This window comes from Dermacentor andersoni, chromosome 8 (assembly GCF_023375885.2).
Source record: "Dermacentor andersoni chromosome 8, qqDerAnde1_hic_scaffold, whole genome shotgun sequence".
NCBI classification, from domain to species: domain Eukaryota; kingdom Metazoa; phylum Arthropoda; class Arachnida; order Ixodida; family Ixodidae; genus Dermacentor; species Dermacentor andersoni.
Window position 1 is genome coordinate 92169763 of NC_092821.1, and position 130160 is coordinate 92299922.

A 130160-nucleotide genomic window follows, 5' to 3' on the forward strand; every position below is an offset into this window, starting at 1 on the left:
ATAAGTTGACAAAATTCGTCAGCAACCGATGTTTCCGGAGTGCTTCGAGCTACGGCAAGGGCTCGAAAGGGATGGCTCTGGGTAACTGGACCACTAAAAGATCGGACAACGGACCATATTCTGGGAACTGGAGTAAACGGAGACAACGACGCGCAGTATTCTCGCCATTTTCTTGTACCTAATTTTTGTAAGCGTCTGCGCGAAGTTGACTGAACTTTCTGTGCCATTTTGTAGTCGTCCAACTTTCCACTGCGGCGGTAAGCCCGTTCTGCGCGCCTTCTAATTGCTCTTAGGCATTCATATTCGCCGTCGACTGCAGCGTATTCATTTGGAACAATGACTTGCTTTGTGCAGTTCTTGTAGGACTCACACAATGTATTTGCAAAACTTTGAAAGTTCGGATTTTCACCCAACGAATTACTTAAATGGTGCCGAAAACTTTGCCAATTAGTATACTTTGAGTAGCGGCGGGTCCCTTCACTCCGTATGAGGCGATGTTTGACCAGGATCGGAAAATGATCACTACCGTGCGTTTCTATGTCCGTTGACCATTCAACACCATCAAGAAGGTCTTGGGAGCAGAGCGTAACATCTATACAGCTTGAGTAACGAAACCCCCGCAAGAACGTTGGAGAGCTGTCATTTAACACAATCAGATTACTTTTTTCTGCGGCAGACTCTATAATGCTTCCACGGGAATCATTATATTCACTGCCCCAGATGACGTTATGTGCGTTGAAGTCCCCACAAACCAGCACATGTGAGTTTGCGATACCAAACACATTCACCAAGCTGTCTACTGATATTTTGCTAGAACATTGTAGATAAATACTGATCACTGTGACGCTTGTATTTCTAAAAGATATCTTGCATGCTACGAACTCCGGTATGTTTGAATCGCTCGACTGTATTAAATAGGACGGCAGGTCTTTTCTCACGCATAACATCGCTCTACTACTACCAGCAATGCGCGATGATTTATATATAACATAGTTCGAAAGACGAAAGTCATCTCGTACGCCTGCTTCCTGTATGCATAAAACAGGAAAGTTATGTTGAGCTAGTAGTTTGCGAAAATCAGCTGACTTATTTCGAAGGCTATTAGCATTCCACTGAAATATGAAAACATTGTTATAACGATTATTCATTGTAAGCCTGCAGTGGAGCTGTTGGTGATTGTGGAAGCACCAACGATTCCATAGAAAGCAGTGCTTTTACCTCTGGAAGGTTGTTTGCGTGTGGAATGGCACTGAGAATTGCACGCAGAGCTGTGAATAGCACGGGCAGGATCATCTGTGCCACGGGTAAAGACGCGTAATCAGCAAACGACGCTGAAGCTCCATGTGTGCTCGAAGCAGGTCGCTGAAGAGCTGACTGAGATGGTCGCTGGGATGACAGATGTGGTTGAGGCGAATGTTGAGGTAGTCGCTCAGATGTTAGGTGAGGCTGCTGTGTCAATGGCACAGGGCGTTGTTTAGAAGGTCGGCTAAGTTCACTCGAAGCCTGGGCAAGATGAGTAGTGTTCTCTGGAGGTGGATCGTGTCGCTCGCTGTCAGAATGTTGTCGACCTGAGTGCTTTAGAGCTGCAGAATAGTTCATATTGACCACTTGCTCTTTCTCTTTGTTGGCAGTTGTAGGCGCGCATCTTACAGCATCAAGGTTGGGTGGGGGCGCATTTCGAGGAGGCAGCCTTCCGTATTTCAACTCATGTCTGCGCAACCTTGAGGCAGCTCTGCTCTGAGGGCACCCGGAGAAGGAAGCTGTATGGTTTCCGCCACAGTTGGCACACTTTGGCTGACACACAGACTTGCACTCTGAATGGTCGTGGTCTTCTGAGCATATCTTGCAGCGACGTGGACTGCGGCAGTTCTTCGATAGATGTCCAAATCTCTGGCAGTTGTAGCATCTCAGAGCAGGGCCGTGATATTCTTCTACGGGATGACTCGTGAAACCTAGACGCACTCGTTGCGGCATTGGTTTATCTTCTCTGAAATGGAGAATGACAGATCTCAGAGGGCGTGATTCTACCGCTCCATCTTCTTGGCGATTGTAGCGTGCCTGACGACGGGCAGATGTCACGCCAAAGTCCTTCAGGAAGTCAACCAGTTGTTCTTCTGTATACTCAACTGGCACATGGCGTATCTTGCCGACATTCTTGGTATAAGATGCCGGAATGAATGGCTTGACTCCCAAACCAGCCACTTCGCTCATCGACAGAAGATGTCTTGCAGATGAGACTGAAGTAACGTTGACAGCAAAACTTCCATCTCTGTTCACGCGGAATGACTGTACTTTTTCCTTTGCCGCGGAGACAATTTCCGACGCAGCGCGGTTCGGATTCACTTGCCAGAAGTTGCGCCCTTCCTGTGAGGGTCGAAAAACAACTGGAATTCCCTCAGGCTGCTTCTTTTTATACGATACCAAGGAGAACGGCGTGTCATCGCAGTCTATGTCTTCATCTTCACTTAGCTCATAGGTAGATGTCTTGTCGTCGTCAACCCGTGGTTTCTTGGCTTCACTTTCGCTTGTCTCAGCCATATTCACTGAAGGTGTGCTGGAAGGTAGGGCAGCGTTGAAAACTAGCGTCGCCGGCTTGATGACATTAGGCGCGTGGTGTGGCACTTCCGAGTGCGGCGCCGATTCTGCGGCACTCATGCGCCTAGGAATGCGCTGTCGGACATATGGCTCGTGCCGGTGTTCTTTGCCGCCCACCGCCGTGGCAGGCGTAGATGGGCTGCGGAGCGCAGCAAAACCACGCGATACTGTGCGCGATCTCCAGCACACAGGTATCCCACGGGATGTTCGTTCTCTCTGGACAACAGCGAAGTCTCAACACAGCACTAATTCTTGAAGAAAACAGAAAACAATATCTCACCGAAGAAGCAGCGGCCGCTCGGAGTTGACATGTTTGGCAGATGTTGCTGTCATCTTTGCAACTAGTCCCTCGCCCAATGAGCAAAAGGGCTACTTTTCAACTCAGCTTTAAGGTGCTGACGGCTCTATGAATGTTAAACAGTCCTGACTAGACAATGTGACGAAACATTTTTAAAGAGCTTTGAAATGGCTGGTATAGGTCACCTTGGCGTCCTAAAGAATCTGTCACTCAACAAAATGTAGAGCTACGTTACGTAATTACTGAATGATATGTGTCATAACTTGGTCTTCGGGAACCTGTTTAAACCGTTAAAGTGCATTTTTAAGACCGCTGCCGACCGTCTCACAAACTTTTTAGCCGTACTTAAGACGGCTACAAGGTGCCTTGCAAAAAGTTTTATATTCCTAATTTGGCGATGCATTAGCCAGCTTTCACGACGGCTTTGAGGCGTTTTAAGACATCTAACAAGGTCACGTTAAGACGGCTACAAGACGTCCTAAAAATATTGTGACAACATCTAGAAGACGTCTTGGAGACATTATAAGGTGATTGCCAAGACGTCTTGCTAATCTTGTCAAGATGTTTTGTAGACGGCTAAACGACTAATGGGTTGGGTGGGCTAGGCATCTTTCATCCTAATATTTTAAATAAAGATGGGTAAATTCCCGATTGGAACACCGATTACAAAAAGCAGTTTTTAATAAAAAATGAGTCAAATGCTGGAGATGTTTAAATAAAAGTGAGCCAGAACCACTTAACCAACGGGTCTGCTCAGCGAACACTTCGTGCGAGGCCTTCAACAGAGCGAAAGACCCAAAACATTCTGCCGATTGTTCAGAAGAGTGGGTCTGCCAGGAAGAAACACCCGTTCTATACATATATAGTCAGCGTCATCGCTACGTACACTGGAGACTCTTCTTATGCAACAGGGGATGGTTCCGAGGAAACAAGATTTACTGTGTTAAGTCCATCGCACAGCATTGCGAAAGCGTTCGGCGCTGCTATTTAGACTTTTTTTGTGTGGCCAAGGTGGGTCAAAATATTTTTTAATGGACCCCTTACCAGGCGCCACAGGAAGTTTTGGTTATACGCTAGAAGTTATTACGTGTCCCCTAGGAGCATTCTGCCGCAAAAATTTTTCACATCGGCTGATTAATAGTTGAGATAGAAATATTTCAGTGCTGCGAACCCATGATTTCAACAGGCGGGCTCCACTGCCAAGCAATACGCTCTCTCCACTCGCCCCGTCTAGCCTGCACAAGCGAAATTCCTTCCCGCGTTCTCCCATACCGGACCTCGAGGATTGCGTGACGCATACGTCACAGGCCGCGCCTTCGTTTTTTTTCTCCTCACTTTTGTTTTTTCTTTTCGACACTGCGCACTTCGGTGAAGGCGTAGCGTAGCGCGCGAGCTGTTGTCCCGTTCGCGCAGCGTACAAATTTTGGGCGCTGTGCACAAGGACACATGACTAGCGGTATAATTCAGTGCTACACGAGTACCGAGGCAGAACCAGCGGGTCGGTGAGCATCGATCATCACGTGTTGGAACACGGTAGAAAATGACATAAATTCAGTGCCTGTGCAAATTACCGCACGACCGTGGGAACAAGCAGACGAGGCGGAAGTACATCTCTCTTGCTTCGATGCGAAGTAAAACAAAAACACGCAGACATTCGGTTGGTGTGTTTTATTATTTGTGTAAACTTCAATTCGTCAATTGAAGCAACACATCGCACAGATCACAGATGTTGTCTTGAATAATTCTCGAAGTCTCGTGTCACCACGAGTGACGTCACACTGCGGACACCAGGGGGGTATTCTGTAAGAGTCCACATAGTGGACTGTCCATTTCGGCCGCTGCTCATTGGCAAGGGCCTCTCGTCTCCTCCTCTCTCGTACAACTGCATCCAATCAACAGCGGCCGAAATGGACAGTCCACTATAGGTGGACTCTTACAGTATAACCCCCCAAGTACGTAGGCGCAGGCACACGAGTACGTCATCATTCGGCTTGGAGCGCGGCGGCCGCGTGGAGAAGGAAAAAGGGTGTTCTTTTTGAAATTTTAGACGTTTCCGCGGCACGTAGCGATGTCATACTTTGCAGACACGATCGTTATCGCGCAATGTATGCTCTGCTCTTGTCAGCTCAAAATGGCCAGAACTGGTGAGGGGCCCTTTAAATGAAAATGTGCCATTAAATGCATGACATACCTATAAGTGGAAATCAAAATTGTACTTTTGAATACCGGCTATAATAGGTTATCCCTATTAAACTGTAATGCAGCGTTGAGGTATTTTGATGACATGAGCAAACTGATGAATAATTGTGCTGAAGCAGGGTGGACCATATTATCTGTAGCAAATAACTGCGCTTTTTCCGTTCTGCTTTAAGTGGATTTGGGCGCTTATAGAGAAGTTACACAAACACAAACACACACACACACACACACGCACACACACGCACACACACGCACACGCACGCGCACGCGCACACGCACACGCACGCACACACGCACACACGCACGCACACACGCACACACGCACGCACACACGCACGCACGCACGCACACACACACACACGCACGCACACACGCACGCACGCACACGCCTATATATATATATATATATATATATATATATATATATATATATATATATATATCGCGAATGTCACCACGGTGGCCTGCTTCGTACCACCGCCAGTTGCACTCCTCTCCTCGTAGAGCCAGGACGTGTGTCGAGTTAGTTCCTGTGCTTGACTTTACAATGTCGTGGCATCCCCTTGAAACAAGGTGGCAACATATAGTAGCCTAGCCTGCGCTTGAGCTAATCGTGCTTTAATACATCTAGTGTAGTCTAGCATTCTGGCTATATCTACTTTATATGTATCGTCGATTAAAGTGCTGTAATTAGATTGTACAGTTAGGTACTTCTTTAATGACCCCGGCTCTATCTCTTCAATGGTGATATTTCCCCAATAAATAATATAATGTTAAATATAAGTTATAATATAAATATTATAGTAATAATAATAAACCCTGACCAGTTAACACTTCCACCACCGACGAACGCCAGTGCTTCCTTACAAAGCAAAAGATTAAAAAAATCGCTGACTGTTACGATACTCCCTAATACGAATGTGGGCGCAACCGTTTTGGTGTCTTGAATTCTCGATTTTTTTATATTTTTTTTTTGCAATGAGCTCGATTCTGAACGACAGGATCCTCTCGGCGGCGGCGCTTAGACTCTGCTCGGGCAACTTGTTTAGCAGCAGCGGCGGATGAAGCATTTCCGCTGGTTACATCGCTACTCGTTCAGAAAGGAATGGTGAAAACGGGAACGCGGGGTTCACGCTGGACGCATTCTCTAGTGTCGGCGACGCAGGCGAAGTATCGTATGCGCTGTGGGTTTCCATGTATAGTATCGGTGGACGCGCTCGTCGCATGCCTGGCCACGTCTCGTCCGGCACTCTGCTTTCTTCGTCACCCTTTCACCACGCTTTCCGCCTGCGATTTTTTTCTTATGCTACCGCTGCGCCCTCCTCGTCCTCCTCCTCGCGTTTTCTCCTCGCGCTTTCTGCGCTATCCGTCTTTCATCCGCAGCTGCGCTCCGCGTTCACTCTTTCATCCTTCGCTGTGCTCGTTCGCTCGGTTACACCGATGACGACAACACTCAACGAAGGAACGGGCGCCTAAACACTGCGTTCTAAAAATCTTCAGTCCGTGGTGTCACAACTTGGTTGCTTAATTTTACTTGTCACTTTATCTTAGTGGTCAGTACAAGTGCTCTGGCTTGAAGATTTTGTGGGCTTACATGCGATGAACACTTGTCGAGCCCCTGAAGGCTCTCCTGGACAGCATGGCTGCACGCTCGGTTGTTTTCTATGCTGGCAACGCCGCGCAGGTAATCCGTGGGCGACACTGCTTGGGACACCCACTCGTTCTGTATTAATGAAAAGTTACGGTCACTGAGCAAGTGAAAAATAAAAAGTTCGACGTTTCAGCGGGTTGCTTGTTCTCAATCCATCAGGCGTAGGTTCCGAAACGTCAAACTTTTCATTGTTGACTTTGTCAGGGACCGTAATTTTTCATTAAACTAACACGCTACCTGAGCAGACGAGCTTCCATCGAACTCATGACTATCCATTCATCCTATAGGCATCCTCGCTGTTTGAGTTAAGCAGGTCTGGCAGCCCTTGCGATTCCGCCCTCACTGACAACGTCCATTGAAATGAAGGGCTTGCTTTCGCAGTTGTGGCGACATCCGAAACGAGTCCATGGGTTGTCGGAGACGTTGGCGGGTCGCATCCTGCTTCGAAATTCGTTCTCCTTGAGAACACTTGCCAAGAGGTCCGGTCTATTTGTGATTATACCGTCCACGTTTCTCCTGCGGCATACACGAAGGAAAGAAAAAAAAAATTATGCAGATCCAACGCGCTGCGGTAATCGATGCAAGCAAAGCTTTCTTTGCGGTTTGCTTTAATTGGCGGTTGCAGTTATGACGTAGTTTGAAGTTATTAAGCGCTTGCTGAAGTACAAGAGAAGCGACGTAATGGTAAACGTTACCTTCTGCGCACCATCATTGTTTTTCCATGCCATACACCGAGCAAGCAGCGAGACGTGTTTGCTAGAACCTTCATTCTGCGCCATTGTTCATTGTCTGAGAGAAGGTTAGCACTGTCTATGGCTCGTCGTCGCCCGTCATGCGCCTCTTCCTTCCCTCTTGCCTACACTCTTCTCCTTCCCCTCGTGCAAAAAAAAATTACTGGGATTTACGTGCCGAAACCACTTTCTGATTATGAGGCACGCCGTAGTAGAGGACTCCGGAAATTTCGACCACCTGGCGTACTTTAACGTGCACCTAAATCTAAGTACACGGGTGTTTTCGCCCCCATCGAAATGCGGCCGCCGTGGCCTGGATTCAATCCCGCGACCTCGTGCCCAACAGCCGAACACCATAGCCACTGAGCAGCCACGGCAGGTCCCCTAGCGCAGAGTAGCTGGCTAGAGAAATGTATCTTAGGCCGACCTCTCTGCATTTAGTATCTTTAAACCTTCATTCTCTCTCTCTCTCGCACCGTGTATCGCATCGAAGCAGCAATATTAAACAGTGATTGAATTAGTGGGCTCTACGAGCCAAGAACGCAATGTGACTATGAGCCGTGCCGTATTGAGGGACTCGAATTTTGACCACTTGTGGTTTTTAGCGTGCACCTAAATGAAATTACAGGAGTCTTCTAAATTTGCATTTAGCCTTCATCGAAATGCGGCCACCGCGGTCGGGATCGACCTCGAGCAACGCCGAAGCCACAGAGCTATTGCGAAGTTTACAGAAGCGTTGATTTTGCTGACTGTCGTCCTGACGCTGAGGAGCTTTATTCTCGGTTTGAGACTCCGTGCCGTGTATCAATTGTACGCTGGATTAAACTGCACAATGTTTTATTTTCTTTTATTCTCCCAGAAAGAGCAGAAACTTACTGTGAGGTACCCTGAATTTAAATTTATCCAGTTTTTCCACAACAGTTCTCTTCAATAACCACAAAGGAGGCATGGTCTCTCACATTGTGTTCCCGCTTTCCAGTGCTACCCGTGCCATGTACACGATCTGCCACTAGCGTAATGTAGCTGTTCACTAGCTTCGTGACTGTGGTGGCGAATGAATGTGTAAGGGTGCCGGTTCCACCAACATTCTCAGACTCTCCTCGCTACCTCCTCTCTGAACTTGCGCATTAGTTCGCCGAAGAAGCAGGACGTGTGTCGAGTGAGCTCCTGAACGGCACTTAGCAATGAGGTGAAGGCGGTTTGCATCATGGATCCCGCACCTCAAAGAGGTTCGACGTTAAGCTAACGCACTTCAACAGTTGAAGCAAATCCAGGAGCTCTACACCCGCGAGGTGGACAGAACAGAACAGGCACCGGAGGTGGACAAGCGGCTGCTGGGGCTATGGGAAGCACGCCGCGGCCTCACCAAGCGCTGGAAGAAGCAGAGAATGAACAAGAAGCTAAAGAAGAAGATTGCGGAGATCACCAAGAAGGCCGAGGAGTACGCGATGCAACTGGCCAGACAGGGGTGGCAGCAATTCACCGACTCGCTAAACGGCACCCTCAGCACGGCCAGGACGTGGCAGATACTCCGAGGCCTACTGGACCCCAGCAAGAGCAAGCGAGAGAGCAGCAACTCGATCCAGAGGCTGATCCACCTATTCCGAGGCACCGACGAGCAGCTGCTCGAGGAGGTCCGCAAGAAATGCTACGGAACGGGAGAGCCGGAGGGATACCGCGGTGAGTACCGAGGCGAAGACAACCCGGACATGGACCGACCCATCTCGAGGGAGGAGGTCGTCGAGGTCATCAGATCGGCCACCAAGAACACGGCGGCGGGAGCGGACAGAGTCCGGAACTCCCTCATACGCAACCTGAGCGACGGAGCGATAGACCAGCTCGTCAAGTACCTAAACACGCTGTGGCAAGAAGGGAAAGTTCCGGCTTAGTGGAAGCACGCCATCGTCGTAATGATCCCCAAGCCCGGAAAGAAAATCCAGATTGAGAACCTGAGGCCCATCTCGCTGACGTCGTGCCTAGGAAAACACTTACGAGAAAATCGTCACCAAGCGCATCCAGCGGCACCTAGAAAACGGAAGATACTATCCAAACTCGATGTTTGGGTTCAGGGCCAACCTGTCGACGCAAGACGTTCTGCTGCAGCTCGAGAAGGAAGTCCTGACTACAATGCCGAGAAAGGGCGAAAACGTCGTCATGGCCCTCGACGTCAAAGGGGCCTTTGACAACGTCAGCCACGACGCCATCATGGAGGGCCTCAACAATACAAACTGCGGCAGGAAGACCCACGACTACGTCAGGGACTTCCTCTCGGGCAGAACGGCGACGGTCGGCCTGGGCGAGCTGAGGAGCGGTATCTTTGCAACGCCTAGCAGAGGTACGCCCCAAGGCTCGGTAATCTCGCCCGTACTGTTTAAAGTGGCGATGCTGGGCCTAGCGCAGAGACTCGAAAAGATCCAGGGAATCCGGCACGCGATGTATGCGGACGACATCACGGTCTGGACCACCTGCGGAACCTTGGAAGAAAAGCGAGCGGCGCTGCAAGATGCGGCCAAGTGCGTCGGAGACTACGTGAAGGAGAGGGGCCTCAGGTGCTCCACCGAAAAGTCCGAACTGCTAAGAGTCGGCAGACATCCCACCAAGGCGAAATTGGAGGTCAGCCTCGAAGGACAACTCATCCCCGAACGCAACATGATACGCGTCCTCGGCATGTGGCTGCAAGGCAGCAGAAAGTGCAACCACACCATCAGCCTCCTCAAGAAGTCGACCGAGAACGTGAGCAGAATGATAAGCAGGGTCTCCCAGAAGAGGCACGGCATGAGAGAAGAAGACACTCTCAAGCTCGTCAACAGCCTGATCGTCAGCAGAGTCATGTACTCGCTACCCTACCAAGTGAGGACTAAAACGACCAACGAAGAGATTGAAGTCGTCCTGAGGAAAGCCTACAAGACGGCGCTGCACTTGCCGAGAAACAGTGCCTCCAACGAAAAGCTGATGCAACTAGGGGTGAGCAACACCTTCGTCGAAATGGCGGAAGCACAGCGGAAAGCGCAAATGAAAAGACTAACGGGGACCTACACGGGACGAAACCTGATCGGTAGGCTGGGCTTCGAAATAGGAGACGTCGACCGGTACGACCGGCGGGAATTAGGAAAACCTTTAATGTAAAGCCTATACCGAAGAACATGGATCCCAGGCTCCACGAAGGCAGAAGGAAAGCTAGGGCCGAATACATAGAAAAGCATAAGTTTAATAGCATAAAAGCATAAGTTTAATAGGAAGCGAGGCAAAGGCCATCGCGGTAGTAATGAACAAGGAGGAAAAGCTTGTCTCGTGCGTCTCCGCCGAGATACGGAGCGTAGCTGAAGCCGAGGAAATCGCCGTGGCGCTGGCGGCGATGCAAGGATATAGGGAGAATAAATCGCTAAATATTCTCACAGACTCGAAAGAGACTTGTCGCAACTACATGAGGGGCAGAATATGCAAAACTGCCCTTAGGATCCTCAGAGGGGGTAACCCCTCGGAGGAGGCGAAAATCAAACACAACCTGATCTGGATACCTGGACACGAGGGCATAAGGGGTAACGAGGCGGCGGACGGTCTAGCTCGAGCTAATAGATTCCGGGCTGGGCAGCAGCAGGAGTACCGCGCTAGTTACGCCGGGATCTTCAGTGACAGTTATTCGGAATTACTGCAACACTACAGGGGGACTAGATTCAAGTACCCACCGCCCCATAAAGCGCTGACGAAGAAGGAAGCAACGGGCTGGCGTAGGCTCCAGACAAACACCTTCCCCAACCTTTTCATATTCAACAAGATGTTCCCAACGCAGTATAGGCACACCTGCCCCTGGTGCGGGGCTACACCCATACTCTATCACATAACTTGGGAGTGCGAACGAAACGACGCATTCCGCTATCATAAACCCCCGAGTGCGGAGCATTGGGAGAGCCGGCTCGTCAGCTGCAAACTCGCCGTCCAAAGAAGGATGGTGGAGCACGCTAGGGACGCGGCCAAACTCAGTGGAGCCCTGGACTGAGGGACCACCCGTGCTGAAGAGGCTTCCCTTCGACGGGAAGACAGCGTGAAGAAGAGAAGGCCTCGATCCGCGAGAATTCCATTTTATAATTCAATAAGTGTTTTTCTCTCTCTCTCTCTTTCGCATTTAGCGCTAAATCGCCGCAGAACTTTTCGATGCGAAAGCGTCGAATGCTATTGAGCGAAAAAGCCGCCGAACGTAGTCTGTAGCGGCGAAACGGCCCCTAGAGTCCCATTGGCTGCGATGCCGCGTGTCACGAGCGCGCCTCGACCGAGCAGAGCGGACGAAAGGGAATACCTCCTGCCCCGATAGCACGCCAGGTGTTGCGTGAGGGGAGAGGGCATCGCCATGACGCCACGCCACCCCGTTCGATCTCGGAAACCGGCGCGCGGTGCCCGAGACAGCCCCGCGGGCTGTGCTGCTTGCTGGCTCGGGCAACACGTACCGCTGCGGTACATTACTCGCAGCGCAAAGCGTGACGTACCGCTTAGCCGTGTTCGATGGGATATTAATGCTTTCGCATTCAAAACTCATAAGAAGTGCTCAGGTGTCCTCGGATTTTCGCTCAGTGTTGCCTCTCTCTTCTCTATCACACACCAGCACGGAGGAGTAGCCGGTAAATCTCGCAGGTGCTGCATCTCCTTAAATTCATTTAATTAAAAAACTGCAAGCCGGTTGTCTTCTGTAAAAATCTAAAGGTATGGCGAGGCAACGTACTAGTTTTCGCTTTACGCTAACAATTTCAGTTCTCGCTACTTCTCAAGAGTTTGCGGCGCAGGCAGGACTCGCGCATCGACGCACGACGACGACGACGACGACGACGACAATGAGTTTAGAAGAACACCTGAACTGCTTTAGCAACACACAAATAATCATTCGCACCTGAGCGACAGTCGGAGCTGCTGCGGAATATCGATGGTCCACTGGTAAGCTTTCTCGACGAAGCTCGATTCTCCCGCGTCGCGGTTTGTGACGATGCTGTTCATCCTGTGGGCAGGTCGAAAGAAAGAGACGCAGTTGCTGACACCGTCTCCTTGCCACCGGTGACCTCGTATGCCGAGCTGCCGATACATCTTCTCAATAGTGTTCAGGTCCTCGTTGTTGGTGATGTCGAATCCTGCGCGGTTGTGGGCAACAACATGGTTCTGTCATTTTGAACAAAAGTTTCGCACGCGCTTTGCACGAGTCGTGCTGGTGGAGAAAATCGAAACCCAACACTAAGATTCCTGCTCACCGGATGTATTTTTCGAAAGAGGCGGGTCTTTGCTGCTTAGTGCAGTGACGTCATAATTTGAAGCCAAATGCTGGCCAACGATAAAGTGAGAGAACAATGGAAGGGCAGTATATTAGCCAGAGAAGAGTACTGGTTCGGGCTAGTTGGCTAAAATTCATGATCATGTTACATGATCTTTAAGTTACGCACGTCATATTTTATATGTGTATAAACAGCTTGACTTCCAATCATTAAAACCAGTTGAAAGCTTTCACTTGTGTCTGCCGTCCCCCAGTCTACGTTCCAAGCGGTGCGCAAATAACATTGAGCTAGAGAAAATAAGGTTGAGTAGGGTAGTCATACTTAGCCCAAATAAAAAATTAGCAGCTCCGCCCGATACGCGAAACACCGATCACGATAGCAGATTAGTAGATAGCTGTACGAAGTAAGTACAGTAGCTTTATCGGCCGTATAAACTTGTAAAAATTTGCTTACTAACAAAAGAATTATAGAATGTGTAAGCGTGACTCAACGAAGACGTAGAAAGAAACAGACACAGAGTCAGTGCTGTCTTTGTGTGCCTGCTTCTTTCTACATTCCCGTTGAGTCGCGCTTACACATTCTATCATGGATTAAAACCAACTAGCTCGTCAACGTGTTTTAACTAAATTAACGAGCATGGTGTCCTGTGCACAGGTAAACATGAACACATCTTGCTCTATGAGCGCGGAAACCCGCTGTGAAAACTCTGGAGTTAGGAATCGCGACAGGAGCCGTGAGCCAATTCGCCTCCGTGCATCTGTCGCTTCAACGCGAACGAAATGCCAAAAGCACAGCGCATATGAAACTATATACCGGAACTACGCGCACTCTGTAAACATCGCAGTACGCTTTGAAGATGAGGCACGCACGTGTGCTCACTTTGGCCCCGTCGCAGATCGCTTTCAAGACACACGAGTGCCGGCAACGCGTCCCTACATCGTCCGTTAAAGGCGTCCACTACAGCGTCCGCGAGTCGCGTGGCCAACGCCGTAGTAGACGCCGCGGTTGCCTCCACCCTGTACGTAGCAGCGTACAGGACATCGAGGCACCCTAGCTGCCGCTGGAAAAGAACGCCCCTCCTCCCTCGCCTGACCTCCCTACCTCGCGCGCCTCAGAAGAGGGCACGCATCCGGGCCGACGCTTCGCCGTGCTCCCTCACGGGTTGCAGAGTCAAGCGTCCTTCCTTTCCTTAGATCACTATCTCTCTCAATCGTTCATGCACGCAAGATTGAACCGGGTTCGCCGGCTCACGGTCACACACTTTCACTCATATGGAACCTCACGGCGACGGCATAAAGGCGCCTGGAGTGTCCATATAATTGCTATCGCAATAAAAAGATTAGCGGGCTAAAGAAATTAAAGATGCGGGCAGAGGAAAAAAAAATCCGCCTCCCTTCCACCATGTGAAAGTGGATGTACATACAGCGAAGCTATTGCCGACAAGCATGGCCAAAGTTAGACAACATTTAGACAAGCACCACCACCACCAGAAGCGACGCACGTCACGCGAGCACGCACCTGTGCGGAAGCTCGTTCCTCTAGAGAGACCTTCCGCCAAGCGCAAGTTCCTCATGGAAATAATTCGATTTTTCAAAGTATAAATGGCAACAGCAACAATTTCACGGTAGTGTCAATCAACCACAGGGGTTCGACCGTTAACGCCGCTCCGGTACGAAGCATGTCGTCGCGCGCGGCCCAGCAAGTGGCCATTGTCTTGGCCCTCCTAGACGACAAAGATGCCCATATCTTCAGCGACTCCAGGGCAGCCATCCGCGCCTTCAGCGTTGGCGCTGTGTGTAAGGAAGCCTGTCGCATCCTCGACGGCAAAAGCATTGCCACCCACACCCTCACGTGGTTCCCCGCTCACACGGGATCCATCATGGGAGGCCCCACAAACCTCAACGAGCTGGCCCACTCCAAGGCGCGAGGTCTCGCTTTCCGCGACCATGGAGGACTCCAACGCCGGCCCGCAGTGATGGAAAACAGAGATCAACCGACCACATACAATGAAATTGCGCAGCACTTTTATCTCGGCAGGAGAGACTTTCCCCTTCCACACAAGAAGTTAAATATAGCGCAGGCATTGACCCTCAGATTATTGCAAACAGGCTCGTATCCCAGCCCAGCTTTATTCCACAAACTTTATCCCGACACCTATGCCACTGGTTCTTGCAGGCACAGCAATGACATCGCTAGCTCAGAACATATGCTCTGGCGTTGCCCCTCGTTACGAGGCACAGAACAAATCAATGAGGACAAGTCATCATCATCATCATCATCAGCCTGGTTATGCCCACTGCAGGGCAAAGACCTCTCCCATACTTCTCCAACTACCCCGGTCATGTACTAATTGTGGCCATGTTGTCCCTGCAAACTTCTTAATCTCATCCACCCACCTAACTTTCTGCCGCCCTCTGCTACGCTTTCCTTCCCTTGGAATCCATTCCGTAACTCTTAATGACCATCGGTTATCTTCCCTCCTCATTACGTGTCCTGCCCATGCCCATTTCTTTTTCTTGATTTCATCTAAGATATCATTAACTCGCGTTTGTTCCCTCACCCAATCTGCTCTTTTCTTATCCCTTAACGTTACACCTATCATTCTTCTTTCCATAGCTCGTTGCGTCGTCCTCAATTTATGTAGAACCCTTTTCGTAAGCCTCCAGGTTTCTGCCCCGTACGTGAGTACTGGTAAGACACAGCTGTTATAACCTTTTCTCTTGAGGGATAATGGCAACCTGCTGTTCATGATCTGAGAATGCCTGCCAAACGCACCCCAGCCCATTCTTATTCTTCTGATTATTTCAGTCTCATGATCCGGATCCGCAGTCACTACCTGTCCTAAGTAGATGTTTTCCCTTACCACTTCCAGTGCCTCACTACCTATTGTAAGCTGCTGTTCCCTTCCGAGACTGTTAAACATTACTTTAGTTTTCTGCAGATTATCTGCAGATTAATCTGCAGGACAAGTGGCTCTCTGCTATCAAGAGCCCCGATGCCGGGGCGCAACTATGGGCTGTCCAGAGGGCCCACGATGCGGCGGTCGGGCATCCCAATGTGGGAGCGGCCCGCAGCGCGCTGAGTCGCGTACCTCAGGACCTTCATTAGAGTTTTGCATCCATCCATCCATCCAAAGTATATTGCGTCAGAGAATTCGTAAAGTACGACTTACACACAAGCTGCAGACATGATAGCTTGAGATTGTAATTCGAATATATGGGAAAACATACTAGCGTGATAGCGTTAAGGGCGCCGTGTCGCAGAAAATCGTGCGTGGGCGTCCCGCGTCCAGCGTCGACCGTCGTTTCGGCAAGAATCATTTCGAACCACGCATACCCAACCACGGAGGTCCTCCTGTAGCGCAAGGAAGTTACTGAACTAATTGAATTTATCAAGGTAATATACGTCGGAAAAATTGTATAATACGAAATTTCAGTCCGACGCTATCATGTCTGTAGGTTGTGTAAAATTGGTTGCGCCTTCGTGTTTCTTAATTCGTTAATTCATTAACGGTGACCACGAAAGCGGGAGCAGTGGGAAGAAAGCACAACCTACAGACATGATAGCGTCGGACTGTAATTTCGATATACGAGAAGGCATAATTCTGTTACGCGGAAACGTAAAGCATAAACCAATTTTCCAGCCTTTCTACCATTCCTAAAGCGGCAATGGCTTCCGAGATTGGCGCGCGCCGGCGCGCGCCACCCTCAAAAGCCAGGAAGCGGCGCGCCCGGTTCCTTGCAACGCCTCCAGGAGCCGCTCGCCACCGTCGCATCACTGCCCACGCAGGAGGCCGCAATTCTGCCAGTAATCTCGCCTTCGTGCATAGTGTTCGCCACCAGCGTTTCCTTGCAAACAATAGTGTTTGCATAAGCTGCAGTTGCCGGGGAGAATGAGCAGTAGTCAGGGATCTTTATTATCGCGTTCCACTCTTAAAGGCGAAGCTTAAGCGTCCTCCAACTTTTTTCCGTTACGCAAAAAAAGGCCCTTACCAGCTTCCGTTCGAGGTCTGTTCGTGTGGCCGCTGCCGTTAGTTAGGGGGAGGTACGGTTTTCGGACAGTTTTTGCCATTGTGTCGATTGCGGTCGCAGCACACGCTGTGCGACAGATGCAACGGGCAGAGCGCCCACGCATCAACGAAAGATGCATTGCGTGCACACGTTCGTCACGCGCGCACGCACGTCTGCTGAAGTGCAGCATACAGCCTCATTCTTCTAGGCCCTTCGCCAAGCGCAAGTGCGTTATACATAGTATGCATGTGATGTCACATCCGCTGCTGTCGTCTGCTTCCGCTACTTTCCGCCATCTTGGGGAACCTTACCAACAGGGACGCGCATAGGCCTATAGGTTCCCCAACATAGTGCCGCCGTAAACCGGAAGTCGCAGAGTATCCTTGAATGACGTACGTGCATACTATGTATTGGATTTACAAACAGAAATAATTGAATTTCTCTAAGTACATCGTGTTAGAATATTCGTGAAGTACGACTTACAAGCCGCTGATATGGTAGCTTCGGAATTTAATTCGAATGTGCGAGAATAATGGTATCGTCATGTGACGGTAACGCCTGATGTAGTAATCCAATGACTTCACGTCAAACTTGACGTCTCGCGATGGCTTCTTCGTCAGGAGATCATGTCAACAGATGACGTCATGTCATGCTTCTCGGAGGAGCAGCAGGCTATGCTCTGCCCGCTTTTTTCACGGTCTCCGGGATCTGCCCACACTTTTGTGTTTGCGAGAACCGCGCACAGGGACACGAAAAATACTGACAAACTAGAGGCTAACAGCTTCACTGTAAAAAATCCGAGGGCATCTAAGCATTTCTTATGAGTTGTGAATGAGAAAGCATGAAATCCTTGCATGCAAGCGGGCGTGTTGATACACTTCGCGCGTTCTGATTTGACCTTACCGTGACGCATTTATACTGCATTTCACAAGCTGGTTACAGTACTGTGGAAGCTAAAGAATTCTTAGTCAATAGGAAGGCCGAATGTCCCTCGAGATGTGCTCCTCTGCGCCGTGTCGTCTGCTCAGCGTCTGTTTGCCATCCTGATACATGCTCCGAAATTGGTGGAATGACGCCAAAAATATTCTGACGCCGTAACCATAAGCTGCGTTTATATACATGCGACAGCAGGGCTTCGCTTTACCTGTGCGCTTTCCCTGCAGTTACCTTGCAGCCTCTTTAGCAAGTAGTATGGGCGAATGCCCTTACAAATATTCCCTTGTGCCACAGCATCTGCTCGGCGTTTGCTATCTACCGTCATCACGCACCGTAATTTACTATGTCGCTAAAACGACATAGTCAATTAATGATACAGTGAACAATTGTGCTTTTATAACGTTTGCATCGTCAGGAGAGAGAGAGAGAGAGAGAGAGGTAAAGGAAAGACAGGGAGGTTAAGCAGAGATTATCTCCGGTTGGCTACCCTGTACTGGGGGAGGGGCAAGGGGATGCGATAGGTGAGAGAGAGAGAAGGATAAAAAAATAAATAATACAGGAAAATCAAACTACACACACATGCACGTACACACAAACTGTTTCTGTGGGTACTGTCACGCAGCCCGCAAAAGCGTTCCTAGTGTTATGCAGTGTCACCGCACAATCCTGCGTCACACAGTGAAGTCATAATCTGTCAGAAAGTCCAGTGTCTTTTAAATACCGCAGCAGCGCCTTCATAGCCTATTGCGCTGATGTTCGCGTAGGCCAGCTTCCAAGGATCTTGTTTTCTGTCATTGGGCGCTTGTCCAGTTTGTCAAGGGTGGCTGAGAGGACTGCTCTTTGCGGGTTGAAACGAGAGCACTGACAAAGAAGGTGTGCGATTGTTTCCTTGCACCCGCAGAAGTCACAAAGTGGGCTGTTGGACATTCCGATAAGAAAAGAGTACGCATTTTAAAATGCTACTCCAAGCCATAGACGAACTAGAAGGGTGCAGTCGCGTCGTGGAAGCTCGGGCGGAATACGGAGTTGTAAATTATGGTCCACGGTATGAAGGCGGAAGGCGTGCACTTGTGAAATCGGATGAATTCCACTGAGCTAACGTCAGGTCATGTGCAAGTACGGCAAGTTTTTTCGGTGCGTCGGCTCTCAATAGAGGAATGGCAACGCAGTTGACGCCATCATGGGCAGATCGGGCAGCTGCATCTGCTCGATCATTGACATGTATGCCACAGTGACTAGGTAACCACTGATACAGGATATCGTGTCCTTCGCCAACTATGCGATGGTGTACTTCTCTGATCTCTGCGACGAGCTGTTCATGTGATCCATGGCGCAGTGCTGAGAGTACACTCTGTAGGCCTGTCTTGGAATTACACAAGACTGACCATGCATGGGGTGGTTCCTCCTGAATGAAATGAAGAGCCGCACGCAAGGCTACCAGCTCAACAGCTGTCGTTGATGATACATGTGACGTTTTTAGCTGTATTTTGACGGATCTTGTTGGTATCACCACAGCAGCAGCTGAACTTGCCGATGTGACTGAGCCGTCGATGTAAACGTGTACGCGGCCACTGTGCACCTCATGTAAAAGTTTTAATGCGGCCTGCTTCAGGGCAAACGACGGCATGTTAGCCTTATTCACTATTCCTGTAATGGTGAGGCGTATTTCAAGTCTATGCAGACACCATAAAGGTAAGGATGGTCTTGCTGATGGCATGTAGTTCGATGGCAATGAGGTACAATTGGCAACAATTGTACGACTGATAGTTGCGTGTTGCCTTTCTGCGGTAGAGCTGAAAGATGGTGAGAATGCAGTCGGGCAACGTGTCGAATATGCGCCATGACAGCATCGGTTACCAAGTACGTTGATATTGCGTGATCTCGAGCTATGATAATCGTTGCCGCCGTAAACGCACACCTCGGAAGACCAAGACACGTCCTTAGCGCTTGAGCTTGTAGTCCCTGGAGTACACGCAGGTTTGTTTTGCAGGTGTTACCAAGCACAGGGAGGCTGCATCTTGCGAAACCGAGGAACAAGGCGTTATAAAGCTGCAGCATTTACCGCACCGATGTGCCCCATGAGTTTCCGCCGAGAAATTTGAGGAGATGTGTTATTGTCATCAACCTCCTCTTTAGGTGTGAAACGTGCGGGCTCCATGATAGGTCGCGGTCCATAATTACACCAAAAAGCGTTGTTTCCGTGCATTTGCAACTGCTTGTCCGTTGAAACTTACAGAGTAACGCTTCATTGCCTTTCGAGTGAAAGTAACAAGGAAGTATTTCTCTGAAGACAGCTCTAAGTTCTGTTTTCGCAAGGACAGTGATGTTAAGGTAGCTGCCTTTTGTAGCAATGCTCGTACCTGCAGTCGTGTTACAGCAGACGCCCAAATGCAGATGTCGTCGGCATAGATTGAAACTTGAACTGTGTTGGGCAAGCATCTGACTAAGCCAATGAGCACTAGGTTGATTAGCGTCGGGCTCAACACTCCACGTTACTGTACTCCAAGGAACGTTTGGTGTTGACTTGTGGCGCCATCCTCGGTCATCACGAAGAAATGCCTGTCGGTCAAATAACCGCACAGCCACCAATTCCGGCTTCAATTAGAGCCTCTAAAATGGCATAATGTGCTATATTGTCATAGGCGCCTTCTATGTCAAGGAATAATGCTGCAGTGAGTCGTTTCAGACGCTTTTGATGTTGAACAAACGTGACCAAATCGATGACATTACCTATAGATGAGCGCCCACGCCGGAAGCCAGCCATAGCATGTGGGTACACGGTGCAATTTTGCAGGTACCATTCCATCGTCAACATCGTCAACGTATCACCAATGCTAATGATGTGGCGCCACCTGCCAACTAGAAATCAAACCAGTTTTACGGCTTGGTGCCGTGTCTGTAGTTCTAGTGGCGTGAAAACAAAACAGCCGATCTCAATAATTACGACAAATAATACATAATGCTTTGTCCTCAACTTGAGAGTAGATTTAGCGATGATGGATTTTGCTACTTGTTTCTTGCTGACAGGGCAGAGAGCCAGTTACAAGCGCGAATTCGGATAGAAGCCAGTGGTAGGCGCCGTATGAGCGCTGCTCTGTCGCTTTATTTGGTCACGGGTAGTATGGCTATTACGGTTACCGCCAGTAACTGCTACAGTAATTCTTGGTATACTACGTGCATGCGCGAACGTCCTAACATGTCACGTGCTGCTGTACCGTATCATGTAGCGAGCAAAAGAGCTCAGTGCCCTTCCACACTGTGAAGAAGGATGACTAGCGAAGCTGTGTGTGTGGGCCCTTTAATGGCGAACTGCACCTCCGCCGCGGGTTGGCCCGGCATTGCACTATCTTCGGGATCGGCCCACGTATGGGGACATGCACCGATCAACTGCGAATGAACAACGGGAACTCCATACCGGAGCCGACGTTTCTACTAGGGAACTTCCCTTCGTCAGACAGAGGACGTGCTTTTGTCCAAACTGAGAAAGACAAGTTTTCTTGAAAAAGACAAAGTGTGATTAAACCAAGCGCAGCCCGTAGCTACACAGGAAACCCGCACCAGTTGTCATAGCTTTTCTTTTTTTTGTAGCATCGCACTACCCAGATGGATGACAATTTTACAATTCATAAAAATTTCTCCACATTGTGGATTTTTGCAGAACTGATTTGTATGTTCAGTTCTTTCTGCGCTTAAAATTTTCGGCTAATTCAGCCTCACCCTGTGACCTGCTGCTAACCTCCCTGATAGTTAGGATGGTAGAAGGAACGCCCCAAGAAGTCGTTCTTGCCGTGTTCCATTCCCGGACCAGGACAAATTTTTCTTCGGCTGCGAAGCTTTCCCTCTCAGAAAACACGTCTTTCCTTTGTAGCTTCGTGCTACTATCACGGGAATGGCGACTTTTGCACTTTGTGAAACTTCCTGCACCTGGCGGATTTCCGAGGAACTGATCTCCCATATTAAGGCCAGTTCCAGCATCTTCAGCTACAATAAAACATCTCTTGAGGACCTGCCCTAGCCGAAACCAGATCCGACAACACCACCTGCAAGATGTGGCCCTTCATCCCATGAGACCACCGGGCTATGATTCCCGGCTCCGTGAGCCCAACCAGCGAGCCTTAATAATGTTTATCCGCGAAACATAATCGTTTATGCCGTTGGGCAAACTTGTGCGAAAAAAAAATAACAAAGACCAGTCTTGCCGAAACGTTGGCTCATGTCTGAAGTTTCCCTTGTTTAACATTGTGACACGAAATGACACAGGCTTACTTTAACAGGGGATGCTGTTTTACGGGATGGTTACCTATCTTGTCGATCATTTCGGGCCTTTGGCGATGGATGGTAAGTACCGCTCCCCGGAACACTTCTGCATCGTCGACGCTGGGTACTGCCAGCAGGACGTTCAACGCCTTCGTGACAGGGACTGCAGCAAAAGTATGACAACATGATCGGCCAGGACATCGCGTAAGCTATGTACCACATACCGAGCTAGCAGCACACCTCTTCTATACAAAGTGACACGAACAAGTAAATTTGAAACTCCGTCGGAGTTTCACTTCTCACCTGTGCGTATACACAGGTGACAAGTGAAGTTGTCATCCAGTTGTCACCTTGCAATAACTGGAAAGGCATGCAACGAGTACAGCCTCTCGTCCTAAGAGATACATTGTCCTCCGCCAAATCCCAAGCCTTAACGCTCGTGGTCGCTACCTTTTCAACACTAATCTGGCGTCGCCCGACTTCAAACCGAAAGCTCCATATATATGTGAGTGCTCGGGTCGTCAATTTGGGGCTGAGGGCATTACGTTGTACAGAAATATGATCCATAAGTTCCTGGGTTTACACGCAATGGAGAAAATATCAAGGGTGCTTTAAATGTCTTTTTTATCGCTAACATAATTAAAAAGAAGACTGGCGGTATATACAGCAGAATTCTACTTCTTGAGCTAGAATACTCTCAGAGGAGGACATTACTTGCACGAGAAATCAAAATGATTATTTGACTACTTACCAATGTATCACTAACATTTAAACTAATTACTTTACGATAATGTGATTTACGAAGTGCAACTGGCGACTTCGAAAGTCACTTGGAAGATATTGTGAGGACAACACCGGTCGCGAGATATGCGTTCCACAGATTTACGACGAAATTCATTGGTGTTCCAACACTTTTTCATGATCAATGTATAAAAGACGTTTTGGTAAAAAAAGGACGCAAGTGGAACAACAGTGCATGTTTACCGCAAGTTTGACAGGGATAACCTTAAAACTGGTGCCAGTTTCGTAATTCGATCGGAATGGCTCTGCCTTGTGAAACCGCTGCTTCAACTCGTGTATTGCCATGTGTGCGATAAAGTAAGCAGTGCAATATTGTAAATTTATCAAATATGCGTTTTGATTTACAGCGCAAGTAATGTCCGCCTGTTCGAGAAACGCAGTTCAATGAGAAGATTTCTGCTGTGTCATCGGGGTTTTTTAAAAACTATGTTAGCCTTAAAGTAAAACACCCGAGTGGGAAACTTTCGGCTAGCATCCCGTCCTCGATGCAGCGCCTGTGCCTCTGCGAGTTTCTTTAGCGGTGCTTCAACCTCAGAGTTTCAGGCTCTAAACAAGCCTTGCGCGAACAATCGCGCGCGTCGCCTGGTGGTTAAGATCAGGGCAGAATTTTCTGAATTACAGTGACTTGCATAGACTTCGTCTTTTTGGCTTCGAAACAACTTGTGGTTTCCTAAATTAGCTATACTAGCTAATCAAAGGAGCTTGGTGGCAGCAGCCACTATATCGTTTCAAATGGGTTGCTATACGCATATCCATCGATCCGTGATGTCGACCTATTAACGGGACCACTACAGAGAAACCCTAAATCAGTTTATACCGCTAGAATACCCTTTGCAAACTCCCTTTCAGTTAATGCGTGATAGGAGGTTGATTACTGTAACACAATATGGAGGCCATGCTTTCGCGTCAGGTGGGCGGCTTGGGAGTAGCCCCAGTGGCGTGAAGTTACAAAGTTTCGAAGCTCTCTCCGTGAGCTCTGCTCCTGTCCTCACTCGATAACGGTAGTTACCGGTCATTAGCAGCGCTCTTTTCGAATACTGCTTCCCTACCTCCAAGCCACAGATGATGCAGGAGCTTTTTCGCAATGTCGACGCCTGCCACGTACTTCTTGTCCGGATAAAGACTGCCAGTCTTGAGGTCCAAAACTAGCAGGGCGAGGCGTTTTTCATATATGCCCCCGTCTGGAAGGAAAGATTGCTACGTTATTAAAATGACTCAAAATGAAAATGCCAACTGCGCGTGGGCTCGTAAGATGCACCTCCTTGCCTTCCTGTTGCATCATCCAGTCCTTCAGATCAAGCTATTCAAAACGCCGTCTCTGAACTCAATGAATCATTGAGCATCGCACGGGTAATGCGGAACCTCTGGGTTCGGCTCCCACCAGCTCAACATTTATGCGTGCACTTTCGTTTGCCTTTCCCTCATTATTTGTATACTGCAGTTAAAAAAAAGTAAACAATAAGTTTCTGCTTTCTCTAGTTTTTCTAGCGATATTTCTGTTCGTCGAGCGTGAAGCAGTATGGGAAAACTAGAGCGCAAAGTGGGTGGCGACAGCAATCGATATTGACTAGGGCGTCGCAAAAGCTACCGCCAACGAAGCAATACTTTGGATGGTCAGGCAACCATGCAGGGCCTGTTTCTCAAGATTCAAAGTCCATGTGGGCCTCGAGGCACAGTGTACTACACTCGAAGGAAAGGACGGGTCGCGTCACCAGAGGTCGGCGGAGCTGCCTAAAGCCCTGCTCCCTTCTAGTATTTTTTGTTCCTGCATATACCTTACTCTCATGGAGAGGCAAGATCGCCAGAGCTGAAAAAAAAAACAAAAAACATTCGAGTGGACTAGATCATGTATAATGTTCACAGCGGACTCCTGAAAAAGCTCTTGAAACATATTTTTGTCTCGTTTGATGAACTTCTTTCACCAACTTGCTTGACAATGTTGCAACACGGAACCAGCAAACTTATCTCTTTTTTGTATGGATACTTATACGGACAATATAGATGAAGATTGAGGCGCTGGTGAAATGTTTCACAAGTTATGCCCAAAAACCAAACACAGACACACGTTTCAATAATGTGCACGTATCACAGTCCGCTAGTGAGATTATACATGTTCTTGACAGCTCACGTACACTGTATGTCCATTAGTATATGCCAAATGCTTTGGAAAGTTTTCTGACTGTACTTTTAACTAAAGCTGCAACAACTCTTCTCAAAACGACTAATAAGTTGCTCAAAAATTGTTGTCTTTCTAGCATAGTCACCACATAAAACACAAAATTAGAGGTGAGTTGTCGATATGAATAAGAAGTCGTAGTCATCACCAGCCTAATCCATCTTCACTGAAGGACGAAGACCTGTCCAATCTAACTTCAGTTACACTTGTATTGACTCCGCCGACTCCATTCTGTGCTTTCAAATTTCCTAATTTCATCGCAATATCTAGTTCTCTGCTTCTTCGATTGTGGTTCCCCTACCTTGGCAGTCATTTCTATTGCCCTTTTAGACTACCGGAAGTATATCTGTTCTACGAATTACGTGAACCTGCTCGACTACACGGCTTCCTCTGAATGTCAGCTACAATTTCGGCTACACTAATTTGTTGGATACTGCATTCCTGTGTCTTAACAATACGCCTGCGATTTGTAGTTCCATTGCTTGTAGCGCTTAAACGTATTGCCCTTTGCGGAATACTGGTTTAATGAAGACGCCAACCCGAGGGGGCCGGGTTTGTAGCGCGATCTGGTGGCGCAGAATTAAGCTAGAAAGGGCACAGAGAGATAGAGAGCGAAATTCTGTATGTGATAAAAGCTGAGAGCTTGGCCTGAACTACTGTGTTCTAGCCAGCTACTCAGCGTTGGGAAAGGCGAACAAAAGGAAAAGGAGAAAGCAAAGATGACGATAATATGAAAAGAAAAGGCAGAAATAAAAGAATATGTAAGTTAACCGTGAACACTTACTGCAAATTCGGCGTCTCTCAAAAAACTTGCAGTGGCCTTCATGGCCTGGCAAGAATTATTTTGGCTATGGGCCTAAATGAGGGCTTTCAGAAAGTGGCCGATTATCGATCCATGGCGAATATCCCTCTATTGATGGTCTTTTTCGCAAGTTACTACTACTACTGCAGCAACCAAGTGTATTCTACATAGTTGTCGGCACAAATTATCGGTATCGACGTATTCGATGACACGTTGTCTTTGTTTTATTTGTTATTCGGCGAGAGCACCCCTGTAAAACTAAATCCTGTCTAACGCTTTCTGTTTGGCTGAAACGTCACAAAATGTCGCTGTTGGCGTTACTCTTGTAATGTTGCTGTAATTCACGTCTTCAGTAACCTGGTATTCCGTGAAAGTTCATGTGAACGTTTACGGTTGAGTTAAAACTATTATCGTGCTTTATTTTTTCTTTACTTTTTTATGGCACGTTACCTGTTGTTCGCCGGAGGTACCGCAGAAAAGCAGGCACTTGCTCGTAACGCTCACACCACCTGAAGCAGTCGCACGGCACTCCGTGGAAAAACCAGGTTGCGGTGCCGTTATTGTCGAAAGTGACGTCCGATTCGATGGCGTTGGCTTCCAGCTGCATGCCCTCGTCCACTTGCCAGATGGCGTTCACCATGTGGTAGATGTTGTACACAGGCCTCTGGCCGGAGCCGCTCACCTGAATGGCCGGATAAATAATTGCCCTTATTGTGATTCTTAAAAGGCATTCATTGCTCGAGAGGGGGCTGGGTTGCTACAGCGATACGAAATCATGAATTAGGGACAACGAACAATAAAATCGCTGCATTGCGACGGCAGTCGGAAACAGGCGCGGTTTTGATGAAAAAGCATCGTTTGTAGCGAATAACTAGCCACAAAACCACCATAAAAAGTAAAGAAAGAAAGAAAAAAGAAGAAAGAATTGCCGGGAGAAGTAAATCTAGGAGTCCATACGAGCGGTTACAGATTTCTCGGCCGCAAACCCGTTTCAACTTGCGTGCTACATTTGAAGTATGGAAGTCCGCGAATGCAGCATAAATTTTGAAGTACATCAGCGGGGGAAGGCCATTTGCGAAGAAACTATGGTGTCGACTGTAATATCCGTGCGATATTACGAAGTTTAGGCGCTTACAGTTCGCTGCAACAGCGCCTTTCAAAACGACTGAAAAAAGATTGCTAGGAAATTGCTGTCATTGCAACAGTGTCGCAAAATGAAAATCGAAATTAGCTGTACGTATAAAACTCACCCGGTGGGCCAACAGGCTTGTGAAGTGCCGATCGAACTTTTACTGATAATTTGAACGCAAGTTCATTGCGTCGATGCAAGAGCACGGGACATTGCTATTAAGACGAAGAACTTTATTTGGTTTTTTCGGCCGTTCTTATGGTTAGTCAGTGGTTGATGGTCGGTGGTCGATGGTTGCTGGAGTGAGTCGACTCAGTGAACGTTCGTTTGTTCTCTTCTCCCCCTCCCCCTCTCTCTTTTGCTGGCTCGTTCGTTCTGGCTATTTGTTTACATTGGTAATCATCTTCGATGTTTTGTTTACATTTTTTACGCAGGCGAATAGGTCCTTTTTCTTATCTGTTTTCTTTAAAGGGGAGGAGAGGGGGCTCTCGCACGATTACATGGTCGGGTGTTCGAGGTCGGTTGCCAGTGGTTGGAGGCCGAACTTCCGTTGCTCGCACTGGTGCAAAGGGCGTGCGTTTTCACCCAACTGAATTTCGGGGTGTGTTTCTGGCCGAACGCCAAGAGTAAATATCTCAACGAAAAAAAAGAAGAAGAGAACATTCGATGCGAACGTAGTTCTTAAGAACTTACAAGTTCTAGATATGGCATTTGCAACGGTAAATAATATTTTCATCACATGTCATTAAACAATCGGGGCTTTCGCGGGGCTTATGCAAATATGCAATAGGCGATAGTGTGTAGGTTTAAAACTCGGCCTCGTCGCAGACACGACTTGGCAACATCGTCCGCTACGCGTAGCAGAGTTGTATGGCTAAGCAAACGTTCTGTGCTGCCGGCATGTGCCTTCGTCGCGGGAGCTATGGGTAGTCTCTGAAATGTTAGGTATCACTGTGGCGGAGCATTGGGGTGGGACAGCCCCTCTTCTTCCCCTCCACCTTCTCCCTCTGTGGAGAGTGCATGAAAGGGATCTAGCACCGCTGCAGATGTACTGGTTAGCGCCGCTGTTCACCATGGAATTGCGCAATGAAAGGACAATCGCTACCTAAATGTCCTCACAGCAACAAATGTATACAACATATTCAAGCACATCATTCCTTAAATAAAGCGGAGTAGCTTTTCAAAAATGGTTCGGCTATTCTCTTACATTTACTATCATCGTCGATGGTTTCTGCGCAGTTTTCATCACCCGTGAATGGCGTAGAGCTTTCTGGAAGACACGCGGGCACCAGTGATTACTATTAAACGTTCGATGGTTCGTGCATAAAAGCCGACGCGCTTGACCGGCAGATCAGATTTCGACAATCGCCCACTGTGTTCACCGCTATCGTTGTGCTTTAAGTGCAGCCTGTTTTTGTGCGCACTGGTTCTTCCAATAAAAGCTGATTTCGTCAATCACAGTATTGCTACTGCGTTCCTTACCGTCGCTATTACGTGACATCTGGTGAAAAGCGCTCACCCAAAAAAGATGTCCACGTTGCTACCTTCTTCACCGTCACTACTACGTGGCATCTGGTGGGGGTGCCAGTGCATTCATGTACAGAACGCCCCCGCAATGACGTAAACAAAGCCCGAACACCAAAGAGAGCAACAACGTCGCCCAAGACCAGCGAGCCAGCCGCAGACATCAAGGAATGCCCCCGGAGCACGGACTTCTGCCCGATACGACCAGGAAGACCGTGGCCAGCCCATCAGCTACAATACCAGTTCCAGCATCCCCCATCGTGCTTCAACAACCCAAGGAGCCCCTTAACCTTCCGTGGAGCTTTGTCAGAGGATCCAGAAACCTGGCTGGAAACCTTCGAAAGGATCTCAACCTTCAACATCTGGACCTCTGAGGATAAAGCTAGCCCATGTGCACTTCTCCTTGGAAAGTGCTGCAAGGATCTGGTTAGAGAAGCGGGAGTCCACCCTTACAAACTTTTCCTTCGATGGTGACTAGACTTTTCCGAAGTGCAGCCCAAATCGGCGCCTCTCGTGCCGGAAGTGATTACCTACACCGCCGTCGCCCGCCGTCAAGGTCCCCCTACGAGCCCGCGCCAGGGCCCTGTAACGCCGCAATTCCGTCGTCTGCCGCCGCCACCCCCAGCTCACCCGTCTGCCGCCCCGCGCCACTACCCAAGGAAGACAGATGCACGGCGCCCCCCCGACCACCGCCCGCCATGCCATCACTGCGGAAAAGCGGGCCACGTCTACCGCCGATGCCCATGCTGCGACTTGGGACTGGGACGGTTCACCGCTAACGCGCCGCACCCGCAGTAAGGTGAACGGCCTCGCGATATCGCTGACTACCTAGCCGCCACTCATCGGAGCACACGACGACCGTCTCGTTCGCCGTCACCCGGCGGCTACCTGTTCCCGCAACGCCGACAAAACACTGGCCCAGCCCGGGGCCGGTCTGCAAGCCCACATAAGGAAAGCTAAAAGCAGCAACCGATGGAGGTGCGGTTGCTGTTCGTCGAACTGACGATGATCCTCCGCCGCCGACGAAAACACCGAAAATCCTGTATCGACGACGTATCAACGAAGCGCCGCCATCCCGACGAAGTCTGGAAGCAAAGGATACGGCTACGAAAGATGACCTGACGACGCCACATACCAGCCACAGGTCAACGCGACGCGGCCGTAATCAGACGCCAAGGCCTAACTGCAACGCAAGACAAAGAACTACCGACCTCGACGTGCTTCTCGACGGCCACGCAGTCATCGCCGTACTGGACACAGAAGCCGATTACTTCGTCATGAGTGGACACATCCCCGCCCAGTTGAAGAAAGTTAAGACTGCATGGGAATGAACTCAAATTCGGACCGCTGGAGGATACCTCATAGCGCCGACTGGAATCTCCATGGGAAGAATTACCGTTCATGACCGGACTTACCCTGCTACCTTCGTTATCCTCCAACAGTGTTCCCGAGAGGTCATTCTCAGCATGGACTTCCTGAACCGACACGGCGCAATCATCAACCTGAAGTCGAAGTCGATAACGCTGTCGGAAGATCAAGCGATACCGCCAGAGAGCTATCGTAGTCACCACGCCTTGAGTGTGCTCGAAGATTAAGTGAGCATCTCGCCTAGCTCCAGTATTGTTATTTCCGTCAGCACCGAAACACCCGCAGGCGTAGAAGGCGTCATCGAGAGTGACCAACGTCTACTGTTCGACCGTGAAATTTTCGTCGCTAGAGGGATCGCTCGACTGCACGGAGGAAAAACGAACGTGGTTCTGACATATCTAAGCCAGCGGTTCAAGCACATCAACAAGGGCACGATGATCGCGTACATCGAGGAAATTGTGCAATCCAGCAGTAACTTCGCCTACTCGGATTCTGCCGCATCTACCCCAAAGACTATAGTTCCCGAACCAGACTTCGCCCCATGAGTAAGCAGCAGCAGCTCAGAAGTCTTCTCCGACGATACAAAGTCTGCTTTTCAACGTCATCGTGGATTCGACAAACATCAGTCGCAAATCATCGCATAAAAACCGAAGAGTGAGCTCGACCACTCCGCCAGAGCCCTTACCGAGTTTCGACGCGAGAACGTGAAGATACACAACAGGTCGACGAAATGCCGCGCGACGACATCATCCAGCCGTCAAAAAGCCCATGGGCATCTTCTGTTGTCTTGGTGAAGAAAAAGGACGGAATCCTATGCTTCTGCTTCGATTATCGTTGACGGAACAAGATCACTAAGAAGAACGTATACCCCGTCCCACGGATAGACGGCGCATTGGATCGGCTCTGCAGCGTTAAATATACTTCTCGTCGATGAATCTCAAGTGTGGCTACTGGCAAGTATAAGCCGACGAAAGAGATCGCGAAAACTCCGCCTTCACCACGCCAGACGGTCTCTGCCAATTCAAGATCATGCTATTAAGACGGCGCTTGGCACCTGCAAAGTTCCAGCGCGTCATGGACACGGTGTTAGCAGGATTGAAATGACAGATCTGTCTTGTTCACTTGGATGACGTCGTCGTCGTCTTCAACAGAAATTTCGACGATCACCTTAGGCCATAGAGTTTCACTCAGTAATTACTAGAGGGAACTCTGGCGCTAGTGTCTACGAGAGCTGCAATGAGAGCGGTTTACCAGCATGGGAATTATGGGAAGTACATGGATTTGCCTAAACTTCATCCTGTTGGCTTCAAACGGCTTTGTAAACTCATTTTCAACAATGTACTACGTAATAAACAATTAAATAAACATCATTAATATTGCCCAATGGCAGGATTCAAACACAGGAACTCTAGCACAGAAGCCTGATATTGAAACCATTAAGCCACAGTCGCATGTATCGACATGCGAATGAAACGCCCTTATGAATTTATCGTGGACATGCCAGTGCCTTGAGACGCCTGGCGCGTTTCGATTAGGCCACCTGTACAAGCCCAATCGTTACAATTATTAGCAATTATGCGTTTTGGTGGCGTATTCTGCACTTCGAAGAGTATACATTGCGTTAAAATTTACAACAATAGGATTTATATAGCGTAATATACAAAGCCACAAGAACGTCTGAATCGACAAGCCCAAAGATCAGACAAATCCATGTACTTCCCATCATTCGCAAGATGGTACAACGACTGCAGCGCCAGGGCTCCCTCCAGTAAACTCTAAGCCTTAGGCGACTTTCGACTGTACTAGAGGCCATCAAGCCATCAGGGCTAGTGCTATGAAGCAGGAAAAGTGCCGCTTCGCTTACGATGAGCTTCTATTCCTGGGCCACGTCATCAGCAAATCTGGAGTCCTCCCCGACTCGCAGGAGACAGCTGACATCGCAAAGTTACAGCAGCCCATCGACAAGAAGGCAGTGCGTAGATTGCTTGGCATGTGTGCCTACGACAAGTGCTTTGTCAAGCACTTTTCACGCATCGCTGAGCCGTTGACACATCTAACTAAAGATGTGATGTCGAGTTCAAGTGGGAAACGCCGCAGGCCACCGCATTTCAAGAAATCAAACGACGCATAGAGTCGCCACCGGTACTTGCGCACTTCGACGAGTACGCCGATGCAGAGAGAGAGAGAGAGAGAGAAAGCAAGGATAGTTAAGGCAGGGAAGTCAACCAGAAAAGCATCCGGTTTGCTAACCTACAGTGAGGTTGAGGGGAAGGGGAATAGAAAGAGGAAGAAAGGGAGAGAGTAAGCACTGAGTGCGTGTGGGAGGGACACTATAACAGGGACACTATAAACGGTCTCTTAATCCGGTGCACTTCAAGTAGTGCACTAGTGCACGAATCGCTTTTCGAGCTAGTGACGGGTGTGGCCACGGTCCGAGTATTTTTGACTCTGTGAACGGTCTCGAGTCCAGTCGGTGTAAAGTTGCCCGCAGAGAGAGGCGTTGGACATCGTAGCGAGGGCAGGTACACAATATGTGCTCGATGGTTTCCTCGCACCCACAGGAGTCGCGCATCGGGCTCTCGGCCATTCCCAAACGATAGGAGCATGCGTTCGTGAACGCCACTCCCAGCCACAAGCGGCACAGCAAGGTTGCTTGAGGTCTCTCGGCTGGTAGGGAGGCCAAGTGATGGTCGGGGATCCTTGACAGATGGCGAATGCGCGCTCTGAGAGAGTCGACAGCTACATATGTCTGGATTATATTGACTTTCGCGATGACAATTGTTGCTGTTGTTGAGGTGAACCGAGGCAGCCCTAAACATGTGCGTAGGGCTTGACCTTGTATGCTCTCCAAAGCGCGAAAGTTCGACTGGTATGCATTTGACAACACTGGCAGACTGTAACGTAGGAGTCCGAGAAACAGTACCCTGTACAGCTGCATCATAGAATGGACTGGTGTACCCTAGTATTTCCGGGAGAGAAATTTGAAGACCTGAGCAATGGCAACTAACTTCTTCTTTAGGTAGAAGCAGTGAAGGCTAGAAATCCACGCTGACTCCAGTAGCCTAGGCCTTGGTACCATCCTAGTCCAGAGGAAAGAGGGACTTGAGCGGGTGATAGCATACGCAAGCCATTTAAAGTCGTCAAAGTCGTCAGCGACCATCAGGTGTTCTGTTGGCTAACGAAATTAAAGGACACTTCAGGACGCCTGGCGCGGAGGAGCGTCAGACTGCAAGAATATGACATCACTAATCTACAAGTCCGGACGAAAACACTCAGATGCCGATTGCCTATCACGCGCCCCCATTGACCCGCCGCCGCAAGATGATGAGGATGTCGACGCCTTCCTTGCAATAATAAGCGTGGAAGACTTAACTAAGCAGCAAGAGCAGATCCGGAGCTAAAAGGCCTCGTCGAGTATTTGGAAGGGAACACCGACGTGTCCCTAGGGCATTTAAGCACGGATTGTGTTCGTTCATGCTACAAAACAACCTGCTCTTGAAGAAGAACTTCTCACGAATCCACGACAACTACCTTCTTGTTGTTCCCTCAGCCCTGCGTCTAAAAGTACTGCACGCCCTCCATGACGATCCGACAGCTCGACATCTCGAATTCTCCTGGACGCTATCGAGGATACAGGAAAGGTATTACTCGCCGCGCCTGACCGCCGACGTCGCCCGTTACGTAAGGACATGCCGAGAGTGTCAGCAACGCAAGACACCACCGACAAGGCCAGCAGGATTACTACAGCCTATCAAGCCTCCTTGCCGACCATTTGAGCAGATTGGGATGGATTTGTTGAGACACGTTTTCGACGTCAACATCTGGAAATAAGTGGATCGTCGTGGTTACTGCCTACCTCACTCGCTTCGCTGAAACGAAAGCTATGCCGAAAGATAGCGCAGCCGAAGTGGCGAAATTCTTTGTCGAGAGCATCCTGATGCGACGTGGCACCGCAGAAGTCCTCATCACCGACAGAGGAACGACCTTTCTGCAATACAGTCAGACAAGCCACAGGAGGACAACTGCCTACCACCTGCAGACGAATGGTCTTACGGAGCGCCTAAATAAGACCGTCACCTATATGCTACCAGTGTACGTCGACGCCGAACCCAAGACCTGGGCTGCCGTCCTGTCGTACGTAACGTTCGCTTACAACACGGCAGTGCAAGAAACAGCACAGATCACGCTGTTCAAGCTGGTTTACGGCAGGAACCCGACAACGACTGTCGACGCCATGCTGCCGCACGTCTCCGATGAAGAGAATCTTGACGTCGCCACCTATCTCCAGCACGCTGAAGAAGCTCGACATTTTGCCCGCCTGCGGATCAAGAACCAGCAGAGGACGGACAGCCGACACTACTATCTTCGACGACGCTACGTCGAGTACTAGCCCGGTGACCGTGTTTGCGTTCGCACCCCAATACGGTGACGAGGACTTAGCGAGAAGCTTTTACGCTGCTATGTCGGAACCTACAAGATCATCTCACATATTGGCGCACTTGACTATGAGGTCGTGCCATACCCTATTTCGCTATCACTGCGGATCCGCTCATGACCTGAAATAGTCTATGTTGCGCGATTTAAGCCGTTCTACCCGTGCTAATGAACTTCGGGCCTTTGCGTAGCTGACCTTTGGACTTTCTTTTTTTTTACTGTGTTACTTTGTATTTTATTTCTTTGATAAGTGTCCTTTTGTGCTTTGCTCTTCTGTTTGCAGCATCGGGGCGATGCTTCTAGAGGGGGGGGGGGGGGGGGGGGGCATTGACACGTGGACTTGTTTATCATTTCCGGGTGAGCGCTTTTCACCGTCTAAAGAATGCTATCGCTCAGTGCGGGACGCGCCGGCATGTATCGGAAGTCTCTGGAATATTATCGATGGTTCTATCCGCGGCCTGTTGTCACCGAACCTTGTGTAATCTGATTGCATATATGCGCGACGCGAATGGTGTAGAACTTTCTGGAAGGCACGCGGGCACCAGTGATTACTCTGGAACGTTTGATGGTTCGTGTATAGAAACCGACGCGCTTGACAGGCAGATCAGATTTCGACGATCGCCGACTGTGTTCGCCGCTATCGTTGTGCTTTAAGTGTAGCCTGTTTTTTTGGGCACAGGTTCGCCCAATGATAGTAAGTTTCGTCATTCGCAGTATTGCTACGGCGTTCATTCAAGGTAATATTGTTTGCCCTCGCTTTGGTGATACTCAGTTTTTTTCATTCCACCTAATTCCGTCTAAAAGTATCAATGAGAAAATTGTACAGCAACATGAAAAACTCTCGATACAGCTTTTTGTTGCTCTATACGTGCTTCATTAAAGTGTTTTTCCGAGCGGTAAAGAAGGCCGCGGTAGCAAGAAAAATTGCCGCGCGACTGGCCACTCGAGACACTTTGCGACATCTTCGGGCGAAGATCCAGCGTGGTTGACGAAGATGCCGGAATCGCAAGACATAACACTCATTATTCGCCGCGAGCTGGGCGTCATGTCTCCGGCTTCAGTTCGGTCTGACTTAGGGCACGGCCTGTCCGCCATCGCAGTTATACAAGCGGTTGTTCGTGAGGAGATATCAAGTTCAGGGCTTCCGTCTCTATGCCTGGGCCGCTCTTCGAACGCTTATCAGTTTCCTCCGGCTACTTGCTTCCAGACACAAAGTTATCTCCCGCCCTGTCGAAAGAAGGCTGATTGGCGAACAGCGGACGATAGGCCTAATGTTTTCATTGTTCGCAAATTGGACGTGTCTTCCGTCACTGTGGCAGCCACTGGTCGTCGCCTCCTCGATGACCCTCGTACTTTCTCGCCTTACACGCCGACTGAGAACCCTAATGCCGACAGCGCTTCGCCGAGGCCAGGCCACTCCCCGTCCCTGCAGGGTCTTCCCTGTCTAGAATCGGTCGCTACATATCGGGAAACTAGGCGGAGCAGCTCACGGAGGCGACAGTGGAACTACGACCCGGCCTATACAAATCCTCTTTTGTCTCTGCCTTCACCTGGAAGCCGATTGAACGTTGAGGTAGATGATGTTCCCGTCACATCTCTCGTCCACACAGAAGCACAGATGTCAGTTATGAGTGCTGCTCTTCGCCGAAGGTTCAGGAAAGTTTTGACACCCGCCGTGCCCTGTACAGCACGACTCGCCGACGGCAGCACATCACCTGTCATCAGAATTTGCGAAGCACGTTTGACCATTGGTGGCCACTATACTATTATTTCACTTATTGTCCTTGAGCAGTGCCCACATTACTTCCTTGTCGGCCTTGACTTTCTGTCGAAACACTCCGAACAAATTGACTGTTCCGCTGGTATTGCGCACTTGGATCTGCCGTTTCCTACTGACGCCACTTCTAGTAAAAATTAACTTATGGGGCTTTACGTGCCAAAAGCACTTTGATTATGAGGCACGCCGTAGTGAAGGACTCCGGAAATTTTGACCACCTGGGGTTTTTCAACGTGCACCTAAATCTAAGTACACGGGTGTTCTCGCATTTCGTCCCCATCGAAATGGGGCCGCCGTGGCCTGGATTCGGTCCAGCGAACTAGTGCTCAGCAGCCCAGCACCATAGCCACTGAGCAACCACGGCGGGTGCCACTTCTAGTATACCAAAGCACTTATGCTATGGAGAGTTCACCCGTCTGTCTGCACAGGCCGCTATAAATGTCCTCTCGACGCCTTGTCTTCCCGTTCTTTATAGTGCATATATCGTAGGTAAGACCCCCCCCCCCCCCCCCTACTGGCATGGTTCTGTCGCACACAATTGCGCTCCCGAACACTATAATCCGAATCGTCGAGCATTGTATTTGCCTGCCCATCCTCAATATTAGATTTTCAACGTACGTTTCTTCCCCCACGGCTTTTCCGTGGCCCATATCATGACTTTAGGAGAATTCCAGATTTCTTCCTTGGCCCTTGAAGCCTTCCTCAGCACCAGCGGGCTCCGTCTTTTCTTTCTGTCGTCTTCTTCGCCTGCTGACGACATTTGAAAAAATGATTGCTCCCGACCTCCCTTCTGAGCAAACAGAATCTCTTCGTCGCCTTCTCTCTTATACGGATATTTTTGATCTAGATGACGGCGTTCTCGGACAGACATCTGTAGTCACCCATAGCATCAACACCCGTGGTACCAGCCCCATTCGTAGGCGACCTTACTGTGTCTCCGCAGTGGGGCGGGCCATCGTACAGAAAGAGGTCGACAAGGTGATGGACAAGGACATTATTGAGCCTTCGAGCAGTGCGTGGGCATCGCCAGTTGTCTTGGTAAAGAAAAAAGACCACTATTGGTGCTTCTGCGTTGACTTTAGCTACCCTCACTTAAACAACAACAACAACAATATGTGTACCCTCTGCCTCGCATAGATGTGTCTGTGGATTGTCTTCACGGATCTAAATATTTTTCGTCAATCGGCTTCCGTTCGGGCTGTTGGCAGATTGGCGTAGATGGGATGGACCATGAGAAGACCGCCTCCATCAGACCAGACGGTCTTTACAAGTTCGCTGTCAAAATCTCTGACGTCCCGACAAGCCAGGTGCGGGAACTTCAAGATAGCGGCGCCACCTGCATTTCCTCGAGGTTTTCTTTTCTTGCTTACGAAGCCTCGGCTACATACAGTGACTGCATGTGTTGCTATTGCGAAGCACATATTTATTGATACTCATGTTACTATTTAGTACCTTCTTATTAAATAAAAATATTCACTTGGGACACCTACGACAAAGAATGCACTTACTGTAACGACATGTATGACTTACGAGGTGAGGAGTCGTCAGCAGAGCAACGAGGATAGCCCGCAGCCGCGAAGTCTCGGTCAGCATGATCCGCTGTTCCGCTTGCGTCTCGCTGCTCCGGTCAGTCTGCGAAGTTGTGACGTCACGGGCGTTTATGGTGCCAGTCGTCGAAAAATCTCTGGCAGTCAGCACGTCCAAAAGCGTACGTGCGTGCTCCCTATCATTCTACGCATAGCGGAGAAGCGATGACTTATCGCCTGTCAAAACTACGCGCGCGCCTGGAGGAGGGTATAAACAAAACGCCTTGGCTGCAGCGCTCACAGCCGCATTTGAGCAGGAATGCAGCTAGGCGAAGCGCATGCTTATGCAAAAAAAAAAAAAACATGATAGGCCACGCGCTTTTTCTTACATAGCAGATAACAGCCGATTATGCAACGCGGATGATATTACTCGCTTGGGTCGGCCTTCTCTCCTTATCAAAGTTGAGCGTTTGCTTTGAGCATGCCTCATAAATCGTGCGCGTTGACTAAAAGAAGAGCGTAGCACACAACAATACAGTGTGCCCAACCAGGTTTGAGCATTGTAAACAAGCTTGCAAGTGGTGCAACATTCCGTTGTTCATTCACGATGTTAGAAATATGCTACGAAAACTCTCTCCGAGGAGATAATTTGCGGCACGGTCCGATGAAGAGGTCAGAAGAAGCCTCTTCAGAGGCCTCTTCTGGCCTGGCTGTGATTACGTGTATATGGGAAGTTACGGCGAAGTGTGGAAACCTTCTTTCACCACTTTCGGTTTGGTATGGCGCATATATAGAGGGTGTCCCAGCGAAAACTTTCAGAAATGTTTAACGATTGCCCATGGCAGATAACACAATTGTATTCCACGAGCTGGTCTACTTGAAGAAGCGCGATCATTACTTACACACAAAGAAATTGAAATTCGTAATCAACTAATCGCCAATATTCACTGATTAAGTTTCCAACTGGTTATCTTATGGCACGAATTGCAATTTACCAATTCTAGCGAGTGAGACTGCAAGGCCCATCCACTTGAAAATAATTGTGTGGATGACACCATTTGCGGGATATGCGTCGTCAAACTTGCGGTGAAAATGCACTGTCGTTCCACTTACTTTCTTAATAAAACATCGCCTTATGCACTGAAGCGCAAAAAGTACCTAGAACGGCAATGCATTTGTCCCGTAAAGTTCGCGAATTAATATCTGTAAACTGGTGTAATCCTGAGAATTCGTCCTAACTGGATCTGCCTTGCGAACTCACAAGTTAGAATTTGTAAATTGCAATGTGTGGCATAGGGCAATTAGTTATAAGCTTACTTAGTGAATCTTTGGTAATTATTCAATCGTGCATTTCAATTTTTTTGCATGTAATGTCCCCCTACTTGAGTAGACCATATCGTGGACTGGAATGGCGCTATCTGCCACAGGCAATTAAAAAATAAGTTTGAAAATGTTCGCGGAAACACATGGCATATTATTAATAATAATAATATTAATAATAATAATAATAATAATAATAATAATAATATTATTATTATTATTATTATTATTATTATTATTATTATTATTATTATTATTATTATTATTATTATTATTATTATTATTACCTTTAAAAACATGTATGCACTTGACAGGAAAGAGAAAGTGAGGAGCAGACTGGTAACTGCTATCGGAAGCGGCACAACCTCTGCCTATTCTTCAGAAAGGAGGGGACAGAAACAGAAATGGAAGACAGGAAGAAGGGGAGGTAAGAAAATAAAAATTATGGGGTTTTACGTGCCAAAACCACGATCTGGTTATGAGGCACGCCGTAGTGCGGGACTCCGGAAAAATTTGGACCACCTGGGGTTCTTTAACGCGCACCTGAATCTGAATAGAAGCTCTGGGAAGCGTCCTGCTCTCGTAGGGATAGTGGCTCATCTATCCAACTTCGATTTGATCATGTATTGATTGACAGGGCACAATACGATTGGGATAGCACATGCAATACTCTCGTCAGATCATCTGCTGGCTAAACTAAGTCCGCCGAAACACTTGCTAGGACCAAATTGCCTCGGATTTACGGTACTGGCAATAAACTTTCCATTTTAAACCTTAATGCAAGAAGCCTTGTCAGCAATTTCTCTAAATTTCTTTCCTTGGTCTCGTCTTACTCGCCAGGTACCTGTACTCGGCGTTACTGAGACCTGATTACATGATGCTGTGCATGATTCTGAGTTAACCGCCTCCCCCTGGTTTCAAAGTGGTTTGGTCAGACAGAAAATTCGGGAGAGGAGGCGGTGTTGCTCTAGTTCTTCAATCTCACCTTCACTTTTCTGTACTCCTTGCCCCACCTGATACTGAGTATTTGTGGTGTATAGTTCAACTTGAAAGTATGCCTTTGATTATAGAGGTCGTTTACCGTCCGCCTGGTTGTAGTATTGATCATTTACGCAATCTATGTGAATTTTTGCACAGTTTTAATACTTCTTCATCCAACGTTTTCTGCGTGTTTCTGGTGTTGATTGGTATTCTATGAAAGTAAATAGACCCGAAGTAGCTATCGGGCGGGAGTTGGTCCACATTTCATTGCCCTGTAGCCTGCACCAGATCGTTCAGGATTTCACTCGGCAAACTTTAGTTCTTGATCTTGTCTTTCTTACTACATCTTTTTAATGCCGATTACGAATGCGATGTTATTGACAGAATATCTGACCACAATGCTGTGTTAATTTCAGTTCCACGCATAGTCCCTCAATCCCACTATATCTACCGCACATTTCCTGACTTTAACCACGCTGATGATTTGGCAATAGCATACGCCCTATGCGATTCTTTTCATGAGTTTGAACTAATAAGTACCACTTGTGATACTAATACCTTGACAAGTTTCTTCAAAAATCTTCTCAGTAAGTGTATGAACTTTTTCATTCCATTAAAAAAAATAAAGAAAATAAACAGTGAGGTTCTTCGGATGTCTAGGCACCTTTTGCATTTATCACGTTGTGCGGCCAGATTACGTCGATCTAAATGCTCTGGTGACTCAACAGAACTCATGCAATTCCATAGCGCTAAAAAGGAACTCTGTTATAAAATTGTTGCCTCAAAAGAATTTCATTACAAGGTAACCTAGCCGAAATTAATGATGGCTAATCCCCGTAAATTTTGGAAAGCTATCCTACCACTTGGGTCATCCTCGGACATATTAATAATTAACAATGTTGCAGTTTCTGATTCGCAGACAATAGCTTCTCTTTTTAACACCTTCTTCCACTCTGTCTTTAGGACTGATAGCTCTGTAAATCCTATTTTTAATTTCGAACCATACTCTCCAATCGACGATATATCACTGTCTCCTGAGAGTGTACCTAACTTAATCCTATACTTAGACACCAAGAAGTAGTGTGGCCCTGACGGTATCCCGACTATTTTTCTCTTTCGATACTCTCTTTTGTGCAGCATATGTCTAACAATTATCTTTAGAAAATCCCTCTCAACCGCCACCCTTCCTCCCTCGTGGAAGCTTGCTTCAATTCTGCCCTTACTTCAGTAGGGTAACGTTCAATTGTTATCTTACTATAGGCCAACCTCCTCAACAGCACACTCATGTAAATTACTCGTACCCATAATCTTTAAACATATTTTGGAATTTCTTGAAACTAACAAAATTTTGTGCACTTTCCAGCATGTTTTTAGACGTAGCCTTAGCACTATAACACATCTGACAGAATTCGTTCATGATATCAGCAACTGTTCATATAAACCCATACGGGTTCCTCTGAAGAAAAGCTTTTGTTTCGAGGAACCCGTATGGGTTTCCTTTGTAGCAGTGGCTACGAACGGGTGGATGTCTGATTTTCCCCTTATTAACTACTTCTCTCCCGCTTGCGGGTTTCCGCAGAACTATTACGTCAAACTCTTGCTTTTTCTTCGTGTTGTCGACAAATTCGACTTCGTCCTGCCATCTGCTAGCTGCCTGGTTAGCTCAGATGGTGGAGCGGCTGCACCGAAAAGGAGATGGTCCCGGGTTCGAGTCCTGGACCAGGACGAACTTCTCTTCAACTGTGAGGGGTTTCTTTCGAGGAACGCGTATGGCTTTACACTGTACCAATTGCTACGAACGGGTGGTATGATTTTCCCGTTATTAGGATTTATTCAACGGGATCCAAAGCAACGTGAAGGTGTCCTAATTGCTGTTGAGTTTCCTTAAATCTGTAAGACACCTAGAAACCGTACACGAATCGTTATGCGTAGAAATAAGTCTGGTACGTCGTCAAAAAACTATTAATTGGGGCTTCTTATATACCACCAAACTTCAATCATGCCATGCTTGATGATGTCATCGCATCTATTTAACATGTTGTGACCACACATTTAGAGCAGGAGCTACTTATTGTTGATGACTTTAACACACCTGGAATTCAACAGAGCAGCCACACTTATTCCCACTACAATAGTTTCATAGCGAACAAATGCAACTAATTAGATTTCTTCGCTTTTAACCACCTTCAGCAACACAATTTACCTTATAACTATCGCGGTAATGTTTAAGGCCTGCGCAGGTCAAACGTACAGAATGCAATAGTGTCGCACTTTGACATTAACTTTGCTAATCGTCATAAGTTCCACCTCTCGCTTAATATATCCGCGTTCTTGTCGGCCTTATGTCAAAACGGTTCGATTGCGGTTAGTAAATTCCTACGCTTCGCTTAAAAATTTGATGAATATGTTTGCCTTTCGACTTTTTCTCTGCAGTTGATTGGTCGCTCGTGACTAGCATATGCGACTTCGACGGAAAGATCCATCGGTTTACTGAGATGTTCTGGATGGTACGCAAGAATACATACACTAGTACAAACCCAAGCGGTGAAAATTTCCTCGTTGGGTCTCTGCGGAACTTAGAACTACTCTAAAGCGTAAAGAGCGTACCTACAACAAAGTCAAAAGTCCTGAACCTTACTCATAGGATAATTTTTGGATGATATTTTTACGAACCTCCTGAAAACAATGTAACAGTTTAACTTGAGGTATGTCTTAATAAATCACATTCGTCCGTTTCGGACGCTTTGAAAGACCTGGCTTAAAGTATTGCCATGTCTGTTTCAGACGCAAACTTACAGAGTTGTAAATTTTGTGCTTCAATCGGTAGCAGTCAGTTTCCTTAAGCGCAACGCATTTCATTCAAATACGCACGTTGGTTATCTATAGTGACGGCATTTCTGGGTCTAGCACGTTTTTTTTTAATAAAGGCAATCAGAATGAGCCCCAAGCAAAATTAATCTGCCCTTTTATCATCACATCATAAGGCGTGCATATATGTGATGTTGAGTGAAACAGCCACTAACTGTCCAACGCTGCAGGACGAGATAAGGGTCACACCAGATGAACTCGCGAAAGACAGATGGCGCCACAAGAGCCCGGGTATCTACAGATTGCCTATAAATAGCTGCTGTAAATTTCACTCTGTTCAACGTTACCTTCTCACCTGATAGAAGAACCCACCGTGGGAACCTAGTGGCTATCGTGTTGCCCTGCTGGGCTCGAGTTCTCGACTTCGATTACGGCATAAATATTCATGTATACTGTGAATTGGGAGGTACACGTTAACGAACCCCTTGTAGCCCAAATTACTCTGGAGCCCTCACAATATGACGTGCTTCACAATCAGATAGTGGTTTTGGCGCGTATAAAACTCCGTATATAATTTTTTTAGCCTGTCGGAAGATTTACCAAAACATAGAACGCACCATGACTGTGGCCCTTAAGATGGGAAAAAACAGGCGTGCTTTTTATAAAGGATTTGCGAATCTGTGATCTTGGTGTTGTAGCGGACCACTAAATAGTTCAATTAAAACTGTATTCTGGGGTATCACGTGCCAAAAAAATGATATGATTTGCCGTCATACCGTTATACCAGCCGTCGCTCACCTTCACCCTATGGCCGCTTGCCGTCACCACTTCGGCCTGCCCGGCAGCTGTTCGCGACAGGTCGTCTGGAAAAAAAACAAAAAACGATGCAGTTTCCGGAGGAAAAGCTGCGTTCGACGACAGGACTCAGATTCCTCCAGCGGGCCCACTTTTTATGCAGCACGTGATAGTCGAAGGCGTAGTTGAAGGTGTGCATGTGGAAGCTTTGATAGACGCTGGTCATAGTTTTTCAGTTATTCGCAGTTATCTTTTTGTTCGTGTCTCCGTACAGTTACCATTCGTTACGACGGACCCACACGTACTACTCGCAGGTCACGGGAACGCTAGTCGGCCTTCTGCGCTCTGCGATGCCTACGCATTCGTAGATCGTCTCTCGTAAAAAACACTCGTGTACCGTACATTGCGTAAACGTTGAAGAACCACAGGTGGTCAAAATTACTCCGGAGTCCACCACTACGGCGTGCTTCGTAATGAGACCGTGGTTTGGCTCGTAAAGCTCCATAATTAAATTTCTTTAGCGCGATGGAGATGAACCAAACACAGAAGGCACCACGAGCGTTACCGCTAAGATGAAACAATATGCGCGTTTATAAAGGTTACCGTCGCAAGAGCGTATATGTATACCTGAACCCGCTAGACGGCACCGAGAGATGTATGTGTGCCGTTTTCCTTCTTTCTTCTTTTGGTTAGTTGCGAATTTGTGATCATGGTTTCGTAGCGCACCGGTGAATAGTCCAATGAACATTAAATTATGGGGTTTAATTTACGTACAGAAAACACGATCTGAGCCTTAGGCACGGCGTAGTGGGGACTCCGGATTAATTTTGACCTACCGGGGCTACTAAACGCGCAACTAAATGTAAGTACACTAGCGTTTTTGCGTTTCGCCTCCATCAAAATGCGACCGCCGCAGCTGGGGTGGAACCCTCGACCTCGGGCTCAGCAGCACAACGCGACAGTAACTGAGCTATACCACGGCGTGTATACAGCTAAATAACTGTAAGGGTTCGCTTCGCCTGCTATACCATCCTTTATCAAGGCATCAATTTAGCTAGCTTCGTGCAGAAACAGACGACATATGTTTGGCCGTCGTTTTTAATGCTTTTGCAAATAAATTTAACGTCTGGCATGTCCCTAGCAATACAACTACAAGCTACGGTTAACGCGAGTGATGGCTTCTAATGGCGACGCGCTTCTAAATATACTCACATCCGAAGCGGATGTCCGCGTCTGCGTTGTGCTTCGTCAGGTGACTTCCTTCTTACATTGTAGCACTAGCGCACAGAACGAGCAGAGACGTACAGCCCAGGAAACAGCGAGAGCCCTGACTCACGACTAACTTTATTGCCCAGGAATATGCGGGCTATATACAAGCCCAGCATATCACCTCGTTCTCAATCTGAATACGGTAACCTTCACTCAATACATGCGTAAAAAAAGAAGAGAAAGAGAGACAAATAAGTAAAAAAGCAAGAAAGAAAAGCGGTATCAGAAGCACTGATGGTGCAAAGAAAGCATAGAAATTGTGTGTCGATTAGATAAAATTCCTTCACTGACGTGCTTGCGCAATGCTTGCTGATAGAATTACGTTCCCGTTTCCCAGTGTAGAAAGCTTTCACACGTTAACGCGTCACTTTTATCGGCGTGCAAACAAGAACGGGGCCAAGATTTGCTCGGAAACACGTGTTTGCCGCTTCAGATAATTTCCGGATGCCACATTGCATTCGATGGTGCGTGCATGTTGGTAAACGTGACTATTTGTGTCTTTCATTCTCCACTGTGAATGAAAGCGGATGGCATCGCCACCCCTCGAGAGAAGTAGTCACTGTACATTGTTGACAGCCCACGTCAATTCTTGAGAAGCGCATGGCGTCTTCTTGAGTTGAAGGGTGGCTCAGTGCTCAAGTTGGTGGAGTGGTTAGGCAGATCTTCGACTCTCGAGAGGATCGTTCGAGAATACGGGGGACAACATTATGAAACTCAGGGGTGTTTAGGCATGGGCGACAGTGGAACAAAAAATGAGCAATACTATATAAAGCACAAAGACCGAAGTATCATGGGTCTTGCAATGCGGACGTACCCTCACCTATCCTATCAGTTGGCAGCAGTGCGCAGGCCGCTTGCGATCGTCTACTAAAAGTATCCGCCTTTGGAGACAAGCATCTGCTGGGAGCAACTTTCTGTTCTTTTTCCGCGCTGTACACTGCTGCCACACTTCTTACAGCTCCCACATTTTATTGTTCAATTTATTTTTTTTCCAATATGTCTGAGGACTTCGCTCAAGCTTTTCAGAATTGTAAACGTGGAATGAGATTCGAACTTCGTTCTGTGAAAAGAGAGCGTGAAATTCTGCAGCGACACTTGCGATGACACGAATAGGATCACCTCTGTGGTTAAGACATTAAGAAAATAAGTCAGTGAACGTGTTAAGAGTAATGAGGGTTTGAGAAGCGAGAACAAGCGGTTGACACGAGAAGAGCTACAGCAATACACGAGGCTCAACCATCTGGAAGTAAAGGGTAAAAGTGGCGAAGTGAAGTAAAATGAGCGAAGTTGTTGGAGAATTAGTGAGTGACTTAGACGTCGATACATGTCCGCGCAATCCAACTCGGAACTCTGACGAGACGAACATTATTGTTCGTTCTGTTCGACGAGAAAGAGGAACAAGTTACTTTCTATGGCAACGAAAGAGAAGCTTAATAAAACTATGCTGGGTTCTTCGGATAGAAGGGCTGTCTATACCAACGAGCATATATCTCAGTTTAATAAGCAGTTGTTAGGCGCCACCATTGCACGGAAGAAATTAGTGTCACAGAAATATGTCAGGACCATCGGTGGAAAGATTTTCGCACGTCAGAGTAAACTGACTAACGCTCTGAGGATCACTGATCATAGTGATGTAGAAAAAAAAAGACTAGGTAAGGTCCGTTTCCTTGATGGAATGTCACATCACCAGGAACTCTCAACCAACTTGTGCGGGCTATAATGTCAAAGGCTTCAGAACGAAGTTTGGCTCTGTTGAAAAATGCTTAATTTAGTGCATTAATTTTAATGCTCGAAGTATCAAACATAAGGGTGACCATCTGATCTTGCTTTTTTGCTTCCTGAGGCAATATCTTTTTTTTGGTGTTTATAGAAACATGTCTAACATCACGTGAGGATCATCCACACTTTGACAATTATACTTATGATGGATTATTAAGGCCTGACTGCAGGGGTAGTGGTCTCGCGGTGCATGTAAACAAATTGTACAAACATTCTGTCATAGGTGGATTTCGCGTAATAGATTATAATGTAGAATACATTACTGTAACTATTAAACATGCAACGATCATTGCGATAAACAGACCTCCCACTGCTAACAAACGGCACTTCGGCTTCCTAGAAAATTTACTGGTGCATATTGAGACGTGTACTTGTTTATCTTTTTTTAAGTGACCGCTTTTCACCGTCTAACAAACGTTATTGCTCAGCGCGGGACGCGCCCGCATGCATCGGCAGTTTCTCGAATGTTATCGATGGTTCTTTCTGCTGCCAGTTGCCACCGAAGGTTGCGTAATCTGACTGCATGTGCGATGCGAATTGTGTAGAAATTTCTGGTAGACACGCGGGCACCAGCGAATACTCTGGAATTTTCGATGGCTCATGTATGAAAGCAGACGCCCTTGACCTGCAGATCAGATTTCGACGATCGCCGACCGTGTTCACCGCTATCGCTGTGCTTTAAGTGTAACTTGCTTTTGCGGGCACGAGTTCACCCAATAAAAAGTTAGTTTCGTCATCCAGAGTTTTGTCGCTGTATTATTCACCGTCACTACTACGTGGCATCTGGTGGAGGTGCTAGTGCGTTCACGTACCGAACGCCCCCGCAAAGCCGTGAGCCAAGCCCTAGCCACGAAGACAACACCAACGTCACCAAGAACCAGCGAGCTAGCCGCAGGCTACAAGGACTGCCCCCGGAGGTACGGTCGTCTGACACGACCGGGAAGTGCACCACCATAGCAGCATATACGATGAGAGCCCCAGTGTCGCCAACATCGATCGCGCTTCAGCAGCCCAGGGAGCCACCGACGTTCCGTTGTTCAACATTTGAGGACCCCAAAAGCAGGCTGTAGACGTATGACAGGTTCGCTACATTTAATAGCTGGAACAGCGACGACAAGCAGCGCCATGTATTTTTCGCACTGATAGACGCCGCCAGGACGTGGTTCCAGAATTGAGAAGCCACCTTAACGACGTGGGAGCTTCTCCGCAGCGGCTTCCTGCAAACATTTACAAGCGTCGTGCGAAAAGAGCGAGCCCAATCTCTACTAGAAACCCGAGTGCAGCTTCCGAATGAGTCCATCGTGATCTTCACGGAGGAGATGACCCGTCTTTCCCGCCACGCCGATCCGCAAATGTCCGAGGAGAAGAAAGTCCGCCTACTCATGCATGGTGTGAAAGAGGAACTTTTCGTCGGAATGATACGAAGCTCACCGAAGACCGCCGACGAGTTTCGTCGCGCAGCCACCAGCATCGAGAAGACACTGGAATGAATGAATGTGTGGTGTTTAGTGGCGCAAGGGCCAGGTGTGGCTAAAGAGCGCCATGCCAGTGTTAATGAGTTCGCAGCGGATGTATGATTTCTCTGAAGTGGACGTGACGTGGCTGGAGAGGGGCCTTAAATGTAGTCGCTCTAAAGTGCGTATAATCTATATGTAATAAGATTATGGCGATGGCAAAGGACATTGCAAATGCGGAACCGGCAATTCAACCACCGCACGAACTGAACAAACTGCGCCGGAGTTCAATCACTGGCCACCGACGACCTGCGCAAGACTATCAGAGCGGTCGTGCGGGAGGAGCTTCAGAAGCTGTTCCCTTCATGGCAGCCTCAAGTGGCTTCGACTGCCGACGTCGTACGGGAGGAGCTCCAACAATCACTCGGAGTACCTCAATCGCCGGGCGGAGCTACCCGCCGCTCGCTCATTCGTACCATGTGTCCCGAATCGCCGCATGCGGCAAGTCGCACACGACGCGCGGTACGACCGGTCGCAATGAAAATCGCACCCTGTGTCTCGCGCTTAAGCCGGAAGCGATGACGTACGCCGCAGCAGCTCGCCGTCACGTTCCCCCTCCACGCCTGCGCCAGGGCCCGAGAACGGCACAGTTCCGTCGTCCAACACCGCTGACACTAGCACGACAACCCATCGCCCCGCGCAGCATTCCAAGGAAGACTGACGGACGTATAGCGAGTTCCGACCACCGTACGCCTTGCTATCACTGAGAAGCCGGCCACGTCTACCACCGTTGTCCTTATCGCGAGATGGGACTTCGAGGATTCGTCGTCAACGCACCGCGCCCTCAGAAAGGTGAACGCCCTCGTCATATCGCCGGCTACCTCACCGCTACTGAGTGGAGCCCTCGACGATCGTCACGTTCGCCGTCACCAGGTCACCTGTGGCCGCAGCACCCCGCATAGACTGGCCCAGCCGGGGGCCGGTCCGTCAGCCACTATCCGGAAAACTGAAAGCAGCAACCAACGGAGGCGCGGTCGCTGTTCGTCGAACTGACGAAGACCCTCCGCCGCCGACGAAGACGCCGAAGAGACTATCTCGGTGACATAACAACGACACGTCGCCATCCCGACGAAGCCTGCAAGCAAAGAATACGGCTACGAAAGATGACCTGACGACGCCGCGTAGCAGCCACAGGTCAACGCGACGCAGCTGTGATCAGACGTCAAGTCCTAACTGCAACGCAAGACAAAGAAAAGAGAATGTCACACAAAGCAAGATAATCAAGTACACATGTCAATATCTAACTTCTACCAGACGCGGATTTATTGTTAAGGGTGGCATAAATATGAACTTATTGTCGAACGATTTAAGTGCGACGCAATTTAATAGACTGTAGCATCCTCTGCCTGCTAGAACGAAATATCTTTACCTACAAGGGTAACTGTCGAAACAAGTGGTCTACTAGACGTAAGTACTAGAAATCTGGTACCTCGCAGTATGAATTCCTTAAAAACAAATCAACTGCACTGCTAACAGTAAAAGACAAAACTGTTAACAACATCGAAATGAAAAAAGTACACTCTTGGCCTTTTCTTAGACTTCCGAAAGGCATTCGATTGCGTTCGTTTGAATACCCTGGTACGCAAGCTTAACAGTTATGGCATACATGGCATTGCATCTGATAAAATTGATAAAGCTAATTAAATAACAGATTGTATTATGTTCAGGTTAATGGCGTACCCTCGGATAAATAAGTAATTCAGCATGGTTTTCTTCAAGGGTCAGGACCGTTGTATTTAGTATACATAAATAATATCGCTAACATACTCGCGAATCGCCTAATCTCGTCATTGTTCTCTGACAATACGAATATAAATATATATATATATATATATATATATATATATATATATATATATATATAATATTTAGTGCCGCTCCGTATTCCAAACAGAGGCTATGGTAAAGGCATATTTACGAAAGCTACATAAATGGTTATTGACGAACAGGCTTAGCTTTACTTATCAAAGGCAGACTACGTTATTTTAATCCTATCACTACGGTAGCAAGCATCACTCTTAAAATTATCTACTAGCGCACTGTATTAAAGCGAGTTTCAAACCAGATATTTCTTGGTGCTTGGTTCAATGAGAATGTTTCTTGGAATTTTCACACCGCAAAATTAGCGTCTGATCTAAGTAAAACAGTCGGTTGCCTATATATACTCTCTTATTCGATGCTCCCCTGGTTAAAGATATCCGCGTATTGCGCAATTATTTATTTAAGGTTATCATACTGCATTATTTTGGGAGGAACTACTACATCCATTAATTGCCTTAAACTAATTTCAACATAGAAACGCGTCTTGCGTGCTATAGAAGGGTCTTAAGATGTGCCTATGCAGGCCTTCATATTTACCTATGTCACCCCTATTTCAGAAACATAGCATCCTTAAAGCAAATCAAATATATAATTTCTGTCTACTTAAATACATCCATCTTCATCAATTGTACTTTTCTTGTCCAGATAATTGCAGTAGCCGATATGAATTCCGCACGAAACGGAAACTTGTTCCAACCCCGCGCACCATTTACACCAAGCAAACACTAACTGAACAAGTTCCCACACTAGTAGGTCAATTACCTATTGAAACTGAATATTGCCATACACGAAAACGTCTTAAAATGTACCATAAAAGAACGCCTTTTGGAACAAACGGAATGAGATATTTATTTAATCGATATACTCTATGTTTACTTTACTACCTTTGAGACGATATTATGCTACGCGCATCTTGCCAGCTTTGTAATTTTGTTCAGAATTTTAGGCCTGAGATCTTTTTATACATTTGCAAAAAATTATTAGGTATCTTTGTTTGCATCACTGATGTGATACGTTGTGTATGCTTTGTAGTAATTCTTTTTCTTGTACAAATTTCATGCATGTTGACTTACTGCGTCATGCTTTCTGCAATGCTCGTAAAATTAATTTTGAAATTCTTGTGAAGTGCTTGTGCAAAATGCCAGCTGTTAACAATACGGGTGACCACGACCTTGTCAGGCTCTTGCCTTCTGTCTTGGCGCCCTGTTTTCGTCGAAAAGAAATGCCGCCGCGGTGACTTAGCGGCTACGATGTTGCGCTGCTAAGCACGAGGTCGCAGGATCCGATCCTGGCCGCGGTGGCCGCATTTCGATGGCGGCGAAATGAAAAAAAAAAGAAAGAAAACGCCCGTGTTCCGTGCATTAGGGCACGTAAATCTGCAATCTGCAAGTTTATCTAATCGGCAAATAATCTGCGATCACCTCAAAATTGTGCAGTACGCTGAAAACACTTTGGGAGGAGGCCCCTTTTGAACAATCACGCCATTATCGGCTGCTTGAACAATATGTCACGAGGGCGTCATGACATGCGTGCATTATGGGAGTCCGAAAGGCGTCGCTCATAAACTCGGGAATTAAGTGCTTATCGCAGGATCTCGTGCGCTCCAGACAAAGAATCCTGCTGTGCCAGGCGGAGATAAAGGGTGTGTGCAGATGATGGCCTTCGAAATGGCGTGCTCTGCGAACTACAGCTCTTTTATCGTGGCCTTTACAGACGATGCGCGACGCCAGATAGTGAAAATTTGATAAGCCTTTTGATAACGTAAGCTTAGCTGAAACCGCGGGATATGGAAAATTTCGCATGAGCAGTCATGTAAATTTAGGCTTAACTCTTTCCTCGGGCCTCTCGACATTATTTCTTCCCGTTGTTAAACATTCCTGCTGGAATTCTTTTACTAGCAACACCATGCATGCACAGTCTGAAACGACGACTGAACTTTGTCTATTGGTCAGATTTTTCAATATTGGACAAATTTGGGAGTACAACACCCGCCTCGCGTGCAAGAGGTCCGTGGTTCGAATCCCGGTGCCGACAATTTTCCACCGGATTAAAAAAAAATCCGCGTGTTGATAAAATTGCACAAACAGGCCTGGAGTGTGGCCTGATCCCGGTGACTAGAACCGGTAACGCACTCCCTCACCAGAGCAGGATTGGCCACCCTGGTGCAGTACTTGGCCACAACCTCCTATATGAACACAAATGACCGGGGTTGTTGGAGAAGTATGGGAGAGGCCTTTGCCCTGCAGTGGGCGTAACCAGGCTGATGATGATGATGATGATGATGATGGTGGTGATGATGATGATGATGATGATGAAATATTACACTTCGACTGGAGGCATCGTCGAAACTAGCCTCCATTGCCCCCCAATCTTCCTCAATAAAACGACGCAACATTTCCGCTTTGGTCGACTCGGCAACATAACGTTGAAGTGACAGCAGGAGTGAAGACACAGAAGGTTCCGTCGGGTATAATTTTCCGATCCGTCCTCTAGGCTGTTTTAACGATATCTCTAGCAATGGTAGACGCTCATGAGTGCGTGTTATTTCGTGTTATTTTGTAATTGTGTTCGGCTAATATCAAGTGCAACTTTATTTCTCCCACTGTGGATTGCTTTTATTCATCAGCGTTTCGACAACGCATGCAAAAATTATTACGCGCCATCGCGCCCGTCGTGTGGGGTTTAAACTTACACATGAGCACGCAGTCGATTTCAGACCGACCTTCGACCCGAAGTTTGACTAGGAGTCTAATCTCTTACAATTAAACCACCACCCGTGCAAATATCCTAATTCATTACTGTACAGTATTGTGCAATTCTCCATATTACTGTACAGTACTGTACAGGAACTGAGCAAAACACGTGGAGGCTTCACTGCCAGTTGAATTCGCAGTAGACCAGCTTGCTTGAACAGAAAAGCTGATCGAACGCAATAATTAAACTGTACGAGGAGGCTTCTGTGTGCTCCCTGATCGGACAAAAATTGCTTAGTGAGGCTATAGAATGTAGTAAAAGACGAACTAGGTGCTTGCTGCAATGTCTAAAAATAAACGCTCCCTGAACAATAGGAACTTACATGTTTCCACATTTGCGATGATACTGCTTTTCCGCATAGCACGGACTTCACTATGGCTAGTGTTGACGCCAACCAATTAGCATTTGCGACACGTCACCTACCACATAGCAAAGGGCAGGGTTCAGTGCAGAGAGTGAGACAATTTTACTTATGAAAAGCAGAGATTTCAGCCTAAGCTCGTGCTCTCCAACTTACTAATCTGCACTGAACGAAATATGATTGGAGGACGGTGACTACAATGACCAGCGATGTGATGAAGGTCGCGAACAAAACGAGATTCTAGAAATATTGGGTCGAGCCCTGGGCTGTGCATACATTGTACCATAATCCGCATTGCTAGAACACCACATATGGGATGGAGCCAAAGAGCAATATTAACGTTCACCTGGAGCGGTCTTGCATTGATGGTTGTCAGAGAAAAGTTTGGTGACGAAGAGCTATCTGTCCCGAAACCCTGCCTGGGGTGAGCTGTGACTCGTAAAGCTGGTCAGGATGGAAGTTTTGGCACAAGGAACACGCAAGGTTGACTTGAGGAGGGTCATACCAACGACAAATGTAATGATAATAGAATATGCCAAGCAGTATGGAAAACACTAGAAATTTGAGATTACGGCACTCCGTCTGACATCGCCATCGCTAAGCAGCCGGTAGCTTCAAATCACGTAACGTCCAAGCACTATAGGTCCTACTGAAACAGAGTATTAGATGCTAATTCCAATGGAATCGTTTGAAGAATTTATTTAGTAAACCGAGTTTTCTTTGTGTTTCGGACAATTATTGTGACGAAGTTCCTTTAGGGTATCTCGTTTTTGGGCATCAGTGACGATCGCGAACTTTTTGTTTGATGAAACTGTCAACCTTAAGAAGGCACTGCGATGATAATGAGATGTGATTCGCAGTTATAAATTATTTGTTTTTCTATTGAAGCGTCTGCCTTAATCTTTTTATTCAGGCATTTCTTCCGCGATATCTTTCACGTGTTATTTTGATTATTATTTATTTTTTAAATTTCGTTACATTTTGACATTAAATATCGTTCTTCACGTGTGTTATGAACATTGTTAGTTATAGGTAGTTATTTCATTTATCGCGTGGACGATAACCTTTGTGGGTATGTCTGCCATGTTTGAAGGCGTCAATGTCAACAACAAAAAGAATGCATTCGATGATTTGGCTGGCGGTGGTACTAGCCCTACGCAAATTGAGTTCATCAATCTCGTCAGTCATACGGATTCTTTATCCTTCTGTTCATCGGTCACTGCAAATAGTGCCTCTGACCTTTTGCGTACGCTTCATTTTCTAGTGCCTGTTCACATAAATATAAATTGGAATGCTCAGGGTGCTTGGCAATAAAGCCTTATGAATGAATACAATGGCCGATAGCCTGGTGAGAACGACCTTAAGTTTTGTTTTCTAGATACTCCCCGCGTCAGCTTACATAACGGCTGCAAGGTTCAAAGGCGTGCAGTTATGTTATAGAAGTTTTGTAGCCCACTGTAACTAATTTTGTGAAGTACTGACATCTCCTGTCGCCTTCGCGCAGAGTTTTTTTTCGTGCTCAAAACATTTAAGTAGTTTTTCACTAGATTACATTGTCGTGGGGAGGACACACACACACACACACACACACACACACACACACACACACACACACACACACACACACACACACACGCACACGCACACGCACACACACACACACACACACACACACACACGCACACACCTTTAGCATTTATTGTTTAGGCACACTCTCTTTCGTGTCCATTCTGTGATCTTGTTTTTCTTACTCCGTCTCCATGTTTCGCATTTAACGAAGACAATTTGGAAGTATGTTCTTTGAAAAATTTGGACTGAATGCATTTCCATTCCTGACATTCGCTCTCTGGGAGCCTCCTCTCTTGGACCTTGTCTCAGGGGTTCTTGCGCAGCTTTTGAGAAATTTCTGTTTGCTTAAAAGCAAATTCCTTGGTGAATTCTTAGAACGTTTGATTGTTTTTAATTCTGTTCATTTTTACCTTATTCTTTCTGCAGTTATCCAATAAAAACAGGACATGTTTTTATAATTCCGTTCTTCATTGATCATCCCGTATTGTGTATGCCGCCATCAGTAAGGGGAAACCTAGCCAAAACAAACCAAGTATGAGTTTTTGTGATAGCTCATGCGCTCCAGTGAAGTGTACTATCATACTATGTGCTCAATGTGGCCGTCTGAACATCCTTGTCGGACGTGCTGTCACATTGAGCAAAGTGCTTGGACCGTGGTTATACCCTGATGAGCAGAGGCGTGCCGTGATCGAGTGAACTTCGCGATATTTTAGTGAAGCCTATAGACTGTCTGTAAGTGAGATTACTGTTTTGTCTTCTCTGCATTGTGGTTTTCTTATCGATCTGATGCCGCGTTCGAGTTGTCGTTGGGTGTGCATGTATAAGAAGTTGCGTGCACTCTTTCACTCTTTGGTACTGGGTAACCATACTATATTTCCAGGACGGCGCTTTGGATGCTGGTGCCCGTAGGTGAGACCGCCTTCGTGGGCTTGTGCTGCGTGTGTATCGCGCTTTTTTATGTTTTATTATTTCGTCTCCTTTCTTGTTTTTATTGTTACTTGAGTAAGGGATTTGGGATTTTGGCATGCCTAGCTTTGACGCAGCGTACCTTCCTATGCTTTCACACACAAAAAAAGAAGAATCGAGAAAAGCAAAAAAAGAAAGAAAGAAAAGAAATTCAGATTTTCTGATTTCGTTCTTTTCGTGGTTATGTTATTTTCCTGTTTTAGTTTCTCACCTGTCGTGCATTGATCCTGACATACGTGCTCAAGGGCACAAACATTTGCCATGTAGTTGCATTTTGTCCTCGTGTCCTTGCGTGTATATTTTGTCAATCTACGAGAACGCTTCATTTCAGACTTCGCAAAGGCACCCCCAGCAAGCCGTCGCTATTAACGTGCACTGATGCAAACACTTCCTTTTTTTTTTTTTTTGCAGAGGGATATATTTTCCTTCCGTATCTGTCGGTATGACGACGGATAATAAAACGTTTCCATGTGATGGGCCGGCCAGACTCCGTGAACGTGCCACATACGCTTGCTATATGCGCAAAACACCAGTTAGGGCAACTATCGACCCTTTTCAGCGCGCTCTCGCGTGCCCCGCTACGTTTGATCACGTGATGACACGTCCATTGCTTGCCTCAGCTGGCTTCCTCTTCCTCTGTTTTCTACGGCAGCGCACAACGCGTGACGCAGCACAGCAAGCTGCTGTTTCGGCGTTGGTCATCGGCAACGACTGTGTGAACAGCACGGAACTTTGGCCAAAGCGTCACAAGACATGCAAATGACCCATATTTATCCGCCACATTTCATTACGCCTTATCTAAATGGTGCCAGCATTAGCGTACGGTGCGGGACTACAAATTGTTTTTCGAGACGGTGGTACGCACTTCAACCACTATATTAAATCGCGATTACTGTCATTCGACCGTTTTTTATCCGCCTAATGCGAATGGCTTAGAAACCAGAGGCTGTCATGTTTTACATTCAGCAACGTGTTTGGGTGAGATGTCATTCAATCACTTATTTTCTACGTGACCACACGTGAATGTGTCATTTGCATTAGATTTCTTCGTGGCGCGCTCCGAGCTTAAAGCATCCATGTCTCGAAGTTTTGTAGTAGCTTACAGAAAATGCGCAGTATCTTTCATCACTCGTTTACATTGTGGCAGGTGAAAAAGCGTTTAGCTTCGAGTGCTATTACGTATGATATGCAAACTCCCACTTATTCGTCGGCATACTCGATCTCCAACGAGTGCACTCATATATCTAATCCCTGGCAGGTGAAACTCAGCGAGTTTCAGCGAATTTACAAGCGCGAGCGAATGTCTGCTAAATTTTCGGTGCCATCTGACCATCATTTCTTTCTGGGAACCATGCGTTTGATAAAAATAATCGCAAAATTGTTTCACCACAGCACACCTTGGTTTAGGTCAGACGACGGTTCGACATTTTATACTATGGTTGTCGCACAAAGGAACGCGGACGAAGGAAACCTGGTAGGGCAGTAGCTACAGCAAGGCAGAGTTAACACAACGGCCAATAACGAGTGGTACATCTCTTTTCGACGCTTCTGATTTGCGGGAATAAAACACTATGAGCTTATCAGCTTTTTAATGCAAAGACCAATGAGCTAATGCCACAATTATTAATCCTCTAAACTAGGTAGCAGCGTTACTCACCTGTGTTCCCGTACATCATATTTAGCAGACTTTCTTTTTATGTTTTGTTTAGCATTCTCAAACTACACGGTGACTTATGAGATACTCATTAGTGCTGGGGCTGCGGATTTATTTCGACCATCTGATGTTCCTTAACGGGCCCCTAAAGCTAAGTCCAGGAGCGACTTTTCATTCGACCCCTACCGGGACGCACCCGCCGCGACCTGGAATCGAACCTCCATGGAGGTGACGCGGCGGGTCTTGAGGCAACAAACGGCTAAGCGTGGCGCAAACGCCATCTATTTTAAGTGAGCGAATTCGAACTAGCCGGTGAAAAGGTTCTATAGCCTAAAGGTGGACGTGTTGTCGGTCTACTTGGCGCGGCTTTACTGTGGAATAAATGACACAAAAAAGGGCTACACATAAGGCTCAACGGCAGGATTTGTGGATAAATTTGGCATGACAAGTACACTTCTCATGTGGCCCTATATATGTCGTATTCTGTGCAATTTCTTCCAAAATATAGCCTACAGATTTAAAGGGGCCCTGAACCACCCCTCGGGCTTGATGAAATAACATAGTCCGCGGGTAGCATACGCTGTTCTGAACATCTCAGCCAAGTTCTGCTGTCGTACGTGGACCGTGGAGCTCGCAAGCGGAGCGCGAAGTCACCTTTTTCTCCAATGCTCTCGTTTCAAAAACCCCATGATCCTCGCTCTGTTCTCTGTGCTTTATTTCATCATAAAGCACACTGCAATACGCGACTGCTATTGGTCGCTGCGCTCGGCTGCACCTCGGCCGCCGCGAGGTGCCGCCACGAGTCCAGTGGCTAAACGCACTACGGCTCTCTGAGGACAGCCGCGTTTGGCTTACGTTTAGCGCGGCATAGGCACCAAATCGGAAATTTGAACTGCGCACCACGGTGACGTCTCCGCGGTAGCCTTCGCAGTGCAAGGCATTGGAGGAGGAAAGGGAGCACAACTGAGGCCGTGTTTGATTGCCGATAACTCCGCTTCTGCTGAACGCATTGAAGTACTTTTTGCGGCAAAGTGGTTCTGAAATAGCCTATCTTCACTTCAAATGTCTTTCTCCACTTCGATAAAAAGTGGTTCAGGGCCCCTTAAGCTATTTTACAAGTGACAGTACAAGAGAGAGAGAGAGAGAGAGAAAGAGAAAACATTTGATAGTTAAAAATTTACCGACGAAACATGACACTCTTTAATGCAAAATTTGAGCGCAGCTCCATACGTGTTTTCTTTTCGCGATATAATGGCTGGCGGGAATAATCTGTCTCGTCTGGCACGTTGCCAACGGAGCGAAAAGCGGCGCGCCTGCCTCGCTAATCGAGACATCACGAGAGGCAGCGCGTGGGTGACGTATGAGCGCGATTTACAGCAGCCGCCGCAGACGGACCTCCACTCATGCAGTGCTTTGTTTCCATTATGGTATCGTTGGAGGCGTTCGCCGCATGCCATCAGAGAACAAACGACGGTGCGCTACTCTGGCGCCATATTGTAGCGGATTCTTCTGATGAGGATCTTTGTGTTCGTGTGAGCTCAGGTTGTAGTTCTCGAAAAATCTGTCGTGAATCCACCTTAAAGAGAGAGAGAGAGAGAGAAAATAATGCAGAGAAAGGCAGGGAGGTTAACCAGAGGTAGTTCCGGTTGGCTACCCTGCGCAGGGGGAAGGGTTAAGAGGGATAAAAAGAGAAACATAGTGGAAGGGGGAGATAGAAAGAAAGGGAGACAAGCACGAACAAAGCGCGTACACTACAGAACGGTAGGGGGCGGCATTCTTAGAGTCTGTCGTGAAGCCCCGTAGACCGCAAGAACGTTAATAGCGCGAGTAAGGCCTTCAACGCGGATGTTCTTTCGGAGCATTGGCCTAAAGCTTTTAGTTCTGAAAGTGGACGATTGTCCAGCTGGTCCAGTACCCTGCACATCACTTGTCTCTCAGCACTGTATCGCGGGCAGACACAGATAATGTGTGCGAGCGTCTCGTCGATGTTACATGTGTCGCACGTGGGGCTGTTGGCCATTCCTATGAGGAAAGCATAGGCGTTTGTAAAGGCAACGCCTAGCCACAGACGGTAAAGCATGGTCTGTTCACGTCGTGGTAATCCAGGCGGGAGGTGCATCCGTATGTCCGGAGACAACGAACGCAACCGACACATGGTGAAAACATTTGAGTCCCACAGGGGCAAAGTACACTCACGGGACATCAATCGCAGCCCAGCCGCAGCGTCTGTTCGCGAAAGCGGAATGAAGACTCGTTGACCACTTTCATGTGCCGATCGGGCGGCTTCGTCGGCTTGGTCATTCCCGCTGATGTTACAATGTCCTGGAAGCCACTGAAAGATTATGTTGTGTCCCTTATCATAGCTTTGATGATATATGTGCCGAATTTCTGAGGCCAGTTGTTCATTGGGTCCGTGGCGCATTGGGCTTCGTATGCACTGAAGGGCTGCCTTGGACTCACTGAAGACTGTCCATTGTTGCGGTGATTTCTGCTTAATGAAATCAAGTGCAGCACGGAGCGCCGCGAGTTCTGCACCCGTCGATGTGGTCACACATGAAGTTCTTAATTTGATTTCCTCAGATTGTGCCGGGATGATGACTGCAGCAGCAGCGCTGTTGAGTTTTACTGAGCCATCTGTGTATACATGTTTCCGGAATCTGTGCACGTTGTGAATGTGCTCCAAAGTTGCTTGCTTCAAAGCTTGCAATGGCGCTCCAGCTTTTTTTCTGACTCCTGGAATTATCAGTTGCACTTGCGGCCGGTGCAGACACCACAATGGATCTGACAATCGTGAAGCGGGCGTAAATTCTGATGGCAAGTACGACTGATGTCTTACAATAGTTTTAGCAAAAGTTGAAAGTGGCCTTTTTGCTGGCAAGCAAGCAAGATGGTGTGAGGGAATCCGAGTCAGATGTCGGATGTGCGCTCTCAGGACATCTGTATCAATCTAGACTGTCAAAGGCGCGTCTCTGGCTATGGCCACTGTCGCAATCGATGACGTTGTTTTGGGAAGACCGAGACAAGTCCTGAGTGCTTGGGCTTGCACGCTCTGGAGTTTGCGAATATTCGTAGTACAAGTATTACCTATTACAGGTAAGCTGTACCGCAGGAAGCCCAAAAACAGTGCTTGATATAGTTGCAACATTGACGGTACTGTTGCGCCCCAGGACTTTCCGCCGAGAAACGCAAGAAGGTCCACAATGGCGGCCAAACGCTTTGTCATGTACGAGATGTGAGGGCTCCAAGACAAGTCTCTATCAATGATGACGCCAAGAAATCGGTGCGTTCGTCTATATCGTATGATTTGGTCATTAATCCGCAAAGCATACGGGGACATCGATTTACGAGTAAAAGCAACGACTGCACATTTCTCAGCAGAAAGCTCCAGGCCTTGTCTTCTTAGGTATCTTGACACAGCCGTTGAGGCTTTCTGAAGTCGTGCGCGGACTTGTACACGTGTCACGCCTGAAGCCCATATGCAAATGTCGTCTGCATATACGGAGAGCTGTACAGTTTGCGGTAACGAATCAGCGAGACCAACGAGCACCAGGTTGAAAAGGGTAGGGCTGAGTACTCCGCCTTGCGGTACACCACGACTGGTATAGCTAGATGGCGTTGGTCCGTCTTCAGTCAAAATAAAGAAAGATCTTCCATGCAAATAGTTGCATATCCAGTGAAAGGTGCGTCCACCAATCTCTACAGCTTCTAAGCCGTCCAGAATTGCCTGATGATCTACATTGTCGTACGCACCTTTAACATCAAGGAATAGGGCCGCAGTGATTCGTTTCAGATGTTTCTGGTGTTGTACGTATGTTACCAGGTCGATAACGCTATCTATTGACGAGCGGCCACGTCGAAAACCAGCCATTACCTCTGGATAGACGTTGTAGAATTCCAAGTACCATTCTAGCCGTGCAAGTATCATTCTTTCCATTACCTTGCCGACACAGCTGGCCAGTGCTATTGGACGGTAAGATGACAATTCCAACGGTGATTTGCCAGCCTTGAGGAGTGGAACAAGCCGGCTGGATTTCCACGTTGTAGGGACCAAGCCGTCACGCCATGATGCGTTATATAGGCCAAGAAGGGCATCTCTGGCCTCTTGACCAAGGTTTACAAGCGCAGAGTATGTGATGCCATCGTGTCCTGGTGACGAAGATCGCCTGCAACCAGCAAGTGCGGCCTCCAGTTCTTCGATGGAGAAAGCAGCGTCCATACGAGGATCCCGGGAGCAAGGGGGCACAATGGGAATAGGTGCGCAAGGTGAATACGTGAGCGCCGGACCCGCGATCCTTGCGCAGTAATCTTCGGCCACCTCGACTTCTCGGCGTCCTTGATGTAGGGCTAGAGACTTAAATGGACGACGCTGTTGAGGAGCTGTTCGAAGACCACGGATTGTTCTCCAGACAACCGACAGAGGTTTACGTGGGTCGAGAGACTCACAAAACGACTTCCAGCGTTGATTGTGCAGTACAGCAAGGCGACGCTGAATTTTCTTTTGAATGCGTCTGGCCTCTCTAAGGTCGTAGAGTGATTTAGTCCGTCGGTACCGTCGCTCCGCTCGCCGGCGGATTGCACGGAGGCTCTGTATTTCCGAATCAAAATCTGTGTATTTTTCTAATGGCCGAAATGAGCGCATAGCATCCTGCATAGCCTTGGCGATCTCAAATTCTAGTGTGGACGAAATGCCTTCGTGGCATGCGTCTTCCATAAGGGATTTAAACACGGGCCAATCTATTGTTTGTTTAAAATTTGATGGAACGGATTTGGTGAGGCCTTTTATCTTCAGGTAGGTAGGAATGTGGTCGCTTCCGTGGGTTTCTATATCTGCGAACCAATGGACGCAGCGAGTGAGGCATCGCGAAACAAATGCTAAGTCTAAACAACTACTATATGTCCGGCCGCGCAGAAACGTGGGACTGCCATCATTTAGACAACAAAGTTCATGGTCGCAAGCAAAGGACACGAGGTTTCTTCCTTTCGAATTTATCTTGTTGCTTCCCCAAAGTGAATGATGCGCGTTGAAGTCCCCAACAACAATCCATGGACCAGGTGTCGCATCTATAATGTCACTCAGTCTCCGCCTATCAAAACGACTTGATGGAGAAAGGTAAGCGCCCACTAAAGTAAACGCAAGGTTTTGTTGTTTCACGGTCAAACACACATACTGATTAGTGTCATGTGGCCGCACTGGATGAACAACATATGTCAATTCACACCGTATGTAGATGGTCACTTTGCTAATGTCAGTACAAGTCGATGACACATGAGGTTCATAGCCTGAGATCCGGACGGGTGTCTGTAGCTTCGGTTCACAGACGACAACAATGGGGCATCGATTGGTGAAAACGTAATGGCGAAAATCACTGCGGCATTTCAGGCCACGGGCATTCCATTGCATAATAGATGCTTCCTTGACTTGTCTGAAGAACGGCTGACGCGGTACAGCCATTGTGCTTGCTACTCGAGGCTCGCAAGAACCGGATCCAGGCCGTCCAGCACTTGTAGTGCACCTCGAGCAGATGGCGTCTGCATGTCGTTTAACAACACGCGAATGACATTCATTAGAGATCTTATTATGGCGATTACTTGCTTGTCTTGACCTCGCACGTGATCTGTGCCCTCATTGGTTCGTCGGTAGTCCACCGTCGACCTTTGTTGGGCTGGAGGACTTAATGTCGGAAGTGCAGGCCAGTCGTTTGCAGTAGAGGTATTCACTGCGTCATCAGACACCGTGTTGTTAGTGTGGGTGAGCGCCTTGGGAGCACCAGCCTCGGGAAGTATCGGCTGTCTTGCGACGGTATCAGCATTTCTAGTAGACGAGGATCGTCTACGGTGACGGCGGACACTACGCCGTCGTACTTTGGCGGCGGCCGCTCTGTGAGTTGAGTTGTCTCTCACCATTTGTTTGAGGACTTTCCGCTCTGTCTTGTGTCTCGGGCAGTCTTTCGACGATGCTTCATGGGGACCGGAGCAATTGGCGCATTTGAAGTGAGTCGCACGGCAAGCATCTGCACTGTGCTGCTCAGAACATCTCGCGCACACGGTCGAATTTTTGCATATGCCGCTGACATGCCCGATCTTCAAACAATTACGACACTGAAGTGGTCTTGGAACGAACGGTCGCACTGGATGACGAAAAAATGCAACTTTCACGTGGGACGGCAAGCTACCTCCCTTGAAAGTTATCCTCACACAGCGTGAATCTCCTAGGCGACGGATTTCAATAATAGGAACATCTGCTGTGGCGGGTTTGACCAAAATAGGCAGATCGTTGTCGTCGATTGACTCATCGACATCATAAATCACACCTGATATAGTATTGCTGTCCTGTGGTATTATGGTGCGAACATTTATCTTGCCCAGCATTTTCACTGTACTCAAGATATCCAATGCTGCTCGGTTCTTGACATCAACCGCGAGAATGTTCTTACGGGTGTTAACTCTCATATCCGTGATCTCATTTGGAACAACAGCCTCTAGTGTTACAGATACGGCTTGCCTGTTTAGCCGATTCAGGTTGTCGGTCGGCGTCACGGGTAAGAAGAGGATGGTATGAGCCGTGTCATGGGCCTTTGCTGCCGCCGTCGTCCTTGTTGAAGACGAGGAGGCAGTGACGATTCTCCTCTTTCCTTTTTGCCTCACAACTGTCAAGTAGTCGCCGTCATCCGACAGATCTTCTTCTGAAGCAGAGTAATACAGCAGGGTGTCCTCGCTGCCTGTGTCGCTCATCAGGTGATTGCGCTTCCTCGGAGCGCTCGACGCTGTGACGTCGGTCTCCTCCGGACGTCTAGCTGACTCCGCTTCCATCACCGAAGGTCTCGGAAGCGGCGCCTCCCGAAAACACGCAAGAGGATAACGCGGACACCGTCAACGTCACCCACAAGACTATAGTAATTATTTCCCGACTGCTGCATGCGGGTACTGAAAATTAGTTCTTACCTGGATTTCCGTAATGTACCCCAAGATATCAGCGCCGGTGGATTTTTGTCATTTGGATCGTGCGTAAAGTATGACCGTTGGTCGTAATGACCCGCATACGTTTCCTTTGTCCTTACGACAGAATGAATTTTCCCACATCACGCCATCAGAATCTGCTTTATATTTTTGTACATTCAGGAATGTAGTACGAAATATTTACACTTCAATGACAAGATTACCGTGAAAGTAGCCTGGCATGCTGCTAGCCGAATTGCTAAATTGCTAGCTTGAACGCTGTATTTTATTTCATCTGTGACCCTCAACATCCACGTCCACGAAGGGCGTCCCTGGAGCTGGAGATTTGTCACCGAAACGAGTCCAGGGATTGTCGTGAATGGTGGCGGGTCGGACCATGCCCCGGAACTCATCTTCCTTCAAAATGGTGGCGAGGCGGTCCGGTCTGTTGGTGATAATGGCGTCCACGCCTTTCCTGCAGTGTGCATGCGAGTAAAATGACTTTAGTTATACCACTTGTGCCCGTTTGCTGAGAAGCTAGAACTTTTTTCTTAGAAAGGCTCTGCAACACTTTTTTCTTTAAAACTGAGAGTACAATGAAATTAGTGCGATGACTTTCCAATAACATATTCACACTGAAATCACATAACATCACAAGACTTTATTTCCTTAACGACGCCGTAGCAGGAGTTGAGGTATACTAGATTATTACATATCACGTACAAATCTGCCGGAGAACGACAAAGGAGCAGTGACAGGAGAAGCAAGACGAGCTAACAGCCACCGCTTTACCGTTTCTTACAATACTTGAGGGGATTGCATGTGTAAGAACGCTTTCGCCAGAGAGTAATTTATGGTAATGAACGCTTGCTTAAAGGCTGGCGTCTATGAGCTGTCGCGCGGATCTATCATGTCATAAGCGGGGCATAATGCATGGGTCCTTCAAGTTGAACAGAATTGTTTATTTGTGTGCCCAAATACAACACCCAACAAACCTTATAATTAGGTGTGCAATGAATAAAAATAAACGCGAAATGAGATGATGAACCAAATAAATGTGACGTACAAAATACACAACTCAGAAGAATAATCCGAAAATATTTTTAAAAATTAAGCTATCATTTATGAAAATGTCAGCGTTATTATTGTATCTCCCGCTGTTAAACAGACACTGTAAACGAATCATGGAACTAAAGTTGCTGGTTTCATTAACTCTAACCACATGATTCCGCGGAAATAGCTCGGGAAATCAAAGCAAATAGATTAAAGCAAACGGGGATATTGAGCATACCTACAAATTCAATTCTGCAAAAATATGCAGTACTGAACTTTATGTCGCCAATTAAATGTTCTCATGGTGTACCTGTCAAGCTTTCTCTTTTAATTGTCATAGCAGGAACGGCCCACGTACCAATCAAAAATATATTAACGAATCTGCGTTGCACTTTTTCAATTTTCTCTTGCAGATGAATACCCCACATACTGCTGAACAGTATTCATGTTTACTAACAACCAAAGGTTGGAACAATCTAATGAAACAATGAAAATTACTAAAGTCATCAATTATTCAAGATAGAAAGCCACGAACGCTAGAAGGCGCGCTTGCAATATGGCCAACATGATCACTGAAATATAAGTTACTGTTAAAATTAACATTTACCTTCATGTTATATACTATTTTAAAAGTGTACCATTCAAAGTTAATACAAAAGCAGCAGGGCACGTTGTTTCTAGTAAAATATATTAGAAACATTTTTGTGCAAGTGTAAGTACGCCACTAGAATGGCACCATTACACTACTGAATTATTTTCGCTTTGTAGAGCAGGATAGTCGTTGATGCCTTTGAAGGAAGCTAACAGCTTTATATAATCAGTTTATAGTAGTGGTTCGACATTTGTAATGCAAGAAGCGAGATAACTTATGAGCACATTGACAAGAATGGGCCCAAGAATCGATGACTGGCGATATATGGTTTTGATAAACTTCGTGATACGGGAACAAAATTTTATTTGATGCAAGTTGTCCTTAAGGAGCAAACAAAGAACATCACTGACACCAAAGATGTTTAAATTATGTACTAAAATGTTATAAATCACCAAATAAAAAGGTTTTGAGAAATCAAAAGGAACACATCTGTCTGACCTCTGTCCTTAACAATTGGTGAAAATTCATTTAGAAAAGACACGAGGTTTGTTTTTGTAGATTGTTCCGGCATCAAGCTATTGTTGCAGTGAAAGTTGGTGCTCGATATGCACGGAAAAATGCTTGCTCAAAACAACTTCAAGAACTATGGTGAAAGGAGAAAGCAGCGACACCGGTCTCTAGTTCTCTACTTTCCCACTGTTGCCAGACATGCTCTGGAACGACAATCAAAATTTTCCATAGTTCTGGAAACAATTTTCGCTTTATAAACAAATTCAAGATGTGTGAGAGAGGCACCGCAAACAAACACGCACACCCCTTAATGATGAAATGTGGGATGCCATGAAATGCTAAAATTTTCGGCTTTGGTGACCGCATAGCAGCTAATACACCCGATGACATCACCACATTGACGACTAAAATTTCACCGATAAAGGTATGTCCGCGCATGCCCGAGACGTCTGGTGCCGATAATGAATAGACAAAACAAAAATAACCGACAAATGCCTGAGCAACAGCATGAGGAGAGGCAGACCAACCACCTGAACTCGTAGCGTGGCTAATACGCGCATTGAGCTTATGTATAAACCTTCGCATTCTTTAAAAATTGATCTGATCACCTTGATCAGTGTAATTACGTGCATTCCAATTACTTATGTTCACACCGATGGCAAAAATATTTGCATTTCGCTCTAACTTAACTGGATTGCTTATACAATTCGCGGTCACTCGATAATCCTTAATGACGATGGACGTTCACTTTTTTACGGAGCACGCCCCGCAATTCACATGAAAACCATAAGGGATATCGTTGATTTCTCTTTGCCAATGTTAGAGCATACACATCAATGTCATTCTTTACCGGAAAATAAAAAGTTCCGTAGCGACTTTTAAATCTGTCGCATTGTAAATCGGAGACAAGTCATAACTTTGAATATATTTAAACATACCAAAGCAATAACCCATTGAAAACAAATATAACATGACGTCACACATCTGTGGTCGTGGTGCAAACAGCAGAAAAATAAAAGATCTGCAATGTCAGATGCCATACGTCCTGTTTTGCAAGGCCACCACTAATCGGAACAACCACGTCCTGATCAAAATTATCGAAAATGAGGTCTCAAATGTTGCCAGATGCATTAGCAATGTTGTTTATTTGCACTAAGGACAAGAACGAAACAAATTATACTAAGACATTTGCGTTTCAGTTAGCGCGTTTATATGCAGAGAAAGGATATATGTTATTTTAATTACCATCGGGGACATTAAGATCACTAAGATATAGCAGTCTTTATTTCAACGTATTAAGAACCGCTGAGAGTGAATACAGGTGGTCAGCAGTAACGTGAGAAGATACGCTACTGGCGAAATAGCACCATTAAACCACAATAGTCTGTTTTTCGCTTGATTTTATTTTGACCCAGAGACTTTCAGTACACACTTAAAGTCGCAGCGCCGTCTAGCTTTGAGCCTATACCTCAGAACAATCAGAATACCGCCATTAAAAGCTACAACCAGAGTAGGGTATCTCCAATTTTTGCGAAAACAGCAGTTTTGTGCAAAGTATTCACTTGTACTGAAACGTTCGTTAAGTTTCAGTAAGACATATAGGTCATAATGTTAAACGGCTAGATTTGAAAGGAATTCATATGCTATTGTTCGAAGGCCACGCCCATTTTCGGTAGTAAACACTTCAAATCATTTGCCCGAGTCCAGTAGTTGCTTCGCTTCCTTTGCCATCAGTGCGCCAAATAATTCGCCGAACGATCGCTTTTCTCGGCCCCGAATACATTGACATCATTCAATTTTTCAAAATCCGCTTCCAGAACTGATGCATGAAAAAAAGCTCTAACTGTCGTGTTTTGTATGCAGCTGTCTGCATGTAATATATTCGGGACAAGATGACTCAGCGTCGTGATAATGCCCTACAGGGTAGTTCCAGGACTCAACCGACACACAAAAAGCTCAGAACGACAGAAAGCTGGGCTACAACCAAAGTAGGGTAGCTTGGGCAGATGAGTTTTGTGCCTTCTTTCATTTTTCGCCTCAGTGCTCCCTTCAGTTGATAGTCGGCGTTCGTGTTGTCCACTTCTCTATTCTTGTGTCCTGTCTGCACGCCTCGCCTCTTTTTTTGCATTATGACACAAAAAGCGCCTTACACTTACGGGGGCCGTTGTCTGACGCCGTCAGTTTGTTGCTGCAACTTGCACCATTTTCAGGAAGGGCGCGTCTCTTACGTTGATAAATAGTGAAGCCTACATCATGAAGGGCAGCATGGTCACGCAGGGTATCATATGCCCCCACCACTCGAAGGCGTCCGGGTTTATCGAAGTTTACAGAAACTGTCGCAGACGGCGCCGCACGTTCTACCTCCGTATAGAACAGACCCACTTTACGACAGGTGATGTCTTGGTTTACCGAGTCGCAGGAATCGTGTCCGCTTAAGAAGCATGTGACAGTGCCGATGAAGACAGCTGTTTGCTATTTTTCCGAATCGTAAAGTGCGCATCAACTCGGTGCAGTGAGCGAGGTGTCTTTGAAGCACCTAATTCTCAGTCTTCACCTAACGCACTTCAGACGAAGGATTGTGGGCCTTCACGAGAAGCCCGCTAAGAAGGTTACCGCAGATGATGCGCACTTCTGGCAAGATTTACAACAAGCAACTGTCTATGCTGCCGCAGTATTTTTCCATGAGGCGCCTATAGTCATTACTTAGTCTTGCCCTTTTCGCCACAAGTAATCATGATGCTTGAAAGTACTGATGCCAGAGGAAACGAAAATTCACACTCGTCGCCCCACAAACTTGCAATGATAACTTCGTGCACAACGGCCACAGCAGTTGCTGCCGGTTGACGATGGCCTCGGAGCAGCTCGGACATGGGCCCTGCGCGCGCGCACTATCCTACGCAGAACAGCGGCGTAGCCATATGGTGGCACACCGGGATGCCTCCTCGCTCGAAATTTACCTGCGATTGTGCGGCCTTCGCAGCCCGCACCCCCTTTTCTCCCCGTCCCATTGTCCAGTAAAAACGGTGTCCCTGCCCCCAAAACAAATTTCTGGCTACGCCACGGACACCGCAGGATGACGCAGGAGAGAGCCAGAGATCTCTTTCGTGAAGTCATGGGCTCCCTTCTACATCCGACACGAACCCTCCTTCCCTCCGGAGACTAATACGCGTTGAATCTTGGGACGGAGGCCTTCCATGGTTCCGGGACCTTTCAAGGCACTCCTCACGTACTCGGCGGTTAGAAATTAATGCGTGCGTATCACGTCGTGAAGGCATGCTTGCCATGAACATTTTCTTTAGCCTTTTTATGACTCGCCTTCAGAATTATCACGTGACGCTCTTCGTAGTCTTTTTGTTTCCTCCATGCCTTAAGAAGATTTCATCTATGCCAAGAGCAAACGGAGCAGTGGCAACTGCCTCAAGAACAAGTGCTTGATTACACCCCATTTCACTCTCTTATTGTAATTGTTTGTGTTCCTTGATGGAGTACGTTCACTCTGCTTGGATACCGGTAGAGTAAACGAACTCCACCCGTCAGAGTTTGCTTGAGCACACACAAATTGGACTCGCGAGAGCTACTTCTTATTCCTAGGCATATATACAAATGATCATGCAATCACTTACGTGGAATCACTGCTTGTGCTCACCTGAGCGAACGTCGGAGTTTCCATCTAATGTCGACGGTCCACTGGTAAACCTTTTCGACGTAGTGGTTCAGCTCGCGGTTGTCGATGATTCTTTGCAGTTTCGAAGCCGACCGCATCAACGAGATGCAGTTCGTGGTGCCGTCTCCTTGCCAACGGTGACCCAGCATGCCGAGTTGCAGGTATACGTTCCGTATAGCACCCAGACGTTCGTTGCTGTTGCTAATATCTACACCTGTCAGGTAGATGGCGAGTGTGCAGTGGACTATAACAGGAGCGAAGCGCCTCAAACAACAACAACAACAACAACAACAACAAAGAAGTGGAGCAGAGCTTCGGCGTCACCATGAAAAACGGTAGTGATCCTATCGCCTGGCTTGTTTTACAGGGAAGCTGTTAGCCTCTAGTTAGCCGCAGAAATCCTACTTCTCTAAACAGAACGTGGCAATGAGTATCTGGGAAGGCACATAATTCCGAATGCCACATTTAAAATGCAATGTCTTGCTTAAAATGGGCAAGTTATAAAGTTGCAAGCCGCTTTAAACCTGCACTAAGTTTACGCAAATCGATGTCAGTGCCGGCAACTTTTTTTGGCAATGTCGTTTAACTAAAACACAGGCGTCGCTCAAAACAGAACAGATCAGTAGTGCACTAAATTTCTGTTATATCTTCCTCCAAAGTCGCTAAAATTGTCGCTAATTAGCTGTCGAGGTAATTTCGTATATAACGTAGACGTTTATGGAGCACTGTAGTACAAGCTAATATGACGTAACTCTTCTGGCACAACGTTTCAAGTTCGTCTAGTGTCTGTGCAGGGGAGTTTGCCACCAAGGTGCTGATAACCTTTACTTTACTAATGCATTTAAAATTATTGCATGACACCTAAATCCTGCGTCTACTTTCAAATTTCAGCATTAGAAATCCAGAAAGTTTAAAAAGTACGCGGGTCGCGTGATTTTTCTTTCACACAGTAGCGATTCGCCCACGTTAGGCCTACAAACTTCTCAGTTTTCGGCGGTCGTGAACGAACTATGGGACACGATCTTGATCAGATAACGTGGCAATGACAACTACACAAATATAATGGTCATGTAGACCTTTAAGCACGTTGAGTACTATACTGCCGCTCCTTAATCCAGCTGAAAGCTCCGTGCAGTATATTTTTATCCGAAAACCGCGAGAAATCGTGGTGGTGCGTTCAGGCTCGCATGAACGTGCCCAGATAGCTGAACCGATAAGTGCAGGTGTGGGCAAAAGTAATTGTAGCAGGGCAGTTGTGGCTAACCTGCACAACAGTGCGCTCTAGCAGTCTCGGGGGGAAGCTAGAAATTGGATCACGCAAGCGTGCAGGCTCGCACGCATATTCAATTCATACTTCTTCATAGGTCAACAGTCCTTTATAAGACAGGACAAGCGTGCGGCCGAGGCCAGTGGGACCCAGGAGTAAAGGGGCTCCAACCATTGCACGAAAATCCTTTACAGGAATAAAAGTTTCTCTCTCTCTCTTCATATGTTACTTACCTGTAGTCGGAGCATCGTTCTGCGCTCTTGAAAGGATGACAACGACAATGAGTATATACTTATAACGAAGATAAAGGGTGAATGTATAATATTTATGTAGTTGAAAGAAGTTCAGGTGCACATAGAAATGCAAAAATAAACACAATTTCCATGTTTCGGCCGGGGTCTACTAATGCAAAAATTAAATGCTTGTTTTTGCTTTGCTTTTCTTGATGAGCGTGCACTTCTTTAAATTTATTACACACCGGATCCGAAGAACTACTCCCTTCACACACACACACACACACACACACACACACACACATATATATATATATATATATATATATATATATATATATATCAACAGGCTACCAAATGCAGCTTCGACGACGTCTTCATGTGAAGAACAGTCACGTGGAACTCCTCTGTCTGGACAAGAAAATTTGACACGGTTAAATCGTCGCGAGCTCGAACCCATGTCTCTCGCCGTTCCTCGTCGGCATTGCCATGACAACGCATGTTCTGTCTTGCTTATACAGGCCGTTGTCCGACAGGAGATAGTAAATTTAGGCCGACCGTCTCTCTGCCCCCTCGTGATGCCGCTGTCAGTCACGATCGGCCCCGCCCAAACCCTGCTTCCCCATTTTCAGTGGTTAAAACTCGCCGTCGTAACCCGGCTGATTGGAGAACACCGGATGATAGGCTGATTTGTTTCAATTGCGCGCGCGTTGGACATACCGCTCGTCATCACCGCCGTCATTGGTCATCGCCCCCTATGTGGAGCTTCCCGTTCGACTGTCCAGATCAAGGTGCTCCCCGTTTCTCTGTGCGTCCTTCATCTGCAAATACCAACATCGTACCTCCAACCTTCCGAACCAGCCGGTCATCATTGACTCATCATCATCATCATCATCATCATTGCATCATCGTTTGCCGCTGGCCCGCCCTTCTTTGCCCGCGTTCGTGCCACAGGAAAATTAGTCGGTGCAGCTCCCGGAGGTAAGGTTACACAACGACCCGGCCAGCAAATCCTCTGATCAAATTGTCTACCCTTGGAAGTATATTAGACGTTGAGGCGGATGGAGCCCCAGTCAAGTCCTTCGTCGACACCGGTGCGCGGATGTCTGTAATGAGTGCCGCCCTTCGCCAAAGCATCCGAAAAGTCCTCACGCCTGCCGTACCGTGCACAGTACGCGTTGCCGATGGCAGTACTCCACCGGTTGTCGGCATGTGTACAGCACGAATAACGATTGCCGGTCATCAAACCACCGTCCTATATATTGTGCTAGAGCACTGTCCGCATGGCCTGATTTTGGGGCTGGTCTTTCTTTCGACCCATTCTGCCCTGATAGACTGCGCTACAGGTATCGTGCAGTTGGACTTTCCTTCTGAAAGCTACTTTGTTTCAGAGCTTCCAGTTTCAGAGCTTTGAAAGCGGGTATGTTCAGAGCTTCCTGAGCCCCTGCACGGCGGAGCTGAAGATGGGGGAGATCCAGACTCTTGTATACCACCCTCCCAACACGGGAACACCACAAGGTGATGTCATTTCAACCACGCTCGCAAGCAATCTGCAAGACGTAGAAGGTCTTCGGCACACAATCTACGCAGCCGGACATAACACTGGGCCACAACAGGGTCCCTCATTGAAAAAGAAGGGCTGCAAACTGCTGCTCGCCTCATCCAAGAACACGTCAGTCAACGGTGACTACAATGATTTCCCGAGAAATCTGAACTCCTACGAGTCTGGCGAGGCCGGGGTAATCACACAGTCCCCATAGACCCAACAATAAAACTCGAGGTACACCTCAACGGGGGCCTCATACCAGAGAAACCAAGGTCAGGGTGCTGGGCATGTGGCTGCAGTCCTACCAGCGGGCCATACACACCCTTGAACTTCTCGAAATTATTATTATTATTATTATTATTGTTTATTTTGAAAACACATATACATATACACAGTTAACAGGAAAGGGAAAGCGAGAAGCAGGCTGGCAACTGCCACCGGAAGGGGCACAACGCCTGCCTACTCTTCTGAAGGGAGGCGACAGCAACACAGAAATGGAAGATAGGAAGGAGGGGAGGAAGAAGGAAAGAGGAAAGGAAGAGCAACAGGACAAATCTAAAGACGAAAGTAGAACTCTGCAGCCGGAATTAAAGTGACGCCGCGTCGAACAGCCTCCACAGTTATCAACCACATCCATGGCTAGTTCGCTATGCGGCTAATTGTGTTCTCCACGATGAGACGCCAAGTACAGCTGCACGTAATCACCGTTTCACCGGTAGTCGGTTCACAATATACACTACAAGGTGTTTGAACCGGCCGCCTCCCATCTTCGAAGGAAGAAGCGTTAGGGCACAGTACTGATCACACACATCACACAATGAAGGTCACGCTCCTACAGAATGTTGAATGTTCATGATACAAACGTGAACTTAAGTTAGTTAACTCTATAAAGGTTAGTAGGGCGCGATGGGCCTGATCACGTTTAGATGCACAACCACAGGGGTATAAACATTCCTCGAGTGTCGCACACCGCAGGCCAAGGAGATTACAGTTGCTCACTAGCGACATGAGCTGCACAATGAAAGCGGGTCACTCAAATATAAGGTGCTGAAGTGTCTCGTAGCAGCCACAAGACGTACACAAAAGACTTGCCACACGCCCTTGTCTGTATAAACGTTCGTGCACGTTAACGCAACCAACCCTCAGCTTGAGCAGTTGTGCTCTCTATAGCGCGACGAGGCAAGCCTCGACCACGAACATGGGGCGGGAACGTTCCATTGCGATGCGCTGATCTGGATGCTGCTTGAGTAGGTGGCGACGAATCAGCAGACGAGCGTCATCAAGCTTGCACAAAATTTCTGGGCAGTCACAGTTTTTATGAACGCAACTTGAAGCGAGCCGATCAGCCTCTTCATTTCCGGCGATTCCTACGTGTGAAGGTATCCATTGAGCAACGAGAGATACCCCATGTGATGTAATTTTGCTCGCAGAGTCAGTAATACTGCGCACAAGTGGACAATCAAGATCACTGCGTTGCAACCTGCTAAGGGCAGCACGGGAGTCCGTAAAGATGACAACCTTCGATGTAGTTAACTGCTCTTGCACGTATTTCAGTGCAACATTAATCACTGCTAGCTGCGCAGTTGTTGACTAAGTTGGATGAGGTATTTGAAAGATACGTCGTTCTTGAGTTGAAGGGCAGTAAAAAGCTGCAGAGGCGCCTTGACCGTCGTTGTGCACAGATGCATATGTCAAAACTTGAACATAATCTGGAAACTTTACGAACATGTGAGACTGAGCTAATTGGAATATTGCCGAAACAGCCATATCAGACTTTTTGTGCATGTCAGGGATTGTGAGGTAAATGAGCAATACGTGTTTCGTGATACCTTTTGGAGGCGGAGACGTATCTGAAGCAGCATGTTCAGAAATGGTGGTGATATCCATAAATAATGCCGCCATTTTTCCCATGCGAGATAACGGGCGCTGAATGAGACGATCAAGGAGCGGTTGACCATTCGATGCGCGGTGCAGACGCTCAGTACGATACAGAGCTCTCTGATCTGCTTGCAGCCTCAGGGGTAACTGATGCGCTTCAGTAAGTAATGCAATAGATTGCGCCTCACGAGGTAATCCAAGCATTAGTCGAAGGGCAACGCGATGATCTCGCTCCAGTTGGGCCATCAAACTAGGTGGTATGTTCAAAATTGGAATTGCGTACAGCATGCCTGAGAGTACAGATGACTGGTACACCTGAAGAGCCGTTGTTTGGTCGCAACCAGCATCTCGAGCAGTCAAGGCGGCCACATACTTAAGGAGGGAGTGCGATTTGCGTCGTACAGATTTAACGGCAAGACGCCAAGAGATGTGATCATTCAGAATTAACCTCAAATAACGGTGTTGTCGCACCCAGTTTATAGGCGTTTCGTCAAGATACAGTCGGCTCATTGTTCTACGAGCGCGTTGTTTAGGGTGATATGCTATTGCAGCCGACTTAGCAGGTGATATGAGCAGGCCAACTTCACCCAAGTACTCCGAAGTAGCGTTGAGTGCTCTTTGCAAGCTTGCACGAAGCCGCGGACCAAGGTGCGGAGGGCCGCTTATCCACACAGCAATGTCATCTGCGTAGACAGCTATGCTCACAGGGAAGTCAGTGTCTCGAGGCAAACGACTTGGAAGCGCGGCGAGTACCGCGTTAAACAAAAGCGGCGATAATACGCTGCCCTGTGGAACACCGCACTTCACATTTCGGTATTCACTAGTTACTCCTCCGACACGCACTTTCATCCGGCGCTCCGATAGAAAATTATGCACAAACTGGAGCAGATGACCCGAAATTCCCGCGGTTGCAAGAGCGAAAATAATCGCCTTATGCGGAACTGAATCGAAAGCTTGCTGTATGTCTAGGAAGAGCATGTAGGCGGAATGCTTGTTTTCTTTAGCGAATTCGAGTGCTGAGACAAGGTCTGATATGCTGTCCAGAGCCGAACGGCGGCGATGAAAGCCACTCATGACATCAGGGAAAAAATTCAGCTCCTCTAGCCTGACATCTAAGCGAAACAAGACCATTCGCTCCATTAACTTGATGATGCTTGAAGTTAGGGATATTGGTCGGTAGGACTTGAGGTGCCTTGCCGGACGTCCGGGCTTTAAAATTGGTATTACCACGGACGATTTCCACTCAGCAGGGATTACACCGGTTCTCCATACTTCATTATACTCGTCAGATATACGGTCATGGAAACTATTATCAACGTTCCGCAATGCTTGGTACGTCACACCATCTGCGCCTGGAGCAGTGCGGCGTTAGGAGAGGCTCAGCGCGTGTCGCAGCTCCTCAAGAGCGAAATCTGCCTCGTCCATCTGGCAGGCAGGACCGTAGGAAGCGGTTACGGTGCTGTGACTTTTCAAAGAAGGAAGGTCGATAATTGTGGCGTCACTGGATGCAGGAGAGACGAAAATGTCTGCAAATGCCTCTGCTATTACTTTTGGTGACTGCCCAGTCGCTATGCTCAATGTAGCCGTAGGATTCTTGCAGATTTCAGGAGTGCGGAGAGCCTTCAGTATGCGCCATACATTTCCAAAACCACTTCCAGTATGCAACGAACTACACAAAGCTTCCCAGCTCTTGCGACGAAGCTGTTTTGTATGCCGCCGTATGGCTGCATCAATGCGATTGTATCTAGTCCAGTCGGTGCGTCGTTTAGAGCGCTGTACCCGTCTATAAGCGCGCCGTCGACATGCGCGGAGCCACAAAAGTTTTAGATCGGGATTTGGTTTGCCGATATTCCGTCGTCGTTGTACTGTAGCTTTTTGTAAGCACTCCCTCATAGGTTTAAATAGGCTGTCTTGAGATGGTGCCTCTGAGATCAGCTGTCGGAACTTGTCCCAGTTAGTAACTGTATAAATGACCTCCTGGCGACCCGCAGTATGTGTTGGTGTTAACCAAATGGGTAGGTGATCTGAGCCCCACGGGTCGGGTTCACATGACCAGGCTAAGCACACATCTCTCGTTGTTATCGCAAGGTCTATAGTTGAATGCTCCTTTCCTCTGCCAATAAATGTAGGTGAACCGTCATTCAGTATTTGTAGATCGTTCTTGATAATGAACTCGTTAATCTTTGCCCCACGATTGTCTTGGGGACGGCTACACCATCGTGGATGGTGGGCATTAAAATTTCCGCATAACACAAACGACGCACCACACCGAGACACTAAGCACTCAAGTAGCGAGGTATCGGAAGAACGTGTAAGCCTGTTGTATATGTTTGCCACCGTCGTACACACACCTCTGAGGCTCACAGTAACAGCTACACACTCAAACTCATCGTCACAGATGCCGTCTGTCTCAATAACCGTGAAGTCCAAGTCAGCACGAACGTACACTGCTGCTTTTGAAGCATTGCGCGTATGCGCCGCCTCCCACCACTGGAAAGAGCCACAAGCTGGTTCGCGCATCGAGTGTTACTGTGGACACCCACGAAGCCTGGCAATCGATATTCGTCTTTCCTTACGTTAGTTTCCTGAAGCGCTATAACATCTGGTGGAGTCTTCATAGCGATTAGTCGAAGGACTAGATCAGCGTGCCGCGGTCGCATCGACCTGACATTCCATTCCTCGAAACCAGTGTCAAGGCGATATCATGCATGATCTCCCGCGTAACATCCAAGAATAGAGGCATGAAGGAAGGGGACACCCTCCGGCTTGTCAGAAGCCTGGTGGTGAGCAAAATCACATACAGCCTGTCCTATTACCATCTCACACAGTCGGAGACGAAGCCGGCCGGCACACTCTTGAGGATGGCTTTCAAGACCGCTCTCTGCCTGCCGATGAGTACATCGACTGAAAAATTATTCGCGCTAGGGTTACACGTACAGCACCATTAGCGAACTGACAGGAGCCATTTACGTCTCGCAACAACAGACTTGCGCGGACTCACACGGGCCAGCAGGTCCTACAAACTTTGGGCTTCCAAGCTATAACAACATGAACCCAAGAAATCTGCTCGATACCTGGTCCCGTCCGGGATAGGTATCACGTTGCCCCGATACCACGCAACATGGACCCTAACCTACACTACGGCAGGAGGAGAGCAAGGGCCCAGTAGATGGAGAAAACATTCAGGTTCCATACCACGACGAGTTTTACGGACGCCACCATCTGTGGGACGAAGAACAAGGGCACAGTGGCAGTGGTATGCGACCACCAAGGCCACGTTATCTCATTAGTAAGATCTCGATGAGGGCTAGTTGGTTCATACTTAAAACTGAGGTGAAACAGTGGGAGAAAGACGAGGACACAAGGAAACAAATACCACAGACAAGCGCTGTCTGTGGTATTTGTTTCCTTGTGTCCTCGTCTTTTTGCGCTGTTTCACCTCAGTTCCACGTTACCTCCGCTGCACCGACCCACCCTTGCACGATCACGGTAGCTGAAGAGCTGGCCCTCGCGTTAGCCGTCCGCGAAGGCCAACACGCAAACAAACCACTAACGATTTGCACGGATTCGCAGCAGGCCTGCCGCAACTTCCTACAGGGAAGAATCGGAAAACCTGCTGCACAAGTCCTAGCCCAAATACTCCAAGAGGATCCTAAGGACATCACCACCCAAACCATCATCTAGGTACCGGGCCACACTGGCATCACGGATAACCTGCAGGCCGCCAGAGCAACTCGAGGATTCGTGCATAACCGAGCACTCATTACGCCGGCTGCAGAAGACCCGGACCCTGTCGACTTCAAATATTCAGCCATCGTGAACTACCACAGAGGGAGTCGCTTGCGATATCCACCACCCCATCGAAATCAAAAGACAGAGGATGTCGCTGCCTGGCGTAGCCTCCAGACAGGCACTTACACGAACCTACACATATTACATCGCATACACCCCACAGCCTACAAGGACGAATGCCCGTGGTGTGGGGTTACACCAACCCTATACCACATTACGTGGGAGTGCAAACTACACAACATAGAACACCACGACACGAACACCACGAGGGAGCGATGCGAGGCACTGTTGTCCAGCTCGGCTCTCGTCGGCCAGCTCAAGCTGATCCAAAGAGCTGAGAAGGGGGCAAGAGCCAGCGGAGCCCTGGACTAGGGGTCCCGAACATTAGCGATTATTCTGATTATTCTTTTCACAAAGTTTATCTATCTATCTATGCCTAATTCAACCGGATGCCGCCTCAAGCCGCTACTACTGTACCTTTTAACGCTTGACCACATGTTCCTGATGGCGACTACATCGTCTCTCCGCTTGTCAACGTTATTCTACAGCATGGTGTCGCGCTCCAAAGTACCGTTGTCACCATTGTCGATAATTCTACTTGGCTTCCCGTTCTCAAGTTTGGGCCTGTTGCACATGTTCTTTCCGGTAACACGACAGTGGTCCGTCTGACACCTGTGCACGAGTACGATATATCTCCGCTCGCGCCCACTATTTTCTGCCTGTGTTGGCCCTAACGTCGCGTGTTTCCCGTTCGGCTTCGTCACCCTACTACGACGTCGATAAAAGGATCGCTACCGACCTCTCTCCAGCTTAAACTGAAGACCTTAGGCGCATTCTGTTTAGTTACCGCGATATTTTTTTTTTATTTCTATGACCACCCGCTGGGCCAGACAGCCGTAGTCACTCATCGGGTTCACACCAGTGACGCAAGTCGCGTCCATCGCCGCCCATACCGCGTGTCTGCTGCAGAGCGCCGCATCATTGAAAGCGAAGTCGCGAAGATGCTGAAGAAGAACATAATCGAGCCTTCCACTAGCCCGTGGGCCTCACCAGTTGTCCTGGTCAAGAAAAAAGAAAACAACTGGAGATTTTCTGTTTATTATCGCCATCTGAATAAGATTACCAAGAAGGACGGCGTCTCCATTGCCTCGTATCGACGATGCAGTTGACTGTCTACATGGGGCGAAATATTTTTCATCGATTGACCTACGCTCGGGCCACTGGCAGATCACTGTTGATGAGAAGGATCGCGAGAAGACAGCCTTTATTACGCCTGATGAATTTTTTCAAGTCAGAGTCACGCCCTTCGGGCTTTGCAATGCCTCAGCGATGTTCGAGAGAATGATGGACACCCTTCTCCGAGGTTTGAAGTGGACCATCTGTCTGTGTTATCTCGATGACGTAGTCTTTCTTGTTCCAACCTTTGAAACTCCCACTGAGCCTCTCGCGACTGTCCTTGCTGTGTTTCGCGCTGCGAAACTTCAGCTCAACTCGTCGAAGTGTCACTTCGGTCGTCGTGAAATAACCGTTTTCGGGCACCTTTTAAACGTCGATGGAAGTCAACCTGACCCAGCCAAAGTTGAGCCGTGAAGACTTTTCCTGTACCATGCTCAATTAGGGACGTTCACAGCTTCATAGGCTCATGCTCGTACTTTCGTCTTTGTTCAAAATTTTGCTGACATTTCGCGCCCTCTCATCGAGCTTTTAAAGAACGAAGTCACTTTCACGTGGGGACAGAGGCAGGCCGAAGCTTTCAGAGCACTCATCAGACTCTTGGCGAGCCATTTTGACCCTTCAGCACCCACTGAAATCCATACAGATGCTAGTGGTCATGGCATCGGCGCGATTCTTGGCCAGATTCAGCGTGGTCAGAAGTGCATTATCACTTACGCAAGCCGTCTTCTGTCCACGGCCGAGCGCAACTATTCTATCACGGAGCGACAGTACCTAGCGCTGGTTTGGCCGATAGCGAAGTTTCGCCCATACCTACTTGGTCCGCATTTCCGCGTTATTACCGACCACCACGCGCTCTGCTGGCTCTCCTCGTTGAGGACCTCGTTGGGCGTTAGGCACTGCGCTTGCGAGTCTACACTTTCATTGCAATGTACAAGTCCGGCCGTTTACACAAGGACGCTGAGTGCTTGTGCCACCCTGTTGACCCACCGAAAGCCACAGACCCAGCATTACACCAGCATTTTGTCCACATCAGGTTTCCTCAACATTGGCAATGAACAGCCGCCGTGATCTCTTTCTGCGAACCATCATTGATGGGTTAAGCTCGCCAACTCCCGATCCTTCCGTTTGTGTCTTCTGTGTTTCCGACAGAGTACTGCACAAACGCAACTTGCTCCCTGATGGTGCTGACCTACTGCTGGCCGTACCGGGGCCCCCTCAACGCACCGTGCTTCAACAACTCCATGACGCGCCCACCGCTGGGCATCTTGGTGTTGCACGCACCTTTGACCGAGTCCGGCGCCGTTTCTTCTGGCCCAACCTCTTCCGCTCTGTGCGCCGGTGTGTGATTGCTTGCGACCTGTGCCAACACCGGAACCCCACTCGCATGGCTCTAGCTGTGCTTTTACAACCCATCGATATTCCTAGTGAGCCTTTCTTTCGCGTGGGACTCGACCTGCTTGGCCCTTTTTCTTTCTCAGCTAAGGGAACAAATGGGTTGCGGTTGCAACCGATTACGCCACGCGCTTCGTCATTACAGGAGCTCTGCCTACAAGTTGTGCCACTGACGTCGTTGATTTCCTCCTACACAACGTCATCCTACACCACGGTGCTGCAAGTCAGCTCCTCACGGATCGCGGACGCTACTTCTTGTCAAAGGTCATTGATGATATCCTTCGCCTAAGCTCTACTGATTATCAAATAGCCACTGCTTACCATCCACAGACTAACGGTCTCACAGAGCCACTGAACAGAACGCTTACCGACATGCTAGCTATGTACGTTTCTCCAGACCACCAGGACTGGGACGTCGCTCTGCCATATGTCACCTTCGCGTACAAGTCGTCCCGCCATCACACTGCAGGTTACTCATCGTTTTATCTACCGTTAGGCCGTGATGGTTTTTTGCACCGACACCGTACTTCCACAAGTCACAGAGTCGCACACCGCTTATGCCCGCGATGCGATTTCTATGGCAGCACAGGCCTTTCAGATTGCCCGCGCTGGCCTCAGTGATTCCAAGGCTGCCCAGAAGTGCGGTTACGATACGCACCATAGGGACGCCTGGCTCCATCGTGCTCCTGTGCGCACCATCTCGTCGTGTGGGCCTATCGGAAAAACTTCTGTCACGATATTCAGGTCCCTGCCGAATCATGCGACAGCGTTTGGATGTGACGTACGAGATTGCTGCTGAAGAACCAGGCCCATCGTCCGTGCAGCCAAGAACTAATGTTGTTCATGTCTCCGATTTAAATCCCTACGTGCATGCCTTTGCCGGCCCATAATCGCTGCGCCGGGTCGGCGCTCCAACCCCGGCGACGTAGTGTCGTGATGCAGAACAGGACGTGCAGACAAGAGACGATGACGAAGAAGTGTTGTTGTGGCTAGGGTGCTTCGGCCGCCATGTTCTAGTGTCAGCTGGTGCCTGCAGCATTCACCTTGCATAAAGAGCATTCGTGCTTGTCTCCGGCTCGCAACAATATATATAGACGTCAGTTTGACGACGTTTTGACGTCCGTTCGGGCTTCCGCAATCTATACCAATTGGATTATATGTACAAAATGCAGGAAGAGGCCAAGGAAGCATCGCTTTAGAAAAAGAAATGGGCCTCCGCGGCTGCATACAAGAATATTTAGATAAGGTTATGCTTGGCCTTTGTTTCATTTATTCAGCGCACAAGAGATAAGAATAATAAGGATGCTGCCCTTAGTGTAAGTTTGACGTAGTAGTTCTGCGGAAACGTAATGAATAAAAGGAAAATCCTCTCCAGCTTGCGTTTCCGCAGAACTACTACGTCAAACACTTGCCTTTGCTTCGTGTTGTCCACAAATTCGACTTCGCCCTGCCATCTGCTAGCCGCCTGGTTAGCTCGGATAGTAGAGCGGCTGCCCGGAAAGGTGGTGGTCCCGGGTTTGAGTCCCGGACCAGGACGACATTTTCTTCGACTATGAGGCTTTTCTTTCGAGGAACCCGTACGGGTTTCCTTTGTAGCAATTGCTACGATCGGGTGGATGTCTGATTTTCCCTTTATTCATTAGTGTAAGTTTCAGCATACGCAGCTGTAATAAACAAGCTTTGTGCAGTTACATTAGCGTTTTATGGTTAGTGCATTGCACTCCCAACAGAGTGCACACAGGTTTCGATTCAGGCATCACTTTTTGTGGTTGCAGTGTGAGCATTTTGCATGTAGCAGTGCAGCACGATGTGAAACTACGAGAAGGGTTGCTATTTTGTAGCGTTCCTTTTCATTTTAATGCGAATAGCATTCAGCGCATTGTCAAACTGATTTTCTTTACGGCTAACTAACCAAAAGTTTGGCCGAGCCCGCAGGTTGTGCATGCTAAAAATGTGGTCCTAACGTTTTTCACGGCGTTCTTCAATACTGTAAAGATCGCTTAAAATTTACTCGATGCTGGGATGAATCTAACCCGCCCTACTCGGATTTCTCAGGCACTGCAGCCCGACGCTTTAGTACTCTGCGTCATGAATGGCCGCGGCGTGAGGGATAAATTCGGAACAGATGGTGCCATAAGATTACCAGCAAACAGCGACACAAATCTGGCAGTCTCTGATTGTTAGCACACGCTGGCCCGTCATGCATATCGGAAGCCACGCCCGGACTTTACGGGCACGCTACTAGATGGCGCAGCGTGTCCATAGAGAAAAGCGTGAGAGTAGTTCTGCAGATTTACACGGCACATACGCTCCGGCGCGCCACCCGTGCAATTTTGCAGGCCAAGCGATCTCAGAGGCCACGCAAGGGACCACTTGTGACAGTTCCTCGCTCCGATGCATGGAATTGCACCGCGCACTCAGGGAGCAGGTGCACATTGACGTCAGTAGTGACGTCCATTGCACTTGCTCCTTTCTAGGTGCATATGGAGTCACGTAAGGCTCTGGGAACCACGATCGCTGTGGTGACCACTTCTGGTACTCGATCTTCTGCGCGTCGATGTGAGGTCCCATGCTTTACAAAACAAAGCAGCCTTCTGTGCAGCCTCACTCTGCTCTGGTTCTTGCGTCGAGTTCACGACTCTTTACGGTGCCGTTTCTCGCCAAAGGTTGCCGCCCCACTCAGTGTGCAATTTTCAACTAAAAAGAACGCTATTCGCGTACTTGGATAGTCATCATCGATTAGTTTTGTCCGAATTATTAACGCGATGGACTTAGGTGACTCATGGGACGAAAAATCAGATGTCAGACATTATGGCACCAAAATTCACAGGGAGTAGAACCCACGACCATTGTTAGGAGTTGAACGCACGGCCTTTGGTATTAAGGCAAAGTTAATTAAGGCACTCTAACCCACGACCTTTGGTGGGAATCGAGCCGTCGACCTCTCGTGGTACCAAAATTCAATGGCACCAAAATTGATGATGCTGCCATTGATGGTCGAACCCACGACTTTCGATGTTAATTAAGGCACTGGAACCCACGACCTCTTGTGGGGGAAAACAAGTAATCGGAAGTAACAGCACATTCGAACGGAAATATCAAACAATTTAATGAATGTATCGCGAGCGCGCTGGCTTTCGCCTTCAACCCCTTTGGCGTATGCGAAAGTGACTGTCAACCTTATTTTTTCTCTTACGATGCATGGCGCCGAGTGACCACCGCAGCGATAACATCTGCATGCAAAGGGCGAAAAAAAAACTGACAGTTACTTAAGTGTCCTTACATGATTCGAAAGCATTCAAATCCACCTTAATCCATCTTACTGTAATTTGTACCCAACTTTAGTCCACCTTAATTCACCTTCATTTACTTTACTTCACCTTAATTCATTTTACACCCCATTAAGTAACCTTGCTCTCACTAGTTCTATTTTTAATTCACGTTACCTGACTGTAATTCACCTGTTTCACACGAATTACCTATAATTGTTGCTAATTAACGTTGTTGTACAATTTATTATGTTCTGTATTACTACCGAGGTCAAACAAGAGTCTGATGACGTCAACTCCTCCCTATGGACGGTGCCGTCACGTGCCCAACGACGCACGCACTAGGCACGCCTTTAGTCAACCAAAACCGTGGAGTCGCCGTGGCTTAGGGGAAGCGTGTTCGTCTCGCACTACGGACACCGGAGGCCCGTGACCTGCATGGTTAACAACGGAGGCCCTGGATAGATTCCCACCCAGATGTAAATTTACCCAGCTTTTTTTTTTCAAGGGCGTTAATTTACTTTGTTTAGAGGAACCTCCCTGAGAAATGTGACGTCAATCCAAGCATTTCTTGACGTGATTTTACTCCTCGCGCCGTCGGCCATTTTTGGTGCCATCGCTTGATCCCGCCGGATTTTCTGCCTCGTGGGACATGTAATGATTTCGCATTAATACGAATTGAACCGTTGGAATATACAGCTCTAGGGTTCATTTGCTCTTCACGGATAATCACATACGCCGCTACCACGTAGAGAAAGGGCCAGATAAGCAAAAGCAAGTGCGATGTGATCCTTACCTACGTTACGGAGCATGAGTGGCATAAACCGGTAGATGGTCAGAATCGCTCCCCAGAGCACTTCGCCGTCGTTAGAAGATAGCAGGACTTTCATCGCTCTCCAGGGATCAACTGCGATCGAGTTAGAAAATAATGAGGACAGAACTTCGAATTCAGTGTAGTGTATTTATGAACGAGCATGGTACCCCATAATGCTGACAAAAGGTACATTTTCCCAGTCACTTACCGAAAGTGTACGTGCGCTACTGGATTGTTTCGAATTGAGCAAGGCCCCCTTTTGCGAAACAACGACTGTCCTATCAACATTTATAAGCGGATTTTGAAGGATTCCGGTAGGCACTTCGTAAAGTACACTTGCAGTCTTCTTTGAGGGCAAAGAACAGATATGCTTTGTCTTCTACTTGCAGCGGCAGCTCGGTGACTTTGTCGTTTGCACGAGGTTGCGGACTCGATTTCCGGCCACGGCGTCCGCACTGCGGCGAGGGTGAAATGCGAAAACTCTTGCGTGCTTAACTTTGGGTGCACGTTAAGGACTTCTAGGTGGTTAAAGTTAATCCAGAGCACTCCGCTACTGCATCCTTTATAGCACCGGTGTAGCATTGCGGCGTTAAAGCCCATTAATCAATCGTGCCTTGTATTTAAAACGAATGTGAATCTTACTTATGAAAGGTACAGAAAGCCGGCGGTAAAGCTAAATGTTAAAAGGGCTGACAAATGTTTACCGTGAGGATATAAATAGTGTACAACTTAAAACACTGTCATGTCGGGTAAAGAGGGTAAATGGAAAATAAATCATTACATTAAATCGTTACAGTAAACGAGATAAATATTTGATATGCATGGTTAACTGGGTTGTGTAATAAAACACAATAATGGAAGTCCAGTGAAATTCAGGTGTGGAACCACTATTTTTGAAAACATAAAGATAAGTTTTAGACAAAGTAAAGATTAACATAGGTCACGTTTGACGTCGTATTAATTACTATTGCTTTGCTAAGAGACGCCTGGTGCATGGCCCAAATCTGATCACGGGTAAAAGCTTTAACATGCTCGCCTAGTCGAATCAACACTGTTTACACCTGCGATGACACTAAAGCTTTTTCATTTGTAGTTCTTGCCAATGTTGCACGATTACGTAAATTACGTTAGGCCTGCCGTTTTGCGGCGTGTCTCCCACAACACCTTGGTATACTTTGTTTTTGTGACTATTAGTTGAAAGCTTGCACTCGTAAACCTCTATCTTCCTCCTTCCGCGTAGTGTAGGCAATCGGAACTGTCTAGGGACCGTCTGCCTCTCTTTTCTTTCCCTGTATGTCATTCCTCTTGTATTAAGATATTGGGCAGTTCTTCCTGAAGAGCGTAGCACTGAAAGCGGTAGCAAGGTATAGCATTGGGCTGAAGCTCGCCGGGTGGCACTCTGACAATAAGCGAGGGGTGGGTGGGGCAGGGGAGCGACATATCAGCGTGACTCAGCCCACGAGGCAACTGCTGCTGGGCGGGATGAGCGAGAGTGAAAACTTTATTGAGCTTTAGTAACTGTGTTCTTCTGCGGCTGAGGCGGATTCCTCAGGGTAGTCTTCCTCCTTGCGTCTTCCCCGGAGGTCTTCAGCCGCTGCTTCGTCCGTCCTCTATCGCAATTGTCGGCTGCCTTCTGTCCAGCGCTCCGCTGGCTTCTGCTGTCCATCGTGCACGCCGCACAAGACTTAGCTGGTCTTCGCAGCGGTCGCTGGACGACAACTACCCTTGCCAGCTGCCAGCCGTCTCGCAAGATTGGCGTGGTTACTACATATACATTGTAGCGTAGTTTAGTAACTACGAAAGAACGACCTCCAGACATTCCTTGAGCTACATATGCGTGAGCTTTGCTTTTGAGCAAGGAATTGACAAATTGGCCAAAGCACAGGCCCGTACCCAGGAGTGGGAGGACAGGGGGGGCCTGCCCCCCCCCCCCCCTGAAATTAAGCAGCATGCCCCCCCCCCCCCCCCGCCCACGCCACCACTCCTCGCACACATTCCGAAAGTGCCGCCAAATCAATCTTGAGACTCGGCAGCTATTCGGCCGTCAACACTGGGCTACTCTTACAGTACTATTATGGCCGAGGCGTGAAAGCGATCGCTGATCGGGTAAAGGGAAAGGACTCAGAACTGAGCTCTTGAAACATATTGATATTCTGCCCACTAAGAAATGACCGAATGTTTTCGCCTTTCTCATTATTTCGACGTTTGTCCCGAAATCTCAAGATGCGGCAGCTGGAAAGGCCCCAGTAATATCTTTTAAACGATCTACGTTTCACAGCCCTCCCAAAACATTTCAAAATTTCAAACATATCCTGCAATCCCCACTAAACCCATAAGCAATATGAATGTCTCCTGTTACCTCGTCTGGTCTTTCGCAATTGTAAAGCACTTTTCCTACAAAATTAGCAAAGGAAAACAAGAGTCGCAAGGAGTTGAGAAATTAAGCGATATACTAAGAGAGAGAGCCGAGGCAGCAACCAAACAAGACAGAAAAGCAACAATTTTTGTGTTGTTTGTGAAAATATTTATGGATCAACATCTCTTTATTTAAAAAGCAAGTAGAGAAAATGCCGTCGGAAATGGAGAATGATTCTGTGCGTTTCGAATGACACTTCTACGGTTATCAGTCAAGCTGCCCGACGTATGGGCACTTCTCTACTGTAGTTATGTGGGCGCTTTTCTAACCTTCCGCGGCGGACGAAGTGCGTCTAGAACCGCAGCGACCTGCGCCATACGCGGCTGTACGGGACTGGCGGCCACACATTATTACGCAAATTCCCAAATGACGCTACTAGTCGGTTTTGGCACTTAACTTGATGCAGCAGTAAACGAGGGATCCAGAATAACTGTCATTGTTCGGCAAATATAACTTTCTCTGTATGAGCTAATTCGAAAAACGGTACCAGAAATCTTCTGCACCTTATTTTACACTTTCGCTTGTTTACTTGTTCTTGGCAGTGTCCTTCCTGCGTTTCTTTCCTGCGCGAGTACATTTGATGTCGTTCCTTGTTAGCCAAGTAGAGGAGAGGTGTATCTCACCGTCCGCCATAACGGCGCGTAAATCCGCAAAGGACAAATGAAATCAGGTGTATCTCACAGGCGCACCTGTGAAATGCACCTTATTTCTTTGTCTTTTGCGGGTTTATGCGCCTGTCTGGCGAACCGTGTACATTATTCACGTTTGTACTATTAAATGCTCCACTCTCCCTCATTTGCATAGAAAAGTTATCTTGGGTTGCCCCCCTCCCCTCCTTCCCCCCCCCCCCCCCCCGAAAGAAAATCCTGGCAACGTGCCTGCCAAAGCACATTCCAGCCTTTTCGCTAATATATATATATATGTATATATATATATATATATATATATATATATATATATATATATATATATATATATATATATATATATATATAACCTGTAATAACTGTACATCGACGTGATCAGCGCCACTAGCTGCGTTGGTGGCGTCGCACCTTGTTATAGCGCGAGAGGACAAAAGGAACGCCGTCAGCGTTTGCAGCGTGCAGTGCAGTCCGTTTAGCTCGGACCACTGCATACTGCATGGTATATAAGTGCATATAGCTGGTCATCAGGAGGGCTAGCGTTTGTGAGCGCAACGCTCATGGCAGTCGCGGTAAGCAGAACGCTCACTGCGGCGCATGACAGTGCGTGCGCTGCGCTTTCGTAGTCCTTTCGCCGGCTCTGCAATAGTTGTCCCCTCCCCTCCAACTCCTCCCCCGAATTTAGGTTTTTACCATAACTTCATCCAAACTTGAACCCCCTAAATACGTGACTACATTTCTTATACAAGAGAATAAACCAACACGCTTCATGTTCTGACCTGGAATACGGGGCTCATTTTGGATGTCCAGGAAAGGCTCGCCGCCATTCCCAATGGACTCGTTACGGATAAGTTCATTCTAAACCTTCTGGGACGAAAATCCCGGGTTTTCAGTACCAAAAGAACTGTCAAAGGTTCTGACCGGCGAACAATCAGAAATGCCAGAGAGCGTTGGATCATCAAATGTTCCGAAATAGAAGTACCTGCCCCTAACTTCGACGGACGTTGAGCTTTCCTCTTCCGCATGCAAATCAACACTCGGAGAAAAGAGGCGCAGCACGAAACTCGAAAATTTGAGATGATGCTTGTTTTTCGCTGCTTTGACAACTTTTCTCATGCTGTCTATGGTCACATTAAATTTCAGGTAAAGTTTGTCAGCTACGCAACTTGCCCCATTCCGTTTTACCGATAAAATAATATGACTTTCATAAAACAGGGATTTAGTCGGTTATATTCCTTAGAAAATTGTAATTTATTCTCATATGCGCAGCGGCAACTCTTATTGAGCCCATACCTGGCCTAAAGGGCAGTATTTGGCGCCTATAGATGCCTTAAATGTCAGCGCTCGTGCATAGTATAGGCGCCTAATGCAGCAGTTTAGTGTCCCGATGTCCGGTTTCTATTAATGAAAAAATGGGTGCAGAGGAAAGGGATAACGCATTCGAGCATGGCGGAGAACTCTGTGTTAGGATGAAATGAGGAAATTTTGCAGCCACAGGATTGAATCTGCTGGCGCAAGGCAGGGGTAATTGAGGATCGCTGGGAGAGGTCCTGCAGTGTACACAGTATAGGTTGATGATGGCGATGCATTCTGAGCAAAAACAAAAATAACACCTCATTTGTAATAGCACGTGAGTGCAGGGCTCCAACAGATAATACAGAAAAAATGGCCATACAGATACGCGACCCGCGTTGACAACAGGGAAACGAACTTTTCCACTTCATCCACTTCAGGTGTCCTCAGCGCGAAGACTGCAGGGCCTGTGCTTCGCGCTGAGGTATTAATTCCTCAGCGACATAAGCGGTACTAAGTTAACATTATTACCGCTTGCATTTTTGCCATCGTACTGCCCGCGCGCCTTCCTTCGGGATCGTTGTGTAGAGGAAGGAATCCATTACTCGATCACGCATGGGTCGCGCGTGCAGATGGCGCCGTTGTCGCGCCATGCGTCACCGAATTCGAGATAAGTTTAACCTCTTGATAGGCGTTCAGAGAGGCTTAGCTCGGTGCAGCATACGTGTTTCGATCCTGGTGGCAGTGGTTGCGTTTGAGAGAGCTCACTCTGCCCCCTGGTAAGTATTATCGACCAAAGTTAAACCGCGGCTCACCAGGAGTTATAAGGCTTACAAGTGTGTAGCTTGTTGCATAAATTTGACTGTTGGCTATGGCTATGGCGCCTTTGCGTTCAAGACGCAGGGTCCAGAAATTACTTGGAGGAGAGACTCGAGCAGCAAGAGGCAGAGATGCCAATCCTCGCGTACCCACTTTGACCACGGCGGAATGTGTCTTTCTTCGCAAGCAGCGCAAGCGCAAGTTATTCAGGCAAGCGCAGGAATACAAACCATCTATAAATACGGCGGGCTCGATCAGCGCATGGCCTCTGAGATCGGGAGGCGCGTTCTCTAATGACAGCGGGCGCCGCGCCCGTTCTCAAAGGCTATGATCGGCGTAGGCAAGTCTCGGGAGCCATCAGCAAGGTGGAGGGGCGGCGGGGGGAGTGTTACGACTGCAGTTGAGGTGGAGGATGACACCACGCCATCAGCATTCACCAGCCCGAGTGTGGTATACCACCGCCACAACAGATTACGCCTGCGCCCGAGTATCTCGGGCACTTGAAGCTGGCTACAGCGCAGTTAGAGTACGTCTTCATCGACAACGAGCTCGGTCACAAGCGCAATGTGTGTATGGAATGAGCAAGAGTGCAAAGTTAGACCATAACACCGCCACTGGTTGCATCATAAGTTGAGCATGTAACCTCTGTAATGCGCGAATAAACGTCATTTGTGTATTTGATTACGCCATTAAGGGTCCTTACAACCTCAGCAGAACCGAACAATACATTTTACGTACACCACTGCGGCTGCGTTCCCAATACAGCCTGTCCAATTTTTTTACATCTACTTTTGACAAAAGCTTTTGTCTCACCGCGCGTGGGTGCTGTCGCGCGACGTACTGATAAGAGGTGGATAACTAAGCAAACTCGTACCTAGATACACAGACAAAAGAGCGGCTCTTTCGGAGATACCGTAGGTGGCGTGAGCCTGGTTTTTGTGGGTATGCAATGACGTCGTTTCAGACGCCACACAATGGAAATATGTGAAAAGAACGCTGAAAAGACGCCCTGTTATTTCGAGTCACTATCGTCAGATGTGCAGCGGAAAATTTGAACAGAACGGCGACATGGTGCGCGTGACGTCTCGCGAGTAATCCCTGCATCCGAGGGTACAGAAGAGAGAGAGAAACTTTATTGGAAGCTGGTGGTCGTAACCCTGCTAAGCGTAGGGACTCGCCAAGCAAATGATCTTCATAGCTCCCAGAAGCCAATTAAAGCTACCCGCATGGAAATATAACACTTTGCACAAAGCTTGAAAGAAAAAAAGAACTGAAACAGTTAAACGTCGGAATGGGGCAGTAATACAAAACATACGGCTGAAAAGTTCTGTATGGACAGATATTTTCAAGCGGTTGTCTCTCAGCCTGTTGAAAAAGTATCCATTAGCAATTTGTCATTGAGCGCCCGGAAGTGAGTGACGTAGTTTTTTGTATGTAGAGGTCACAAGAGCACGTAGAGAGAGAGGGCAAATGATAAATGAAAGGTAGGGAGGTTAACCAGGACTGAGCCCGGTTGGCTACCTTACACTAGGGAACTAGAAAGGGGCACGGAAACATTAAAAGGAGAAGAGAACGTCCACTGGGGATATCGTTCGGTCACTCAGTCCGGATCACAGACGCTAACTCCATCCGGTAGCTTTCAAATATCGCAACAGCGCTTTTGTGGCCTTTTGTAGCTGCGATATGGGCCATGGTCCCAAGATCTTGTTCACGTAAATGTGCACTCGGCACTCTGGGCTAGATAGCATAGGCGTCATGCCCCCTCTGTTTGGGGAACACACCTCACCCATAACGGCTCATTTCAGTTCAGCTTATTGGCCCTCGTAGCACACGGTATTCTCATAGCAGAAGCTGACAACCACTTTGGGGCGCTATCGTCACCCTTTCGAAGACCGTTCCTGTGTTCCCCTCCACGACGGCGGTAATGTAGAACCTACCGCTGTCACGTGGCCGTGCTCGGGACGCTGTGCGAGAGCGAGGGAGCACGAGCGTGTCACACGTCTCCACACACGGCAAAAAAATTTGCCATGCGCCAAAAAAAGCTCACGTCGTATCCAGGCATCGCGATCAGACTACGCGCGAGATTATTGAGATTGAGGCACATTCGCAAAAAAAAAAAGAAATACAGAGAACAAAAAAAAAAGAAAGGGAAATGCATTACACATCCGCCAGTTGCGTTGCATGAAATTGAATTTCCGTTTTCGAATGGATAACATAACACCCACTTCACGTCCCCACGTACGTGTTAGTACATCATTCCTGCTTTATAGTTTATACGGGTAATGGTTGAGTTGAAAGTTTCAGACCCGTATCGCGTTTGAGAGGTGTCGTTCAGCCGGGGCATTCGCCGGCAAGTTTTGCGAGGCTATAAGGTCCGCCTGCAGCAAGCAACAGCCATCCTCCCGAGTTGAGAGTCGGCGCTTGTATCCTGCGTGTTTCCACCCGCATTTGTTTACCTTCTGTGCCGCCGTTACACACCAGAGTTAACTCACCTCCACGCCACAGGTGCTTCACAAGTTTCTCCGCGATGTCAACGCCCGCGTGGTACATGTACATTGGATGCACTTTCTTCACCTTGAGATCCAAGAAGAGGAGGACCAGGCGCTGGCTGTATACGGCCCCGCCTGAAAGAGACAAAAACAGAAGAATTTCCTGCTTAGAAAAGGCATGGAACAGCTCCACAAAGTTGGAGGGAGTGAAGACGACAGACGATGCGCTGACTAACAACCAGTATCTGTTGCAAATCGACTGCAACACATCGGCCACTACTTATGATCAAGCATCAATGATCGTCCACGGGAGCATGGGAGTGTGCGTGCTCGCTCAAAAGCTCAGTTGCCAGTCATTTGGCTGAATATAGTAAAAAAAAAGAAGATGTGATTGCGAACCATTTCTTCAAAACAGCACGCTTTTTGGACGCAATATGGAACAGCCTGCATGCGCATGAGATAAGCCAAGCTTTTCATATACAGCAACACGGAGATTCTTGCGTTAGAGTGCTTTTATTATATCCGCACTGTATAGTGAAACGCGCTGTTTATCGATGTAGCCTGTGAACAGCAGTGGCTTGGTATGATTTGATGTTCTTTTTTTTTTGCGTGTGTTCTCTGCACATATCCGCTTTCCTGTGTATTCCAGTTGATATGCAACAAAACATTAGTTCCTAGTTGTGCCTGTCCTTTTCATTCCGCCATGCTTCTAGAATTGTTCGATTCCCTTCTAAACATGCACCAATCAGCACAGTTAAATTATGGGGTTTTACGTGCCAATACCACTTTCTGATTATGAGGCACGCTGTAGTTGGAGACTCCGGAAATTTCGACCACCTTTGGTTCTTTAACGTGCACCTAAATCTAAGTATACGGGTGTTTCCGCATTTCGCCCCCATCGAAATGCGGCCGCCGTGGCCGGGATTCAATCCCGCGACCTCGTGCTCAGCAGCCCAACACCATAGCCACTGAGCAACCACGGCGTGTCAGTCAGCACAGTTAAGCAAACTCCCGCAGTTCCTGCTTCAAAGCGAGAGTCGGCATGTTTTGGATAGCGCATGACGTGCATTCTTACTCATGAGACACCTCGTACAATATATTGCACATTGGCTTAAATCCCTTCAAAATTTAATTCGGAAACGATGACGTAAGACATTGATACCAAATATGAAGTCAGATGCCTGCAGAAGTGTGTGGAAGTGGTTTCGAGAAAACTGAAATTCATTTGAAATAAGCCCTTGTGTCAACACAGACTAAGAAAAGCAACCATAAGGCGCGCTTCAAATAGCAAAGAAAGGCATGAAAACCAAAGGTGCAGTGCACGGCAACTCACCGCACGATTCTGCATCTTCGTCTCTTGTGTTTATGCAAACAAAAGCGGTTTTCAATATATCATACAGGAGAAGATGCGTTGCGAGTAGGGTAGTGCAACACACGACAATGACTATGGGAAGTAAACAGGACGGACGATCTTTATCAGCTAGGCGGGCTACCTGTTCTATTCTCTGTAAGAGAAGAGGGTAACTTTGTCATTGTACTTGAAGGTGCTGCTTCTGGCATCTGGCCGGAATATTAAACGAAAACTTTTTTTTCACTTTCGCAACATACAATTCCCAACACGAACGTCCCACGAACGCTAACTGTTCACGAACACGAAGTTCAGTAACAGGCACAGTTCATGTTCATGACACTTCAGTGCATCTGCGATTTCTGTGTCTATATATCCTGCTTAGCATGTTATTTTGCTTTGTCCTGAATTTGTCAAACTACACAAGGTAGCAGAGACCTCCGTCAGGCCTCTGATTCATCCTTTAGCCCCGGCTTATTCCTTTGTCACAAGAGGAAATAAAGTTCGCTATACCTCAGGCCAAGTTCGATTGCCCTATCGAAATGCCCGTGAAACGAGGCAGCACTCTGATTTAACAATAGCTGAACCACTTGAAATACAGTTTATTGAATTTAAGAGAGAAATCTTAGCGCTGTTGGCTGTTGAAAACACAATTTTGATTTAGGGCCTCAAAATTTCCGCAAAATTTCGAAGAACTAGTGTAAAAAACTAGAAAATAAAAGCGCATAGGTCACAAATTTGTAACTGACTACACATATATCTCTTCTGTAAATTGCATCTGTTAAAGCAACTAAAGCGCTCAAGTTTTTTGTATATAAGCGTACAACTTATGTAAAACTTTTACAATAGATGCTTCTGCCGTATCCACTATTACGGCAAACGGGGCTGGTTTCGGCGGATTACCGGATGGTCGGAGGCGTAAACGTGAGCGGCCAGAGCGGTGCAGCCACCTGGTGGCGTAGAGCTCAACCAGACAAACACAGAGTTAAATTGCAGTTACCAACCTGTTATACGCGTATTCTGCTTCGCTTCTGGTGCAAATTTTCGGCAGCGGCGTAATTGTGAACACGATTACACCGCTGTAGAAAATTTACACCAGCAGCTAAGAAGAATATACTAACTGACTCGGTGTTTATGTAGTTGAGCTCTGCACCACCAGCTGGCGCCACCAATCGTGCCGCTCACGTTTACGCCCCCACTCATCCGGCAAACCACCCACGCTTGCCGGAATACCGGACGCAGTAAAATTCTCTAATATTAGAGACATTTAGGCTATCTGCTATTCCGGTAAACGGGAGCGGTTTGGGCGGATTGTCGGATTTGCGGGAGCGTAAACGTGAGCAGCCAGAGCGGTGCAGTCGCCTGGTAGCATAGAGTTCAACCAGGCAAACACAGAGCTAAAACTGCAGTAACCCACTATATCCTGCTTCGCTACTAATGTAAATTTTTGGCAGTGGCGTAATTGTGAACACGTTTACGCCACTGTCGAAAATTTACGCCAGCAGCTAAGCAGAATATAGTAATTGGCTTTGTGTTTGTGTGGTTGAGCTTTGCGCCACCAGCTGGCGCCACCAATCTGGCCGCTCACGTTTACGCCCCCACTAAACCAGCAAACCGCCCGCGCTTGCCGGATCTCCATTCACACCGAAAGCGGAGCGTCTAGGACAAGCGGATTTTCAAAGCGGCGAGGCGGCGAGCGCCCGCGCCTGTTCAGACCAGCCGCGTTGTCTGGCTATGCGCGCCGCCGGGAAGGCGGCGCATCTCGCAATTTCTTTAGCAATTTCAGGGACGTGCCGCCATCTCGCGGCACTTTGGGTTTGTACGCGCACTTTCGATATTTTTTTCGTCATGGGTCGGCGCGCTCCCGTCCGCTCTCTACTTCTGCAATATGATGAGCTCAGACGAAGAAGACGAGATCGTTGGCATTTTACTCGCCACTTGTCTAGTCGATTTTCAAAATTTGTTACAGAGCAACACAAGACAAGGACAAAAGAAGGTATAAAGCGACGACACGGCGCCGTGTCGTCGTTTTATACCTTCTTTTGTCGCTGTCTTGTGTTGCGCTGTAACAAATGAATCCCAACCAACTGGCCTCAACTTGCCGTTTTGACGCTCTTGAATAACAGAAACGAAAAGCCCAGAGAAAGACATTCGTTTACATTCGTTCACCAGCGCTTCCGCAGTGTCGGGTTCTGATTGGCTGCGGCCAAAGCGACCAACTTATCCGCGCCGAAAAAATCGGTCCGGGCGCGATCCGGCCAAGCGGGCGCGTATTTTCCGCAAAGCGGAAAATCCGCGGCCGCTTGGCCGGATCCGCTTGTCCGCTCCTCCTTCGGTGTGAACGTGCCTTTAAAGTCTCTATTTGCACGGTTTCGATAACGGACCGCTAACACGCTAATGGTACCTTTCATCCATGTTGGATGTCTCTATTATTGCTGCTTAGGAAACTGCGTTATTGTTCTCATTGCTAAGTTGCAGAGTTGTAAAGTTTACGTTTTAGAGTGTTCTCTACTCAATTTTCGCTAAGCTAAACGAAACCTTGCTTCCCTTAGGGGATATATTTTAGCTTTTTCTTTGAAATGCCACGAATATTATCAAATTAGGTGCAGTGGATGCGGAGAAAGCGATCACTGCGTTCTAATGTGTTCATAGAGAATCTCCTAAAGCAGAACTTCCTCTTAATTGAAGGTCGGTGAACTTTCTTCTTTGGACAATTCGACTCGGTCCAAAAAGTCTCGAAGAGTGCGTACACGCTTTTCGTACGTGCTTGAAAGTTCTACAGTTATGCCAAATCTCATATGTAAAGTATAGCGCAATTTGAAGTAGATAGAACCACTGCGCACAGTTTACGAAGTCATACACGCACTGATCGCTTTTTCCGGCTGCGACGGCAGTGGTCTCACTGTTGTATGTGTCATAAAACGTAATCTAAAATGTGAAGCGTAATATTTGCCAGTCAGCATGACCATTTTTTAAATTCTTTATTCATTTATCCTTTCGTTCGAGATTTTCGAGCGATCATACAAGCGTGACCTTTGGATGTTCTGCACATGCGCTTCTAGAAATTAAAATGAAAATGCTAGACGAGGCAAAAGGTGTGCGATGTTTACGCCGAGTTAAAACTGCAGCTGCCTTCATAAAAAAAAGAAAAAAAAAGAGGATGCGCAGGGTCGTAGGGTGCTGAAATTAGGCGGTACCGTTCTCGCCCGGTCCACTTGGCACAGTGCCACATGTGTAGAATCTTTTATCGTTAGAAAAGTCTTCCGTTCGCGACGTGATTTCCAACTTCCCAAATCATGGGGCACCGCGATTTGTGAAGTTGGAAATCACGTCTTTCTCTCTCTCTTTGTGTGCTTGCGTGCGTGCCTGTGTGTGTGTTGCATGCGTGCCATTCATTTATGGCGTCTTTCGCGCTGTTGCCTTCAAAGATGAGTAAAGCTTACCAACTAACTTGCATTCAGACCATAGTGCCCGATCGATGCCCCAGACAGGTCGTGCATGCAGAGAGGAGTTGAAAAATAAAAGCGGGGGGGAGATCGAACTACAGTTTTTTGTACCAACACAAGGCAGGAGGTGAACTGAAGATGGAGACTCGTAGTGGACCTTGAAAATAATAAAATCAGCTTATATCTTCTATAGCCAACGTTTTGGCAGGTGGAAAAACGTAATTGCATTCGTTCCAAACAACTTCTTCGACCGAACGAATTCACGGAACTCCATCGCATTCGATTTGGGATCGAACGCGTAGCCTCTACGCCAGGGACATTAAATATAAATGCTTATGACTCATGTTTTTCTTATATTTGTAATTAAAACAGAGGGTGTTCTTTATTTGGTTTACTAAGTAAGCGTGAGTTTATTGACGTACAAGTTCATCACATTTTTTTTTAGAAAAAGCTGCTCTTACTTCAGCGGCTGGACGCCGCGGCGTCAGCCGTGTTCCTGAATACCGCCAGTTCGACCCTTGCGTGCGCATGTGTGCTGAGGATCAAGTGCAGAGCCCAGAACGTTGCGAGCAGCGTACCGAAGCAGAAACACATGTTTTAATAAAAGTAGTTTATGTGGCCTATGTCGCTGAACATGTCTTTCATTCGACTTGAATTAGTTTGACTTGACTTCGTTTCTTTTCTTCAGCTGTGACAAATTGTCTGAAACGGCCGAACAGATAATTTTAAGGACACTTTCTATTATTAGAAATCATGATTTAAAATAAATAGACGTGTTACCTGCAATCTTTCATAGCTTCTTTTTCCCCTAGGGTCATAGTCATCATTTCGAAATAACATTTGTTTTCGCCGTGTGACAGCACGCATGGAAAAATGATAACTTTACCTAATGTCCTTCGACGGAAACGACATTGTATCTGCCGTACGTCAAACAGACACCGAGGACAGTGTAGGGGAAATTACATTAAATTATTCATTGAATTAAAGCAATGATAAATTAATAGAAATGAAAGTGGATGAAAAAACAACTCGCGGTAGGTGGTACACGAATCCACGTAGTTTATAATGTTAGCATGCTGACGGTCACGTTGTTTAATGCCGGGGACCTGAGGGAGAGCACTCGGAAAGCTTTTTTTTTTTAACTGACCAACAAGGGCAGAAAAGAGGGGAACGTCGCTTTTGGGGAGGAGGAGGGTGATCCCTTCGTCACTGCTGTATAGTTGTGGGGAGACAGTGATGGGGAGGGAGAAGCAAGGGACTGCGCGTTGAGCGGGGGCAGTGCGGGCGGGAGGACAAAGAACGGTACGTTCGCCGAACTGCCTACTTGTGGAACCAGCGCAGACGGCAGCGGAAAGATGGACGTTCAGTCGCCTCCTGAACTCAACGCCGACCTCGCCGCTTCCACAGAAAAGAACAACAGAACTTTGTTGGTGCTCTACGCGACGGTCATTGCCACTAGGTGTGAACGGGAGGAGGATTCTCGAAAAATGTTTTCTTCTTTCTTTCTTTTCCTTTTCTTTTCTTTTTTTTGCTAAACCGAGGGAGTCATCTGGCGTGTTGGCGACAGAAACAGTGAGGCGCCGTCTCTTTGATCACTGACGATTTAAGCGGAGCGGTTGTTTTTATAAGTTTGGACGGTAGACAGCTTAGGCTGCGTGGCGGCGTTTCCAATGACTGAAGGAATATATCATGACCCCATAAAGCCAACAGACAATGAAGCCAAGGAAAGCATCGGGGAAATTACCCGTGGCTGACATTGGAATGTAGAAAATAATGAAGAAAAGAGGAAATGAAACTGGACCAAAGTGAACACCCAGTGGGAATCGAACCCACAACCTGCGCATTACGCGTGCGTTGCACCATAATTGTGCTACGGCGATGGCTATCAATTCGGAAAGACAGGCAAAAAGAAAAAAGGATGTTCGGGCAAAAAAGGGTGTTTCACATCCACCCGACATGGCTCGGAGTGGCGCTGGTTAACACTCCGAGGGCTAGATCTAGTAAACATAAACACCCAAGTTAGTGGATAAACTGGTAGCCGTCGCCGTAGCACAATTGGTAGTGCAACGCACGCGTAATCCGGAGGTTGTGGATTCCGAGCAGAAAACAGCGCTAAACAACAGGACGAAGAGAGGGACGGACACAGGGTTCGGACACTGGGTTCGGTTCCCACCGGGAGTCCATTTTCCTTTCCTTTTTATTCATTACTTTCTACATACCAATTTCGACCACCGGGTAATTTTCCCCATGCTTTCCTTGGCTTCAGTGTCTGTTGGTTTTATGCTGTCATGGTTAACAAAATCGAGCCGCTCGGTTCCCCTTCTTCTCTCGTTGAAGGAATGTGCGTATTTTAGACAGGTGCGCGCTTTAACGTAGGTTTGAGGAATGTGTAGCTTCTGCGTGCGTGCCTATGCTGGTTTGCGAAGTCAAGGTGGCTAAAATAATAGAGAAAAGAGACGAAGTGAAAAAAACTTATAGCACAGAGAGGACAAGACGAGGTCAAGATGAGCATTAAAGAGGTGAACCAAAGGTAAAGAAATCATGCCAAACGAAACGGAATAATAAAACTGGAATGAGGTTCCGTAACGTATGTTTGCCATGAAGACCGGCGAGCGCAACAGGTGATGAATCTCGACATACGTAAGCAACAATGCCGCTCCATCAATACTTCTATGTAAAAATTACGTGTAATTAATTACTTCTAATCAATTACGTTTTTGGTAATTTTGTAATTTACAGATTATATTGTTTGCTCGATAACGCTCACTGTGTTTCAGTTATTTTTTCAGTAGCCAATTACATGCAACCAGTTACATTTTTTGACGAGACAAACCACCCACAGGCGAGACGCATATTAGGAGTTAAATTTAGCGGCAACTAGAGAGTCCAAAGATTTCGAAACATGATCATGGGCTGCCTCCTTCCCACAATCAGTGCTTTGCAGCTACACCTCCGTCCCCTGAACATGACAGGCTTGCAGGTTAGTGCAATTCTATTGGAATTAGGTCCGACCTCGGAGATTTTCTGTTATAACAGATTTCTTTATAATAATTTCTCCACTTATTGCCGTCTACGACTTCTCTGATATAGACAGAAACTTTTAGCCGTTAAACTCATGCATCTATCTGTTTGATATTACGTGACTCATGGACATCTATTTTTGTTATTGTAACACAAGAACAGTACTTCTAGGGCTAAATAACATGCAGCTTTATATCAACATTCACTGCGGACTTGGCCGCCTTTTCAAGGAACGTCAACGCTTGATGGCGTCGGTTACAATTAGTCGTCTAGGTCTTAAATGGCTAACGAGTGAAGGGCGCCGAGCGGCGGTCCACCAGACCCGGCCGACAAACTGAGACGGCGCTTGTATGACTCAACAGCGATGTCCATTTTGGTCGTTGGTGCCAGGAAAGTACCTAATACAATTTTTCACTTTCTCACCAACGCTACCGGGAGCGCCTTCCGCTATTCCCAATAACAATGAAGCGCTGAGCTTCATCGAGAGGACACACCCGAGAATCCTGACATTGATTAACCGCTATCTTGTGAGCAAAGTGTTCATAATTTGCTACGCAGCCCTTTTCTTCAGTGCGCGTATCGAGTGAGCTTTAATTTAAATTTTATTTTGGGGTTTTACGTGCCAAGACCACGATATGACCATGATGCACGCCGTAGTGGGGCACTTCCGGATTAAGTCTGACCACTTGGGGTTCTACGACGTTCACACTGATGCACAATACACGGACGTTTTTTTTTTATTTTTTTTGCATTTCGCTCCTTTCAAAAGTGTGGCCACAGTGGCCGGGACTTCATCCCGCAACGCGAAAGCGACGAAGCAATCACGGCGGCTGTGAGTTTTGAGTGCCGCTGCACATCTTTTCGCATGAAAACGAAGGAGCATTGCAGAATGAAATCATGAAAAGCAATTCTTACTCCGGCAGGTAATGTGTTAAGGGCTGCAGAGGACGTAATAAAAGAGCCTGGCCAGCTCGTCCTACTTACTGCATTTGCGCAATGTTGATAAGTCTAGGAAGGAAAGTAACGTTAAACTAATTGATTATTTTTAGGTAATTACTACATTTGACCGGCAGTAATTGCTAACCGTAATCAATCACATTTTTGAATGAAGGGATTGCAGTTGTATTCCGTTAATTACTCTTTTTCTGTAACGTGTACCGGCCCCAACATACCTTTCCCCTCACACGAATAAAATACAAACCACCGATAATTATTGTTAAGGACAATGCTCGCTTCTTTGAAACCCTGCTTCAGCGCGCAATATTGGCTCGACCTGCCACCCTCACCCTCATTTTGCCTCTCACGACCTTTTTCAGCTAGACGATTCCCCTGGCTTACGCGTTTGCTCTTCGCACCAACGGTATGGAGAAAACACGTTGGGTTTATTAAAGGATGTCGTAATCGTAGAAACGTTATTCGTATACAGACAAAAGTAAGTGTTCTACATGACTAACTGCTACCACATCGGTTTACATTGGTCTGAGCCTTAAACTCACGTTTTTTTGTTTTTGTTTTTCATAATGCAAACATATTATGAAGTATCAAGCGCCGCCGGCGGTGGCGGCGGTCGGCGAGCACGCCTAATATGTGGCTCACTAAGCAGCTGTCATCGTAGCCGTACGCAAGCAGATACGGCGCGCCGTTGTGATCTGTTCATCGCACGCGATGACGCGCTTTTACGGAGCGTTCGTATAAAACGAACGAACGTCGTGCAAAAGCGTTTATTTTGTACGTCCTTACGAGGATACCAAGTCTAACGAGCATACATACATGCAGGGACGCCGCGGACTTGGGTGGAGTTTACGTGGCGCTCACTCCCTCGCATGCCCGTCGCATGTGCACACTGGATCGTCTGGAAGCCTAGACGGGCACGCGTCGTATACGAAGGATGGCACACGGAATTGCGCCGTGTGTAGTAGTATTACGATCACACTCGCGTGACGGGGCATCGGTGAAGGCCGCGCAGCTGTGCGAACGAAGCCCGAAGGGGGCATCGCAGCAGTGCACATCGTTGCATTTTGTCTCGCGACAAGAGGCCCGACAACAGTGGGTCAACTTTGCTGGCAACGAAGGTGGGAATGAATGCGCACCACTAAATAGTTTTGCTGCGACCAATGCACACGCTTTCATGTTCATCGCTGCTTTCAGCGCGCTGTCAATTTCCGACCCGCTGCTCTGCAGGTGCCAAACTTTAAACGGTTCGCTAGGTATGGCAGCTATTACGACTTGCACTAAGTCGTCGGGCTCACTTTACGATGGCGACGACGATACTGACGCCGACGACACAGCGTAACAAACTGATTTCAGCGGTGAACACGCCCGTGAACACCGGGCGAATTCTGTGACTGGCAATTGAACAAGCGCCCATTTATTGTGCCCACGTGTTCACGTGTCCGGTCAGTTTCTACGGGCATGGTGCGGCGCCTGTTTCTTTTGGAAGCGCGCTTTAAAGTGACGCTAGAATTGACCATAATTAACGACGCTATCATTAATTATTCGCTCCGTTTCAGCATTTCTAGCATTTAAGGTTCGATTCCATGATTATCAGACGCAAAAGAACTGGCTAAAGCATAAAAGTCAGAAACATAACTTCTGCTGTCAGTGGTCCTCTAACAACGTTTGACACACAATCTTGCAAACCACTTGCAGCAAACGCTGTTTGTGCATCGTTTCTAAAAATTGCAAAAACGATCGCTTTCCTTACTGGTAGACGTCGTTGTCCGGATGTAGTCCAGAAGAACGGGAACTTCTTGATAACGACTGCACTTTCGAAAGCAGTCGCACGGTGCTCCATGGTAAAACCAGGCCGCAGTGCCGTTAAAAGTGAAAGTGACATCAGATTCGATGGAGTTCGCTCCCAGCTCCATGGCTTCGTCCACTTGGGCAATCGTGTTTGTCATGTGGGCGATGTTGTACACGGGCCTCCGCTCCAGGCCTCCCGTGGTAGCAGGATGCGGCTACGCATAGAGACGGAAAGAATGCAACAGACAGTTACTAAAGAAGGTGATGTAATGAAAGCAGTTCAGAGTACTGGATAACTAATTATTGATAACAAGGCGCCTTTGACAATGATGGAACCACGTATCGAAGCGTAGGCGAGCCTTTCTGAAGCACTTTATCCCTATTTATGTAATTGCTCTACCGCAGCGTGCTACTCCGTCTGTCGGTCCCCTTCTTGATTTTGGAAGCTAGCAATGAGGCACTCGTTGTGCTTCAATCGTACACCTATGTTTTTCGCCTTTTACGTCACTGAGGCAAGCGTACGTGAAAGCAAATGATCTTTAGCTTGAAGTCAAGCGGAGTCATACAGAATTCTGGACACGACTAATGCATAGCATGATCTGATCATTTGATTGTTGATTGATTGACGGTGTTTGCGTTCAACGTCCCAAACAGCACAGGGACAATTAGGAACACCGCCGTGGAGGACACCAAAATAATTTGGATTTCGTAAGGTTAATTAACATGCGCCACTGAAATAATGCCGGACAAGAACAAGCCAAAGGTGTGCTTCAAAAATATGACAGTGGTGCTTGTCTGAAGAACAATGGGAGGATAGGCCCGTGTAAAGCCGATTATCCTGAACTCGGTACCAAGGAGGGATGCGTGCAGGTTCATTGTCCTTAAAGTTGAAAACCGAAATATAAATAACTACAAGAACTACAACAACAACATCGATGATGACGACGATGGTAAATAGATCTAGGCAATATGATTGATCCACTGAAAGAGGGTGCAAATAAATGCGAAAGACCTAAGAGAGGTTAACGGTGAAGATTGGACGAGCTATTCTGGCATACTTGCTGATGAAAAGCGCAATTCTTCACACTACACAAAAGGAGAAAAACACAAAGACGCACACACACGCAGAGCGCACGCGTATGTGTACCTTCCTTGCATTTAGGGAATCATTGGGTTTTCCACCAGCAAATAAAACAGGTAGAAGCTATGGACGAAAACGGTTCTAAATGTATGGAAGAACAAATATGAGAAGGTGTGGGGAGGGGGAGAGGTTGACACCAATGTGAACGTCCACTTACCAGAATGATAGCGCCGAGAAGAGCCGCAAGAGCCGACAGCCGCAAGACTCTGCGGCTGTTGAGCGCCATGAACCCGAACGGCTGGCTGTTCTGGCGACCGCTGCAAATAATGGCATCGTCGGAGTACTGTTACGACCGGACGCCGTCGACATGGCAATGCCCGAGTAAAGCATTCCCGCAAGAAGGCGCGCCCTCGTGGCAGAGCGAGGGGAGCCAATGCCAGTCTAGGTGGCGTTGGGGCGTCGGCAAAGCGGGTGAGACCGACATTGTCGGTTTCGTCTTCCCGACGCCTGCGCGTTTGTCAAGCCGTTCGTCGCGACACCGGGGCGACGAGACGGAAAGCCCCCCCTAAAGAAGGGAGTGCTAAGAAGGGATCGCACAAGCGCTGCAAGCAGCCCAAGCCGACCGTCACAGAGAGCCAGCCAAGTGTAAGCCCATTATACGAGCCGAGGCGCGTCAAATTGGAGACGTGTAGCCCCTTCAGGTGAAATATTTGTGCCGTTGACCTCTTCTCCTCCTCCTCACTCTGGGACAATGATCACAGTGTGTCCGCTGTGCGTGCCCCTTTCCACTTGGTGCTCAGTGAGTGAAGTTACGGTGTAGCGAAGTAATACGTGTTGTCGTGCTCCGCGAGATCGCGTCGCCCGCCAACCTGGCTACCTGCTGTCAGTGTTCAAACATCAGACAATCCTTCACGCCACTGTTACTCCTCTGACGAAAAAAATAAATAGGAAAGCTAAGTAGTTACATTTCGAAAAGTAAACAACATTGTGTGCATTTTTATCCAGCATCCACGGCAATTTGAAGAACTCGTGTACTGAAAAGGTTGTGAAATCGTTCGTCAATATGGGTATCTTTAATGACTGCAGGCTTAAAAGCATTGCTAAAGCATGTAATGTTTCCGACATTAGCAACACGTCTATAACTCAGTTCAGCCTGCAGCCGCTTAAAATCACTTTAAAGTATCTTAATTCTAATGTCGCATAGAAATCAGCAAGATGCATTTACAATGATTGTATTTTGCATCGCACACCCTAGGTGGTAACAGAAATTTGAACAGCTTTTTAGCATTTAGTAAACGTTCTACAAAGATGCTGACAGACCGCACCGCTTCCATGGCTGTCGAATAATAGTGGCAAAATGATGCAGTGCACAGCTAGGTTAACTAGGTTAGGTTAAATTGTTAACATCGAAGCTATCAGTGAGCGCGGAGACGCGCATTAACACCGCTCATTTTCATGCGATACGCCTTTACAAAAAGCGTTACAAAAAAAAAAAAAAAGAGCTTGCTGTGTGCTTTCATAGGGAGCGGGAGAAGTAGTGGCGGACGCTGTAGAAGACGACGCGATTGTCCCCACCATGCATTGACTGGTGGAGAGGGAGATAATTCAGGTCTCCTAGCGGGAAAGGTCCGTTTTGAAATATTCCCGTATTCACAAAGGTCACTTAAAATATTCATTTATTTTTGCACCTGGGTCAAGCACTTTGAAGTATACACAAAATTACATTAATTACATGGACCGTATATCACTGCAGCGATAATATCAAGGTGGGGTGGGGGGAGGGGGGGGAGGTGAGATCTTTTCCTGGTTACGGACTTGCATGTAGCTGTGTGCTCCTATGCAGTCGTACATACTGCGCCGATATAGCGTGCTACTTATGAAGAAACGGATGCATGCGCACCGACCGATCCTCAAAGATTGTTCACATAAAAAAGATTATTAAATGAATGAGCTGGATTCTTGATAAAGATTGAGAAATATTACCATTCGAATAGATTCTATTTTTTGGTACGTGCTGTTATTTTTTTTTTTAATCGTGAGTGCTCGGCTCTGTAACGTGGTCTGCATTCGAATATAGACGACAGCGAAGCTCGCGTAATTCCCCCCCCCCCCCTTTTTCAAATGATATACAGTCATACCAATAATAGCAATACAGAAATCATTATCAGCTAAGTTAGGCTCGCTGCGTCCTATGCCTGCAAATTTGATGTCAACTGCGGCCGCACTCAGCTACGTTTTCCCTCTCTTGTCACCGCGAGGGCACAAGTTTTCTCTTCTACGCATTACTAGACTTGTCTAACGCAACTTTCCTCACATAATCTCGGCTAGAGCTTTGCCCATACGCGTTTACTATCTGGGTCATGCTAGTATAATTCAATCTCTTGTTGTTACGCCTATATTGTCCTATTACATCAATCTCTGCGCAATTACTTGCTTTCTTTCAAGCTTTCTTGGTTAGGTGTTTTGTTTCATTCCTACGGGTAGTACTGGTATGTTGCATTTTCATTGGCGACTGTCTTACACTGTTTATGTAAATTGGCAAAATTGACAGCTGGCAGTCATCGCTACAACTTCACTCCGTGATGTGTGTGTTCATGAAACGCGCAATGGGTCTTAAATTTCTCGGCTGTTTTTCAGAAAAAACAATCTAATGTACAAGCCTCTTATTCTTAACTATCACGAGAAACAAAGGGGCATGTCATGAGCATTAGCACTGTCAACATAAGAACACGAAAAAAGATGCGCGACTGCTTGAAGTTAGAAGTTTCGATGGACGCACCTGACGACGCTTGTGACTGCAGTGAGAATGATATGCTTATGCAACATACCAAGGTGACTGTTCGCACTTTATTGTTCGGGCAGCGTGAGACACCGGGGGCAGGTATGCCACAAACACCTGTGTCCTTTAACGCAAGCAGCGCACAAAGAAACCGAAGTGATTGTTTGGATTTAAAGAGAAGACGACAGTGAAGTACAATACCTAAGATCACCACAAAGGTGCAAGAACGTACGCTTCGCGCTTACAGGTGACGCATATATTTAACGCGATAGCGTTAAGGATCCCGTGTCTCAGAAAATCCAGCGTTGGCGCCGGCGTCGGCAGAGTTGTCCGTGAGCGAAAACTTTCTCATATATTTAAGTATACGTATATGCCTTCCCATTGCTATATGACGTTCGGTATATGCGGGCAATATTGCCACACCGTTCTATCACTAAAGTTGCTCAAACCTTGTCCTGCATTTTAGACAAAGTTATTCCTCGGAATTTTGAGAATGACAGCCCACAAACTAACGTCATGAAACCAAACACCGACAGCGCATGCTTTCTACTATCAGACTTCAATATTAAAGGTGCACGCGAAACAATAGCAGAAACCTGGAAATAATGTAATTCCTTTTGGCGCGGCTGTGCACTACCTCCGGGATAGGTCCCCGCAAGAGGCCGCGTTTGTACCAGAAAGCTTGCCTTCGCGCGCAGCGTTCGCCGCCAGTGTTTCGCGGTAAACGTTACGGTTACATCAGCTGCATTTGACGGGAAGCGTGAGAAGCAGTCGGCGATCTCTGAATGCTATCGCGGTCCACTCTTAAAGCATCCTCCAAGTTTTAAAAGTTGCAATTGAGCCTTGCTCAGCCCACCTGTAATTCGTCTCACCAATTCTGCGCAGTGCAGCGGAAGGCTGGGGCTCGTGTCAGCCAATCAGTGACGAGAGCCGGCTGTGTGTTCCACAAGAGGGAGGAGGCCTCGTCCATTGTGCGCCAGTGACCCTTCCGTGAAGCGTCCATTTAGTTGGCGTCGTGGGGAGGGCGATCAGGGGCGGACAATGGGAGAGCCTACGTTGTAGTTCTCTAGTTAACCGACGCGACCATTAGCTTTGGTTGCACTGCAGGAAGCTCACGAGGTGGAATAAAGCTGCAAGGCAGCGTCGCTAGCAGCGGCGTACTTGTAGGCCCGGGCTAATCGATTGTGGCTGTCTTCGGGGCGCTCCGTGAAGTGACAAAGATACATTAGTCATCAGCTTCGCCATGATATAAATAACTATGTTCAGTGATAATGAAGTAGAGTGTTTCATAGAAATATGGCCCTTTCTTATAAGATTAGGTGGGAAGTTTTATTGCTCTAACACACCGTTAGTTTGCCTTGCTTTCAGAGCTGAAGGGAAGGAATCGGTGATCCTATGACTTTGGCCACTGCGTGCTTCAAAAGAGTTTGGCTTTACAGCAGGAAGGTTGGGGAACAATGCCTTCAACACTACATTCAGTTTCAGTACGGGACAATGTATATTGGATGTACGAGGTAGTTCCCGTGCAGCTGGACATCACTATACATTATGCAGGGTGTGAGGCGTGGAATCAAAGTATACAAAGGAGGTAAAGATGTCAGAGTGAGGTGAGTGGTTTTATACAAGGGGCTGCGAGTTCCAAAAAAAAAATAAAGTAGAAGAGAGAATGAAAGTGAGAGGGAATACTACCATCAGAATCCACAGCGGAGAAAGGGGTCCCGTGCGTAAAACTTATTGAATGTTTGATACATCTATATTATTCCTCTTGATGAAAATTTCTTCTTGCCTTGTTTTTACATTTGGTGATTATTCTTGGTCATTTAGTTTTTTTTCCTATCTTTTGATTGCTTTTAATGCTTACAGCTTGTTCGTGGTTTTGTTTTTCAATGTGTGCCCCTTTTCTTGCTCCCTTAAAGCAGACGTGGTCTCCTGCTTAAGCTAGGAGGGCATTATTGCTCCCTCTGCGAATATTCCCATCTTATAAAATTATTGAAACATTACGTTTTGCAGCAATTTGCCGCAGTCAGTTTGATTACACGTGGATTCCAAGCTATATTGCTATAGTAAGTAATGGTGTAGCCGATAAGTTAAGTGTTGAGTCCCATACTATAGGCACATTGGCTCTTGTTGCCTTCTCGACATCGGATATGCTAAGAGTCTCCTTTGCGGCCGCCGCGGTGCTCCACAAGGGGGAGCTCTGTTGTCCAACGCCTTTCAATTTTGTTTGACTGGCCTTGCGTTTGTATCCTTTAACAGTGAACATTGGCGAATACGCGGACGGCGTACACTTATGGGCCTTAGGAGCCCACGGGCCCAAATGCGTGCTCGACTATACCTTGCAATTTACAATAACAGCGAGGTATCTGCGGCGTCAGGGCCTCCATCTCTCAACAGAAAAAATAAATAAACTAAAAATGTGTCGTACGTGCATTCAAGCGAAACGAATAACAGAGTATCCGATAATCGCCAATGGAATAGCGATACCTGCTGTAAGACATCACAGATTACTTAATGTAGTCATACACCGCGGACTACCCTGATCAAGATACGTCGCCGCGATGCAGTCAAAGCTAAAGTGTTTCGTTCGCGACCTTGTCGTTGTTCCAGGAACTAGATGGGGTCCCTCAGTCATGTCTTCTCCAATTTTACCAAGCGCTATTCATAGGCTATATATACGGTACAGCTTGCCGGCTATCTCAAGTATGAGAACTAGCTGCGATCGCTCGCTGGAAGACATTCCGACTCAAGGATTGCGCACATGCTTGCGCCTATACCACGCTGCACATAAAATAATGGAACGATAGCGGAAGCTCGTGCTTGTCTTATGCGTGTATCTATGCACTACGAGCCTCTTCTACTGTACCTAAGCTTGTTGACTCGATACAAGCACCGAACCTTGTCAGCACTCGTTTCCACCCTCCCAGACTGCAGCTTTTCAGGGACAATATCAAGCCGTTGAGAGCATAGTACCATCAAAATTATTTCCCGTCAGTATTCCTAGAACACCTCCGTGGGTCTTGCCTAAACTTTTCGTTAGACTTCACGTCACTGGGATTACAAAGTGGTCATCCATTCCATCCGTGGGCCTCAAGCAACTTACCCTATTTCAGATGTATACAGTGTACGGCCATACTGCGCAGGTGTATGCCGATGGATATGTCACATATGCCGGCCCTGCAACCTTCGTCATCCCGCAAGTGATCATCGCTCGACGGTTTAAAATAAATCATAAGTTAACATCAACTGTCGCAGAAATTGTTGCAATGTTGGAGGCACTTAGATTTCTCTCCGAGGAGAATACTCGTACACAGACTGCACTCTGCGATACCAATAAGCCAGCTCTTCAAACCATCGATTGCGTCCTGAGACGAGACCCGTATTACACCTTAGCTCTAGAAACCAGAGATCCTCGACTTTGAAAAAGGAACTTACCTTTCAGTGGATACCTGCACATTGTGGCGTCATCTATACTGTACAGGCAGACGCTGAGCTTTAAACGACAGCTCTGAAGTACATATTACGTTTTCACGAACAGACACGTACATTGTGCTTAGTTGCGTCAAACGCCACTCTATACGTTTTGAGCATCGGACCCAACCAGATGGACGCCACAGGCGATTGCATAAGTGCGACCCTGAAATAAAAATTCGGACGCCTGACAAGCTCAAACGAAACCTAACAAGTATGGTGCACCGTGTTCGCCTTGATGCCGCGTGCACCTGACGTTATACGCACATCGCACAGTGCAGTGACGCTGGTCAAAACTGTGAACACTGTCCGACGCCAGAAACACATGAGTATTTCTGAAACGCATCTTGAATTCGTCCCGCTAAGGCGCGAGAATAACCGAAACTGTTCTCATTCATCTCACACATCGAAAACAGACCGCTATCTGACGAAGTTGTTTTGGGTCTTTGGCCTAACGCAAGCCGAGCAGCGCTGATTACAAGAGCAGATATAGCCCTTATACAAGGCACTGGGTTTTATAATATACAAATCACATAATGGATCTATATTACACGTACCTCCTCCTCTTACCATCACTCATTTTTGCTTTTCCTCTCCTTCCCCTTTCCTCAGTGGGGAGTAGCCAGGCCAGGGCAAGATATACAGTTCAAGTCAACATTCTCTGTCGTTCTGTAAATAAATTTCTCTATCTCTGCGATGCATGCATGACATAGTTTGATGATAATGTAAAGTCGTCTTTATTACATAGGTAGGGTTCAGAGTTTTTCGGCCGAACCGGAAATAAGGAAAACACTCATGAAAAGTGCACGCCCAATTTTTTTTTTTTTTTTTTTGCCGCAATTCAGTTTTTACCGCTAACGGTCGGTAAAGCAAAATTACCGTATAACTAAGGCGGCGATCGGTACGCACTTGCCGAGCCTACATGCGCTCCGATGCAACCAGCCTGCCGCTTAAACGATCTTTTTCTTTTTTAGAGCGGTATACCTGTTATGGGCTCAATACCCCGGTTGCTTCAATATCCGCCGTTGTCCGCCTTCGTCTGTCGCTGGAATGCCAAAATCCTTTGCCAGAAAATGAGAAAGAAAGAAAATTCGTTGTGCCGCGAGGATTCCAACTTACGACCAACAGATGGGCAGTCCACAATTCTGCTTCTCTATCAGATGGATTCATACACCAGCAGATAATACGAATCCTAGAGAGCACAATCGATTTAACAGCTGCCATGATTGGCTAACGCCTGCTTAAAGCGTGTGTACAAGTAGAGCTGGCGTCCATGCTTGCTTCGTGTTCTAGCACACCGCATTCGACATTGCTGAGGTGGTCCTAAACCAAGTTTTCTTTCTCTAGATGTAATGACAATGATGAGCTATGTGAGACCAGACTCCCACGACCTTTGCTTCGATAAATACCGATCGTCCAGCCTGTACACCCAAGGAACACCCCACAGTCCGGCGTTGTTTGATTGCACCGTAAAAATTGCTTACCGAGTTTAAAAAATGGACCATGAGGCGATAACACAATAAAGAAACTATTGAAGAAATGGCTAGAGAGCCGTTATATGGGCTGTTCCAAGACTGAATTTACCTGAAACTTCTTCCAACAATACCAAGAAAATCGCCTCGCCATTATTCGTGGCCATGTCCAGCTGTTTCAATACATCGTCTTTATAGGTGAACGAACTAAACGGCACAATAGGAAAGAAAAACGCGCAATCGTTGACCTGTCCGACGGAGGTCCGACTTCGAAAGAACATGGCGCCTACGCATTGTCCTGTGTTCTACCGTCGTGTATCATCGTTTGCGAGCTTTTCTAAAGCAACGGCTATACGTGCCTGCTTCCAGAATGATCGGTCATGCTGCATACGTTTCAAGGCAAAATGATACACGTAGAATCCCAAAGGTACTGAAGAAGCCATCTGCTGCAAAACATAAAAAAAGATATTGGATATGCCTCCAAGTATAACTTGAAGCAAGATTGGTCAAATGCGCTGCTAAAGCGTACGAAAGGGTACGAAAAGATCACTATATTGTTTTTATGCTAAGTTGATACGACGTCCACAAAGCTGTTCTAGAGTTCTTTTGAGTTATGGGAGTAGCCTCTCAAATGTATATAGGGCTTGTACATAGCATACGATGTGTTAGATACGAGAGATGTGAACAACCAAAAGCGTCATTCAAAATAGCAGTGAAACACATTTTCTGTAAAGGTCATTATTACGATATGACTCGGATAACAAAGCAGAATAGGACACTATTCCTACTAATAGAATAATAGAGCATACGGAATAGGAATATTTCCTTATCCCTCACAAGCTCAAAAGAAGTCAAACAAGCATGGAGCACCAGATTCGCCTTGGTGACGTTTTCACCAAGCGTTATAGTCATCTGATAAATTGCAGTGATATTAGCCCAAATTGTGAATACTATGAGGTACCAGAAACGCTTGATAATATCTTTTGCGTTTAGCGTATGCGCAAGAATGACAGCAAGTGGCCTCTTCTAAAGCAAACATCGATAAGAGGCCGCTATCAGACGAGCTTCTTTTAGGTCCTCCGCATAATAGCGCACATAACCGCGCACCCCTGATAAAAAGTGTCAATATAGCCTTTTTACGAACCACTGAGCTGCACGCACGGCTTTAGAGATGCCACAATGTTGTAAACTTGTAATACGCACCTCCTACTTATATATGTATCATCATTCATCAGCCATTTTCCTCGTCGTCCTTTTTCTCCAGTGTAGAGTAGCAGGCCCGAGCAAGTTACAGCTCAGGCCGACCTCCCTGCCTTGCTGTAAATAAATTTCCCCCTCTCTATCTCTGAAGGTTCAATCCCTTTATATGCGGGGTGAGCATGGTGCATTATGCTTTATATGCATGGTGCGAAAGAAAATTTTACAGCGTATTTGGTTGGTTTTAACAAAATAACCTACTTATACGCGATCATACATTGCTCCTTTAAAGCTAACCTGCATAAAAGCACACATACATTACCCCTAATGCCATGAAGTTATATGCGTGTCATTCAAGGGCGCTGAGCGTCGTGTGTTGTCATCCAAAACAGCTGGGAGAGAGGAGGAGGCGACACATAGAGGAAGAGGAAAAAATCGGTCAAAGGTGAGGGTGCCATTTGGGAGGAAGAGGCGGGCCCAGGCATGCACAGGCTCTCGAGTCTAATCTCGCACACATACAAATACCCAACCAAGTTGAAGGGAGGACGGCGTCGCAGTAGATTAATTGGTAAAACACCGCGCATAATGCGCAAGACGTGGGTTTGATTACCACCTGCGGCAAGATGTCCTTTCGCCCACTTTGATTTCTCGTGCCCCTAATTATCGGTGCCTGCTAAAGCTGATAATTAATCTCCCGCAATTATGGATGGATGATATGAGTGTCCCCTTTGGAACAGGGCGGTGAGTTGCGCCACCAAGCTCTTGCTATCATACTGCCTAATGTTCTACCTAGGTTAAACAATAAAAAACAAACACTATGAATCCCCATAACCAATTTTCGGATCCCCTATTACGAACTGTGGTTTTGTACGTCTCCGTTTTTTTGTGGTTTCCCTACTTTCCGTGCACCAATTCTCCAATCGCCTCTTACTAATCCCTATTGCGGACATGTTTACTTTCCACTGCTCCATCTCGCTGAACCCAAGGGCTTCAAGCAGGCCAGTGCTGCCTAAATCGACCGCTGTGTAGACGTCTTCACATTCTAATAAAACACGCTCCATAGTTTCCCTAGCTTTACCGCAGCAAGCACATGCTTTGTGTTATAAGGCATCCCGATCTCGCTTCGAAAAGTAATGAGCTTCTCTTTGAGTTATCATAAATTGTTTCTTTCCTGATTTCGTTTTTTCACTCTTAAGTAGTTACTCATGGCATGTTTCTTATCGATTGCTGCCACCCATGAGATTATTTCAGCCCCTTTGACTTTCCGCTTGACGTTCTTTGTTGCTGTGTTGCCCACCCTACAGGCCGCATACTTGCTGGTAAGCTTCTTAGTTCTTTTCTTCCACTGTGAATCAATGTTTTTCCTGTACAGATACCTCAACACTCTCCCAGCCCATTTAATTTCTTTCATATTCCTCAGTCGTTATTCATACTCAATTTTACTGTACCACTTGCATCGTGGTACCGCGAATACCGTAGTACGGAAGTTTCCGTAAAAGCCGGTCGTGTTGTACGTTGTCATATGCCTTTCTGAAATCCAGAAATATCCCTAGTGTATATATTTTGTTTTCAACGCTGTCTAGGAAGTATTCCTCAATACTAAGTGAAGCGGTCACTGTAGATTTGTTTTTGCGGAATCTATATACTCCCATTTTGCAATTATGCTGATTGTCGTTAAAATACCTTTTCTCCTCTTAATTATATTGTTCGGTTATTTTTACAAAGACGGAAAGGACGTACATTGACCTGTATTTGTTGAGCTTGTCAAACGACCCGCCTTTCTGAATCGCAGACACTCTAGCAAGCTTCATTTGACCGGGGAAGATGCCTAAAGTTAGTATCAAGTTATAAATGTGCGTCAGAGGTACAGCTATACTATGACTCATAGCTTTTGACGGCGTCGGCTTGACGCCATCTGGGCCGCATGCACATTCATCCACTACAGGCAAAATCTAATTTTCTACTTCAAGCTGGTCAGCAGAAAACAGGGAAACACAAGACGGACAGTCTTTGGCTATACAGTCCTCGCAATGCGTTTACATGCTGCCATTTCTAAACCCACCTACACTTAGAAAGCGCTTATTGTAAGCATCGGCGATTTCTACGTCCCTCATGCCTGGCTTTTGGAACTTAATTCATCTTGTCTATCACTCGCCTCTCCACGGAAAGCAAAGCCTAGATAACTGTCATTTTCTCCATATTTATGTCCTTCAAAATGTGGTAGCGTGTTTCTGCTCTAAGCATGCCACTTTCTCTTGAGCTTCTTTTCTACCTGCACCCCTCTCCTGTTTCTTTCTCCGACTGTATATATGAACTGTCTCTCAATTTTGCGTTAATGCTCCATTGTTGCTGGTTATGAACCTGTTTACCCCGTTTTTCCTTGCTCTTGTCTTCATTCTATTATCCCATAACTTTTGGTCGTAAATAGTAGCTGTGCCGTTTTTGGTTTTGTTTCTCTGCGTGCTAGTATTTAGACCTCCCCGGTTGTTCCCGGTCACAATTAATTAATTAATTCTTAATAAATATATTTTATTTCATTTACTTTTGTTATTTATTTATTTATTTATTTATATTATTTATTTATTTATTTTTCGTTCACGAAAGGCAGGTACTTCTACAGCGTCCACCTGAATGTGGCAAACGTGCACCAGGCCGCCTGCACCCGCACCGCTGCTTCCATGTACCTCGTCCCGGAGCTGGAGCGGAGATGCGCCGAATTCGTGCGCCGCTGCATGAGACTCGACGACGTGTGTCCTCTCCTGGACTACGTTGTGACCATGGGCGACAAAGAACTATACTCTCCCGCCGATGAACACGGCATCCGCCGCCACTGCCTGGGCGATGCCATCTGCGCTTCGAAAGCGGGGGGGGGGGGGGGTGTAGGGGCCGGCAGGGTGATGGGGATGGCTACACTCGTCCGCGGCGGCAGCGTCTGAGGTCACTCTGCAGTACCAGCGTGTGTGACGTGTATCCCTGCTCGTGCAAGGGGCGATGGCGAGCGGCTACGAGTAGAGCTCGATGTGACGCTCCCTTGGGTATTGTCAACGCTGGCACTGGTCGCACGATTTCCCCGTGAGGAAGGGCCGCTCTCGTCGTTGGTGGAGTGAAAGCGTGAGAACAAAAGCGTAGTGCCGAAGAACACGTGCGCATTTCAACGGGCGCGAAATGCGAAAACTCCCGCGTGCTTTGATTTAGGCCTACGGTGAAGAACCCTAGGTGGTCCAAAGTATTCGGGAGTCCTTCACTACGGCGTGCCTCGTAGTTATAGTGTGGTTTTGGCACGCAAAACATAATTTAGTGTTTTTTTAAGAAGACAGCCTGTGCGGCGACGATGGCTACGATATGGCGCTACAGTAGCGCGCGTCGTCTTTATGGAAACAAAGCACGCTACTCACAGCATTATCCTCCTAATATAAACCGTGCACCTATATAATCATAATGCAAAATATTGACAAGCGAAATGAAAGAAAGTATACAGCTGTGCTCAAATTTCGCATAAGAGAGTATGGTAATCATCAGTGAATGTTTTGTGTCCATATTTCCTACCCATATCGCTTTCTCCACTGCAGGCTTGTCAACCTGAGATATTCTCTCGTTAACTTTCCTGACTTATTTCTCTGTACCTCTCTAAACAGTGTTCTTTCATTTTCATGCAACGCGGGTACTTCTACAGCCGCCGTTTGGATGTACAAACCGCGTACCAGGCCGCCTGTACCCGTACTGTTGCGGCCAAATACCTCGTCCCCCAGCTCGAGGAGAGGAGATGCCTCGCCTTGATGAACGAACGCATGGTTACCGATGAGGTGTGTGCTTTCCTGGACTACGTTCTGGCCGTGGGCGAAGAAGCCTCGGCCACCCCCGCCACAATCCTCATCGTCAAAGACAGCATCAGGGTGCTCTCCTCTGCGACATTTATGACTTGCACCGAGGAGACCGTGAGATATGTTCTCAAGCACGCCGCCAATGTTCCCGAGGCATCAGTGCTAAAAGCCGTGCATGGTTGGGGGCAGCACTGCCTCACGTGCGCCGAGCGTTCGTACAGCATACGTCTACGCCGTAAAGGGCTCGGGCTTGAAGGCGAACCGGTCGATTTTCGTGCCGTCATGCCCCCACTACTCCCCGAGCTACGGTTACTCGCACTGACGGCGAAGGAATTCGTCGACGGTCCCAACACGTGGGGAATCTTCACAGACGCCGAAGCACGAGCAGTTCTGAGCAATATCGTCAAAGAACGCTGAATGACGATGCCGAAAGGATTCTGCGAGATCCGCACGGCTCGAGGGTAGCCCTGCGCACGATCTTGAGCTCCAGGAGATACCGCATGACGTGCTCATAGCATCGTTATTGTAAAGCTTACTTGGGAACAGCAGTGTTTGTAACGGCACGTGCTGCTTTAAACCCGACTGCGGTAGATACCTCTTTGACTGCATGACCCTAAATGTGGCTTGAAGTTCAGGCACTAATTCTTTTATTATTACTACATCACAGTCGATACCTGTATTCCAGCAGATAACGTTAATATCCCTGCGTAGTTTTATTCGGCGACCTCACAGGACGTAGCCAGTGCCTCTATTGTTTGCCTCTGCCTCTTGTTTCCTAATAAAGCGCATACATCATGACAAGTCTTTTCTCTGCGCAACAACGCGCCTTCCTCAAATTTCCGTTAATCCATTGCCAGCCTACATCGAAATACATAGACTGTGTTTCGAACTTGTATCCCCACAAAGGCATAGCTTTTAGTGTATACACTGCGAGGCTACCTTAAAGCCTGCATAGCAGTTGCCGCGAAAGTTGAGTTGTCTTTTAATAGCTCCTGCTTTCTGTATATCTCTGGAACATTTGTACTTCTGTAGCGGTTATGGTTTTGTTTCATCAGTTAAAATCGTTACTCTTGGCAAAATTACTGCCATGTGCTCTATCTCTCCTTCTGAACTTACGATTACATGCCTTTAATGCAAACTTCTAGGAGACCTACAATGTACACCTGTAATTTTAGAAGCTCAGAAAGTCTCTGTTTTATGTGTACTTTCAAAATGAATGACGTGTCTTTTTTTTTTGCAGACTTTCTTTTAGTTATTGGCTGCAGTTTACATGCGTTTAACGTTTTACCTCTAAGTAGAGATACAACGTGCAGTGGCACGTTTAATTTTAAGAGAGCGAAAGCTCTCTTCATTTTGTTATATTGATTCTGCCCCGGAAAAAGATGTGTGGTTTTTCATAGCAAACAAATATCTTACAAAAATATTCTCCATGTTTTGAGCCAATAACAAATGCAGCAAACCGGATCGACTAGCAGGGAGCCTTGCACAGTGGTTAACGGCTGCATTATATCGAATAGTGTTTGGTGCGCCCGGCCGGTGCAGTGGCGCTTTTCTCGCAACAACAATGCTGCAAGACGTTCTTTAAATAAATACAGGCTTTTCAACTTGTACGAAGGAGCACTGTCTCTTTGTTCTTTTTTTTTGCTGGTTACCCCTATTTTATTCACGTAGATCCATTATTTTTCCATTATGAGTGATAACATGTGTGGCTATAGGCACACATGTCCTATAAAATGCGCGAATTCATTTTAACGGTCTGTGGGAGAACTAACAGCTGAGCGAGAAAGTAACGCCGCCGGTTACTCAACCAGTCAATTCCCGCTGACCAAAGCTCGCGTGACCTTAGTGAAGAAAGAAGAAAGGCGCGCCACAATTCCTCCACAGGAAGCCCTATCTGGCGATCTTGTACCATGCCCATGATGAAAACAGTAGAGTATGCGTGAATTCTCGCAACACTGTTGATTTCCCAAGCGGTACAATATATTTCCCACATCATGCGTTCCCCTTGACCCGTCTCCTAATCACGAATATGTGCACACTACAAAAATAAGAGAAAAGCTATTCATATCTCTCGAGTGAATTGCATTTGCAATAGCAATTTGGGAGGTTATTTCAATCGATAATCTGCGACCAGACATCGGCCGTTTTGTGAGAATCCCTCGATTTCATTCAGATTATTTTTCCGCGAGTAGTATTTTAGAGGAACTTGTGAGAGCAGCAGTATCTGTTAAGGGAGCAAGTGTCATGATCATCATAATTTATTTCATCTTTAGGAGACCCAACTGGCACATTACATAACGGGGAAGCAGTAAAAGGAAACGAGATCAAACGTTTATTTTTGTATGAAAATAAGCACAGTTCCAAGTGTAGAACAATAAGCAAATAATAACACAGCAGCGTTTCAACAGTCGTTTTCTATCTAGTAGAATGAGCGGTAGCGTAAGCATGAAGAAAGGTAAACTTCCAGGAAAAAAAAAAACATTATGCACAGCAAGTCACAACAGTGCCCTAAATATTTTTACATCACGCTCAAAGACAGTTTAGTTCGGGCAGAATAATTGTTCCAGGTTTTGATGACGCTAGGGAGGTACGAATTGTTAAAGGCATCGCTTTTTATCACAAAGAAGTTGAAGGCCCATTCAATAGAACCACCTGGTTCTTGGTAGTGGGCATACGCGACTGTTTAGGATACAAGACAACATTCGTGAAGGCGTGCGTGTAGGTGGAAGTCGTGTTGAGTCATGGAGATGAGGAAATTTGCGACATAATTTCTTTAAAAAAACAAAGTTGCGACATTTTGAGAAAGACGAGAAATATGAGAAACACGCTTGAGAATATACATATATATATATATATATATATATATTTCTTGAACGACTTCTATTTAGTCTTATTTCTTATTGTTTGTGGGATTGGTATCGATGACATCCCACCAGGTTTAACGTACCTCACATTTCCCATGGCACTGCGAGAATCCCCTGAATATTTCATTCAGTGTATAAATGTGAATCATTCTTAGCCAGATTCAGACAATTTGGATCTCTCTATTTATCTTTCTAGTAGCGTCATCAAGCCGCTCTTTGATAATATAGTCATTTAAAATTAATCCGGTACAGGGCGGACTCGAATCCGCGTCACATGGGTTCCTCAAGCACAGCAGCCGGATGATTTCGCCACGAATGTCCGAGTGCTGAAAACGACGAATTCAAGCACGCACCGTCGCGCCTATGGACGAACGAACAGTTAGGAATAGAGAACAAGGCGCAACAAGATTGAAGCCAAAGCGTATCGGCCCAATGCGTGATCTTAACGTCAGAAAGCGCGGCAGGTTTCAGTGCTCCCGTTTGGCAGGCAGCACCACCGAGCACTGTGCATAGATTGAAAGCTACTGCAAACCAACGTTCTCGCCCAATACTTCGTGCCTCAGAGGTCACCTGTTGTGCCGATACTGTGAGAAAAGGCGAGGAGAATGGCTTCCCGGAGACTTCACTTGCCAAGGCTGGATGCGTTGATCTAATGTTCTCTACTAGTTTTTCTTGTGACAGCAATTATGTTGATACTCTAGGCTCATTTCTACCGTCGCCGTGATGTGTTGGAACCTCAGCGCTGACACCCGTTGTTGCAAATGGGTCGCAAGCCCCAAGGGTAGCGTTGGCCTGGCGGCCTGGGGCACGACTGGAAGCATCCGAAGGTCCCGGCAAAGCATGAGTCGACTGCTAACAGAACAACTTGTTTATTTTAACATCGCAAAAGAGCGGGCGGTCAGGTCGACCGAAGTGGAGAGACGGGAGAGCACGTAACTTAACAGAAGAAATCGGAGCCTCTCTCGGCGTCCGGGGGCAGCTGCTTTTATAGTCTCGGAGTCGAGGGCAAGAGGGAACGCCTGATAGAGGCCCACGTGACGCGCGGCACGGACAGGCTGAGAGACACGTTGGGACGAGTGTAGTGACGCATCCACCGGCCCGGCGCCGGTCAGACCTCCTCGCTTCACACTTGGGGAGCTCCTCTCCCCGGCTGCCGCGCTTTGACAAGCGTGGGCACACACACACACACGCACACACGAAGACACGTGGCACTGAAACACGCCTGGACGCGCTTGGCGGGGAGGCTTTGCGGCAGCTCCGAACGGGCCAAAATGTCCGCCGCTTTGAACGAAGCCCCGGCGTCCGTTGCATCCGCGCCGGCTATACCGCGCGTCGTAGGCGAAACGTAACAGCGGCAATCTCGACCGTGCGAAAGGGTAGAAAGCGGGGAGGAAGCGAGCGCGCCGTCTTCCGTCGCGCGCAAGGCACTCAACGTCGCAAGGCACTGCAGGAAGCGGAGAAAGGGGCGGCGTTCTACTCCGGCTGCAACAGCGCGTGCGGCGACTGCGCGCGGTCGCGCGGCCGTAGCTTGAGAGCAATCTGCGATGGGGGCACAGTCTAGGAGCGTCAGCGGCTCGTAGCTTTCTGCGTGCTACGTGTTCTCGGCGTTCAGTTTGTGCTCAAGCGATAGACAGCACGAAAGACACTGCCCTAGCTGCTGATGCCGCGTTTCCTCACGCCAGCGTTAGGACAGCTAGTTTCCGTGGTCATCGAGTGTGACATGTTGATGTTTGCTGTGCGCGCTGACACCATGCTGGCTAATTGATTTAGAAAGCGAATGCTTCCAAATTGATTCGGCCGATAAAAGTACCATCCTTACTTCGCATGGCTGTCTGCTAATTTCCTATCGCAATCGATGTTTCGCCTTTCGGGCGGAGCTGCGAGTTTTTCCCTTCGTGCATGGTCGCTCCACCGGTGCAATCTCGGAGGCTGCATAAAAGCAGACTTTCCCGCGCGACTTCGTATGCCCGCCGCTGGATGGCGCACTGTGTCCAGCGGTAATTGTGGGAGATAAATTATCAGCTTGAGCGGGCACCGAAAATTATTGGCACGAGAAATGAAAGTGGGCAAAAGGACAACTTGCCGAAGGTGGAAATCCAACCCACGGCTTGCGCATTATGCATGATGTCTTACCAATTAATCTACAGCGACGCCGTTCTCCCGTCAACTTGGTTGGGTATTTGTATATGTGCGTAAGATTAGCCCTAAGATCCTGTGCATATCTGGGCCCGCCTCTTCCCCATGACGCCCTCACCTTTAACCAAGTTTTCCTCTTCCCTGCATGTCCCCTCCTCCTCTCTCCCAGTTTTTTCGATGGCAACACACGACGCTCAGCACCTTTCAATGACACGCGTATAACGTTATGGCATAAAGGGCAATGTATGCGTGCTTTTAAGCAAGTTAGTTCTAAAGCAGCAATATATGATCGCGTATAAGTAGGTTATATTGTTATAACCAACCAAATACGCTGCAAATTTCCTTTTGCACCTTGCATATGAACCATAATGCACCATGATCACCGAGGATATAACAAAATTGAACATTCAGTCTCCTAGGGAGATAGAGGGAGAGAAATTTATTTACAGAAAGGCAAGGAGGTCGGCCTGAGCTGTAATTGCTCGGGCCTGCTACTCTACACTGGGGAAAAGGGACGGGGAGGAAAAGGGCTGATGAATGACGATAAATATATAAGGAGGAGGTGCGTATTTCGAGTCCAGAACATTGTGGCATCTCTAAAGCCGTCCGTCCAGCCCAGAGACTTGTAGAAAGGCTGTAGTGACACTTTATCAGGGGTGCGCTGTTAGCATTATGCCAATGACCTAAATGAAGCTCGTCTGATAGCGGGCTCTTATCGACGTTTACAATGGAAGAGGCTACTTGCTGTCCTTTTTGCACGTACACTAAACGCAAAATATGTGATCAATTGTTTCTGGTACCTCATAGTATTCACAGTTTGGGCTAGTATCAGTGCAACTTATCAGATGACAATAACGCTTAGTGAATGCGACACCAAGGGGAATCTCGTGCGCCATTCTTGTTCGGCTTATTTTGAGCTTGTGAAGCATACGGAATATTCCTATACTCCGTATGCCCTTTTCCTCTATTAGTAGGAATGGTGCCCCATTCTTCCGCTTCGTTATACGGGTCATTTCGTAATAATGACCTTTGCGGAAAATGTGTTTCAGTGTTATTTTTATTGACACTTTTGGCTGTTCTCATCTCTCGTATCTTGTAGCAGGGAAAGGTATAGTGCAACACATCGTATACTACGTACAAGCTCTACTGTTGAGAGGCTATTCTTTATAGACGGAGGGAGAGAGGGGTTACTTCGACGTTTGCACGTAGGACACTCGCTCACACGCAAACAAATCCTCTAGGTAGAAGAGCTCGCGCCATCTACCGATGGACTTCGGCGAACGAAAACCCACACCTTGATCATTTTCGACCAACGCGGACAAACGTTTACGGCTTATGAATCCAGCAAAATATGAGCGCCCGAAAGTGTCGTTGCATACGAGCGCATGTAATTCGTTAGCCCCTACAAGACGAAAGTTATCAGTGGTGGAGTGTGAGCATACTCGAAATATCAAAAGTACACTAGAGATTTCTCGCTGTTTGCGCCGTTTCACATAGAGTACTTAAAAATTGAAACCCGAACAATTTCGAAGCTGCTCCGATGCGTTATTTCACTACCAGGTTCACCTTTTTTTGTAACAACTCGATAACGTACGCGTGGCACTGCTCCTTGCTTTGAAACTGACTTGAGAGCGATTACACGTCGCTCGTCGTACTGGTTACACGTGAAAGGCGTTCAGTGCTGCTTGTTACTGTACGCGTTTCAATTTTTGGGGACTGTGCCTGGAGTTTAGACAATTAGTATAGTTGCAAGCACTTGCTATTCAGTGAGTTTAGTAACAGAAATAGTTACTCAAACTCAAATCAATTAGATCATAGCTTACAACAGCTTACCTAATAAAACCCAGTCAAATCCGTTGCAAAGTTTCCGTCTTTTAATTTCTACCTAAATTTGTGCGAAAGAAAAAAATACGAAAAAGCCACACTGAAGAGCTCACAGACACAGCACAGAAATCGCAAGCGGCTTAGCTTGTTAAGTATATGCTCAACCAACCAGTGCGCTGTCGAATTTTCCTTTTTCTTGATAATGCATTCGACTTATATATTTTGTCGCAATTATGGGTGGTGCGTTTAGTTTTCTCTGTGTGTGAGGAGAGCTGAGACTTTATCTTTGCATCCGTCCCCTTAAGGCCGTGTGTCTCACAAGAGTGGTAAGCTTTCGTACGGTTGACCGCGTCTTGCCGTTCGGCAGTCCTTGTAACATGCCATTCCGCACCAGTACTGGCAAAAGAGCGATTAGAATATGTTTTTTTTATAAATGTGACAGCATCGTTGGTTCTAGCCGAGCTATACAAGTGCTACAAAACTTCGCCGGGAGAGCATGTCAGCATCGCTCCTCAGAGACAAGTGTATTGCGGTGTGTAAGGAATAAAGCCAGTCAGCGAAACTGTGAAGAAACAAGCATATTCGCTGCACCCGGCGCTTTTACTAATGCTAAGCACTGTAGCGTACAAGCGCAATGAACACACGTCTTTGCAGTTTGTTATACGATGTAATGCCTTGTATATCTTGCAATGATCAAAACGTGCTACAGGTTGCAAACGTACTACCCCAGGTGGGAGCTCTTTGCGTCACGGAATGTCCGAACTCGGTGAACCAGAATGGGTCCGGACAGTTTCTGAGTTCTGCCAGACTCCTTCAACATATCATTGATGAGTTCTGCATCACTTTTGTGATTGATGATGATGGCGCTTCATTGATGTTTAGCTTTTCCTGGCACAGTTAGTTGCTCGTCTATTGAAGGTAAACTTTTGTTAGCCAACCTTCTACCAATACATCTGCACTGGGAGAAATCAGAGGCGGATCCAGGGCGTTGTCCAACTGGAAGCCCGCGTCCAACACCTTTGGCGAGGTCGGACGCTGCCAGGGAACTTCGCCTACTTGCACGCAAAAAGTCACAAGATCTCTGGAGTTCAAGTGCCTTCAATTGCCGATTGCATAAACTGGGCACCACACTACGGCTACAACTGCCATCTAGCCTTTCCCGCGGCGAAACAACCTTGCTGTGCCGCTTGTGGCTGGGAGTGGCCTTCACGAACGCATACTCCTATCGTTTGGGAATGGCCGAGAGCCCGATGTGCGAGTCCTGTGGGTGCGAGGAAGCCATCGAGCATCTATTGTGTACCTCGTCTCGCTACGATGTATAGCGCCTCTCTCTGCGGACTACCATCGACTGGTCTCAAGACCGTTCACCGAGTCAAAGGTACTCGGACCGTGGCCACAGCCGTCACTGGCACAAAAAGCGATTCTTGCACTAGTGTAATACTTGAAGGGCACCGGTTTAAGAGACAGTTTATAGTGTCCCTCCCACACGCACTCAATGCTTACTCTCTCCCCATTTCCCCTCTTTCTATTCCCCTTTCCCCCGTGTAGGGTAGCAAACCGGGTGCTCTTCTGGTTGACCTCCCTGCATTTCCTGGCCTTGCTTTCTCTCTCTCTCATAAAACCGAGAGAGCAGGAAGGAGGGGGCTCGCTGCACGCTGAATATTGACAGCCGGCATGTCTCAAGTGGTAGTTGGTGCGGCGTGTGCACTGAGCCTCAGTGCACCCGCCCCGCCTGCTACCACTTGAGACATGCCTGCTGAGAGATGCCGATAAACACCCTGAGACATGGTGGTAAATCATTATTTACGTTGATCAGAATTAATTTCACAGATAGTCTTTGATGCACCCAAATATTTGCTTCTCGCTGGTCTCCTAACTTCTCTACGTTGACTTCTGTTTCAGGAGGGGCGTGGATGGCATAATCACGAATAGGCCTCAGCGTTTAGCGAGGATCATGGAGGAAAGTGAATTCAACATCACCCTACGACCTGCCAATGTCGCTGACAGCCCCTGGACTCGCTTCGGTGGTTTGTCCCAGTTTCCAAGGCTGTCCTCGACTGATATGGACTTTCTGGGGGTGACGATTTTCCCCGGCTGCGTTGACAGCAGTGTGGGGCCGACGCTACTGGTGTGATCGTGAATAATTCTCAACCAAACTCCATCACCTGACAAAAGGACGTGCTCAAACTGTAAGGAACCATTGTAGTATAATGCACTTTTTAAAGGAAACACGTAATAAGTATTCGAACCCTTGCTATAGCGCAATAGGTGGAGAGAAAGCTTGCAAACATTATTATCCACAAATGCCGTGCACGTCTTCTTCCCCTCTCTCACTCTCTTCTTTCTATTCCCCTTCACCCAACACGTAGGGTAGCCAGCCGGACTCTTGACAGGTTAGCATCCCTGCCTGCTTTTACACACACACACACACACACACACACACACACACACACACACACACACACACACACACACACACACACACACACACACACACACACACACACACACACACACACACACACACACACACACACACACACACACACACACACACACACACACACACACACACACACACACACACACACACACACACACACACACACACACACACACACACACACACACACACACACACACACACACACACACACACACACACACACACACACACACACACACACACACACACACACACACACACACACACACACACACACACACACACACACACACACACACACACACACACACACACACACACACACACACACACACACACACACACACACACACACACACACACACACACACACACACACACACACACACACACACACACACACACACACACACACACACACACACACACACACACACACACACACACACACACACACACACACGCACGCACGCACGCACACACACGCACATGAATATATCCAGCAATGCCTGCCTAGAGCCGTATATCAAGGACCCTAGACTTGATCGGCACTCAAGTTGAGAAATTCTGAAACTTGCTGGCTTGAATGCTAAACAGCTGTGTTTCCTTTAAAAGTTAACATTACCGCAGATTGAGGCGTCCTTGTTCTGATAACTTTCAATACTGCGCAAACATTACGGGCTAAAATAAACAAGATATTATTTGGAACATCTCAATTTGGCTTTGTGGGCCACGAGATCGATTACAACAGTGTGACAGCGACAGATGAAAAACAGTATAAAAACCATCAAAGATCTCACAAAACCAACATCAAAGGCAGCGTTTTAGTTGTCCCCAGGAATGGCATCATAGTGCGACTTGTTCCCGTATATAAAACCGAGCAACACTAGTGAAAGACTAAGTTATATGAACTGATAGCAAAGAGAACACAAGGTCACTTGGAACCACGGCATATCAGCGGCTTTCAATAGGGTAAAGACCTTGTGCTGCGAAAGACCCTCCTCGCGCACTACGACACAACCAAACCGCTACTTCTCTCGTGCGAAGTATCCCCGTAGGTTGCAGGCGCAGTCTTCGCTCTCAAGGGTGACCAAAGCAGGGAAGTGCCAACTGCGTCTCCGAAACTCTAGGCCTGCCCCAGCGGAGAAGACAATTGGATTATGAAGGACTCGCTGAAGTCTTCGGTGCCATTCGTTTGCACGAGTATCTGGCAGGGTGACGCGTAACGGTACAGCGGATGCGTCGGATGACGGGTGTTACCGGAGTGCTCTCTTCGCTGATGCAAAGGAGATCTCCGGGGCGATAATACGTCGCTTTATTCAACTCTGGCGTGGTTCTGCCACGAAACACGACCAGCCATCGGCGCTCCCTGTGCCTTTGATCACGGACCTACAGTACATCACGGGGCTGATTGCATGCACCGAGACACTCACCTCCACTGCAATGGCGTCCAGCCCGAGTTATTTTAACTCAAATGGAGCCACGCTCATACCCACGCAAGCACTGATACCCGCCGATGAGATACGTAGTTGACTGACAGAGAAAGGAAGTTGTGCCCAGACATTGCCAGCCACATCTCTGCCTCTTGTTACGAGACGACCGCGGATGCGCTATGGCGGTACCACCCTAGAGAAAGGAATACAAGAGCGGACACTCCTATAGAGCCCAGCGGCCCAATCGACTGCAGCGCACCAAGCCGTCGGCGTTAATACCTGAACCAAACTTCCGGTTTTGTGCACGCCCGTTTTTGATACTAACTGGTATGCGTCACAACGGCGGCGCTGTTTTTTTTTTCCTTCTACAGCTCAACTGCGCGCGGTCTTCACGCGAAATCGTTTTATCATTACAAAAATTTTGATTGCGAACGATCTCCACAAGCCTCCATCGAATATGTGCAACGTGCAATTTCATAAAGACGCAAGACGCCTTGTGAAATGAGGAAATGTTTATTTTATTCTATATAAATGCTCGTTGCGCGCTTTTTGTGCATTCATCCAAGGTTGTGGCACCAGGTAAACAGCAGTAGTTCCCGCAGGAAGCTCTACCAGAAGACGTCAGCTGAAAAAATTTAATTACAAGCGTGATTTCGGTATTAACATGTAAGAATAATGCGTGTAGAGACGAAGTGTGCGAAAGTCGTGAATGGCGGCATTACAAAAAGCAGTACACTTTTACACACACGGCGTAGAAAATAGACGACTCATCCCAAACAATACAGTACATACCCCGAAAACATTTACTTCCAAGCATTGCCCTTTTCCCGGGCATTACTTCCTGCACTTTAATAGCTCGAATACACAGGCTACTGCGCGTTTCCAGATCTTGGCTGCAACCGACGTGATAGCACGCTACGAATACACAGAGGTGGCCACAACACAGGGTCTCAACCAGACCACGCTAGACGCTCGCAGAATTCCTTCTACTCGCACTGAAGAGAAATGCGGGTGCCGTTCAGAAGACAGAATTGTCGAGTTACTAGTTCCTGGCGTTTGAGTTCCTTGGCGTTATTTTTTGCGCGTTCTGCCGGCGCATGCAACGCACTCCCGTGTTATCACTCTTTGGGATCGCTCGTTGCGTTTTCGACAAGCGTGAGCACCGAAAGAAGGTTTAAGTTGGTGCGGGGCCATAAAAATTGTCACAAACTTGTCGCAGTAAAATTTAGTACACGCCTAACTAATTTTGTCATCACGGCCGAGCTGCTTTTCGCTGTGTCACAACAGACGCGGCGAGTGTGCCTCAAAATTATCCCAAAATGCAACGAAATTATTGACAATCATGTTGGGGGTCAGAGAAAGCGTCACGAACTTGTTCCAGTAAGATTCCGTATACGCGAGAAAAATGCGCCACGCAGCCGAGCTGCTTTTCGCTAACTGCGTCACAAGGCCAGGCGTGGCTACTGGGCTTGAAAAGTACCGCAAAAAGTAACTAAATTAGTTACAAAAATGTTGGGAGTAAGGGAAAGTGCCAAAACTTGTCGCAGTAAGATTCAGCACACGCGAAATGGCGTCACAGCGCCCTGTGCGACTAGCGTGCCCAAAAACTACCGAAATAAGTTAAAATAATATTGGAGCTCATAGAAAGCGTCGCACATATCTCCCAGTACGATTGATTATTTTAAAGTAACTGCGCCACGACGGCCGCGCCGTTTTTCGTTAACTGGGTCACAAGTCTAGCCGAGGTGCCCTGCCGTAAGCCATTGCGTGAAATTGCTTGAAATGCGTCGCGGGCGGACTGTCGAACAAAATTTCTCACCTTGCCGCATAGTCCCATACTGCAGTGGTGCCATGTCTAAGTTCAGAAGGAACGCAATAATTCGCCGGCAGCCCACCAAACCAGGCTAAATCTAAAAAAGGAAAAAAAAAAAAGACAGGCAGACCGCCGACCGAGCGGGCCAACGCTCATGTGCGCGGCCAGTCTCTGGCTTCGGCGGTGTTTCTGGCGAATGGCACATGCATCTGGCTCGGCATTCGCCGCTTCGCCTGCCGCTAGGCAACGGAAGTAAGCCGCAAAGTTTAATTTATACGCAGATATTTTTATTTATGCGGGGAAAGAATACAAAAAATGAAACAATTTCTGTTATACCCATTCAACATTTTTTTTTTTTCGATGCTCGCTGCAGCAGACGGTCAGCGTTAATACTACAGCGTGACGGATTTCCTGTTGCCACTTTTCGCC

The 130160-nt window shown here is 47.4% G+C and overlaps 2 protein-coding genes across 4 annotated transcripts; both read right to left on the reverse strand.

Moving 5' to 3' along the window:
- Positions 1 to 6612: 6612 nt before the first annotated feature.
- Positions 6613 to 44942, reverse strand: LOC126529361 (dermonecrotic toxin LsaSicTox-alphaIB2i-like). Of its 3 annotated transcripts, none has more exons than XM_050176963.3 (8): positions 44583 to 44942; positions 43374 to 43438; positions 37471 to 37572; positions 26159 to 26390; positions 23780 to 23911; positions 21973 to 22092; positions 12354 to 12588; positions 6613 to 7259 (listed from the first exon to the last, which is right to left on the reverse strand). In XM_050176963.3, the coding sequence occupies exons 3-8, from the start codon at positions 37531 to 37533 to the stop codon at positions 7049 to 7051; spliced, it is 993 nt and encodes a 330-aa protein (XP_050032920.1). In that variant the 5' UTR covers positions 37534 to 37572; positions 43374 to 43438; positions 44583 to 44942; the 3' UTR covers positions 6613 to 7048. The 3 variants fall into 3 exon arrangements, with proteins under 3 accessions (XP_050032920.1, XP_054925764.1, XP_054925765.1); XM_055069789.2 differs by having other exon boundaries at positions 43352 to 43438; XM_055069790.2 differs by lacking the exons at positions 43374 to 43438; positions 44583 to 44942 and having other exon boundaries at positions 37471 to 38331.
- Positions 44943 to 64136: 19194 nt separating this feature from the next.
- On the reverse strand, positions 64137 to 104812 carry LOC126528899 (dermonecrotic toxin SPH-like). Its single transcript, XM_050176488.2, has 6 exons — positions 104696 to 104812; positions 103360 to 103612; positions 92844 to 92975; positions 85162 to 85272; positions 69795 to 70026; positions 64137 to 64468 (listed from the first exon to the last, which is right to left on the reverse strand). The coding sequence occupies exons 1-6, from the start codon at positions 104762 to 104764 to the stop codon at positions 64285 to 64287; spliced, it is 981 nt and encodes a 326-aa protein (XP_050032445.1). The 5' UTR covers positions 104765 to 104812; the 3' UTR covers positions 64137 to 64284.
- Between the last annotated feature and the right edge of the window lie 25348 nt (positions 104813 to 130160).

Coding starts and splice junctions, on each gene's coding strand:
- LOC126529361 (XM_050176963.3), bottom strand. CDS start 37,533: ATGCTGACCGAGACTTCGCGGCTGCGGGCTATCCTCGTTGCTCTGCTG. Junction 26,391..37,470: donor TGCTGACGACTCCTCACCTC/GTAAGTCATACA, acceptor CCGGCCATTCAG/GTGAGCGGCTCCGGCCAGAG. Junction 7,260..12,353: donor CAGCTCCGACTGTCGCTCAG/GTGCGAATGATT, acceptor TGTATGCCGCAG/GAGAAACGTGGACGGTATAA.
- LOC126528899 (XM_050176488.2), bottom strand. CDS start 104,764: ATGGCGCTCAACAGCCGCAGAGTCTTGCGGCTGTCGGCTCTTGCGGCT. Junction 92,976..103,359: donor CCGGACAACGACGTCTACCA/GTAAGGAAAGCG, acceptor TGTCTCTTTCAG/GCGGGGCCGTATACAGCCAG. Junction 70,027..85,161: donor ACTCATGCTCCGTAACGTAG/GTAAGGATCACA, acceptor TCTACCTGACAG/GTGTAGATATTAGCAACAGC.